The sequence below is a fragment of the Gopherus flavomarginatus genome, chromosome 6, assembly GCF_025201925.1.
Source record: "Gopherus flavomarginatus isolate rGopFla2 chromosome 6, rGopFla2.mat.asm, whole genome shotgun sequence".
Taxonomy (NCBI): Eukaryota; Metazoa; Chordata; order Testudines; family Testudinidae; genus Gopherus; species Gopherus flavomarginatus.
In genome coordinates this window covers 44,217,131-44,361,309 of record NC_066622.1, presented here as the reverse complement: position 1 = coordinate 44,361,309, position 144,179 = coordinate 44,217,131, and the positions used below count along the sequence as shown (strand labels likewise).

General features: G+C 43.2%; 2 protein-coding genes across 9 annotated transcripts; one reads left to right on the top strand and one right to left on the bottom strand.

The window, feature by feature from the left end:
- Positions 1-51,850: 51,850 nt before the first annotated feature.
- Positions 51,851-68,366, bottom strand: TNNC1 (troponin C1, slow skeletal and cardiac type). The gene is made up of 6 exons (XM_050957933.1): positions 68,250-68,366; positions 61,167-61,197; positions 59,405-59,551; positions 57,666-57,780; positions 55,855-55,991; positions 51,851-52,657 (listed from the first exon to the last, which is right to left on the bottom strand). Exons 1-6 carry the CDS (start codon positions 68,271-68,273, stop codon positions 52,626-52,628), a joined length of 486 nt encoding a protein of 161 aa, XP_050813890.1. The 5' UTR covers positions 68,274-68,366; the 3' UTR covers positions 51,851-52,625.
- Positions 68,367-76,303: 7,937 nt separating this feature from the next.
- Positions 76,304-139,947, top strand: NISCH (nischarin). Of its 8 annotated transcripts, none has more exons than XR_007774993.1 (21): positions 76,304-76,576; positions 88,740-88,823; positions 89,976-90,158; positions 101,643-101,691; positions 103,769-103,932; positions 106,759-106,854; positions 111,891-111,986; positions 112,496-112,648; positions 117,158-117,226; positions 117,738-117,923; positions 118,135-118,263; positions 118,821-118,934; positions 120,172-120,280; positions 125,995-126,116; positions 127,493-127,548; positions 128,129-129,457; positions 129,968-130,142; positions 131,943-132,096; positions 133,749-133,877; positions 135,721-135,879; positions 136,929-137,025. XR_007774993.1 is itself a non-coding variant. In XM_050957718.1 (21 exons), exons 1-21 carry the CDS (start codon positions 76,487-76,489, stop codon positions 139,161-139,163), a joined length of 4,278 nt encoding a protein of 1,425 aa, XP_050813675.1. In that variant the 5' UTR covers positions 76,333-76,486; the 3' UTR covers positions 139,164-139,947. The 8 variants fall into 8 exon arrangements, 7 of the variants coding, with proteins under 7 accessions (XP_050813676.1, XP_050813678.1, XP_050813680.1 ...); XM_050957718.1 differs by lacking the exon at positions 135,721-135,879 and adding an exon at positions 138,535-139,947 and having other exon boundaries at positions 76,333-76,576; positions 136,929-137,090; XM_050957719.1 differs by lacking the exons at positions 131,943-132,096; positions 133,749-133,877; positions 135,721-135,879; positions 136,929-137,025 and having other exon boundaries at positions 128,129-128,315; positions 129,968-130,112.
- The last annotated feature ends 4,232 nt before the right edge of the window (positions 139,948-144,179 follow it).

Here is a 144,179-nt window from a genome sequence, read left to right as displayed (position 1 = left end):
TTTCATAGGCATTGATTCCAGGGCTGGAGTTATAGGTGCTAACTTTCCAGTGTGCTGGGGGGTGCTCACTGCTCAACCCCTGCTCTGCCCCAAACCCTGCCCCCACTCCACCCCTTCCCCCAAGGCCCCTGCCCCTTCCCCTGAGCCTGCCATGCCCTCGCTCCTCCCCCCTCTCCCTCCCTTCCCCATAGCCTCCTGCACACATGAAACAGCTGATTGGGGTGGGCGGGAGGGAGTAGGCGCTGATTGTTGGGGGCTGCCAGCAGGCAGGAGGTGCTGGGGGCTGGGGAGTGGATGGGGGGTCTGCTGACATATGACTGTGGCTCTTTGGCAATGTACTTTGGTAAATTCTGGCTCCTTCTCAGGCTCAGGTTGGTCACCACTGCCTTAGGACAAAGGTGTGTGCAGACATGTAATGCATGTCATTGCAGAGAGACAGCGCTGAGCAGGAGAATGAGAGCAGATAAGGAGAGTCCAGGGAAAGAGATTGAGCTTTTGTTCAGGGAGGATAATTACTGGTAAAGAGAACAAATGGGGAGTTCAAATGCAAGATTGTGGACATACTTATGTTGTGGTTACAGTCAAAAAATTGACTCTAACAATAACATTGTGGTTTCATTTATTTATAGTTACTTCCTCATGCTCATTCTTCCATGTTTACTCTTTGTCTTGTAAGTTGTCTGGAAGTATTGAGAAAGAACAAATAATGATATTTTCCCTCTCTGCAAGCTCAACCTGCTATCTGAAAAATTGGTCCTTTCTCTTCCACCATCATGAGCAATCAAGATTTTATATTCAGAAAATTTAGCTGCTAGCTCTGCAGATGGCATGTGAGGCAGAATAGAATCCAGAGTCATTTTCCATTGTTCTGCAGGAGTCAAAAATCAGACTTGGGTCCAGGCTCAAACCGTGTCAAAATCCAAGGGAGTTTGGATCCAGTGTGCTCATTTGAGTCCAAACCTAATAACTCCTGTATCAGCAAACATAACTCAAAAGCTAACAGCTGTATAGCAGGTTAATGCGTGTGGTGCTTTGTTTGGGGTTTGTAGTGTTGCACTAGTACTCTTGCAGTTCAGAGCACTCGTATTTTCCTAGAGACCAGTGCAGTAACACAAGATTTCTGTTTCAATTCTCCATTAAGCTCAGCATGGACTGTGAACCCTGAGAATTTGAAGTGTGTCAATGAGCAATACTCTCAGATCTGAACTTGAACTCTCCCACAGTTCTGATGTGCTACTATGGGTGACAATCACCTTAGCCATGCCAGACATGAATGGATGAATAGGGTGTTCTAGACATGGTTTGGGTTTGGCCCATTGTACACACCAGATCCAGTTCTTTCCAAAGTTTAGGGGTGGTTATATCTGGGCTTACTGGTTCAGGCTAATCTCTAGTTCAATCTTTGCTTCCCTATGCTGACTTCTGCAGTCTCTGAGAAGCGAAGATTATTTGGTACATGTTGTACAGACAACTACAAAAAGGTGAAGGGACAGATCCTCAGCTGCTGTAACTCAGTGTAAGTTCAATTTAAGTCCCATGAAGCAATACCAGCCCTAGGTGTGTAACACTCCTGGCAGCTTCTATACCAATTGCCCAAAACAAGAGGTGTCACCTGCAATGGGGCCTGAGGTGTTTGCCATCCCTAGACTTTTCAGAGGTCTATGTGATCCATTGTCTTCTACTTCCACCTCCACACATCAGCTTTGGACACAATCATTAGTAAAGCAAACTTTGCCCCTCAGAATTGTTTCTGAAATCACCCCTGCCCAAAACTGAGTATAAACAGGAAGGGTGTGAGCAAACGTTTTGGCAATTTATGCTCTGCTGAGTAAACATAACATTCCTTTGTTAACTGAACGGGTGAATATGCAAAGACTTGTTTAAAATATCACCATGGGCCAAATCCTAGTCCCACTGAAGCCAAGGAGGTTCATACCACTAAATCAGTGGTGTAAGGGTTTGGACCCAGGTGAGTAGATCTGCTTTGGTCATTGTGCTTCTTGGCTGCAAAGAATAGGAAACATACATGCATCTGAAGAAGTGGTTTTTACTCACAAAAGCTCATGCCCAAATAAAGCTATTAGTCTTTAAGGTGCACCAGACTCCTCGTTGTTTTTCTGGATACAGACTAACATGGCTACACTCTCTCTGATACAGGACTGGACTACAACATAACACTGTACTAAAAGAGTTAAGGAGACTTAATTAACCTGCATAACATTTTCTCTTTTTCACAATTCACATACTGTACAAATACCTGTCATAAACAGATAGCTAAGGGTTAATGTTCTTTTACCTGGAAAGGAGTAACCTGAAACACCTGACCAGAGGACCAATCAGGAAACAAGACTTTTTCAAATCTGGGTGGAGGGAAGTTTTGGGTGTGAGTTCTTTGTTCTTGTCTTGTGTCTGTCCCTCTTGGCTATGGGAAGGATTTTTCTGTCTCCTGCTTTCTAATCTTCTATTTCCAAGTTGTGAGTACAAAGATCATAAAACAATAGGGGTTATTGTTTTTTTCTTTTGTATTTACATGTGTGTAGTTGCTGGAGTGTTTTGAATTGTGTTCTTTTGAATAAGGCTGTTTATTCATATTTCTTTTAAGCAATTGACCCTGTATTTGTCACCTTAATACAGAGAGACCATTTTTATGTATTTTTCTTTCTTTTTACATAAAGCTTTCTTTTTAAGACCTGTTGGAGTTTTTCTTTAGTGGGGAACTCCAGGGAATTGAGTCTGTGCTCACCAGGGAATTGGTGGGAGGAAGAAGTCAGGGGGAAATCTGTGTGTGTTAGATTTACTAGCCTGACTTTGCATTCCCTCTGGGTGATGGGGGAAGAGAGATTAGCTCTCAGTACTTCTGTTTTCCAGGACTGGAAACGGGGAGGGTGGAGTCCCTCTGTTTAGATTCACAGAGCTTGCTTCTGTGTATCTCTCCAGGAACCCAGGGAGGGCACACCTGGGAAGGAGGAGGGGGAAGGGAAATAGTTTATTCCCCTTTATTGTGAGACTCAAGGAATTTGGGTCTTTGGGGTCCCCAGGGAAGGTTTTTGGGGGGACCAGAGTGCCCCAAAACACTCTAATTTTTTGGGTGGTGGTAGCTTTACCAGGTCCAAGCTGATAACTAAGCTTGGAGGTTTTCATGCTAACACCCATATTTTTGACGCTAAGGTCCAAATCTGGGAAATATGTTATGACAATACCACAATGCTTTTACTGAATGGGCAATAAAGCTCTTGTGTTTGAATGTAGTAGCTACACTTTGTGTACTACAGTAGTTGATGGCTAGTCAAGTGACAAGTTAAATAGTTGCTAAGTTCAAGTGAGAATTTTCTCTTCTGCTCCTAAAATTGCAGGAGACAAAAAGTGGTATTCTCCACATCAGGCCAAAGCATTGTCAACTTACTCAGGTGGGTAGTCCCAGTTATATCCAGGGGCGGCACCAGCATGCCAAGCACATGCCTGGGGTGGCAAGCCATAGGGGGCACTCTACCAGTCACCGCAAGGGCGGCAGGCAGGTTGCCTTCAGTGGCATGCCTGCGGAGGGTCTGCTAGTCCCGTAGCTTTGGCGGACCTCCCACAGGCGTACCGCCGAATCCACAGGACCAGGGACCTCCCACAGGCAAGCCGCCTAAGGCACCCTGCCTGCCATGCTTGGGGTGGCAAAATACCTAGAGCTGCCCCTGGTTACATCAGTGGGAATACACACATAAGTAAAGCAATCACAGTTTGGTCCATGGCTTCTGGTCTGTATTACAAGTTTCCAGATGGCTCCAAAACTTGTATTTCCTTCAGTAGGAGAGATCAATGGGGTTATATAAAGTATTTCAACACTGGGATAAAAAGATCACAGCTTGCCCAGGTCAGCTGACTTGGGCTACGAGGCTGAAAAAAATTCTGTGTAGATATTGTCCTGGAAGACTCCAGATAGGAAGGCCTGGAAGTGCCTGCTTGGGAACAAATAGGGAGCAACCCAAAAAGGCCTAGGAGGGGATGAAGGGAGAAACAACAGGAGCGTGGGAAGGTCAAAAGCTGAGTCTATAGGTAGAAGAACTAAAGGAGAGAAGACAGAGCCCTTGGGAAAGAGGACTTGTGTCTGCGCCTAGTTTGAGACTGGGGCAAAGATTCTGTTTTGTTGGCTTTGAACTTGGACAAAGGGACTCAGTTACCCTGGAAGGGGCTGACTTCTTGTTTTGACTTAGCTGGAGGGCCAAGTCACTGCATCAGCCAAACCAGCCTGTGCAGTTTTCAAGAAGCCCCGAAGAAGGGGGAAACTGAAGCATGGGTGCTACAAACCATGTGGGGGTGCTCTGGAGGTGGTAACATCCTGGGACACTGGCATAGTCAGCAAGATAACAAGACGTGCCCTCCCATCAAGGAGGGATAGCGATGGTGCGGCCTGAGGGATGGAGGACGTTCTACACCTACTGGAGCATTGGCAGAAGCAGCAGGAGGTACAGCGGGCTGCTCAGCAGAAGATATGGCCAGAGTTCATGCCAGCCCAGCAGTGATGGCAAGAAGACCAACGTTATCAGAATGGAGGAAGGTCATGCTGGTGTTTCCACTGTAGAAAGCCTGGCCACAAAAGGTTTGAGTGCCCTAGTGGGTGTGGGCTCAGGGAAGCAGAGGCACTGGAAGGCCAGGAATCAGAGATGTAAGGTTTCAGATACAAAAAGTTGGGACACATCAGAAGGGTCTGCCCAGGAAGACAAAAGGGAAATGAGGGATGCAAAGTTGGGGAAAGCAAAAGCAGAATCACAAAGGCAAGAGAAAGTGGTCCCTTCCCTGACAGAGGATAGAGAGGGGGCATTGGCTCAAAGTTGAAATGGCTCTGGGAACAAACAGAAGACATGAAGCTTAAGCTGGAAGCTGAAGTCAGTAACCTTAGAGAGCTCAGGAAGAAATCAGAGCAGTTACAGGCTTGGGCAAAGGATACCCAACAGAGAAGAGAAGCAGCCACATGGAAATGTTACCAGAGCATTGAACCATCTGGTGGGGTGTGCTAAGATGGTAGGCACAAGTACCTAAGAATTCTCTGCATTGGGAGATGTCACCGGGCCTACAGCCGGGCAAAGAAGTCAGCTCTTCAGAGATCTTTTTACCTCAGCATATAAGGTGTTTTTTATGAGGTGCTATGATACCACCGTGATGGTGTGATATCCCTAGATAGAAAACTAGGGTAATCCATCTGGCCCCTCTTGCTCTCACTTTATGAGCTCAGATACCATGGTAAGAGCCATACAAATGCCTAAAACCATCTTTTTTTTTTTTTAATGGATGTGGAAGTATAGATTCACCAACCCTGATCAGATGATTAACCCTTCAAATCTGCTCCTTTGCTTCTGACAGTTGCCCATATCTTAGCTATTTACTTTTCATCTGTGATGGGATCAGCATATGCATCCCTACTTTGTGTGATTATTGGCTACAGGGACATTAATATCTGTAAGTCACTTGGGAGATGGAAAGTGCTGCATGCAGGCTCAGTAGCAATATTGTATGCCTTTGTTTCAGGACCTCAACATTACACATGCAGGACTGCAGCAGCTGAATGTCTATGGTTCCCAGTGTGCATAGACCATCTTAAATGCCTTTCTCAACGATTTATCCTGATAGTAATTCTGGACTGAGTTCAACAGCACATACAAGCATTTTTGCTTAATACATAGACTGACCTTCCATGAAAATCAGTGTCTACTGTTCCCTACACCTAAACTGAGTTTGAGAACAAAAGCTTCGATTCTGCATTCAGAGGAAGTTGAGGGTGCTCAGTGCCTCACAAGGAAGCCCACAACTCTGCGCATAGCTCCCCTAACCTCTGCTTAGTAGGGCCAGTTTTTCCCTGCTGTTTGGAAAGAGAACCTTGGATTATGTTGCTACAAATGAAAGGTTTCAGCCTTTGTATTAGAGGAGTCACAGGTAAGCATTATTTTGAATGTCAGCTCCCTCCCCACGCCCCCTCTAGCACAAACAAACTGTCTTTGTGCAGAAGCTCATCTTCGTTTTCAGCCGCAGCATTTATCAATGTGGCTTTTCAATAATCCTCTTCCTACGGGTAAAGAAAATCCAGCATCCAAACGGGTTCCAGGATTCTTTGAAGCTGGAAAAAAAATGGATCACTGCCTGTTCTGAAATTTCATTCAATTCATTAAAGGATTCTCCTCTCTGCTCTAGTCCCACATGCTGGGGAGAAACTAAGAATATATGTCCCATGTGACTGTCTGATCTTAAATCCTAGTGTGAAATTGGATTTTCCTTAACTCCCTTGTGACTTGACCTTTGCAATCTCCCTATGTTGTCAACAAACCAGACAAGATAATTTTATAGCATTACTGCGTGCAGCCAGAATTCACAAACATATTGGGTGTCGGAGAATGAATGGTGTCTCTCTGGGAAGCACAGAAGGAGTTCATGCTTTATTTAAAAATAATACAGAAATGTCATATACTTGCCTTGGGTCATATCCAATTCATGGGATGTAACTTCTTAGTTTCTCTTTGTGGGCTACATGGCCTATTCAGTTTGCAAAGAATCTGTTCTTTCATCTTTTAAAAAACTCAAGGCCTTGTCTGCACACAAGTAGTACCAGTTTAACTGAAGGTGCGTTTTTAAATCACAGATGCCTATTCCCTACATAGGCACTCTTTATTTCAGTGTAAAAGTGCCTCACATTAATGGAAGTTAAGTCCATGCTTTGACTTCTGTTCAGTTAAACCAGTGCAATAGTCTCAGATAGACAAGGCCTAACCTCCTAGCCCATGTCTTGTACCCACCAACCATGAGCCTAGTGTAAACCAGGCAATGTTGTCTCCCTGTATGTGCAGATAGTCTGAAGCAATAGCTCAGCTTTATATATTAACACACACACACACACACACACACAGAGCACAACTCAACCCACCTTATTCTGGGCTGGTTCTCAGGAGACTGACTACTGCTAGATCCAGAACACATGCTTCCCTGCAGAGCCCCCTCATGCAGTAGCGGGAACAGGAGAAAACCCTCTCATTTAAAGTGATAGCTGACAACTGTAATAATTTTTTAATACATCACACTGAGGATGACAATTTAAAAGTCAGTGCTGTTAACTACTTCACTTCTGCTCATTTTAGCCAAAACATCCAGCCACTGCATTTATCTCCATCCCAAAATGTGTCAAAGCCCTAGCTGTCTCGTACTCAACTGCCTTTTTCCCTCTGGCAATTTCTTCATTTCAATTCTGTATTAATAGAAAAATGTTTGACATATCAAAAACTGAAACCGTGGGGGCAGTGTAATATAAATGGAACTTGCTAGCAAACTAAATAATGCCAGGGCTTTTGTACTGATTTGCATTAATTGTGATGTTCAATGCATTAAAAACCTCCATTTTTATAATTACAATGAAGCTGCTGGAGAATTTTCTTGGCAGCATTTACGCCTACCATGGACCACAATTAAAAACAAAATTCAGTGAGTTTGGGAAACAAAAACAGAATGAGTTTGATGCCCAGAACTGTGAGCTGCTGTTTGATCATGAGCAACTTGTACATAGTAGTTCAATGCTAGGTCAGTTCTGAAAACTATCTTAGACCTCTTTGGAGTGGGCAGAGTAGGAAAATGTGATCTCCTTTGTAGGGCCGCCCGGGGGGGAGGGATTTGCCCCAGGCCCCACAAGGGCCCCCACAAGAATATAGCATTCTATAGTATTGCAATTTTTTTTATGGACGGGGCCCCTGAAATTGCTTTGCTCCAGGCCCCCTCAATCCTCTGGGTAACCCTGCTCCTTTGTGTGAAACTACATATGGGTAAATTTATTCCCCACATTTTTTTTCTTTAAAAACCCAGCAGTGGTGAACAGTGCTGTGATAAGAGCCCTGAAAGAAATCCTACCCCAGAACAGTGGCTGAACAGGCCCCCATCGGTGCAACATGTCTGATCTCTGAGTTGGACAGTGCAGCCTGAAATGGATGCTCTATAGTCATTTCAGTCCTATGCTGTCTGCTGAGAATGCCAGCAAGTATGATATTGTTTGTAGACTTTTATGATATTGGATGTTTTTCTCTTAAAGCTTCAGCTCCTGGACTCCTGTTACATGAAAATCGCCACTTGCCTCTTTTCTTAGAGAAAAGCTGGTTGTCAAACTCTAAAGGCTCCAATCCCAGAAGGCAAATACAAAACATTTTTAAGAGGTTTCATAATTTTTTAAATAATCTTGTGATTTTATTTTTAGGGGGCCTAATTTGTGATTGCTGAATGTCTGAAGATGGCCAGACTGAGAGTGTAATTTGTGGTGATAGGGTTGTTGGTTACTCTGGACAAATGCTGCCTAGGTCTTGGCCTGAGCTCAGGTCATTTCTCACAGGCCACGGGCAAAGCCATCAGATATAACTGCAGACCTGAATCAGATGCAATCTGGTGGCCAATAATGAAAGACACTGTATAGCCAGTGCTGTGAACCGTCCAGCCTTTCCCCACCTCTACACACACACATACACACACATATTTTAATGCGTCATCCTTGAGACCAAACCATCAGGTGCCAATGGCTTGTACAAAAGGCCTGGAAGCCTACAAAATGCTATCACGTTATCTAAGTGACTAGGCTCTATGTAGCGTGGATCAAGTCCAGACACAGATCTCTGTGTCATGGCAGGATGCCTGATAGCAGAGATAGTTGAAAGTCTCTTTAGCAGCTCATTGCACTGGCTGCAGCTTGTTGTGCTGCTGGGATAGGAAGGCTGGTACCAACTTCCTTTTCCCCCTCTCCAGCAAGGGTTAATTTTTCTTCACTGGTCTAGCATTAGACAGCAGTGAGGTTTTGAATATCCCAGAGGCTGGGCCCTCAGCTGAGGCCCAAGCACTTGGCCAGCACATTTCCAAAGAACAAGCACTACCCATATTCTGCCTTCAAAACTCCACTGTATTTGACTTGTGCAAGGACATGCAGTGAGCCAGTAACAGAATAGGACCCAGGAGTCCAGACAATCAGACTCCTGCTCACGTCTAGAACATGGTCCCTCAAATCAACAGTGTTGCATCATGTTACAGCTTTGAAATATACATGTGTAGCACATAGGATGAGTTGCTAAATAAGCAAAAACTGAGTGCAAGATAGCATTCCTAACAGCTCAGAAATTGGTGTCTCTCAAACAAGACTACAATAAATTCCTTACAGACAAAGGATTTGGGGATTGATTTTTATTTCAGCCACAGAATTGCAGCGAGCCAAAGGAGCCTGATTGTAAGCTAGATGGGCTCACAGTTTATCCTTGAAAAATCTGTGCCGCAGAGCTTCAATCTCACTTGGCATGCTGCCCAAAAAAAGATAATGAGGATAGAAGCTGAAGTCGGCTTTGTGCTGTAGGAGCACAAATCCTTTCACCAGCCAACTAACTCAGTGATAGGGATTCCGCCTAACAACAAAAAGCTGGTCAAAATTCTGGGCATCATCCAATTGTAAAAGGTGAAATGAAAAGCTCTTTCATTTACAATAAGGAGGAGTTATTTCAAACTGCTGAAGATGCCATACTGCTAACCGCACACACTATAGGTGCAGACTTAGAAATGCCTTTACTTACGATGTTTAAAGCAAACGTTTGGAATTCTGTTCCCTTGTCCTTACTGCCAAACCCTGAGTTATGGCTTTCCCCAGCCACATACATTAGTCAGTGACTGGTCCCTGAGATCTCCCTGACACGGTTTAGGAAGGCAGCAAGCCGGTCCCTGGTATCAAAAAGATTGCAAAACACTGCATTAGATCACTATAATGTCCTGTGGGGGCATCCTCTCAAAGTTCCTGACGGGGTCTTTGGAGTAACTGTTCCCAGAAATCTGTCCTGGGTTATATAGCGAGCCCTGGGTATGCTGAGACCGGACTTTGTGGATGCGTGTGGTTCTCCAAGGCTGGGTGCTGTGTTGTCATTTACCATTGAGCATAGGGATTCTAAAATACACACCAGCAGCGTGAAGAGCTGTGAGTTGATGGCAGGTTTGCACTTGCATTGCACAGGGTAAATGAGGAGACAGGTAAGGTTAGGCACAGAAGGTACATCTATACAGCCAGCAGCAGAGATGCTCAGAGCCCAGGGTGACAAAGGAGGGCTCACACTATAGCAGTAAGCACAGCCATGAGACTTTCAGCTCACTCAGTAGAGACCCATGCACTAAGGTCCCTGGTTCAATCAGAGGTGTCCCTAGCCTCTGTTTGTCAGAGGTTGGAGATGGATGGCAGGAGAGAGATCACTTAATCATTGCCTGTTAGGTTCACTCCCTCTGGGGCACCTGGCATTGGCCACTGTCGGTAGACAGGGTACTGGGCTAGATGGACCTTTGGTCTGACCCAGTGTGGCCATTCTTATGTTCTTAATCCTGCCTGCTGGGGTCTGTCGACGTTACACCAGTACTCTTTTGCCCTGTGGGAAATGGCTTCTATCTATCTATTCCTGCCTTGTCAAGCTGCGGTCTTCCATCTCTGTTAATGAGCTAGTGGCACTCTAGTGTGCTGTGTAAACCAATATGCAGAGGGTCAGGCCCTGTCCTCATGTTAACCTGCGAGCAAAACTTAGCATTCAGCTCAGAACAAACTCATGCAAGAGACAGGTGTTGAGATGTTACGTGAGCAGACAGCTTAGTGAATCAAAACCCCACTGACCTCTCCGTGCCATTTCCCTTGAACACTGAGTGGATCAAATGACCATTTCTTCTCAACTGCTACATCTTCCTGTTAACTTTATTCTTTATTTGTATGGCAGTAGTGTCTAGGACCTCCAGTGTGCCAGGCACTGTACAAACAGAACAAAAATGGGATCCCTTTCCTGAAGAGCTTACAAGCTTCCAACCCTTGAATTCTGCACGTGAAGCAGCTTGAATACTATCCAAGGGGAAATCTTTTTTCAAATGTTTCCAGTATGGCTAACTCTCGCCACTTTCAGTGTGAGTCCAGCCGCTGAACATGAGAGTCTGCATGACAATCTGCCCTTTCATTTTTTTTAATAAAAGTACATTTATGTTTCTCACCCTCGTGAGAAAAGCTTGGAAATGTGGAGCAAGAGCATCGTGCAGGCTCAGGCACCTGAAGGCAAGGTAAAAACCCTGAATGCATGAGGTTTTGAAAAAGAGAAAAAAATCATGGGTTTTTAAGCCGATCTCATGATTTTTGGGGCCAGACTTGGGCGTGAATCCTTGGGCATGACGATATTGTGTGTTTGTGCTCTTTTGGGCATGGAAAGTGGCACTGGAGAAACCTGAGCTTCCTTCAGGAGGGGTTTAGGTTGATGAGGAGGAAGCAGGGACTCAGGAATGCAAGCTGAGCTGAGAGATGGAGAGCAGAGCCTCCATTGAAGTCAGTAGAGTGATGGTGATTTACACTTGCTGGAGATCAGGCCCAGGGCCTTGAGGAGCATGTTCCCTCTAAAGCGAATTCATGAAACTAGGATGTCCCTTTGCCTAACATAGAGCATGTTAGTTCTACCACCCAGAATGTGAACAAGCTTCCCCTGCTATGCTGAATGAGGAGATCAGTGTGCAGTCTGTGAGCATGCAGGAAACCAGTGATGAGGGCAGATTTGAGGCCTCCTTGTCCCCAGCTGAAATAATCCCTGTACAGGGGCATTTCACCAGAAGAGAGAAGCAGGTAATTGCTCTAAACCACTTCCGTGCAGTGTCAATTATAAATAATTATTGGCCTGGGAAAAGAAACCACTGATGTGAGCCAGCTTGGGGTTACTGAGAATTCAAAACAATGCTCTTGGAAACATCGCTGTGCCTCATCTTTAAATTAGGGAACTCTGAGTTCTGAGGAAATGCTCCTCCTATGGGTTAGAGTCTCCTTTCATGGCGTTGGTTTTCTCCAGTCTTTCCACACAGGCTAGAGGGGTCAAGTTCAGTGGTGAGTATGTCACGTGTTGGGTCACATTCTAGCTCCCACTCTGGCATCTTTGGAACTGCACCAATGCTAGAAAGCTGGCTTAAATAGTCAGTGAGGGACCGCCACACAAAGGGGGCATTCTGGGGGGGTCAGAGGTAGTGTGGCTAGAACATGTTGTGCTTTGGCAATCAGGGCTGTTAGCAGCCCTCATTTCCCCCCAGGATTAGAGGACTGGAAAGATGGTGTAATACTTTGCTACCCTCTTGTGAAGCAGAGATACATTATTTACCCTGCTTTAGAGATGTGATAATGAGGGCACAAAGATCAAGGCCCAGATCCTCAATGGGAATTAGATGCCTAAATCCCTTTAAAGATCCAGGCCTAAGTAACGTGCCCCTTGTCACAGAGGAAGACTGCGGCAGAGACAGAAAAGTCAGCTCTCATTCCTCCCAGGCCTTTGCCTTAATTCACAAGACCAAGTGTCATCCCTCTTTGTTTACAAGTTCCCCCAGTCCGGAAGCTCCTCTTTGATGTGCGGGAGATATTACAGTTTGTAGATAGCAGCGAAGTCTGGCAGAACATTCATTGACAAGGAATTTATCAGCTTCATTCTCAGACTGGGTCACTGTTTGCCAAGACTTCTAGGGAATATAATTTAATTAGTCCTCCAACAGCCCTCCTCTGACTCTTCAGCCAGCTGCAGAAGGTATTCCAGTAGAGTAGCACACCAAGGGGCATCTCTAGCTTTTTTACCGCCCCAAGCAAGGCAGGCAGGCTGCCTTCGTCGGCTTGCCTGCGGTAGGTCCCCGGTCCCGTGGATTTGGCAGCTTGCCTGCTGGAGGTCCCCGATCCCGTGGATTCGGCGTACCTGCCGCCAAATTGCCACGGAATCCATGGGACCAGTGGACCTCTCGCAGGAATGCCGCCGAAGGCAGCCTGACTGCTGCCCTCATGGGGACCAGCAGGGTGCCCCCCGCAGCTTGCCGCCCCAGCCACGTGCTTGGAGTGCAGGTGCCTGGAGCCGCCACTGAGCGCAACAGAGGAAAGGTCCTGAGAGCAGGAAATGGAAAATAAGAAGCTACTAATGTTTGGTAGCTTAGCTGATTCCTCGCAGGCCCCAGGCTGTGAGTCACTCATACATAGGTCATTAATGCTGATTCCTCTGAGGAGGAAGGAGCAGAGGTGGAAAAACAACAAGAGGAAAACAACGTTAGTCCGCACCAGCGCTGGGAGGGTTGGAGGAGGCGGCCAGAAAGGGAGTGAAGAGTCAGACAGAGTTGCAAGTTGGTGTCTGCTGCTTGCTCCTCAGGAATGTGGGCCCGGATCCTCAAAGGTAGCTTAGGTGCCTCTCTCCCATTCAAATCAGTGGGAGTCAGGCACTTAAATACCTCCGAGGATCTGGACCGGGATCACTGTTAACAGTCAGAGGGCCCAGATCGGTGCTGACCCAGATGGTGGTATCCAGGGCACTGTGGTGTTTTTAGAGGGGATAGAAGAATGGGTGAGCTGGAGCAGTGTAGGGGCTACTCTCTCCCCTTCTCATAGAAATTGCTTTTCCTGCTGCACTTCTCTCTCCTGTCCATTCAGGGCTGCTTTCTGCTCTCACATTGGTCTGACCTCGCATAGCACTGCTGAAACCAAAGTAGATCTTGTTTACACTGGGGAAACAAGAAGTGTTAAGCAAAAGTGTTCTAAACCCACCTCACTTTCCCAGTATAGACATGGCAAGAATTTCTCTGGCTTTGCACTGGCATAACTGACAGCACAATCGGGACCTCAGCGCGAACACTGATTTATGCTGCTTTATAGCCACTTACCAATTCAAAACTATCTATCCTAGTGTCTTGGGGTGGAGCCCTTCCCCATCATACCTGAGCACCTTATTTCAGTGCCTCTGAACTTAACCCATAGACCCTGATGTTATTCTTCATTGTGTTAATCTTCAGTTTAGGAATGTTTTTGAAGGCAGATTTTAGATCTACTAGACCAAGAGTGGCTAAACTTACTGACCCTCCAAGATGCATACAATCTTCTTAAGTGCAAGAGCCGCAAGACAGGCAAAACCTGCCCATGGGGCAGTGCCTGCCAGGGTGAGGGGCTAAAGCCCTTATACACACATCCCTCCCTGCAGGGCAGAAGTCCAGGGCCGGTGCTACCATTTAGGCCAACTAGGCGGTTGCCTAGGGCACCAAGATTTGGGGGCGCCAAAAAGCAGCGACCCAATTTTTTTTAAAGCGTTTCAGTGGCTGCTGTGCTCGGAGGGAGAGGGAGTCTGAGCTGCCAGCAGGCAGCCCAGGGGTTCCCCTGGGTCAGCGTGATGCTGCTGACAGCCAGCTCAGGGGTTCCCCTGGGTCAGCGCACCGCCCCGGCAGCCAGCCCAGGAGTTTCCCTGGGTGAGCATGCCACCAGCAATCCAGGAGTTCGGGCTGCCGGGGGCGCATTGACCCAGGGGAACCTCTGGGCTGCCTGCCGGCAGCTCAGCCTCCCTCTCCCTCCCAGCGCAGCGGCCGATCCATCCGATGCGATTCTTCTCATTGCCGGCGGTGGCACCGGCGGCTGGGCAGAGCTCTGCTTAGCGCACATGGCACGAGCCTGGCGACAGGAGTGATAGCAGGGCTTCTGGAGCAGAGGTGAGCTGGGGTGGAGAGGGGCCGCACAGCTCCCCAAGTGCAGGGGAGCTGCTATTGGAGGGGGGCGCACCTCAGGACAGGGGGGGAGCTGCCATGGGGGGCACCTCAGGGCGGAGCTGCTGCAGGGCTGGCGGGGGGAGGGCGCAAGGTGGAAGTTTCGCCTACTGCATGAAACTTCCTTGCACCAGCCCTGCAGAAGCCCCTAGGCCCACCTCACCCTACCCCACCCCTTGCAGGGCAGAAGCTCTGAGGCCCCCTCCCCCGGTATAGTCTGGTAGCAGGAGAATGGCAGAGAGGAGTGCATGGGAGGCTCTGGGTGCCACACTTTAACTGTGAAAGAGCCACATGTGGCTCACAAGCCACAATTTGGCCACACCTGTACTAGATTCAGAGTCATTCACAGAGACTGCTCTCAGTAGACAGCAGGATTCCACGGCCAAGGTAAATGCAGTGAAAAACTTAAGAAAATACCAATGGAGAAAACATGGCAATGCTGAGTCCCCATTGCAGAAGCAGGGCCCACAAATCTTCATATTAAAAAATAACAAGAGACAGGATGTCTCAGTGAGAAAAGAGGTTTCTTCCTGCTCCCCCCTCAACTTCCACCTAGTGCTAACACCAGGACACATGCTCTGCTGGTGTAACTCAACATTGACCTCAGGGTCCAACTGATCACTATATTTGGGGACAGGAAGGAATTTTACCTCCAGTCAGATTGGCAGAGATCCAGGGGGAGTTTTCACTTTCCTCTGCAGCATGGGACATGGGTCACTTACAGGTTTAAATTAGTGTAAATAGTGGATTGTCAGTAACTTGAAGTCTTTAAACCATGCTTTGAGGACTTCAGTGACTCAGCCAGAGGTTAGGGTCTATTACAGGAGTGGACGGGTGAGGTTCTGTGGCCTGCAGTATGCAGAAGGGTCAGACTAGATCAGGGGTGGCCAACCTGAGCCTGAGAAGGAGCCAGAATTTACCAACGTACATTGCCAAAGAGCCACAGTCATACGTCAGCAGCCCCCCATCAGCTCCCAGCCCCCAGTGCTTCCTGCCTACCGGCAGCCCCCAACAGTCAGCACCTCCCCCTCACTCCACGCACCTCCCAATCAGCTGTTTTGTGGCGTGCAGGAAGCTGGGGGTGGGGGGGAGAAGCGAGGGCACGGCAGGCTCAGGGGAGGGGGCTGGAAGGGGTGGAGTGGGGCCAGGGCCTGTGGCAGAGCCAGGGGTTGAGCAGTGAGCACGCCCCTGGCACACTGGAAAATTGGTGCCTGTAGCTCCAGCTCCGGAGTCGGTGCCTATACAAGGAGCCGCATATTAACTTCTGAAGAGCCACATGTGACCCCGGAGCCACAGGGCTGGCCACCCCTGGACTAGATCATGATGGTCCCTTCTGGCCTTAAAGTCCATGAGTCTGAGACCTCAGCCAGTTTACACGAGCTGTGTTCTGGGCCCAATCACATCTTATTTCCTGCCTTCTCCAACTCTGCAGTGGTTTCATGAAGAATGCAGCAGGACTTCTTTGCTGCTCCCCCTGTGCTGTCTGAATGAACAGTCTGTTCATTTTGCATTTCCATTGTTCCTCTTAACAACCTTTGCCTCCAAGAAATCTTATTCTTTTAAACTATATAGCTTGTCTATTACACTCACTCCTGCTAGTTGGTACTGATTGTGATTGTTATGACACGGGTGTCCGTCCACTAGGAGCTGCACTGAGACAAGCAACTTCTTTAAATATCGGCCACCGAAAAAGAGTATCAGATGGTCTAGCATTCAGGTCCTGCTGATGTGGACCAGATTAGATCTGGTTTCAGGTGACTCCTGTCCACTTTACTAACCCCCAAACCAACCAGTTCCCCTAAAGCAGTTGGTCACTTTCAATCAGCTAAGAAATATTTTTAATGACCTTCCTCAGTCTTAAAAAAAAACTAACAAGTATCAAAACAGAAGAGCTGCAGCCAAATAGAATAGCAAATAAAATAGGAAATTCCTGCATCTTTTGCCAGTATTTCCCAGAGATTTCTGTTCTGCCTGATTGTGACTAATGATTCTACTTTACAATGTCCAAACCCACTGTTTGTTTCCTGATGTGTTACACTCGGGCTCCTTCTAGTGGTTGTACTACCTCACATACTTGCTTCTTTTAGCTGTTATTCTTGCTTTCTAGGTTAGAATTGCTGAGCTTTTCTTTGTTCACTTTAGTGGTGGAGTCACACATGCACTCTGGGATTTGCTAAATCTGAGTTAGAATTTAGGTGGACTCTGGGCCCAAGCATCCTTTGCGATGGGGCAGTTCTGTGGTGCTACAAAATTGCCCCATACCAGCATAACCAGCCAGTGGTGCTCTCTCGGACTAAGGGAATGGCTAGTATTATAGCACCTACAACCCACACCTTAGCCCGTGGAGCAGTGAGAGTATGTCTGGGCGGGGTGGGGGGAGGGGAAAGAATTGTAAGGCCAAGATGTTACTACACCCAGATAATCCCCATTGGTCAGAATGGTCTGTCTGATGCAGTCTGCAGGTGTTACAGATTATAGCAGCCTTTGGATTGCTCTGCTCACGGACTGTAATAGCACCAGGGCAGGACTGGGTAAGAGTAAAGGTGTATTAAAGCCATCTTTGCATTCCCCACCCCTACATCCCCGAGCTGTGAAGAGTGCAGATTATGAGGGCCCTAGTGTGGTGATGCTGCAGTAGAGGCTGTCTGCACATGAGAGAGTTGGGGAGCTTCACTGTCTCTGTGTGTCCAGCATCTTAAATAAGGAATCCTCTGTCCCCTCTCTCTCTCGCTCCCAAGGGGCAAGCTTTGGAAATGGTTAGCATTATGGCCAATGTAGGTCTGCCTTGTAAAATGCAATGTAACACAATTCCAATCACAGGCTGGTCTTGTGTAATTGACAATGTTTGTAAATACCTCAAGCCTGTTGTTTCAAAATGGACCATACTGGGGAAAGGCAGATGAAAGGGCAGATTTGTTTTCTCTTTTAATGATGGGATGCATTTTGGCATAATCATGGATGCTGTAAACTGCCATAACTAAAGTATAACATGTCATACATTATAAAGTGCTAAGAAAATGCTTAAGGAAAGTCTGGCACATCATCATATAAACAGATGTATTAAAAAGGAAGAATTAAATTAATCCAATCATAGCACAACCTGTAGGCAATGTGGTTCCCTGCATATGGACAGGAAAATCTGCCAGTTTAATCTCCAGCTACCTTGTCTTATTACACTGCTCTACAGCCAAAATGCTTCTGAAATAAATGTAGTCCAACTTTACTAATTCTGGGTCACTGAGAACGAAAATGATGCTTAAAATTGTTGATTGGCTCTAGTTTTCAAGATATGCTATTGGGTCAGTATATACGACCCTTGACTTGGGAATGGCGGAGGATAAGTGAGTTATAAAGGGAAGGGATCTCAATTTAAACCAGAAATGACTAAAATACATCTTTGACTGGATCTATGAATAAATCTATGACTGGGTTTGGACAGTACTTGCTTTTTAGGCAAAACAATGAATGATGCAATCTGAAGCTGGTATTGCGTCATACATTATATGAATTGCATCATGTTATTCCTAGAAGTCATGGATGATGCAATCATAACGAAGCTTACATCACTCTGCTGAACAAATTGCCCTATATCAGCTCTAGAAATCATACAGTGTCCTACTCTCTTATTTGTCAGTGTTTGATTTTGCAAAGGGACACATTTCTGTTTAGCCAAAGTGAGCAGAGATGCCTCGTACTTGTGTGAACAGTGCAGATAACTTCTGCTATGTTTGTGGTGAAGTGACTTTTGCATCACAAAAGTGCAGTATAACCACTATGGTTAAGAAAGCCTATCACCTTTATTTTGGCTGCAGAATTGGAGATCAGGACAAGAGGTGGGCCCCACACATATGCTGCAACACTTGTGCAACAAATCTTCGCCAGTGATTGAACAGGAAAAGGAAATCTATGCCTTTTGCAGTGCCAATGATTTGGAGAGAGCCAACAGATCATACCAGCAATTGTGACTTCTGCATGGTGCCTCCAGTTGGGAAAGGTGTGTCAAAGAAGGAAAAAGTGGACTGTGCATTATCCAAACATTCCATCAGCTATACGCCCAGTACCCCACGGAGAAGGACTGCTGCTTCCTGATGCACCAGAATCATTCTCACTTGAGTCAGACGAGGAAGAGGATGAAACTTCTGGTCCTGAACCATCAGTGTCACAGGACCCACATTTTCTCCCATCCTCCTCTTCTGAACCACACCTCATAACACAAGGTGAACTGAATGACCTTGTCAGGGATTTGGAACTACCCAAGAGTAAGGCAGAGCTGTTGGGCTCCGGACTACAGCAGTGGAATCTCCTGGCAGGCTATCAGGGCAAATGGAGCCCATCAATGCTTGCAGACTATTGCTGGACAGTGACAAGAGATGCTTCATTTAATGAATACAAGAGACAAGCCAAGAAGCGCCAAGTAGACACTGAATAGGACTAAACTATGTACATAATAGTTTTTTGCCTTTTGTTTCATAATAAATTTTATTTATATAACCCTTTTGCTGATTTTTAAAGTGTTACATAAACAGGACAGGTGAAATATTATCATGTAAAGCAACCATAAACACATGAAAAGACCTAGGTTTACAATTTATGATTAAAACTCTACTATCTACACAATATACATAGACATAAAATGTAAAAACTTCAATATCTTAGAAACAGTAGCCAATCAGTTGTTTTAATTGTCATATTTGAATTCAGCACATCAAAATACATAATAAATATCACATTTTATCTCTGAAGCAGGCGACTTCTCAAAAATTGTAGACCAGTGTTATTTATGTTATGGTAGCGCTTATATGTCCACTGTGCTAGGCACTGTACATACACATAGTAAGCGTCCCTGTTCTGAAAACCTTACACTGTAACTACACAAGACAGACAGATGGGGGATTATTGTTCCCATTTTGTAGAGGGAGAAGTGAGGCACAGAGAGTGCAGCTGAATTTTCTCATGGAAAGTGAGTAGCACCTTATTCCCTCATGCACCTTTCTGAAATCCCAGCTTAAGTCACACAAGAAGTCAGTGGCAGACCTAGGAACTGAAGCCCCGATCTCTTGATTCCCAGGCCAGCCTTCTCTCACTGAGCAACACCACAAGGAATCTTACAAAGACTGATGCTTCCACCACTTCTATTTGAAGTCTTGCAGAAAGACACATTCGCAGCATTACGGGGACGAACCTAGAACAAAAGGGTGAAAGTTTGCACAGCAGAACATTCGTCAGGCTTCTTTTTAAATGATTTCTTGGCTATGCAACAAAGGGCCACCCGTTTCTTACGTGTTAGTCCTCCTACACCACTTATGTACCATAAACAGGGCCGGCGCTTCCATTTAGGCGACCGCAGGATTTGGGGGGGTGGTATTTTGCAGCCCTCAGTGGCAATTCGGCAGCAGGGGGTCCTTCCGCACTCCCGGTCGGCAGCAATTCGGCGGCGGGGGGTCCTTCCGCGCTCCATGTCTTCAGTGGCAATTCGGCGGCAGGGGGTCCTTCCACGCTCTGGGTCTTTGGCGGCAATTCTGCAGTGGGCCCTTCACTCGCTCCAGGACCCGTTGCTGAAGTGCCCCGAAGACCAGGAGCGCGAAGGACCCCCCCCGCCGCCGAATTGCTGCTGACCGGGAGCGTGGAAGGACCCCCGCCTAGGGCGCCAAAAACCCTGGTGCCGCTCCTGACCATAAAACCTCTGCATTACTGTGATATTTTGTACTTATCAATTCCATGTATTTAGAAATGAAAGGCCTCGTTTGTGGGAAGATTTCAGCTGCAGCAGAATGCAGTTATGCAACTGAGCATCTAGTTAAACTCTTTGCTTTCTTTTTGGCTGGGCTTTAACAATCCGAGGGCCTAGATTTCCCCTTTCCTGCCCTTTGGGTTGTCATTTAACCCTGTGCAACATGGGGGTAAAACATTCCCATGCGGAGGTGTCAGCATTTTACATGCACTTTGCACAGGGATGAATGGTTGCACATGGACAGGCCCTGGTTCTCCAAGCATAGGAGCCTCATTTGAAAGGTAGCCTTAGCACAGCAGGAGGGTGGTGTGAGTGGAGAGGACACTGGACTGGGGTTCAGGATACCTGCATTCTCACCTTAGCTCTGCTGTGCGAGCTTGTGCAAATCATTCCACTTCTCTGGGCTTCCGTTTCCCCTCCCACCTTTCGTCTGTATGTCTGTTTCAGCTCCTTAGGGCAGGGACTGTCTGTCACTACATGTCTGTGCAGTGGCTTAGATAATGTAGGCCCTGATCTTGACCAGAGCCCCTGTGTGCCACCATAATACAAACGATAAGAGGGATGTAGTGCTGTTAAAAGTGCACAACCAACAGGAAATGTTGCCACTCAGACCTGTCACATCTCATGCCAGCAGTGAGTGGTATCTTGTGTGTGTGTGACATATATAATATCTTGTTTTTGCTCCCCAACTAGCTTCCTCTCATCTCCCCTGGCTCCCTGGCCCATCACACCCATTGTGAGCTGCTCCACCCTGTGGGTCACACTCAGTTCTGAAGCACTTGGCACCCGGAGCTGTGTAACCTGTGAGTGCTCCCCTGATTGGTACCTGGCTCCCTGCTCTGGCCATGCATGTCAGACAGAATGGAAAGGAAGGGATAGGGACACATACAAATGCTTAGGTGGATAGATAAAAACACAGCTTTAGAGTGCTAAAGAACAAGATGCAAAGCAGGCCAAAGGGATCCAAATCTCCATCCTGCCCTCTACATGGTGCCAATTTCCCTCAAGCCTCTGTCTGGACCTTGGCAGCTCTGCTCCTGTAGTGAATATAACAGTAACGCTTAGCACCCAAATATCACTTTATCTTTACATTCACTAACTAATGCTTTTTGAAGGTGTTTGCTTGATTCACAACCTTCCCACTTGGCCTAATGCTGCTGAGAAGACCTCAGCTCTCCAAGGCCCAGCTGGACCTAGTTAACCCTTTGATATTCTTTATTTCCTGTGTCACTATTTTAAATTAATAAAGCTTTGTCTGCAGTAGGAGGGTTGCATTGGCGCAGCTGTGCTGTGGCTGGCCTCAGATAGCTGAAATGCACACGTGGACAGGAACATATTGGGTGGGATGTCCCCACTGAAAGTGGACATCTAAGGAAATAGTGTGTCATTTGGATTTTAAACCCATAGCACTCCCTTCAAACTGTGCTTGCTCCCTTATGCAATGTTGGAGACCACTTGGAAGTAGGCCAAGGGCTTTCAGAATCAGCATCGCTGAGAATTGGCCCAGCGACTATACTTCCTTGACAATCAGTGAAATGAACGAATGAGGGATTACTTGCGTTAATTCATTGCCCCAAGTATAAATATAGGCTAAAGGGAGTGGTTTCAGCAATGGAATTAGAAATTGCTTCTGAGATGCGGAAACAACAAAGAAATAATAAGGCTATGAGAGGTATACAGAAATTGTCTTCCATTATGCAGTGCCATTAGCTGATACAACCCTGTCTGTTCCTGTCAATTCAAAGGCATTTTGTGATTTTCATTGTAACCAATGCATTTTTAAAATCCCAGTTACAAACACCACTCTTTAATAGATGATACTGAGGATAACACTGAGTAATGAAGTCTGTAATCATTAAAAATTTATAGTCAAGATGACCAGCTCTTCATAAGACAATAACTGAAGACATCACCTGGCTCATTAAGACGCAGGGCAAAAACTCAGGCCCCAATCCTCAACTGCTGTAAACTGGCATAGCTGAATGGACTTCAACAGAATTATGCTAACGTACACTAGTTCAGGATCTGAGCCTGCATGAAATGTGAAGCTACTTGCTTGAGTAATCCTAAGTAAGTGTGTTTACACAGCTTTACTCTGGAAACTTGACTTGATTTTCTATCCTGTACAGCTAGAAAGAGATGAAAGGGGGGAAAGTTTCTCCATTTGTCAGTGTCTTTATTTGGTACATTTGACAATACTAGGTGGATAGTTGTCATAAACAGAGTGTTAAGGGTTAATGTCTCTCATACCTGTAAAGGGTTACAAGCAGGAAACTAGACACCTGACCAGAAGACCAATCAGAAGACAAGATACTTTTAAATTCGGGTGGAGGGAAGTTTGGGTGTGAGTTCTTTGTTCTTCTTTCGGAGGGTCTGAGAGAGACCAGACATTACTACAGGCTCTCTAAGTCTCTTTTCAAGTAGTGAGTAAAAAACAGGCGGTTTAGGGGTTTTTTTTAATTGTTTTACTCTATTTGCAATTGTGGATGTGGCTGGTTAACTTTTATATGTGTAGTTGCTGGGAATATTTTGATTTGTATTGGTACTGGGGGGAAAGTCTCTTTCTGGTATCTGTAAGCTATAGGACCCTGTATATTGACATCTTGAAGTTACAGAGATAATTCTTTACTTTTTCTTTTATTAAAATATTTCTTTTTAGAGAACCTGATCGATTGTTTTTCACTGTTTCCCTTGTTTTATCCCAGGGGATTGGGATAACTCACCAGGACGGGTGGGGAGACGGGAGGGGGAGAGATAAAATCTCTCTCTGTTTTCCTTGAATCTGTTTGCCTCTTTGTGGAAGGGAAGGGAGATGCTTCTCTGTATGGTGATTTAAGAGGTTAGATCAGTATCTCAGGATAGCCCAGGGAGGGAAGTTCTGAGAGGGGGAAGGTGGGGGAATGGTTTATTTCTCCTTGTTTTAAGAACCCAAGGGATCTGGGTTCTTGGGGTTCCCAGGGAAGATTGGGGAGATCAGAGTGCCCCAAAACACTATATTTTTGGGTGGTGGCAGCCTATCAGATCTAAGCTGGTAATTAAGCGTAGGGAAATTCATGCTAGTATCTCATTTTCTGAACTCTTAAGGTTCAGATCTGAGAAAGAATGCTATGACAATACTAGGTGGATAGTCACAGTCACTGTTTCCTCTGTATAGATTCAATGGGCTTCAGTGGGACTACTCATGTTCTTAAAGACAAGCACATGCATAAGTGCTTGCAGGACTGAGGCCTTTAATTATCACACTGATGTGATACTCCAAAGGGAGTTATGAGCAGCATCTCCAAGAATCAAAACAGCCTTCGACTCTCATTTGAAAAAGGTCTATATTTTATTAAAATAAAACCACTCTTAACAAAGAGTTGCTAACTGGGTAACATTTTAATTAACAAATTGCAAACAAAATTGCTGCTAAAATTATGCAACATGTACAACTGCAGATAAGTATTTCAGACCAAAATTTATTAACATTTTATTTTATGTGTTCTGTTTCTGATTCTGTGATCAAACAGTACCACTAAGTGAGAGAAACACATCTCAACTGTACATACAGAATCCACATCACATCGTCTTATGCTTTGGATTCTCAATGAAATGGTTTAAGACTGCCTAAATTATTACATGAAGCTCTCACGTCAAATCTAATCCCTTGTTCCTTTGAGTGAAGGTATAGCACACTCTTTAACTCTGAGCAATCTTGGAGAAGTTTGCATCTCATTGTTCATGCATTCCAAATTACCAGATTAAGATGTATCAAGTGGAGGAGGACTGGGAAAAAAGGGTTGTTTGGGAAATATAGATACGTAGTAGTTGCATTTTTTTAAGGGAAGGAGCTCTTGGGCAATGTTGAAGCAGGTGCTTGTTTTCTTACCTGAAGCTTTTCTGGGGAAGCAGAACTGAAGGCAGAGTCTAGAGCTCTTGCATTCTCAATTGGCTCGGCAACCTAACCTCATCCCTAACAGCAGAATACCATAGCCCTAGATTTGAATCCCTAAAAATCAGAAACAGAGTTTTCTCTGTGAACATCATCCTGGTTAGGTAATTTGCTCCACAGACCAGCTGTCAGAGCAAGTTTGCTGTTCTTCAGGGTGCAGTGGGAGGCTACTCTTTTTGGCCAAGTGTTTATTTCTCGTTGGTACGAGGTTATGGAGGATTTCTCACAGTTAACATGAAGGGGTGGTTGATGAGGGACTGGCTCTTACTGCTATTCAGTGTAAGCAGCACTGGCTGACATATTTTATGAGCTGATTCTCTTCTCACTTATACCAGTGATTTCAATGGATTTATTCTTAAAATACACTAGTGTAAAACAGAGGAGAATCCAATCCTTTATAATGGCCTAAGGGACATGACTGTCTGTGCATAATAATGACGATGATTAGGGCCAGCTCTCATCCTCCCTTTAGGAAGGAAGGGGCGTGTGTGTTGCTTTGTGGATTCATCCCCATTTCAAGGAGGCGGAGAGTGTGAGTGAGACACACAAGTGGACAGTCCCTCATGGGCTGAAGCTAGGGTGGACATGCACTGTCCCCCTTATTGCCCCATGGAGCTTGCCTAGAAAAGGTAACAGTCTAGGGGTCCTGGCGGGAGGCAGTACCTTCCTACCTTTCCTGGGAAATTCCTCTGTGGAATGGCCAGAGGGCTGGGGCTTCCCAGACAGCATGGCTGCTATAGCGCTGTGGGGTGAGTGCCAGGAAACGGGATGCAAAGACTGCAAGGCCTGTGCATCACCGGGCCTTAGGGCTTCATGCAGCAGCCGGGGGAGCCTTCAGGCTGAGGGCAAGCCCTGCAGGGGGCAAATCTCACACGCCTCCTCGCAGGGAAGGAGCGGGGAGGTTCCCTCCTAGGAACGTCCCGGCTCGCAGTGTCTCAGGCCCCCGGCCGTCACGTGGGGGCTAAGCCAGGGCTGCTGTTACTGGCCAGGTTTACCCGGGACTTCTAGGCCCCCAAGGCCGCCTCAGCTCGGCTCCGCCCGACCCCCAGAGCCCCGGGCGGCTGCACGCGGTGAAATGCTCGGAGACCGCAGCGAGGGGCCCGCGGGTGACCCGGCCACGCGACCCCAGCCTCGCCCCCAACACCTCGTCCCGCGTCCGCTGCCTGCACCTCCCCAGCCCGGAACCTCCGTGCTCGCGGGCCTGTTTCCAGACAGACTCAGGGGAGCGAGGTTTCCGGTCCGACGCTTTCCCCTTTCCCCTTCCCTCGGCTGGTTTCCCAGAAGGCTTTGCAGCTGCCCCTTCTCTTCCGGCTCGGTCCCCGCGGTGGTGAAGCGCCGGTGAGTGTCGCTCCGCAATCCGGTGCCATCGTGGCCGCAGGAGCCGGTTGTGGGGCTTGTGCGGGGCGAGCTGTGCTGGGGATGGGCCCCGCTCTCCGCTTGGGAGCGCGGCGCTCGCTCCTGTGCGGGGCGGCCCCTGGCTGGGAACCGGGCGAGGGGGGTCTCTGGGATCGGGCCTTGGGGGCTTCTCGGATCCGGGGGCAGAAGGTCATTTTTTGCAGGGAGCCCCTGGGAGCAGGGCTGGGGCTGCTGGGACGGGGAGGGGAGCCCCTGGGAGCAGGGCTGGGGCTGCTGGGACGGGGAGGGGAGCCCCTGGGAGCAGGGCTGGGGCTGCTGGGACGGGGAGGGGAGCCCCTGGGAGCAGGGCTGGGGCTGCTGGGACGGGGAGGGGAGCCCCAGGGAGCAGGGCTGGGGCTGCTGGGACGGGGAGGGGAGCCCCAGGGAGCAGGGCTGGAGCTGCTGGGACGGGGAGGGGAGCCCCAGGGAGCAGGGCTGGAGCTGCTGGGACGGGGAGGGGAGCCACTGGGAGCAGGGCTGGGGCTGCTGGAACGGAGAGGGGAGCCACTGGGAGCAGGGGTGGGGCTGCTGGGATGCGGGGGGGGGGAGCCCCTGGGAGCGGGGCTGGAGCTACTGGAATGAGGGGAACCCCTGGGAGCAGGGCTGGAGCTACTGGAATGGGGGGAAGCCCCAGGGAGCAGGGCTGGAGCTGCTGGGACGGGGAGGGGAGCCACTGGGAGCAGGGCTGGGGCTGCTGGGACGGGGGGGGGAGCCCCTGGGAGCAGGGCTGGGGCTGCTGGAATGAGGGGAACCCCTGGGAGCAGGGCTGGAGCTACTGGAATGAGGGGAACCCCTGGGAGCAGGGCTGGAGCTACTGGAATGAGGGGAGCCCCTGGGAGCAGGGCTGGGGCTGTTGGGACAGGGCGGGGGAGCCCCTGGGAGCAGGGCTGGAGCTGCTGGGATGGGGAGCCCCTGGGAGCAGGGCTGGAGCTGCTGGGAGGGGGAGGGGGAGCCCCTGGGGCTGCTGGAATGGTAGGGAGCCTCTGGGAGCAGGGCTGGGGCTGCAGCTGCTGGGATGGGGGGCGGCTGGGAGCAGGGCTGGGGCTATGGGGATGGGGAGCCCCTGGGAGCAGGGCTGGGGCTGCTAGGATGGGGAACATTAGCATGAAGCTTGGGGTGAGTTTGGTTCCCACTGGGCTTAGGGTGGACATGTGATATCTGTGGAACCAAAGGCAGAAGGAATTTGAACAGGATATTTCCCATTGGGTGGGTAGCATGTGTGGCTGCAGGGGCAAAGTTGGGGTAATCTCTAGGGCTCGGTTATATAGGTGGGGGTTGCCTTTTCTGCATTCCCCTATTGGAAGCATCACAGAGCATGTGGGTGTGAAGGAGTCTGGTGCCTCTGTTTCTGCCTGTCCTGAGCTGAACGTTTCTTTCCCCCTCACAGGTTTAATCATGGCCAAGTCCAAGAATCACACCACTCACAACCAGTGTAAGTTTGGGTCTGGTTCTGACCCAAAAGTATTGAGTTTTTAAAAACGTTGCTTGGTTTAGTACAGTCAGATACAGTAGAGGTAAATTTTCAACACTGCCTCTTTAGTGCCTGTGGAAGAGAGATCTGTATTTTCTATCCCTGATGGTGAGGGGGGGGGGAGAAAATACTTCTGCCAGTAACACTAATACTTAGCATGGGCTTGGGATAGGTAAATATTTTGCCATCCTCTGGTTGTCAGAATAATTCCAGGTGTGTTCTGTTAGACTGCTAGTTTGGAGAAGGATTGGGTTAGGGGCCTCATTTTATTTTTCCTTCAGTAGAAAACCAGCCAATATGGTGAGTTGTTATAAACTTTTATGTCACTCAACAAGAGAAAGCATTCCTGCCCTTCTTGTGGCCTAACTTGCTTCAAGTTGAAGGAAGTGACTATAAACAGGCAAAAATAAAATATAAATGATAAAGAATTGGTATATAGCAGCACAGAAAGGATTTATGCTTGCCTCAAAAACTGATTTCTATGGATTCTTGAAAAGCAGTTGTGCTGTTGAATAAAATATTTTCCATGCCATTTTTCTCATCAAAACTTAGTTACAATAATAACTATTAAACTTCATGTAATGCAAAGGGAAGGTATTATAGAGAGCAGGAACTTTTTTGTTTTAAATTACTGATTGTAGTAAGTTTGGCTGTGTTGTACTAAATTCTGTATTTAGTGGAGTTTTTTATAGGATAAGTGTTGTTCAAAAATAGCATACTAGCAAGGATATTTGATAATATCTGCAGTCCTATTTTTAATCTGTGAATGTTTCTTAATCTGTGAATATTTCTATCTGTCAACAGCTCGCAAATGGCACAGAAATGGTATCAAGAAACCCAGATCCCAGAGATACGAATCTCTGAAGGGGGTGAATATTTCTGTTTTTTATAATTTTGATGTCAGGTTCTGCAGTCTTACACATGAGCTGTAGACATCCAGCATCAGTACTTGCACACTTACTTTCCCGTCCTCTGTTTGAAGATAGTTGTCTCATTTCCTAATATGTGTGGGTTTAAACTTTACTACAGTAAACACTTTTCTCTTTTCACTATTTTGCACTTGCCTTTCCTGCAGTCATATACTGTGTTGCAGATTTGTCTAAATAGCTATCCGCAAACAGTGTTTAGTCCACTGGCTCTCAAACTTTTTTCCTGGTGACCCATTTCACATAGCAAACCTCTGAGTGTGACCCCCTGTTTATAAATTAAAAACACTTGTTAATATATTTAACACCATTATAAATGCTGGAGGCAAAGCAAGGCTTGGGGGTGGAGGTTGACAACTCGCAACCCCCCCATGTAATAACTTCGTGACCACCTGAGGGGTCCTGACCCCCAGTTTGAGACCCCTGGTTTAGTCTCACAGGCCTTGTCTAGGCTCCACTTTAACTCTACTAGCTTAATACCTGTTAAAGCTGGGGAGGTCATGACCCCTTGGGGGGTCGTGAGCTGTCAGCCTTCACCCTCAAACCCTGCTTTACCTCCAGCATGTATAATAGTGTTAAATATAAAAAATGGGTTTTTTTTATTTTTATTTATGGGGGGGGTCGTTCTCAGAGGCTTGCTGTGTGAAAGGGATCACCAGTACAAAAATTTGAGAACCACTGTGTTAAAAGTATGCTGCCTTGCCTGTACTAGGCTGCTAACATACATTAGCTGACACCTTTCAAATCCTAGTCTGGACAGGGGTCATCTTTATTATTTCCCATTTTTCTCCCCTTCGGTGAATATGTGTGGGTTGGGTAATTATTTTCCATATTTGTTTTTTGCCTAGGTTTCTAACTTCACTGGTTCCCTTTGTACACCTCTACCCTGATATAACGCTGTCCTCCGGAACCAAAAAATCTTACCACATTGTAGGTGAAACCACGTTATATCAAACTTGCTTTGATCCACCAGAGCATGCAGCCCCCCTTTCCCCCCCCCCGGAGTGCTGCTTTACCGTGTTATATCGGGTCGCGTTATATCAGGGTAGAGATGTGTTACTTCTCTGTCCTTATTGGTGTTGAGAAACTCTATAGGACAGAACTGACTTTAAATTCTTCTTACTGTGAAATGAGTCAGCTGATATAACAGTGCCTCCCTTGTTTGGAAAATAAAGTTTACTTGCACTCGGAAGTGATTAAGAACCCAAAGACATTCCCTGTGTTTATGGGTTTATCTGTATTCTCTTGAAACCTTGGTATATGCAATCATTCTTCAAAGCTTGCCTAATGGTTTGGGGGTTTTTTTGGTTTTTTTTTTTTTAAATCTCACCATTAGGGCCCAATCCTGCAAAACCTCACTCATGTGACTAGTCCTATTGACTTCCTTGGGATTACTCCTCTGAATAAGCATTATATTGAATAAGACTGCAAGGATCAAGTCACTATATTGTATGCCATTAAATGCTTTTGATTAGTGAAAACATTGTTTGGGCGACTACAGTAAATAGCAAATTGTCTTCATCTGCAACTTGATCACTTAATAATGTTTGGCTGTTTGAACTAGGCCATTGTGTGTTTGCTTGAGTTTGCAAGGTGGAGGATGTCTAGACATGCTAACTACACTGCAGTAGTACTGTCATAGATTGCTCCAAGAAGCACATAGTTATTTTGCCCTTATACTGTATGGGTGGATAGGGGAAAAAGGTATCAGCTAACATGGGGTAAGAAAACACATAAGAACAGACCATTTAACCTAATGAAGACAAAGTGCTGTTATATTGACCTGGAAATACTAAGAACTGCCCCCTAAAAAATGAACAGGATTTGTTTGCAGTGATATTGGATCCAGAATAAATCATTACATGAAATTTTGATCTCATTGCATGGAAACTAAATTTTCTTTATTATCTAATTTCTACTCCAAGGTGCTCTTTGTTACTGTTTCTAAAACTGAGGATAAACACTAGTTTAGTTCTAAGAACTACACCTGTTGTGTAAAACTCTTAATTCTGAAGTAGTTGCAGATTAAAGTGCCACCAGTATTTGGGGATTATTATTATTTTTTAATGTGTAATGTATGTGTTCCAGATGGGGAAACACTGGCTTGCTTCCTATCTTGAATGTACACTTCAAATGCCCTATGATTCCCTCCCCCAATTGGTTTATTTTTACCTTGTTTTATAGGTTGATCCCAAGTTTCTGAGGAACATGCGATTTGCAAAGAAGCACAACAAGAAGGGACTGAAAAAAATGCGGGCCAACAATGCCAAGTAACCAGCTTGACTCTCTGCAATGAAAGGACTGGCTTGTTTTGAACCTGAAAAGCAGTTTTTTTTCTATTGGCATTTGTTACGCTCAAAGCATTTTTGTACAAGTAAAATGAGAAGTAACAAAATTCAAGAGCAAGCATCCTGGCCTTTTGAGTTTGAAGGCGAGACTTCAAAATGTTATCAAAATTTCCATATTTAATATTAAAATTGTTTGAATTCCATATTAAATATCATTGAGGCATCTTAGAGGCTATTTATAGTCACCTGTGTGCATCTTTGTTCAGATTAACTGGAGTTTTCACAGTTGCCAGCTGATGTCTGTTGTCCTCAAAGGAAATTGAAATGACTGTCCCCCCCCAGTCCTTTTTTTAGCCTACCACATTATTGATGTGACTCTGGTTTTGGATTTTACGCACATGTTTCACACTAGTCTATTTTTCCAAGTTACAAAATGTGTTTGTTACTTGAACTCTAAAAGTAAAGCTGGAAATGGAGCACCTTGTGTAAGTTTCTTTAAATGTAAAGTACTGTCAGATTACTTTGAGGAAAGCATAGTTCACTAAAATGTCTTCTCTGTGTATAGACCAAAATACCTTCTCTAAAGGACTAGCTTCCTTTTCCAGAAATTGCAATTTAAAAAATAGTTTTGATGCGCCAAAATTCTTGCTCTAGCGGTGGTGGGTTCTACGACCGACGAGGTAGTATAGTTATCAGGCGCCATCCTAACTTTGCATAACCACATTCTATTTAGGTATTTCTGATACACCCGTCGCTGAGGTCAATGACAATTTATCTAAAGCCAAGAGATTATATATAAAATGGGATAGTTGACAGTTTTAAATACACTGGGGAGGGCCACAGTAGCTGTAGTTTCTTGAGCTAATGCCTTCAAGGTAAAGCATCATCTATGAGGTGTGTGCATCCCTGCATTAACAATGAGTGACTGCATTATATGACTCTGGCCTAACTTTGCATATCATCTGTCATTAAAATGACCCCTTTTTACACGTCACTGGCACAAGGTGTTTCTTGGCTATAGAGTTATGATGCTGGTAAAGCCAGCATAACACCAGCATTTCAAACAATTCACTTTAAAGTATGCTGTTGGCCTGATTTACACAAAGTTTTTGCATCTGTCAGGAATGATATTTATTTTACTGCTATAGTTCTACTGTATGGGAAAAGCTATGCTTGGGTCAAGTCTACATTACAAAGCTAAGTTGACCTAAGTTACATCAGTGTACAGCCACCCCAGTAATTAAACCACTTTTGCACGTCCACACTATGTTCATTTGTGTCAGCAGTGCGCATCCTCACCAGGATGCACAGATTTAACTGTCGGGGGCATTGTGGGACAGTTTCTGAAAGGCAGCAATAATCGATGTACACAATGCGGCATCTACACTGTCACTACGTCGACCTTACTACATCGACCTATGCACAATGCCTCTTGCAGAGGTTGAGTTAAGTCAGCATAATGGGCAAGTTACATCAGTGGGAGCTGTATTTTAGTATAGACCAGGGGTAGGCAACCTGTGGCATGTGTGCTGAAGGCGGCATGTGAGCTGATTTTCAGTGGCACTGACTCTGTTCGGGTCCTGGCCACGGGTCTGGGGCCTCTACATTTTAATTTAATTTTAAATGAAGCTTCTTAAACATCTTAAAAACCTTATTTACTTTACATACAGCAATAGTTTCGTTATATATTATAGACTTATAGAAAGAGACCTAAAAACGTTAAAATGTATTACTGGCACGCGAAACCTTAAATTAAAGTGAATAAATGAAGACTCGGCACAGCACTTCTGAAAGGTTGCCGATTCCTGGTATAGACACGCAGGTTGACATAAGCTACCATACATTGACCTAACTAGTGCAGACCATGCCTTGTATAACTTGTATAATAATAGCCACACTAAGGGGGTCTCACTATCTACTGGTGTAATTAAAACAGTGCAACTTTTGTGTGTAGGCAAGTCCTAAGACCTCTTCACAGCACTCAGGTAGTGTTTGAAGTCATAAAGTGGGTGTTTGATGTTTGTTCTCCCTGTATGCTGCCCCAGCTCTGTGCAAAGAGCCAGCACAGCAGACCTCGAGCAAACCGCCCAATGACCACAAGATCCATTAAGGTACAAAGGCACCAGGGCAAATTTATTGTTGACAAAGCACGGTAATAGCAGCTGGCAGACTACGAAGATACTAAGACGTATGCCCCTGACAACACATGTAGCTCAGTGAATGGCAAGACTTTCCATCCCCTACCTCCGCTGGACAAAGATACTCCTGAGATACATCTTTATACCCTGATACAAACAAATTAGTACTGCCTCTGACAGAGTTACTTCCCCCTGATGAGGCTAGTTGTCACCCATCACCTTGTATGTGTTGGTTGAATCAAAACATCTCTATTACGTACTGTCATCCTGACCTTATCTTTTAGGAGGGCTCAGTGTGTTCCTGTTATCCTTGAGGAATGTTTTTTGTACCATCCTTGATATTGGGATGTTCTGGTGCCACTTGATATTGGGATGTGTTTGTGTGAGTAATCTGTGCTTAGCATTTCTTAGGAATGTGTATTTCTGCATTATCAGCCCTGTTCTTGCCAGATTTTGTGAGCAAGCTCTGCCTCATACCAGGCCTCTGATACAAGGGCTTATGTTTCAGGCTCTCTTCCTACTACATCAGTTACCTCATTTCATGCTCCCTTTACACTATTAGAAAAGTGTAAAGATGGCTTAGGAAGAGTATCTGTGATCTCCAGCTGCTCATTTGGTAACGGTTTGCCTCTGGTTTTCATCAACTATCTCAGACCTGTTCTAAGCACTCTTGTTGCTAGTCAGAAGAAAGCTTCTGTATTGCCTAGAAAGGGGCCACAAAGCCAGTTTCTTTGTAGACAGCCTCCCCCCACCCCCCTCAAAAAAAATTTCCATTTGCTTTCTGGGAAGGAGATTGAGTAATAAAAATAGAGGCAGAACTTATAGAAAGAGACCTTATTTACTTTACATACAACAATAGTTTAGTTATATATTAAAGACTGAGGATATTAAGGAGATTCCCAAACCTGAGCTGGTTTTTGTAGGTGACACATCTGGGGAACTGTCACAGATTTAAGTATCACTAGAGGAGGTTTTGGAATTAATTGATAAACTTAACATTAACAAGTCACCGGGACCAGATGGCATTCACCCAAGAGTTCTGAAAGAACTCAAATGCAAAGTTGCAAAACTATTAACTAGGGTTTGTAACCTGTCCTTTAAATCGGCCTCTGTACTCAATGACTGGAAGATAGCTAATGTAAAGGCAGTATTTAAAAAGGGCTCTAGAGGTGATCCTGGCAATTACAGATGGGAAAGTCTAACATCGGTACCGGGCAAATTAGTCGAAACAATAGTAAAGAATAAAATTGTCAGACACATAGAAGAACATAAATTGTTGGGCAAAAGTTAACATGGTTTCTTTAAAGCCAAATCGTGTCTTACTAATCTGTTAGAGTTCTTTGAAGGGGTCAACAAACGTGGACAAGGGGGATCCAGTGGACATAGTGTACTTAGATTTCCAGAAAGCCTTTGACAAGGTCCCTCACCAAAGGCTCTTACATAAATTAAGTTGTCATGGGATAAGAGGGAAGGTCCTTTCATGTATTGAGAACTGGTTAAAAGACAGGGAACAAAGGGTAGGAATTAATGGTAAATTCTCAGAATGGAGGGGGTGTTCCCCAAGGGTCAGTCCTAGGACCAATCCTATTCAACTTATTCATAAATGACCTGGAGAAAGGGGTAAAAAGTGAGGTGGCAAAGTTTGCAGATGATACTAAACTGCTCAAGATAGTTAAGACCAAAGCAGACTGTGAATAACTTCAAAAAGATCTCACAAAACTAAGTGATTGGGCAACAAAATGGCAAATGAAATTTAATGTGGATAAATTGTAAAGTAATGCAATTGGAAAAAATAACCCCAACTATACATAAAATATGATGGGGGCTAATTTAGCTACAACGAATCAGGAAAAAGATTTTGGAGTCATCGTGGAAAGTTCTCTGAAGAAGTCTATGCAGTGTGCAGAGGCGGTCAAAAAAGCAAACAGGATATTAGGAATCAAAAAAGGGGATAGAGAATAAGACGAATATATTATTGCCCTTATATAAATTGATGGTATACCCACATCTTGAATATTGCATAGAGATGTGGTCTTCTCATCTCAACAAATATATACTGGCACTAGAAAAGGTTCAGAGAAGAGCAACTAAAATGATTAGGGGTTTGGAACGGGTCCCATAAGAGGAGAGATTAAAGAGGCTAGGACTTTTCAGCTTGGAAAAGAGAAGATTAAGGGGGGATATGATAGACGTATAAAAAATCATGAGTCGTGGAGAAAGTAGATAAGGAAAAGTTATTTATTCCCAGAATACAAGAACTAGGGGTCACCAAATGAAATTAATAGGTAGCAGGTTTAAAACAAACAAAAGGAAGTTCTTCTTCACACAGTGCACAGTCAACTTGTGGAACTCCTTACCTGAGGAGGTTGTGAAGGCTAGGACTATAACAGCGTTTAAAAGAGACCTGGATAAATTCATGGAGGTTAAGTCCATTAATGGCTATTAGCCATGATAGGGTAAGGAATGGTGTCCCTAGACTTTGTCAGAGGGTGGAGATGGATAGCACGAGAGATCACTTGATCATTACTTGTTAGGTTCACTCCCTCTGGGGCACCTGGCATTGGCCACTGTCGGTAGACAGGATACCGGGCTAGATGGACCTTTGGTCTGACCCAGTATGGCCATTCTCATGTTCTTTTAAAATGTTTAAGAATCTTCATTTAAAATGCGGAGCCCCCCGGACCGGTGACCAGGATCCAGGCAGTGTGAATGCCACTGAAAATCAGCTTGCATGCCGCCTTCGGCATGCATGCCATAGGTTGCCTACCCCTGCTTTAGAAACTATATTGTTTTTGTCTTTGAACATGACCACGGAGCAATTATTTGATGTTGGGGTTGCTGTAATGCCACTTCACCACCAGATGGTGCAAAAGGAATGCTTGTCAGGTGAGAAATGGTCTGCTTTTTTTATTCAAGGTCTACACCTGCTCCCTTTCTTCCTTGTTCTTCTCCCTTGTAACTAGAGAGTAGGGTGACCAGACTGCAAGTGTGAAAAATCAAGACGGGAGTGAGGGTTAATAGGAGCCTATATAAGAAAATGACTCAAAAATTGAGACTGTCCTATAAAATCAGGACATCTGGTCACCCTACTAGAGAGTCCCCAGGAGATCTGCCTATAAAAACTTCTAGATACCTAGAGGATGAGTGTCCTCTCCCTTGGACCCAAGGAAGGGGGCTCTGCAATGAGGGGCATGTACCCCACACCCAGTCATGCAACAAAGAAGTTAAAAGCTGCTGTAGGAAGAAGCTGCCTGGGCTGTCAGTCAGTGCCAGCTGTGACTAGTTAAGGAGCAGGCTTGTTTGTTTGTTTTTTCCTCCTCTGCAACAAAGAGCTGGGCTGGATTGTTGCTTTGGGAGCTAGGAGGGAGTGTAAGTCACAGGGGTGAAAGACAGTGAAGGCTTGCTCTCAGACCACCCCCTGGCAGTAGAAGTGTGTTTGTTTTCTGGCCTAGTTACCAATATCTCTGGTGACAGGGCCTTCCCTGGGGAAACTATTCCACAGTCTAACACATCCCCCTGTGGGGAAGATTTTTCTCCTGGTTAGCCTCAATTTTCCTTCTGTTAGTTTTGCCCCCTTTATCCCAGTCGCAGCTCTCTGTGCTGCATGTATTGTTCCCTCTCAGGCTCTAGACCCATCAGTTATTTATAGGCTTTATTATCTCCCTCCCTCCCCCAGCAGTTGACGAGATCACCATAGTTAGCTCTTTGAACATTTCCTCTAAATCAGCCCCTGCAGACTTGGTGTGGGGGAGAGATGAATGAATGGGGGCAGGGCACAGAGAAGGGGAAGGACACAGAAGGAAGGCGTGGGAGAGAGGGTGTAAGAAAAGGGGAAAGCACAGTACATATCAGAGGTGAGAAGAGCAAGAAATAACATGAGAGTCAGAATAGGGGAGACTTAGGAGAGAGGGAGCTGGAGGTGCAGATACAAGGTAGAAAATGGCCAAGGATAGAAAGTGAAGTGGGTGGGGGGAATGTAACATGACCTAGTTTTTATTCTGAAAGCGGGGGAGGGGGGAAATGAAGAGTTAGTACCTGCCCCGCCCTATCCCCCTTCCCTTGGCTGCCATAATCTTGCCGGGTGCTTGTCTCTGCCTGCCCCCAACTTCCCCCCTGCAGCAAGCACCCTGCTTTTCCCACTTCGAACATTGAGTTCCCCTGCCAGAGAGTGACTGGAGATTCTGAGCCCATAGGCCAAACTGAGCCCTGATTCAAAGTTGCTGCAGCTTGTTCAGGAGATGGAGATGGCCTGTGTTAAATACACTCTGAAGCAAGGGACTCTGGTCCATCCTCTATAAGCCAGGAGAGTAGGTGTTCCTGGGAAGCAAGGTTCTTGTATGGGCTTAGCTGGTGGGAGAGAGCCCTGTTAGTTTTAACCCTTCCTGCAGAGTCTATTTTTAGAGAAATCCCCTGGAGATAATCTAGTCCCCTGGGCCAAGACTTTCAGTCATATTTAGGTGCCTTGCTCTCATTAATTTCAATGGGAGATAGGTATCTAAATACCTTTGAGGCTCGAGGCCTTGATGACTTTAAAGAACAGGGCTAGTCTCTTCATGAACATCTTCTACGGCTCTGTAGGGGGTCAGTTGTGGCAAAGCTGCGGATCCATCCGTGTATCTGACATTCTGGCTAGTAAAGCGTTGCAGTTACAATGCTTTGTGCAATTGATAGGTAGAACAGATTGCCCGGGGCAGAGTTATAGTGGCAATGGGGGCCATGTAAGTTTTTTGCTGTACATTCTGGTGTATGTAAAATCTCAGCTGTAACTTTGCCTTAAATCTCTGAGGTGATTACTCCTGGATGGCGAGTTCCACTTGTCCTTGTCCCCTCAGCATTTTCTCACAGAAGTGTCAGCAACTTGAGTACCTTGCTCACAAGCCACAATACGTAGCGGCCACTTGGTCAGGTTTAGAGCAGGGGCTTCCAGTGTTAATGAGGAGAAGGGCCTAAGGGGAGAATTTCTGATCCTTTCTCTCCTACAGTCAAACTGCCTTTGTGAGGAGCCATTTCTCATCGCTGCCCTTCAGCCTGCCCTTCAATGTGAGAGACTTTCCCAAATATGGGCACAGCTACTTCCTGACCAAAATAGCCTGTGTGACACAATGCAGTGTGGAATAATGTAACCTTAATCCAGGGCTTCATTGTGCAGAGAGAGACAGGGACTCTTGAACTTTCACGGCTGCTCAGTGTCAGGTTTACTAGTGTCTGCGTGCCATTTTGACTCTTTCCTATGCATGCTTGGGCGTCCTCCAGAGGAGCCTTGGCATGAGCAAGACATTTGATTTCCAAACCCCAGGCAGCTGGATGCAGAATCATCTGGGGGCCAAATCCGTGTCACAGCTGTCCTTTCCCACTTTACTATCTTGCTAGGCTTCTGCTAAATGCAAGTCCATAGCAAGCTACAGCTTGGTTACGGTCACCATTATGTATTATTTCTGTCACAGTAGCACCTGGGAGCTCTACGCCTAGGCTTGCACCCTATTGTGCCAGGCGATTTACCACAAAAAGCTGGTCCCTGCCCCAAAGAGCTCTCAACCTGTATATAGGCCAGATGCTCCACTCCATCCTCTTGGGCAGATGAAAGCAATATGAGTAGAATGGATGGGGCAGCCTATGGTGGCATGGCCTTTGGGTTTGAGTGTAGGGCTGGAAGTGCCCAGGACTGACACCGACTGCTCCTGTGGCCTTGGCCAAATCGTTTAAACGCTCTGCTTTCATTTTCCCATTGGTAATCTGAGGCTGCTTAGGAGTATTTATAAAGCCATTTTCAGAGGAGTTCTAACCCTAACTACCTGGCAGTGAGACTGTTCTGTATCACAACGTATTATCGGTCACCTAAAAGTCCCAAAACTGTTCCGATGGAGAGAAACTATGAAATAAGAAAGGAAGCCTGTTTTGTTTATTGAGATCTAAGAGTAGCTGAGCACTGAGATGGTTTCAGAACTTACAGAGTTGGTGCCTATGGAGAACTGATCTTCATCTTATGCTCTGAAAGCTTCCCATTAAAGTGAGTGGAGGTGCAAGGAATGCAGGCTCAAGTGCACAGTGCAGCAGACTGCACTCTGGATCCAGGGCACCAAAATGCTGTGTGTCCCTAACGTTTATTTTAGGAGTCTTAGGAACCAAACACTAGGTTATGGGCTTCCCAGGGACTGTCAAAAAATAGTCAGTTTGGCAGCAAGAGACCCCTTAGACCAGTAGCAGTCAGCTTTGTCAGTAACTTTCTCTGCTTTTTTCCTTTATTTTAGATATGAGTTTAAATTCCAGCCTTCTCCCTCCCCACTTGCCTTCATCATCTGCCTGATCCTGTCATGAAAGCAGAGCTCTGTGTTTATGATATCACTGTGATGTCACAGATGTTACTGTCAGGTGTATGAATCCACAGCAGCAGCAAGTAGAGGAGAAAGCCCTTGCGTAAACAGGAAAACATCCTTGCTAGCTATTAATGGGCTACAGAAGTGCTTGGAAACAAGTGAAACAGACATGGCTGTAACTGAATATGTAAGACAGAAATATATTTTATGTTCTGCTGAAAGTCTGCACTGATGTTTCAGTTAGCTTTAACCCTCTTGCACAGGGATTCTCAAACTGGGGGTCGGGACCCCTCAGGGGGTCAGGAGGTTACTACATGGGGGGTAGCAAGCTGTCAACCTCCACCCCAAATTCCGCTTTGTCTCCAGTGTTTATAATGGTGTTAAATATATAAAAAAGTATTTTTAATTTATATGGGGGGGGGGTCGCACTCAGAGACTTGCTATGTGAAAGGGGTCAAAAGTAAAAAAGTTTGAGAGCCACTGCTCTTGCACATGAGGCTATGGAAGGTGCTTGAGCAGGAAGAGTAGCCTCAGGATTATGAAGGGTCAGAGCTTTATGCATGTGAAATTGCTGTTGATAGAAATACACCAAACTGGACGAGGCCAAGAGTGCAATGTGGAGTGGATCTGGATTAGTTTAAGTGGGGTTCATGGTCTGGGTCTGAGGCTGAATCAGGGTCAGTCCTTGTGTCTGGGATCAGATTCTGTGGTACAGAAATAGCACAAGCTGCTCTTGCAAGATTTTGGCTTCAAAATAATATGCTTTGGAGATTTTCAGTATTCAGGGATGAATATCTTACAAGGTTGGCTGTGTCCTAGCCAGAATCAGAAACCCTTCTGGTGGTGATCCAGTCCAGGTTTGTTGTTTGTTTGTTTTATAGTATACCTAGAGGCCCTAAGTGAGATTAGGTGCCTGTTGTGCTAGGCATTGTACAAACAGCTAGTGAGAACCAGTCCCTTCCCCAATTCACTTACAATCTGAAATGGGGGATGAGGACAGAGAGGTGAAGTGCTTTGCCCTGGGTGACACAGCAGGTAGTGGGAGATCTGGGAATATAACCCTGGTGTCCTGAGTCCCAGCGCAATGCCCTATTCACTAGACTACATTACTTCAGATGGCAAGTATCCTTCCCATCTCTCCACCCTGACACGTAAAGGGGTTCAGATCAGAGATGAGATTCTGGGTTTGGCCCCTCTCTAAACAAAGTACATGGGGAAATAGTTGATTACGGAGTAAGTCCTCATGCAAAGCTTTGTGACCATGTCAGAATGTAATACCATGTGCCAATTTAAAACACCAGTAAAGGCTTTGATGAGGACATTCGCCCAAGAGGGCTTATATTTACAATGCCATGGTACGGTCAGTTCAGTTGAAACTTTTTGCACAGAATCATGCTTTGGTGACAACCAGAAATAAGGCTAGATGTGGGTCTAATTTGTAACACTTTGTACACAGGGCTCATGAGTACTTTTGGGCTCCATTTACACACACGTGCTCAGGTGTCTTGGAAGTGAACTGATCTATATCCCTGTTTTGATACAAGTTCTACAGCTCTTAGGCGTATGTCTGCATCAATGACATTTTCACATGGTGAAACATTATTTATCACTAGTGATCCCCAATGTATGCCCATGCAAAAAACATGTACAACACTTTATTCACAAGATCAACTGTCAGTATCTTAGTCATAAATCTTCTGCCTACCTCTCACAACAAGATGCATAGGAAGTAGCTTGGTTAGTGTAATGCAGTGGTCCCCAAACTTTTGAGGGTCGCACCTCGCCTTCCCCCGTCCGTGCCTCCTGAGAGCCAGGGCCAGGAGCGGGGCTGCAGCTTGGGGGAGATGGACAGAGATAAGAGGGCCAAGGCTGGAGCCAAGGGTGGGGATGGAGCTGAGAGCAGAGAGGCAGCCAAGCCACAGTGAGGGATGGCAGCCAAGCCTCTGCCTGGGTGTGGAGCCACACCAAGGCTGGAGACGGAGTCAGGTGCAGAGCTGGGGTCATGGCTGGGGTGGAGCCAGAGCAGAGCTGGGGGCAGGACAGGGCTGGGTGGCACTCCCTCCCTGCCCCATGTGGGGTCTGGTCTGGCCTGCCACACCTCCTCCACCCCGAATGTTCCTCCGCACACCCCTAGGCACACCCCACAGTTTGGGGACCTCTGGTTTAAAGCATAACAAAAAGCTTTGTGCTCAGCTCTGAGTGAAGTGAGGATCTGAATGTGCAATATACCATGGCCAGGGCGGCCATATTTCCCAAAGAGAAAACGAGACACCCCCAGCCGCTTGCCCGAGGGCCCCCTCATGAGGTTGTTGCCCATCGCTGGAACCATACCACCACCCCCAGCTCTGCCTCCACCCACCTGCAGGGGGCTGGCATCTCCACTCATCCCCCACACGTTCCTCTGCACCGCACCCCACTTTTTGGACGAAAGTGGGCATTTGTCCCATGTGCTCTTGCCAACTGAGCAATTCAGCAAGAGCAACCGGGACAAATAGCTCCTTCTGAAAAGAAAAAAAAATGTTGGGACAGCCAGGACAGGGCTTAAAAAAAGGGGCTGTCATGGCCAAAACAGGCCATATGGTCACCCTAACCATGGCAGGAATGCAAACTCTGCCGGCTAAAGAGGGTGCACAGAACATGCAGCTCTGAGCAGGTTTGCGTGCATGGCAAAGCATGCCTGAGCCTTGTCTGCAGTAGCAGTTGAGCACTGATACAGCAACGCCATTGCTGGAATGCAGGTACTCATTTTATTAGTGTAGTTGCCTATTCACCTGTGAAGTGGGAGATGAAAGAGAAGGGAAAACCCATCAGAACATGTTTTTTTCTGTTTCACCAGCCATTGCTTAGTTTGTGCCTGTGACTAAAATGGCTTGGAAAAATGAGGGCATAGTGTTGTTCACACTGCATAAGTATTACGATAACTGGATGCAAAAAAGGCTATGATTTTCTAATGGACGGGAGGGATTTTTACCATCTGCAATCATATTAGAATTGTCCCATTGTATATGCAGTAGAATAGCAACTGTAGTTATAATAACTAGGATCAGAATTACAATCCTCAGTTTTCAGGGTCTGGATTGAGCACCAGGCAGGAATTTCCTCCATGGTATAATAGTGCACAATTTAGGAACGTTATTTATGCCTTTCTCCCTGACATCTGGCTGGAGAGAGGATACTACCCTAGATGGATCAGCCAAGCTCATAAAATACTTGTCCCCGTTCACGTGTGGCATGAAGCATCCCTCACCCCTCCTCAGTGAAGTGATGAATGCCCTCACCCCTCACTGAGGTGAATAGGAGCTGGAGGTTTTCAGGACCTCCACAGGATCTGCTCTCTGCATTGTAATCATGGGCTTCCTCAGTTTCCCTGTAAGACTCATGGTTTGGCTCCCAAGACTTCCATACTCTCACAATTACAATAACCAGTCTTTCCTTGGCCCAGATCAGCCCGCACACAGGAAACTTGGGGGAGGGGGCCCAGGTTAGATCCTCTGTGTTCTCTGTGTAGGGGCAGGGTTTGTCCTCCAACCCTATGGAAGAAGCAGAGAAGCGAGACCCCCCAAGCCCCATAAATCCAGATCTTGGAGATCCACTGAAGCACAGGAGCCCCTGTGCCCCTCTGCATCTCTGGCTTCCTGCCAACATGGCTGTGATGGGGCTTTGCTCACAGGGCTTCTCCTGTCAACAGTGGCTCCTGGAACCCTGGCTTAAGATGGCAGGAGGTTCCCTGCCTGTACCCATCCTGCACCTCACCAGCCCTGAGTCCGTATCTCCGCAGAGGACTCTGAGAGCCTATTCCCTGTCTGCAAAGGGTGAGATGCACACATGGGAGCAGGCAGAGGGACCTTCCATGCATAGATCTTAGGGGGAAAGCCGGGCTCCTCATGCTTCCATTGGGTTGAATCCCAGTTACTGTCTAGCCATTGACTTCAATAGGGCCCAGTTCTGGCCCTGTGTGGGCGTTGCCCATTCATGACTCTTGGGGGTTTTCACTGTCTTTTGAAAGGGTTGAGAACCGATGTGACTTGTTGGCAGCAGCTCTCGTGGTGCCGACAAGGCATCACCTTCTCGCTGCCTTGCAGATGCTCAGACTAAACCCTGACAGAGACACGTAGACACCAGCACGTCAAAGGGGATGATGTCTAGGGACAGAATGAGCTGACAGCTGCCTGATCAACGCCTGCATCAAGTATTCCCTGTGTGTCAGGAATAATATGGCTAGAAATAGACACTGTCATACTGGCATAGGACATACCTAGCCTACATAGTTTAATGGGGGGGTTACCGCAAGGCAGTTGTTTCCAGAGCCCTGTGAGCATGTGCAGGCTGCATCCAACAAACCCAGAACCACAGAGCTCAGCTGGAACCAGTGGTGGTTTTCTCCCTGAATAATATAGTAATAACCCTTTGTGTCTCACTCAGCCCAGCCTGTCTCCTTGACAACGCCCTGCAGTATGGTCCAGTGCTTTGCCCAGCCTCATTTTAGATGTCTCATGTGATGCAGTTCCCTCCATTTCCAGTGGGAGGAGGCCATTCGCTGCATAATTCATCTCCCTGTTGGAAAAATGTCCTTGATACTCTAGATTCTCTCTTTTAGTTTCTTTTCATCACCCCTAGTGGTACCCGCCATGAACCATGAATCCCCCCTAGCTTCATCTGGACCTTCTGGGAAACTGGTTTTGGGTTTTGAGATTGTAACCTAAGTTTTAAGTGTATTTGCAGAGCTGTCTTAGAAATTCAATTGCTCCCCTTAAAATGCCTGTGAATAGCAGTATGTCCTGTTAAGAAATATAACCAGTGCAGACAGCCTTTTGGAATGCTTTTCAGAATCTTCCGGACTCCATTCTGCAAGGCACTGAATACTCTCAACCTCAAGGAGGCACTCAGCACCTTGTAGATGCTATTCACTCTCTGTGTCGATAGGCAAATATCGGAACCTTTCTGTACCTCAGTTTACCCTGTTGTAAAATGAGCATGATAACACTTCTCACCCCCTTCAAAGTGCTCTGAGATTCCCCAGTAATTGCAAAGTATCATATCTTAAGTATAAAAACTTCCCTTCGGACTGAGGAGATTCTCCTTTTGCAGGGTGAAAAAGAGTTTGCCATACGACAAAAGAATAAGTCTCAAAGGAATCAGGAAGAAGCAAACAAAATGCTACAGGCAGACAAACAGGTGAACCAGCACTGTGTGGTTCTTCTCAAAGCGGATGGCTTTGAACAGCCTGCACAACCCCAGAAACCTCTCTGTGTGCAGACCTCAGGACCGCAGGACCATCAGCCCTGGGAAAGGCAGAGGAAGGAAAACAAATGAAAGCAGATTCCAAGGTACAGTTAATCTGACACAAGGTAAAATTAACCATGTGATGCTGCAACCAAAGGTAGCAAAAGAGAAGGTGACGCTCTATGAAACGAAGTGTATGTTAGAGGTGGATTAGAGCCCCCATGTTTGCATGAAGAGTTTCAATTTGGGCCCATTTAGCAGACAGGTCCAAGCCTTGGGGTTTGGATCTGAATTCCCCCACAGTTCAGGGAGTGGAATTCCAGACTGATACTCATACCTAAGTCATTTCGTGTATGTAAATCAGCGAGGCGCACTGCTCTACACGTGCTTTGTCAGCGTGTATAGTGCTTGCTGGGTCACGGGAGCCCCAAAGTACAGGGAATGAGTGCAGAGCAGCAGCCTGGGGTTTAGCAAAGGGGTTGCCACATGTGAAGAAGATCCCCAAAGGAACTCTTTGTGGCTGGAAGGGGTTGAATGGGGTGGGGAGCTGGGACCCTATTTGATTTCAGAGGGGAGAGTAGCATGCAAAGATAGTTCAGAAAAGCAGCCTAGTGCTTAGAAACTCATCTGAACTGAATCCATGACCATTTCGGAGGTTCGGTCACAATTAAAGGAATACACTGTAGCTGGTTAACATTTTACCTTAATAGCCACAGCATATTTTTGTTTAGTCTGTAAGGATGGGGCCAGAGAGAGTCCTGTGGGTGCATAAGGTTGTGGGGAGGGTACCCTTTGCACATACAAATGTGGGGTTTCCCTATGTAAATACACGGACATGGATGTCTGTGCATTTTGTGGGCATGTAAGTATGTGGCCATTAGTATTTAATTGAGGCGGTGTGGCACAGCAGCAGGCAGCATCATGGGCTCGGTGTCAGGAGACCTGAATTTCTATCACTGCCACAGACCTGGCAGTGTGATGTAGAGGAAAGAGAAGGCAGATCACGTGACTGCTCTGTGCCGCAATTTCCCCATCTCTAAAATGCGAATGTCAATCCTTATTAGTAAAGCACTTTGGATGAACAGTTCTATGTAACTACTAAGAATTATTGATGTTATTAATTAGGAATTATTATGATTATTAATAATCACTCTCTCTTCTGAGAGTCTCTGTCCCCTGACATTTAAAAAATCCATCAGTGGCATCCTTCAAGGTGAAATTCAAGACTCTGTTTAAAACATCCTATTTATTTTGTATGTTGTTTGAATGTGCTGGATGTGTTTGTTGGAGTTTTCATCAGATTTTATTCCTACTTGGAGATTTAACTGGGCATTTGGACTATTTATTGTAAATTACATTTTTAGTTTATTTTTGCTAAGGTCCCAAGTAGGGCCTTTCAGGCATGAGGTGGTTATAAGTTAAAGCTTATGGATCAGATTTTCTAAAAAACACAGATGCACCAGTCTTTGAGACAAATGCTCACATAATTCATGCTTAATTTGTGTTTGCAATTACTGCAGCTGCACTTATAAATCGGGTAATTATGCACACATCACCTTAACTGGCCATTTGTGAACAAATTTACCTGATTTGTGCACACAGTTCTGGTAACTGTGCATGCAGACTAGGTACACAACTGCATACTTAATGTTTTAAAATCTGTCTCTATTGTTGTTATTAGAGAGAGAAATAAATAGTAAATAAAATACACATATATAGATTCAGGCCCACTGAGGGGGGACGAAGAGGGCAATTGCCATGGGGCCCAGGTGATTTTAAAGGGCCCAGGGTAGCCCTTTAAAAGCCCTGCTGCAGTAGCTGAGACCAGCATGGCCAGGGCTTCCACATGCCCACCTGGCTGAAGAGCGCACCTGGCAGCGTAGCCAGCAGCTCTCTGGGCATGAGCCAGTGCAAGCGCAGCACCGCCCAAATGTCTGTGTGGGCGCAGCTTGTGATGGTGTGCACCAGCCGCCGCATACAGTCCAGCTCCACACCCAGGTGGCAACGCCATGCCAATGCGCCGTGGCAGCCCACTGACTGCTCTGTCCTGGGGACCGGAATTGCTGTCAGCAGGGCCTGTATAGATGGATTCATTGTAATCCAGCATAATTCTACTATACATCAAAAGCGAGACAGATAAATAGCATATCACAGATTCAAATTTACTAATACTACAGCGGGGGTCAGCAACCTTTCAGCAGTGCTGTGCCGAGTCTTCATTTATTCACTCTATTGAAGGTTTCGCATGCCAGTAATACATTTCAACATTTCTAGAAGGTCTCTTTCTAGAAGTCTATAATATATAACTAAATTATTGTTGTATGTAAATTAAAAAGGGTTTTAAAATGTTTAAGAAGCTTCATGTAAAATTAAATTAAAATGCAGAGCCCCCTGGACTGGTGGTCAGGACCCGAGCAGTGTGAGTGCCGCTGAAAATCAGCTCACATGCCGCCTTCAGCACATATGCCATAGGTTGCCCACCCCTGTACTACAGTATGGGCCAAATTCTGGCTAATGCAGGGTAGTGCGTGACCTTCTTACTTCTGATGGGCACAAAAATAGCTGTCACAAGCAGTATGAAAATTTGCACCTATTCTTGAGACCAACCCTTTGTGCATCTTGCTCCCTCGTGCTCTGTTCTAAGAGTAGCTAGAGTTTGCATAGGGGCAACTCTTTACAACTCTTACTTCAGATGGCTGCATATGTCTTTGAATATATTCATGTGGCCAATGCCCATTTCCTCATGGCTGTGCCCTTTGACGTCCTGCTCTTCCCAGCCAATCTAGAGTGGTCTGTGCTCTGTGACTTCCTAAAGCTTGTAAACTGAGCTGACCGCCTTCTTCCAACATGCACTGCCTGTCATTTTTCTGCTGTGCAGGAATGAGCATCCTGACCGAAAACTTGGCCCTGTATCCATGGCTAATCCACATTTTTGTTGTTCTGTTTCAATCCTGTTTGGTTAGCACCCATTCTCGGTGTGGCCAGCTCTGCACAGTTCCCATTGACTTCAACGGGAACCACCTCTGACGATCAGGCCCTTAATGCTCATGCAGGAGTTCTTTATTCAGAGATGACAGACTGATGCATCTGGCATCCATCTTAATAGACAAACTGGAAGTGACTGGCAAAGCTACTTCTTTCTTGAAGGTGACCTTCAAAGGAAAACAATGAGTTTCTGTTTTGGTTTGGTTTGGGGTGTGTATATGTGTTTAATGATATGCTTAAAGAGGCCTGAAAGAGTTTGGGATTTTGTAAGCAGCTGTTGTGGAGGAAGAGGGTTGCTTGGCTTTTTAATCTTGGAAATAACAGGAATGTCAAATCTGATCTCTGTTTTTGCTGGAGGTTTCTTTGGATGACTCAGATATGTGGGAGTTTTCTCACTGTTTAAATGAAGGGAGACAGAATACCGAATCTTCAACAAAGAGAAATTACTCCCAGGAGCTGAACAGGTGCTAAACACCTTGAGTTTTATTGTTTGCAGTAGTATTCTAGGCATGTTGGTCCCAGGCTATTACAGAGACAAGGTGGGTGAGGTAACATCTTTTATTAGACCAAGTTTTGTTGGTGAAAGAGACCAGCTTTCCTGTTACACCGAGGTCTTCTTCAGGTCTGGGAAGGGTACTCAGAGTGTCACTGCTGAATACAAGGTGGAACAGATAGTTTAGCATAAGCAGTTAACACATCAAAGAGACCATTCAAGGTGAAATGGCCAGTTGATACCCTTCCAGTTATAGGACAAAAAAGGGGTTACAGGTTGTTGTAATAAACCATAAATCCAGTATCTCTATCAAGATGATGATTTTTAGTGTCTAGCAAAGTTATAAATTTAAGCTCCCAGGCTAGTCTTTTGAAATTGTTGTGCAGGTTTCATTTGAGGATGAGGACTGAGAGGTCAGATCTAGAGTGGTCGTGTTGTGAAAATTGTTCACCCGCAGATATGGTGTTTTTGTCTTTTTATCATTTTTCTGTGAGTTCATTCTTGAACCAGCCACTTCACCTTGAATGGTCCCCTAGAATATGTGTTAAATACTCCTGCTAAACAATCTATTCCACTTTGTATTTAGCTGTAACACTCTCAGCATTTTCCCCAGACCTGAAGGAAAGCTCTGTGTAGCTCGAAAGCTTGTGTCTCTTACCAATAGAAGTTAGTCCAGTAAAAGATATTACCTCACCTACCTTGTCTTACCTTGAGTTTTAAACAGTCTGAATAAAAATCACTTCCCTCCCACACACCCCAATTAATCATGTTTTACTTGTTTGGCTTCTCTGATGTTACAAACCTAGACACAGATCCTGCAAAGGCCTACTCACATGTGTAACCAGTGCTCAATTTGTAATGAAAGAGGTGCCAGGGCTCAAACAATTTTTTTTACATTCATAACTGATGTAGCAAGCCCAGAGATGCTAGGGCTATGAATTGCCAAGCCTAGAGGTGCCAGGGCTCAACCCTGGAAAGCCCTGGCACAAATTTAAGCACTGAACTTTACATACAGTGCTGTAAATTAAGCAAAGCATATATGTGGATCATTACAGGACAGGTGCTCTCTTGGATCTCCAGTCAGCCAACAGGGCCTTTCAAGTAAAACAGAGTAGACAAGGCTGAATTTCCAATGTAAAATACAAACAACCAGGAAAGAAATATATGTGGCCTTCTTCATTCCTCAAAAGAAGCAATATAGGACATAAACCCAATTTTTATGTTCCTTTCGAGATCACCTTTCAGACTCGTTGCCCATTTTGTATTAAAGTGGCAATGCACTCATCTAAAAGAAGAGAAATGCATACGGTGGGACACAGGCCGCTCAGCTTTGCATACATTTTAATTTCAGATAACTAATCATTTAAATATTTTTTTTGTTCTTAGCTAGAATAAAAACATCCTAGAGAAAATTGCATGCTGAGGCACCAAGAGCTCTTTCTCCCTATTATCAAAGTCACTAAGCAATTTCTAACAGGCCCAGCGGAGAATTCCTCCAGCAGTAGTATCTCAATCAATATGTAAGGCACTGAGCAATGCAGCTCTCTCAGCCTGTGGATGTTTCTGCTTTGCTTGGGTAAATGTTTGATTTTAGCGACATGAAAGCAATGTGAGAGCTGAGCTGTGAATATTAATTCAATGGAGATAAACAGCGTGGCTGAGAGATAAGTGGGAGAAACTGTTAATGCTACAGGAATGTGATAATCATCTTCTCGGGGGAAAAAATATTCCAGGGGTTTTGACGCCCCAAGCAGCCAAAAAAAAAAAAAGAAAAAAAAAAAAGCCGCGATCGCAATCTGTGGCAATTCAGTGGGAGGTCCTTCGCTCTGAGCAGAAGCAAGGGACCCTCCGCCGAATTGCCGCCAAATACCTAGACATGCTACCCCTCTCTGAAGTGGCCGCCCACAGCTCCTGCTTGCTAAGCTGGTGCCTGAAGCCCGCCCTGCTTGGGACCACTATTAAAGAGAAATAAGGGATGGAAAAGGAAAGGAGATACTCCTAAAGAAGTAGTCCCCTGACCCTTTGTCATAAACAGATAAGAAAAGTTAATAGCACAGAAGTATTTTATATCTCTTTTACTGTAAAGGGTTAACAAGTTCAGTAAGCCTGACTGTCACCTGACCAGAGGACCAATCAGAGAACAGGATACTTTCAAATCTTGAGGGAGGGAAGTTTTTGTGCTGTGCTGTTAGTTTTGGTTGTTATTCACTCTGAGGGCTCAGAGGGAGCAGATGTGCAACCAGGTTTCTCTCCAATCTCCCTGATACAGGTTCTTATAAGTTCAGACTAGTGAGTACTAGGTAGATACAACGAGTTAGGCTTATGGTTGTTTTCTTTATTTGCAAATGTGTATTTGGTTGGAAGGAGTTCAAATGTGTATTTGGCTGGGAGGAGTTCAAATTGGTATTTTGCTGAAAAGATTTTAATTTGTACTTGTATACTTAGGCTGGGAGGGTATTCCCAGTGTCTATAGCTGAAAAACCCTGTACCTATTCCATCTTAAATTTTACAAAATCATTTTTACTGTTTTTCTCTCTTTAATTAAAAGTTTCTTGTTTAAGAACCTGATTGTTTTTCTTATTCTGGTGTGAGACCCCAGGGGACGGGGTCTGGATTCACCAGGGAATTGGTGGGGAGAAAGGAGGGAAGGGGGAGAGAGGGGCTAATTTCTCTCTGTGTCAGGATTACTGTCCCTCTCAGGGAGAATCTGGGAGGGGAAGAGAGAAGGAGGCGGGAAGGTGCATTTTCCTCTCTGTTTCAGGATTCAAGGAGTTTGAATCACAGTGATCTTCCAGGGTAACCCGGGGGGGGGGGGGGGAAGGCTGGGAGAGGCAACGGTGAAGGAAAGGGTTTACTTTCCTTGTGTTAAGATCCAGAGGGTCTGGGTCTTGGGGGTCCCCGGGCAAGGTTTTGTGGGGACCAAAGTGTACCAGGCACTGGAATTCCTGGTTGGTGGCAGCGCTACAGGTTCTAAGCTGGTAATTGAGCTTAGAGGAATTCATGCTGGTACCCCATCTTTTGGAGGCTAAGGTTCAGAGTGGGGAATTGTACCATGACACCCTTTCTCTCTTGCTGCTCTGACTGCCCCCCTCAAATCCCTGCCTCCTAGCTCTTTGTCTTCCTCATCGGGCTCTGACATAATCTTGCCCATGTCTAGATCTCTTCTCTCATTCTCTTCTGCTCTCCACTTGCCCCTGTGCCCCACCGAATCCTCTCCCATTACTGCCTTTCTATACACTCGGGCCCTGATTCAGCAAAGAACATAAGAGCCTGAACTTGTGGTTAAATCCCACTAAATCCAACCAGATTTAGGCTTGGTCTACACTTAAAACAGCTGTTGACATTGCTACAGTTCCCAGGGGCATGAAAAATCCACACCCTGAGCACCGTAGCTGTGCTGACCAAATAGATGTGGCTAAAGATTGCTTTGATCATCCTAGCTCAGGTAGGTGGAGTTCCTACAGCAATGGAAAAACCCCTTTCATTGCTGTTGTCTGCATCTACGCTATGGGGTTGCAGCTGCATAATTACGGCACTGCTGTCCTGGCACCCATACTGTAGATGTTCTTTAGGCTTAAGTGCTTTGCTGAATCAGGGCCTCTCACCTTTGCATTTCCTGACATGCTCCCCCTGATGCTTGGAACAGTTTTCCATGTCCTGCCCAGCAAGCTCTCTCAAACTGCTCCTTCACATCCCTTCTTAAACCTGCTTCCTCCAGGGATCCTTCCTACCTTATTCTGCTTACCAATAATCTTGCCTCGTTCTCCCTTCTGCAAACTGTAGTGCCATATTCTGTCTCTGTTAGCTGAATGTATATTTTTGTTTGGTGCTGAAACAAAGAACCAGAAAAAATTGTTTTGGGTGGTTTTTACCCTTGGAGGAAAAAAATTAAGCACATCTAACTAAATTTCACCACAAAACATCATTTCGAAATGAAAAGTCAGTGTTTCATTTAGAAAATGTCTAAACAAGCCATTTTGACTTTTTACTTTCATTTTTTATTCAACCAAAACTGTGTTGAATTCAACTGTGTTGAATTTGTGGATAGTTTTTGTCCATCACAAAACTGCATTTTCCAGCAAATGAACTATTTGACGAAAATTTTTTCCCAGCTCTAATCAAAAGCTTCTCAAGGCCGTGGATGTGCCTTACTCAGTGTTTATAAAGTACCATGACCACTTATGGCACAATCTCAGTGATATCTGCACTCAGTAATGGAGATTATGAATAGGTTACTTTGAGGAAAGTGAAAAGCTTTCATCCTGAGAAACTTGTCCCGGCCCCCCCGCCTTCCAACACTGAGTGGTTTTACTCAAACCTGACATGACACTTCACTGAGCATCTTTCATCTGGGAGTTCCTTTTGCTGGTCTTACAGCTGCAACTATAAATTGCTTCTGTGAAACAAGCAGGAATGAAATAATTACTCTAGCTTATGAATTATTTTATTAGCATTTCAAAAAGGAATCTTATTTCTGTACACATTGCCCATTTACATGGCACTTTAAATCAATGGTTGGAGGTGGAGGAAGAGTAGAGATTGTCAGAATGTTCGGTGACAGTTTAAGTGTCTCAAATCATCATTCAACTGAAGGTTCAAATGCTAATTGTTTTACTATAATATTTTCTAAGTGATGTGATTCAACCCATTGAGCGCTGGGGGCCAAATCATGGTAGCATCAAATCCAATGGCAAACTCCTAACAACTTCACTAGGAACAGGAATTTGCTCTAAATGCCTGATTCAATGTGTAGCTGTAAGAAATATGCAGGGATTGAGCAACTTATAAAGGGGTTACATGTGAGTTCTGTACCCTACTGGTACAGTCTGCTGGCCGTCACTGGTTTTGCTTTTTACGGCTGATAGGTTCTTACTAGACTATAGGAAAAACATTCTTTACAGACTTAATTATATGTTCACTATGTTATCTGCTCCAGAGTGTGTCAAGGAACTCAAGACTTGGCTCTCTCACGTTTGCTATTGCTCAAAAGAGCAACATCTTAGATAATTATTAGGTCTCTTACTTAAATATCCATGGACTGACCATCTGAGGCACTTAATAACAAACAGAATGTATTCTTCTGATTGCCACCCTGTTCAGCACTTAAGTCTTCATGCTAGCAGCCAAGCGGACGCAACCACATAGACGAGATGAGGAATCAGAGGGCTTTAAAAGTCGAGGCTGCACATCATGTTTCAGATTTATTCAACTCCCTTCATGAACTCCAGGAATTCTGCGAAGCAAGGGAAATTAAAGACGCGTATTTTAGATGACAACCGGAGAGTCAGTGTGTAGCACTTCACACGCTTTCTGGGTATCTCCAGAATCATCCTTCTTCTCTCACCCATTTTCTCCCCTTCACAATTCCAAATGCCTAACAATATAGCTAGCTTTGCTCCAGCCATGGAGAGGTTTGTCACTCCTCCTGGAAGTGCCACTAACGTGATTCAGCACAATGAAAGATCTGCAGTACAGACAGACTTAGAGGAGGCTTACTAGCTGGAGTCTGGGCTTAGTAGACAAGTGGTCAAATTTCATCTTATAAATCAGCATAGCCTCGCTGAAATCAATAGATAGATGCCAATCTACATCAGAGGAGTCTCTAGCTCAAGATATCTAACGTTCGGAGCAACAACTCTCTACAAATGCCCTGTGTGTACAATTTGAAACTGCAGCTCCCATTTTAAAAAAAAAAATCATATTCACTGGAGCTGGTCAGGAATTTTAGAAATTTTGACAAAAGTTAAAACCCGACCCTTTTTTTAATGTATTTTTTTTTAAAACCAACTTCATTGAGTGGCTGAAATTTTAAAATTCTGACAAAATGTTGTTGACAAGCTCTCATGTGCATGTAATAGTTTTATTTTTCAGTTTCTGACAGTGATAATGACTCTAGAGCATGGATTGTTCTGGAGACTGGTGCCTGTGTAGGTATGATGAACAAGGCTGGCTCCAGGCCCCAGCAAAGGAAGCAGGTGCTTGGGGCGGCCAATGGAAAGGGGCAGCACATCTGGGTCTTTGGCGGCAATTCAGTGGCGGGTCCCTCAGCCCCTCTCGGAGGGAAAGACTCACCGCCAAATTGCCTTCAAAGAATGAAGCGGCGCGGTAGAGCTGCCGCCAAAGTGCCGCCGATCGTGGCTTTATCTTTTTTGTTTGGTTGGCTGAGTTTTTTTTGTTTCACCACTTGGGCTGGCAAAAAAACTGGAGCTGGCCCTGATGATGAAAGCTCTGATCCTGCAGCTTGGTGCATTCAGGTGAGTCCAGGTGCCTGCATAGAAGGCCTTTGAGGTTCTGTGGGGGCACAGAAGTCCACTTTCATGGAGTCAGTTTCAGGATCAGAGCCTATGTAATTATATTTCTCTGAAGAAGGTACCATCCAAGACTCCCCACTATGAAGTCAGTTGTGTTGTTTGTGTGTAACGGAGAAAAGAGAATGTGGCCACTAACCTCCTGTTGTCAGGTCTCTAATCCTTTAATGCACCCCCCATGGCCAAGAGTTTGATAACAGCAGCCTGGCCTCAGTTTCCCCTTTTTGGTATTCTGAAATGTGGCCTATAGCACTTGGCCTCTCTTTACAGCTCCAGACCCTTTGTCTGGGTCATTGGAATCTCTCCCCTTCTGGAGCAGTAAGGGGCCTCCCGCCACTAGGCCTGGAGCAGGGGTGGCTCTAGACATTTCGCCACCCCAAGCACAGCAGCATGCCACGGGGGGTGCTCTTCCGGTCGCCGAGAGGGTGGCAGGTGGCTCCGGTGGACCTCCCGCAGGCATGCCTGTGGAAGGTCCACTGGTGCTGCGGACCGCTGGTCCTGCGGCTTTAGTGGACCTCCCGCTGGCGTGCCTGTGGGAGGTCCACCGAAGCCACAGGACCAGTGCCTGCAGGAGGTCCACCGAAGCCGCGGGACCAGCGGACCACCGAAGCTGCAGGACCAGCATACCCTCCACAGGCATGCCTGCGGGAGGTCCACTGGAGCCGCCTGCCACCCTCCCGGTGACCAGCAGAGCGCCCCCCATGGCATGCCGCCTCAAGCACGTGCTTGGCATGCTGGGGCCTGGAGCCGCCCCTGCCTGGAGCCCAGTATCCCTCTCTCTCTTCTTCACCAGGGAAGGAACAAAGGAAGCAAAAACTGAAAAGTCCAACAGTCTTATGGTAGGGCTGCCAGTCCAAATCTGAGGCTTCAGCAGTCACTGCTCCTTCCCTCCAAGCTCGCCCTCTCCTCTGGGTCCCAGCCCAGGAAATATGTATTAGGCAGTCAGGGGCATTTGTTTAGTTCCTGGGCTGCTTTCTACCTACAGCCTTTGCGGGCCTCTTCCGTATAGCACCCTTCTGCCTGGAACTTGATCTCTCTGGGCAGCTTTGCCTGATCTGACACTGTGAAGCTTCCCTATGATGTCTCCCAGCCTCTCCAGCAGCCACCCTGCTCTGTCTGGGTTGCAGCTTTTTATCCCATCTGTTTGCTCACAAGCCATTGAGCCCACAGCAAGGGCAGTGATTGCTCTCTTCATTCTGTGTCTTGCTGTGGGGTCTATACACACATCACGCCTTCTCTAGGTAGTTCTGGCAATAATAATAATATAAAAGTGGCATAGGCAGTTATAAAGCAGAATCTTTATCAATATCATTCTTTGTATGGTCTAGGGAAAAACCTAGCCAACTCTTCAAATTTCTACCTGCAACTGTGTATGCATAATGAACCATATCTGTGTGAGCTAAGGGGGCACTTTCAATACACCTCTACCCCGATATAACGCTGTCCTCAGCCAAAAAATCTTACCACGTTATAGGTGAAACTGCATTATATCGAACTTGCTTTGATCCACCAGAGTGACCAGAGTGTGCAGCCCCCTCCCCTGCCCCCCCCCCGGAGCGCTGCTTTACCACGTTATATACGAATTTGTATTATATCGGGTCGCGTTATATCGGGGTAGAGATGTACCTCTCACCAACCAAAGTAGCACTCGTGCAAGCAAATTCAAAGTTTTGTTCTTCCCAAATATTGCACATGTATATTTAGAAGTTATTCTGAAAGCATGGGACTACCAAATGTCATGTTTCAGAGCCTGAACCAAACCTTCTGGAATTTGGAGAGATTGGATCCAGATCTTGGTTTTGCACTGGTTCATTGCCTCTGTAGTGGGTGGAAACCAATATATACATCCTTCAATATTGGAGGCAAGAGGTGTAAATCTGTACCTAGGTCTGCAGTCTGCCTAATTTTGAAGCTGGCTCATACCTCTATGAAAGACCAAATCCTAATCCCATAGCCGTACACTCTCAAACTTTGTGGGACTTAAAACCTGGATCTGAATTGTGAGTCTTAGGCCCATCTCTAATATATACTACTTACATCTTTTGTTAAGGTTCTGAGTTCCTAAGGACAATGGATATCCCATTTTTACTTTTAACCAAATTATGCACAAAAACACACCTACCATCATAGTCAATCTTGCCATCGTTGTTTTTGTCTCCATCCTTCATCAGTTCCTCTATGTCATCTTCGGTGATGGTCTCTCCTGTAGCCTGTAGCATGATCTTTAGTTCGTCAAGGTCAATGTATCCATCAGCATTTCTGTGCAACGACAGAATGGCTCAAAGATAAAAACCAAAAATACTGTAAATGGATGGACAACTGCACCCCATGTTACATCACTTCCACTTGGTCTCCAATCTGTTTTTTATCAGCAAATTGCCCGTTAGTGACTCATTGTCTCTGGTTTCCTGTCATGAATTGGTAGGATAAATAAATGAGGGGACACCAACTCTCCCCTTTCTGCAGGTCTCTATGGGAATAACCCTACAGGATTTGTGTGCCTCCTGAGACAAAGCAGAGAATAGTAACTATTTGCTTCTGCTAGTGAATTAAGGGATGGTCTTCATGGACATATAGTACATAGAGAAGTAAAAGTCCTTTGCAAGTGATGAAGACCTGATTCAGCAAACTGCTGAAGCATGTGCTTTGTTCCATTTTGAAAGAGGGAAATTTTTTGATTTTCCCTGGAGGAGACATTTTTACATACCAACTTCTACTGAAGGGGAAATGTTAACTTATGAAAAGTAATATCAAAAGACAGCCCTTAATATTATATTTTTCTTTTTCATAACTACTTGTGGCACCAGATCTACTCAAGATTCACGTCTCTGGCAATTTTTGTGTAGATAGGCAATGTCTGAGCAAATTCAGCCTATAATCTATCATCCTAACAATTAGATACAGGAATCATCAAAACTTAATTACAACCTAATTTCTTCAAATAGAGCCATTCACAAGATTTCAATGAGTCTTAACTATGGGAAAGTTAAGAGTTAATATTACTTGGAACAAAAAGGGTCTGACACAGAGCTAACTTTCTAAAAGGACCCGTTTTAAAATGAATTTTTATTTATAAACTAATGAATGGCTTTACTTGAAAATTCTCAGAAAATTAATTCTGTGCTCAAAGAATAAGTGCTGTTGTTTTGTGTTCTTCAGATATCACAAAGTGGTTGGTTGCTGCTTTCAGCGCACAACTCAACTGCATTGTAACTATGGGGACATATTCAGAAGCACCATAACTGTTGGGAGATGTTAGGATTAAGTAAAAACCTGCAAAGCTGCTGGAATGCTGATGTGGCATTAGGGAAGGAAGGCACAGACAAGCAGTATTTCTTCATTTAATAAATAAGTTTCCATTCTTTTCCCTTCCCTGTTGCTTGTTGAGAATTGATAAGGCCTGCAGCTGCATAAGAAATGTAGTTGTCTAAAAAAAATGTAGTTGTGTAAAAGAAGTGTTATCTCCCCCGCTCTTCTTTCCCAGCTACACAAGTGAGCCCTGAGTCATGGTCCCTTCCTCCCTCCCCTGAGAACTGCTCATGGCCCCTTCCTCCCTCCCTTGAGAACCACCGATTAAGGAAAATTGCAGCAACAAATTGCTGCAAAGAAATGTATTTCCAAGGTAAAAATGCCTGTATAACATGTATAATGCTGTGAATAAAAGCTAGGGATGGGTATACTAATTGTATGGGTGTTTTTATTACTTAATAAAGATTTTGGGGGTGTTGTACTGGATGTAGGCGTTTACATACTAACTTAAATAAAAAGAGTGTACTGTAACTAAACCAGTGCTTACTTGACAATTGGGTTGAGGGGAACAAGTATCGCAATAAAGAAGCCTATACTCAAATCCACCTCTGGCTCAACCTGCTCCTTTTCTTCTAACAATAATAGCTAGCACTGTCATTTCTTGTTTACATTCCAGTCTCTTACTTATCAAACATTCTGAAGAGATCTGAGAGTTCCTCTTCTGATTTTCCTTTGCTGTCATCTTTCATACATCGGACCATCATAACTAAGAACTCATCAAAGTCTACAGTGCCACTGCCTGCAGGTGAAATAAACAAGGTTTAGATTACACTACAATCTAGAAGGCAATCTTCTGGGGGTTTTTTTGTTTTGTTTTTTTGGCAAACAGGCATATACATAAAACAGAGATTAAGCTTTTATTTAGTAATCCAGCCACAGACTTCATGTTAGTAGCACTAAGGAGTGGGTAACAGATTATGGGATGGATTCACCATTGATTTGCTCCTTATGTAGTCATTTAAACAAGTGCAAATTGAATATAAAACACAACCACTGGTGTAAATGTGTGGAAAATTCTGATCTGGTAGCATTTGACACCCTTGTTGCACAGATGTAAATTACTATGGAAGGTGCAAGGCAGTGGAGAATCAAGCACCATATTTTTTATGCTGATGGTATGTTATCATTTGTTGTTTAAATGACATTGGCAAGATATTTTCCTTAATTCTTAGCATACATTTTCTTGCTTTTGGTTTTAACAAGCTTTTGGAAGTTTGGAACTGAAATTTTTATCAGTTTCTTTCCTAGATTGTTTTCTGGCAATCTGCACATGCTGGTTTGTTATTGTGGAGTTGTTTGTGGGTATGTTGTTGTGCGTGTACATGTCCGTACACTGAATAATTTGTTTTGGGATTAAAAAACTGCACATCTGTAATTCCATGGAATTTGCAAGCACAGAAGAAAAAAATGGTGGATCAAATTTTCAACCTATAATCTTTGACGTGTCCTCTTCTACATACATCCTTATACTGCCCTCATCACTGTAGTATCTGAGCACCCGTGTCTCTTAAAAAAGGTTTGAGAAATCTTTTTGCATCCATTATAGTAGTAATATTTTTAGTGCCTTCCATCTGTTACACTGGAATATTCAAAGGCATCTAAGACACTTAAGCATTCATTTAAATTCAGTGGGTGTCTGCGACCCTTTGAAAATCTCAGCTTTAGCATTTTATAACCTACAGCCCCAGTCTTGCAACTTATTCCAGACAGGCAGAGCTCTGCATCCACAGAGTTCTGTTAGAGTTCCACTAGGGTGGAGTGGTCCACCTGCATAGTTCAACTTGCAAGATTGGGCCATGTGTGCCCTCAACAGCTCTTCAGTGCATCAATTTATGGAGTGGGTAGTGGCATCCGATAGGTGCACAGCATGCTGCAAAGCCATTGCAAAGATGGGATTGTGGCCAATAGCCTTGTGGCTGATTCAAAGTCTTACACAAAATGGCATTATATCTTTACTGTCCACTTCACATAGAATGTCCGTGTCTACAGTATTACCAGAGTGATCTACCTGCATTAACCAGTGTGGTTACTCAGTTTGTCTGACTTCAGAAGTACGAAGACGCAGGTAAAAACTACCAGAGTTTGGTTGTTTCCAGGGTGTCTCAACTTTAATTTATAAACTGATGAATGGCTTAACTTGAAAATTCTCGGAAAATTATTTCTGTTTTCAGAGAATCTACTCAACTGATCTACTTTCTCTGGTGGAAGTAGAGTGCACACTGTTTTCTTTCATGTGATTCTTGTGCCTTCAAAGCCTGACTGCACAGTATTTAAGGTCCAGCTAATAACCACTACTATTCTGGCCCCCTGTAAATGCTTTGCAGTGCACTGAGACACCTAGAGGATTTAAGAGAATAGCTTACCATCTTCATCCACCTCATCTATCATCTCCTGCAGTTCCTCGGGGGTTGGATTCTGCCCTAGCATTCTCATCACCTTCCCCAGTTCCTTCGTGCTGATGCATCCGTCCTCAGCACCCAGGACGAAGATGTCAAAGGCGGCCTTGAATTCTAGAGAGGAAAAGGAGAAATGGAGGGGTTTGCCCTTTTATTAGGAGTTCGCACACAGGAAATCAGAGGGAGTTTCATTGCTGTGGTGATTCAAAAATGGACAAACTTCAACGGAGTGTCTGCAGAAGACTTTTTAGCTGTGTCAATGGAAGTCAAACTTATTACCTCCACCTCCCCTGCATTGGTGTGAAATCAATCATCCTGCTGGAGTAAGCTCCACTCAACACCCAGTTTAACACAGTGTGATCAACCCCAGTGGAAGAACTGAGGGATTCTTTGTCAGCCATTGTAAAGTACAGGTGAAGATAGGGTGATCAGATATCCCAATTTTATAGGGGCACTCCTGATATTTGGGGCTTTTTCTTATATAGCCCTTATTACCCGCCACCTCCTGTCCCAATTTTTCAAACTTGCTGTCTGTTCACCCTAGTAGGACAGTCTAGAGTAGACAGAGCTTAATGGCTCAAAGTTTGGATAAGTACCCAGAAGTTCCAAGCAGAGGCTGCTCAAGACAATCTGCTGCCCTAGGCAAAGCTTCAGTGTGCTGCCCCCACTTCCTGCCACAGATGGGTGTATGGGCGCGTGAATTATAGAGTGCTGTAATGTATTGCACTGTAACTGCCCTGTATAGACCTGGCATGAACTAAAGGGCACCTAGTGCATGTTAACATAGTCCTGTTGACACAGGACTACATCAGCACAAACTCGCTACCTCTTCATTCCAGCAAGGTCTAGATGGGGCCATTAGAGCTCTATACGTTAGAGAGCTTTGCAGTTCACACCCCTGGAAACCACCTGTAGCACAGTGTAGACAAGCATGAGCATTTAAAAAAAAATCACTTCTCCCAGAAATCTCTGTGCTGCCCTCAGAAATCTGGCCCTCAAGGCAGCTGCCTAGTTTACCTACAGCTAGAACAGCCCCGGTTCCAACTTCCCCACCACTGAATTTTCCAGGCATCTTAGCTCTACAAAATGGAGCTGGAACTCTCACGAGAACAGGCTTTGTAACAGGATTTCTGGTACTCCCTTTCCTTATTATTATCCAAGACTTTTGGCACATAATTGCCCAGAAGCCCCTGTTCAGCACAGAACTCCATTGGTTTTCAAACTAGGGTATGCGAGCTGTCATCGGGGGTACACAAGGAAAAGCCTGTAATAGCGGACAACGCGCTTTATTCAGCAAGACCTGGCAAACTAATCATAGGTATATTATGACCCTATGTCAGATGAGGGTACATGGTAGACTACATTATTTGGAAAGGGATACACAGCCTAAAAAGTTTGAAAACCACTGTACTAGATGTTGGTCAGACACATAAAAAGATCCTGTGCTTGCCCCAAAGAGCATTAAGACCAGAAATACCATGAAAAAATTATTGTAGCAATTCCACTGCCAGCCTTTTAGCCCTTTTCCTAAACTTGGGGATGAGAAGTCATTTGCTTTGCATTGTACTTTGACAGCTGGAAGTGTGGTTTTTCACTTGTGGCAGCAATTGTTGACCTTGAGCTGGCCTGTTCAAGCCACAGGCTAACATCATGGGTTAATAGTGGATTGACTATCCATTACAGGGAGTATCTTCTGTCTACAATGGTGTCAGAGTAAAGCCACACGTACCATTTTTCTGTTCTTCTGTTAACTGCTCAACCTGTGATGAAAATAAAAAGAGAGAAAAATTCATTTTTATTAAACTTAATCATTATCATTAATTGATAATACCACTTATATTGCACACTATTTGTTCAAAATGCTTTACAACCCTCAACTAATCTTCACAACAGCCCTTCTTGTGGAGTAAGGGGGACTTTTACCTAGATAGTTTTGGCATGGTCCCTTTTTTCTTTTTTTTTTTGGCATATTACATTATTCTGTTCCTCTTTTTAAATATTTTACACTCTTCTGGAGTTAACATTATTTTTAACCAGAATGTGAGTCTCAGGCATGTGGCATGATTGGTTTTTAGACAGCACAGCATTTCATTATGCAAAGTTGGGGGACTGAGTGGGAGAAGCATTTGTCACACTTGAGAGCTACTGTGTGGTGGTTCTTCATATGGCTGATGTAGATGTAGAGCAACAACTATAATTTTACAGTTAGCTTAAGCCAGATAATTGTGTCAGGAGTAGCACAGAGCATCACTGTGATGCCTCCTTCATATTTGGGAATCAGACACTGCAACGTTATATGTTCCCTGGTCTGTTCTGGGTGAACACAGTCACACACTGGAGAATTTTTTAATTTTCCATTTGTGCATCAGGTACCTGCATCTGCAATGGTTTGTGCAGGTGCAGCTTAAGGTTGCCCATAAGCTTTGCAGAAGACTGAAGCCCAGGATCTTCTGTATACGGTCTTTCACAAGTTGTTTGTTTGTTACTTCTTGTGAACTTCATTCAGCTTTCCAAGCTTCATCAAGACTGATGTCATATCGTCGGAGGGTAAGCGCATGGATCCAAAAGGGCTTGTGTGACTTCAAGCAGTGCTGAGGGATGTCTGTGAGGTCCTAGTGGATGGGAAGACTTTACTTTTCCTCAATTCGCTAGACTTCCTGGAGGGTTGCAGCATCACAGCCAATGGATGGGCAAGCGATATATGAGAGCACAGGTAGCCATGATGTTGGGATCAACTTGAGGGTTCCAGTGATGCACCGCATTGCAGTGTTCAGTTGGACATCAACAAGTCAAGTGTGGCTACTTCTGGTCCATACCAGTGCACAGCACTCAGTTAAGGAGTAGACAAAGATGCTGATGCCCCCCTTCCCACCCCTGCGATTGTGCTTGCCAGTTTCTGGACCAGGTTGACCCTGGTCTTCGTCTTGGTGGCTACTTTCTTCAGGAGTGGAAAATGGCAGCCTTCATGTGGTCCACTCTATTAAATGAGAAATAACAACTAATGCCGTCAACCCAGTGACCAAACATTGATCAACGATCTCCTAATCTTCAGAGCAACAATGCAACTGTGTGATTAATTCTATCACTGAGAGTCTTTACACCAAGACTGGATGTCTGTCTAAAAGATGTTCTAGTGTGGCATCAGATTGTTGGGTTTCATGTAGAAATCGCTGGGTGAGGTTCTATGGCCTGTGTTGTGTAGGAGGTTTGACTACATGATCATAATAGACCCCTTTTGCCTGGGCAGGATCTAGATTTTTTGCCGCCCCAAGCAAAAAAACAACCTCTGAGAGCGCAACTGCCGAAGCGAAAAAAAGCTGGTGCCTAGAGCCAGTCCTGCTTTTCCCCTTTAGAATGTATGAATCTACTGAACTATCTATTCCACTAATTTTGGGACAACCTTCATTAAGATTCACCTTTTATAAATTTTGATTTTGGATGAAGTATCGCGGGGCTGTTGTTTTTTTGACACGTATCCTACTGTTCAGCTCTCTTGGAGAACTCCAAGATGAGAATTTTAGGGCCCAGTCCCAGATGATTTCAATGGGAACAGGATTGGTCCCTTCAAGTATTATGGGAATGTGTTAGGTTTCCTGGTTTTATTGCATTGCTTTGATTATCAGAAGAACAGAGGGACTTATGTTCTTCCCTTTTCTGTTCTAGTCTTAAGTCATTGGTGCTCCGAAAAGTGGAGGTAATACAGAGTCTGAAGAAGAATTAAATAAGGGTAACAAAATGAAACTGCATTACTACAGTTTAATGTGAAAAATCTTAGTGTAAAATTTACCCTGCCAAGTCCTTGATTAAGTAGGCTTCGTGCTTTGGTGGGAATGGATGCCTGGATCTATGGACAGAGTGGAGGGCAGCTCCGCAGCCCTTCCACAGTCTATTGAAGTCTATGGGTACTCCCACAACCAGTGAAGCTGGCCTGTCATGCCCTTGGTCCAATCCCCAAACTCTACATACCCATGGTCTTTGCAGGTTTCAGAAGCCCTCTACTCTGCCTTATATAGGAGTAGTGACTTTTCCCTGCCTGCCTGCTATGCATCTTATGTAAATGAGTTCCTCTAGTCAGGTACTGAACTAATACTGGTCTGTAAGATAATTTCCATCTCCTTTCCTGGTTATCAAGAGCAAACAAATAGTGGAGGCTTAATGTAAATTTGAATTAATAAGATACATCTACAGGACCAGAACATAAGAACGTCAGACCAAAGGTCCATCTACCCCAGTATCCTGTCTTCCGACAGTGGCCAATTCCAGGTGCCCCAGAGGGAATGACCAGAACAGGGAATCACTGAATGATCCATTCTCTGTCGCCCATTCCCAGCTTCTGGCACACAGAGGCTAGGGACACCATCCCTGTCCATCCTGGTTAGTAGCCATTGATGGACAAATCCTCCATGAACTTAACTAATCATGAACAGCAAATAGGATTGTGTAGTTGAGTCATGCGCTAGTGGTCTGGACCAGTAGTTCTCAACCAGGGGTATGTGTACCCCTGGAGGTTCGCAGAGGTCTCCAGGGGGTATTGAATTCATATAGATCAGTGTCTCTCAACCTGGGGGTTGCAGCCCCCAGAGGGGTCATGGGATGGGTTAGAGGAATTGCAAGTGCAGGGCCGGCATTAGAGAGTGGCAAGCAGGGCAATTGCCCAGGGCCCCATGAAGCTAAGTTACGTGCCTCAGCCCCTGGTGGCAGGGCTTCAGTTGCAGACAAGGCTCATAAGTGAAAAATAGGTTCAACTATTGCACTGAAATGTAAGTACACTATTTATATTCCAATCAATTATTTTATAATGATATGGTAAAAATGAGAAAGTCAGCAATTTTTCAGTACCACTGTGCTGTGACACTTTGGTATTTTTATGTCTGATTTTGTAAGTAAGTAGTTTTTAAGTGAGTGAAACTTGGGGTATGCAAGACAAATCAAAATCTTGAAAGGGGTGCAGTGGTCTGGAAAGGTTGAGAACCACTGGTCTGGACAATGTTAGCACCTCTCCTCTTATCTGAACCTACTTCCCTCTTTCAGTTCATTTCTTCCTGATCTTAATGTTTCATTTAATGCCACATCCTATTCAACTGGCCTGCAGAATTCAGTGGCACTTTCAGCACCTTCCTGGTTCCTTTCCTCCAGCAGCTATCCAACTGCTACTGCTTGTCATCACCCACACTCCTCTGTCACTAGGCAGCTCTATTTTGATGCTTACAGGGTTCTGCCTTTGGTCCTGCTCTCGCAACATTTCCCTACCTTTCTGAAATCAGTCTATGTAAATGGGACCCAAATCTGCAACCACTTTACCAGCCCATAACATAAGGCCAATGAACCACATCATTACCAGCAGCTTCCCTATGTTCTTAGTCTTATATCCACAGTGTTGCCAATACACGCTGTTCCTGAGCTGTATCACGATCCTAATTCCAGTCTTGAGCCCTGACAGAGCTTTATCAATGCCCCTTAATCTGAAGCTGCAGCACCCTGTCTGCTATTTCAGCCTTGGGCCTTTGTTGATAAGATCCTTGCGAATTTCTGCTAGAAAACTGCCAAGCCAGTTGTGAGGGCAGAGGCTAAAATGACCAGCATTTCTTACTGAGAAATGTTGACTTTTACAAACCACAAATGCAGAGGACAGACCAGGGAAGCTGATCCATCCATATCAGATGCAGATAACAATAGCAGCAGGATTCTTCTTCAGCATTGCATCACGAAATCTGAACCCTTTTGTCCAGCCACCCATGATGGAAGGCAAGCAGCTGCAGGCTGCTCTTCCATTGTTTTGGCAGTAAAATAGGATAGTTGGGGACTCCAAAGCTATGAGCTGTTCCCAGTAAATAAATGCTTATTGCCACTTTCATGCCTTCCATGTAACTCAACTCTTTTAGCATGTTAGCTATTTATAAGCCCCAATGATTGAGGTGCTGGAGATAAAGATAAACCTTCTGATTGTTCCCAGGAACTGAATGGCATTGGTATTTATCCTTGGGCCCTTTTATCTGGACACTTGTCCTTGGCACTGTTCTTAGCATGGTTCAGTGGAGTTTGAAAGCGTTACCAAAATAGCTCTGCATTTGTATAACCTTATCTAGACATGAGTGAAAATGAAAATCCACTGGACTCTCTTGGTGCATTTAGAGAAATTGGTGGGAACTAATTCAATGCTTTATTAAAATGTGTCATCAACTTGCAACAAACCACAAATGGTCAATTCCTTTGGATCAAGCTAACCCTCTTTAACTAGTGCCTTTCTTTGTGTACATAAATTTATAGATATAGGAATGTACTATACATAAATTAAATGATGGGTAACAATAATGCTAGGAAGATCAATTCACTGCAAGGCTCTGGTAATAAGATTTTAAACCATGAGGTGAAATTCAAGTGGTTTATGATCTCCCCAAGACTACATGATCTATTCAGGCCTTTTTCTTTTAGTCTCTGTATCTCCTTGTTTTGGGGGTTGACTTCTTTCATTACTGCCTCAGTGTGTAAATGCTGAAGATGCTGTCATGATACATAAGCAGTGCCATAAGGTGCTGTCTTGGTTATTCCTTTTTTGGCTTTGTTCTTCATTCACTGTTTCCATCTGAAATTGTGCTGGTGAGAGCCAATCAACTTTGCCTTGCTTTAGTTACTCTCTAGATTTTTTCCAGTTTAATATTTTCTTACAGTACATATATTTAGGATCTTTTTTTATGGAATGGTCCAAGGAAATATCCTTTACACTTAGTTGTACTGCAATTTAGAACCACGTGTGTGCCTCAACCCAATATTACTTTGCCTTTGTAAACTAATTACAATACAAATGCATCTATATTAACCTGCTTAAGACAGGAATCCCACTTCATCTGTCTACATTACAGTTTTTTAGTGATTCTCATCAACATGGTATCTGAATGTGCCCCAAGCTAAAAAAATTGGCACAGCAAAGTCTCTACTGGACTTCATGGGGTCTTCTGGTCCTCTCTCTTTCTTGGCTATAGAACACTACGCTTGGAGTAAGATGTTTGTTGGTTATGGGAGATGGCATTTTTTTTGTATTTCTGGCCCTTTTTTGAGCTAAACTCAAATTCCATTGAAATCCATGGAGTTAGATTAGGAATTAATTTGGTTTTCTGGGTCTTTGACCTGTATGGTGTTTAACAGGTTGAGAGGTATGAAAGAGGCTGAAAATTGTGCATGGGAAACCTTCTTCTATCCGTCTCTTGACTCTAATTCTTCCTTTGTGCTAGACAATGCATTCCATCCACCTGACTGACAGATCCATTTGGCTAATTGTTAGCATTGCTGGCTTTCAAAACGTTTCAACATTTCTTCATAACAATGTATGTGATGCTTCAAAACATTATGGAGCATGAGTCTAATAAAGAGCCAATTGCAGAGACATGAATTTTGTTTACTTCTATAGGCCACTTTTTTAATTTCATTTTTTTTGAGGATCTGGACTTTTGGCTCACTGAACCCAAGAGGACTGGGGTCTGTAGAATGGAGTCCCAGCTCAGTGCAGGTCATAGATTAGTCTAATATGAAGAACAACTTGTTTTGTTGCCATGTGTCAACTATGATCCCTGTTCCTTTAATATCAGAGGGGTAGCCGTGTTCGTCTGGATCTGTAAAAGCAGCAAAGAGTCCTGCGGCACCTTGTAGACTAACAGACGTATTGGAGCATGAAGTTTCATGGGTGAATACCCACTTCGTCAGATGCATGTCGACAAAGTGGGTATTCACCCACGAAAGCTCATGCTCCAATACATCTGTTAGTCTATAAGGTGCCACAGGACTCTTTGCTCCTGTTCCTTTAGGACATCTTGGAATTTTGAAAGAAATATCCACATTTGATTTATCTTTATGCTCTTGATAGAAATGTGAAGACCAACCTAATCAATTGTTAACTATCTGCAACACCATATATAACCCTGTAACCAACCACAAGATTCACGTACAAAACTTGGTAACACAGAATTCAAGGTAAAGAGATCATGCAATACAGATTCCAGAAAGATACCACTCTCATATTGTTCTGCCTCCATATCATCAGCTATTTAAGGTATAAAATAATGCTGCATCTTTACTGAGGGAAGACAAAATAGTTTGCGTTTATACAGTAAGCTTGATATGCAGTTGTTGAAGGCAAAACTGCTTTCTCTTGTCTTCTTTAGAAAGCACAACCAGTATGCTTTACATTATAATTTTTTGCAGTGTAGATATCAAGAACAAGGAAAGAGAAATTGCAAATAGATCACTTATTTCCTAAGCCTTTATCAAAAGGGGTTTTCAAAATATATTTTGCAGAAAAACATTCAGCTAGGGAAGAAGCTTGGCAGAATTTTAATACACAAAAATAACAATGCTTCAGTTTCAGCTTATTCAAATTCTCTTCAGTTCCCCATTGAAACAGTTGATCTGTCAAGTCCTGGATAAAGCAGTAACCATACCTGATACTTCAGTAGATTTTTCAAAATATATGTAAAATTATACTTACATGCCATCTCTCTATTTCACAACACAGAACCAGGGAAAAGACTTATTACAAATAATTTAGCAGTTTATTTTTAGAAGAATCTGCTTACAAGAAGAACATTACATATTTAGAATTGCCATTGCATGAAAAATTCTATGTTCTGAACTAGAAGGTACCTCACTACAACTAACATTCCTAAGTGCATTTCATTGTTACATTAAGTACTTGCAGTGTAAAGACAGTTATTGCTGTGCCCTATTGTGGCTTTAGAAGATCAGCAAAAACTCTTTGAAACATCTTTCTAATACAACAAATGCACCCCCAGACTAAGGTAAGTTTAAACATATTACTCACTGCTGCCTTGTAAATATCATCCATGGCTAGTTACTGCAGGTCAGGAGCTGGACAGAGAGGGTAAACAGTACAGAGACAAACTTCAAGTCTCTGTCAGCTATCCCCTCCTTCTATCCCTGCTAATATAGCAAGGTGTCAGCCCTAAATGTGTCACTCAAGGGCCGCTGCTCACCACATCAGCAATCTAATACACAACTATTAATGATACCCACTCCAAGTGAGAATTCCTCATCCCTGTGAGGAGGGGAGGGAAGGGGCATTTGCGAGGCCGACAGCTGGCATTCCAAGGGCCCAATCCAGCTCTCATTGAAGTCAGTAAGCTTAATACATTAAGTGAATACTGGTAAATATTTGTGTCAGGCTATGGGTCTGATCCTCTGGAATTCCCTGGCAAATTTCCCTTTGAAGTCAGTGAGACCAGAAGGGTGTTCGGAACTAAATATTGGGCATCTGTTTTGGACAGCTAGACCCTTTCTTTATAACAGGTTGGACCCAAAGCCTGGATCCAAACACTCCCAATACCTGGAATAGTTTGGATCAGAACCCAAGCTCTGTGGCTTGGGCCTATCTCTGCTTTCTTTTTTTATAGAGGACAAACAAGTGGAAGAGCTTCCAATGAACAATTTATATACATTTCTCCTCTTCAGAAAGTGAGTAAGCAAAAAAGGCTGCCACATCAGTTTGTACTATTTCTATCTCACTGCACAGCTATCAGGGACATAATACAATGGGCCATTAAGGTTCATGTACAACTGTGCCACTGAATGACCTTAAGCAAGTCACCTAACCTCTTAGTGGCTCAGTTTCTCTGTCTGCAGAATGGAAATATTTAATACCTAGCCACCTTTGTAAAACACTTTGAGAGATGTTAAAGAAAAGGCTATTAAGTGCCACTATTATTTTATTGTATTTTAAATTCTCAGTTACCTTGGTGATGCTCATGAGTGACTTCACGACTCCCTATTCACTCACAAATGTTGGCCCAAATCCTGCCCTCTTATACTGCTGCAAATCCATTGAAGTTGATGAGTTTACTCTGGATTTACTCCAGTGCAGCTGAGAGCAGAATCTGGCTCAGCAGGAATAAACTTCTTATCATTAACTGTACTATATGCATAAATAAATACATGAAAAGTGTTTGGCACATTGTTAAAAATCTTCATCTACAAATATGGAATCCCTGGTGAGGTCATTTTCCTTCAGTAATCCAGGGCTCCCTCTTGTGTCCAAATGCAGATAGCAAGAAAAAGGAGCAAAAGAAGTCATCCAAATGTGACACCAGTGTGTTTCTTGGACTGTTTTACAAATTAGCCAATACTGAAAGCAACCACTATCTCTGCCCTATTGAGAAAAGGGATGTTCTGTAGGGGAGTGGATGGCTTTTAGGACTGGTAACATGATGTAGAGCTCAGGTCAGTAATGATGATTAATAGCCAAATTTCCAGAAGTGCTGAACAACCACTTAGTTGCAAGTTTTGGGGGCTCTGCACCTCTGAAAATGAGACTAAAGGTGGTCTATGTGAAATGAGTTTGGTGGCCTCTGTCCAGTTCCCTTTGGACAGGTATCCACATTGGCGCTGGTCAAAAGATAGGAAAATGATTTTGCAGTTTTCAAAGTTTTATTTTTTTCTGTTTTACAGACATGGAAATGAACTGTTTTCTGTTTTTCTCAAAAAAATATGTGATATTATTTACTGAAATTGACTATTTTTCATTTATTGGCCATCTAGTTTTCAGAAAGAAAAGATGACTTCCAGTAACTGAGAAGTTTTCATACCAAATAAATTACCAAAAATACCACCAAAAATGTAACCAAAAAGAAACCTTTGATTAATGCTAACAACAGTTTGCAAAAAGGTCACTTTTCCATGGAGGGGGGAAGGGGAGAGGACATTTTGTGCAAAGATTTTGACCGTCTCTAATCCCTAATCCATAATCTAATCTATTAGCATTAATTGGCAGCCTTGCTAGTGGTTGCAGGGAGGCCAAGGACCAAATGGCCATAGGAACACTCCCTTGAGAAGTAGTCCTTCCAGGTTAGAGTGGATGCACATTGCCAGAGTGGCAGAGGAGAAACTACTTGTACAGCTGCCTGTGCCTTATCTGTTCTGTGGGATCCTGCTAGCCTTGTTATACCTGTTCACCACACACAACCGGCCTCTTCTCAGCATCAGCCCAACACAGAAATTAAAAGAAATAGGTTAATTTATTTCTTTTTAGAGCATATTAGCCTTTGGAATTTGCTCTGAGGAGGGGTTCAGTGCTTTGGACACACAAAGGTCAGCACACAGCAAAGTGCTTCGTGGCTGTGAGTCATGGCCACTTTTCAAGAATACACTGTGTTAAGGGAAACTGAAGCACAAAGAGCTCAATTTGTCCAGGAACATTCAATGGACTGGGAACAAAACCCAGGAATCGTGACTTCCAGTCCCCCTGTTCTAACCTCTCGACTGCACTTCTCTCTAGCTAACAGTTTGATTGAACTAATGTAATTAGGGGCTTTGTAATCAATACAGAGTAGTAGTTCAATTTGGGTGTTATGAATAGTATAGCATACTATACAATAACAATTCTTTGTCAGAAAAGTTCTTTTCACATCTGATATATTATTTTATCCACTTTTGTTTCCCAGGCTGGTAATATAGGATTCTGTGCCAAAAAATGCCATACTCATTTCAGGGAGTTAATATGTAAGTCTCTTTATGACCCCACCCACAACAGCCTTGAAGGCCCATTGTGAAGCAAACCCATAGTGGGTGTTATTCTGAGCGTGACACCCAGTTCATGCTCAATTCCTGCCGCTCTGGGAGGTGATTGCTCCCATGTAAAGCCTCTGGGATGCTTCATAGTATTTTTAGTGCCTGGTCCAAAGCCTTTGGAAGGCTTTGGCTTTTGATCAGGCCCTCTGAGAAGCGAAACAGTGATTTAGTTAAGGTGAGCGGAGGTTGGAAAGCTGTAACACATCTCAGTCCATGGTGTTTTGAGAAGGCAGAAGGGAAGGTGTCTTTCTCTGCTAACCAATCCTTGCTGTAAACAGCACAGTGCCTGTTCCCTGTGAATAAAATCCCTGCTCGCTTATTACTAGTATTTGTCTCCACTGAATGAAAACTGCAGTCACTGTTGATGTGGAATTATACAGAGAAAAAAATAGCATGCTCCTCTTAATGTATAAGGGCCTATTAGACTGGCTTATGAGAAGGGCTTGTAAAATCTATTGAAATCCTTATACCCAGAGGCCAAAACCTATTAGCCAGAAGGGAAAGTTACTTCCCTATCCTTGCGCAAGGACCAGGAGCATGACCTGGATAGAAGCCTGTCACAAAGCTCCCCAGGTCTGGCTGACCAGAAAGGGTCACTGCGATTCCCATCTATTCCTAGGTCCTGCCCTGTGCCTCCCTTTGTTGTATAGTCCTTAGCAAATGGATGTCTGATATATATCAAGCTCTCTTCCCTCTCTGCCTCTTGATTGCTGTGATGGGGAAGCTGCCTTTTGGCTGCTTCAAGTAGAGAACTTCTCTTTTCTCCTCCCTCCTCTCAACAGTTGGAGGAAAACTCTTTCTCCTCTCACTGTTCCTGCCTCTTGCTTGCTTCCAAGAAAAGGTGATTCTCCTCCTCAACCCAGCCTTCTGATTTCTGTGAGTTGCTAGGACTGAAGTGCTGCTGCTGGCAGGTGGCTCCATTTCAAGGAGTCCCATCTATTGGAGAGGGGTTACACATACACCAGTGTTTGTTCATTGTAAATAAGTGTTGTGGTGCTACAATGATGGAAACAAAAAAATCTGTGAACCACAGAAGCTGCAGGGAGCAGAGGCAGATGTAGTAGTTGAAACTCCTTGAAACACGTTTTAAAAATGAAATTATTTGATAGTGTCCCTTTAAAAACTAAACTACTGTTTTGGAAAATTGGTCTAAAAAGACAACATTAGGACAGTAATGTCTCTAATAATTGTGGTGTTGTAAATTGCAGTGCTTTGCATAATTAGGGTAGAATGCTGTAGTTCATTTTTTTGTGAGGATTGTGGAGGAAAGGATGAAACTGACTACAAGCACGAAGTAAAATTAACCAGACTAGTTCCCTGTCCGGACAGAATGAACCACAAAACTTGAACAAACAGGAGCAATGGGGAAATGTGAATTCTTTCATTTTTAATATTCTGAAGCATTGTTAGTAACAATGAAAAACTTTCAGTATATAGTCTGATCCTGCTGTCCTCATGGAAGCAAAACTCCTGCTGACTTCCATGGCTGCTTGCACTCCATTTTGATCATCACCCTCCTTTTGTGGGCAATCAAAATGCAGTGCTGGTTACTGGAGATTGTTTCAAAATGCATGCTCTGGCAGTTGTGTGAGGGCCCCGAATGCCATTTGCTTCTGAACCCCACTCTAACCTTTAGATGTGACCCCCAGGGAGGAGCATGGAGGATGCTTGCACTCTTGCTTGTACATAATGTAGCCCTTCTGGGGATGAACAGAATATCAATCTGCCTGATTATCAATACAGCAGAAATTCACTTAATCTGGAGATCATGGGAGGCAGTACCTTGTGGGCAGCAGGCTCTCTGTGGTACAATAACTGTCATTTCTATAACCTCATTTGTCTGTTAATCAAAACCATCTAAAGAGAGGAGGGTGAGAGTGTTGTGTACTGATTTCAACACATTTTTTGATGCAGCTATAGTCCACTTCACACGCTGTGGCAGTAGCTCTAAAAGTGACGGTCTTTGGTTACACAAACGGAAATCAGAAAGGGGAAGGAGTGTAAATCTCTGACTTTGTAAGAAAGATTTTTTCCCCACTAGTCACAAGGGAGGGCTTGATATGGCAAGGGGCTGAGCACCTTCTGTAAGATATTGAACATGCTCCTCTCCCTGCAAATCAACTGCAGATAAGGTGTCTAGCACTTAAGAAGATCAGAACTTTTGTGAGCTCTTGAATTTATTCAAGCAGGTTAAACTCTCAGGGTCAAATTTTTCTCTGTTACATCGGTTCAACCCTGTTAATTTCAATGGAAATTAAATAGTGTAATGGAAAGGGAAATTTCACTCTTGGTACTAAAGTAGTAGTGTCATACGATTTTATCCTCAATAGACTAAATTCAGCACTGATTTACATCCTGTGCAACCCCAGGTTAAATCAACACAGACTCTGACCCTGTGTTTGCCTAGTAAAGTAACTGAACTACATAAAAATGGCCACAGAGGATCAGATGGCTAATTGGTTTTTGACCATTAGCAGTAAATATGCCCAATAGCCTGTGATGGGATGTTAGATGGGGTGGGATCTGAGTTACTACAGAGAATTCTTTCCTGAGTGTCTGGCTGGTGCGTCTTGCCCACATGCTCAGGGTCATATTTGGGGTCAGGAAGGAATTTTCCTCCAGGGTGGATTGGCAGAGGCCCTGGGGTTTATTCGCTTTCCTCTGCAGCGTGGGGCATGTGTCACTTGCTGGAAGATTCTCTGCACCTTGAAGTCTTTAAACCATGATTTGAGAACTTCAATGGCTCAGACATAGGTTTGATACAGGAGTGGGTGGGTGAGATTCTGTGGCCTGCGTTGTGCAGGAGGTCAGACTAGATGATCATAATGGTCCCTTCTGACCTTAAAGTCTATGAGTCTATGAGATCAATGGACAATCTAGCCTAGTATCCTGTCTTCCTAAAGTGGCCAGCGCCACATGCTTTAGAGAGAATGAACAGAACAGGGGCAATTATTAGGTGATCCATCCCCTGTTGTCCAGGCTCAGTTTCTGGCAGTCAGAGGTTTAGAGACATGCAGACCATGGAGTTGCATTCCTGACCAGCTTGGCTAATAACCATTGATGGTCCTATTCTCTATGAATTTATCTAATTCTTGTTTGACCCAGTTATACTTCTGACCTTCACAACATCCCTGGCAATGAGTTCCACAGATGGACAGTGCATTGTCTGAAGAAGTACTTCCTTACATTTGTTTTAAATCTGCTGCCTATTAATGTCATCAGGTGATGTCACCTGGTTCTTGTATTATGTAAAGGGGTAAACAGCACTTCCTGATTCACTTTCTCAACACCAGTCATGTTTTATAGACATTTATCATGTCCCCCCTTAGTCATCTCTTTTCCAAGCATGATATTCTTGTGTAATGCTTCTTTAGACAGTGATAGGAGAAATGGCTGATGGGACGCTGACTGCATATGCTAATCCCGCCACCCACGCACAGTTGAGAATTAATTAGGAACAGGAGAACAGGATCAGACAAGATGACAAACATGCCAGTACAGCAAATTGTTATTTACTTAAGAAGATGGAACATTCAGAGGGATCTTAATTAAAATTGCTCTCTAAAAATACTTATCTCATTATGACACAGTGCCTAGCAGCAGCTCTTTCTGACACTGTGGTGATGGCAGAAGACCTTCTTCCTGGAATGTATTCAGCATAGGTCTTTGTCTTCTCACAGGCATGATCCCCTTTGAAGTCACAAGCTGTGTGAAAGAAGGGCAGCACTCCCACGCTCAGGGAAGAATAAAAAAAAGTATGCATTTATCAAGCTGGCATTTGCCCTCGATGGAAGACTTGTCCTGATTATTTACCGTCCAATCCCAAGGTGATCCTTTCTGTTCTCAAGACACTAAGACTCTCAGCACTTATTCGATGATTCAGTTTTCCCATCTATAAAATGGGACTAATGATACTTATCTCTATTGTAAACTAACTGCTTTGAGATCTACAGATGAAAAGTGTTACAAAATGTAAAGGGGAATAATGATACCTTCTTGATAAAGCACTTTGAATTCTACTTCTGAAAAGTGCTATATAAGAGCTAGATAATATTAATCATAAAATAATATTGGGACAAATTCTACCCTCACTTATAAAGTGTAGTGTAAGCAATGACAGAAATTAGACTGTCCCCTACACTGATTTGGAAAATTCTATTTACATATGGGCCAAATTCTAGTTTCAGTTACACCCCATGCAACCCCACCCATTTCATGGGACAAGATCAGAATTTGCTTCATAGTTCTCCAAAGGTCTTTATCTTAATTGCATTAACACCCAATTCTAATCCTTATTTTTAATTAATTCTTCTATCATCTCCCTCTCTCTCTCTCTTCCCCCTCCCTCCTATTTTCTGTATTTTCTAACTTCTTTACAGTACTTCAATCTAGTTGAGCCTAATTCAACCCTTAATTGCTTGGACATAACTGAGGGGAGAATTTTCCCCTTTGCTTTCTTTGTTGGGCATCCTTAGATTCTCTGCTTTCTTCTCCAATGTCTGCATCTGGGGCTATATTCTGTTTTCAGTGACACTGGTGTAATTTGGACTACAATGCAGTCAATGGGCCAGATCCTTATTGCTGTAAATGGAGTTAACAAAGTGGCTTCAGTGAAGTCAAAGAAGTTATGCCGATTTACACTAACTGAAGATCTGGCCCTATGGATTAACATTGTTGTCGCTGAGGTCAGAAACTGTTCCACTCTCTCTGTTCAGCCTAAATTGATATTTCCAGCTACCCTGAAACCTTCTAATTATGGCAATCTTCTGATTAAAGCGCCTGTCCATGTCAGGCAGGGGCAACTCTGGGGCAAGGTTTCCTCACAGAGCTGTTCTGTTGAGATGCTTGTGAAAGCTGCCATTACTACATTCTTATGCTGTCATCAGCCTGAAAGGCAGGGCAGCTACCATTAGATGAGTGAGACTTCAATCCGCCATTACAACAGTAAATATCACTCTTTTCTACCATATTTCTTTTTATTTCCAGTCGTATGTACCAGGGAGGGTATGCACTGAAGAAAGCTCCTACTACTGGCTCCTGAAAATGATTTACTAGGTAGAGTGTATTGCATGACTAACCCTCCTGGCCTGTTCCATAGCCCCGCCCATAAACTGCAGGCCCCGCCCTTTGAGTCATATCACCGCCCCTAAACTGAAGGTCCCGCCTCCTGAGCATCAGGCCCCGCCCCTCCAGTGCTACGTTCTGGCCACCAGCGCTGCCTCAGACTCGCCTGGTCCTAAGCCCCGCCCCTCCTGTGTGCCTGTCCGCGGTGCAGGTTCCCAATAAAGTTGCCGTGGTTGGGGCGGGCCGCTGCCTGTGGGGCGGCCGGGGGAGGGGGGAGAGACAGAGCGGGATGCAAACAAACATGGCGGCGGCGGTTGGTACGGGGGGAGACGGTGCCGGGGCCAGGCGGAGGAGAGCGGCCGCGTGAGCGTCGCGCAGCCGGAGCTCGGACAGCCGCCCCCCGCGGGACAAGGGATGGAGGCGGCGGTGGGGGCCGGGGAGGAGGGTGAGGAGCCGCCCAAAGAGGCCCGGATACTCGGCTCCGAGCTGGTGGAGAGTTACACGGTGAGGGGCCAATGGGATCGGGGCCGCCCCCGGGGACCAGTGTGGGGGTAACGCTGGAGGGCGGGGGCCGTCTCCCGGGGACCAGTGTGGGGGTAACGCTGGAGGGCGGGGGCCGTCTCCCGGGGACCAGTGTGGGGGTAACGCTGGAGGGCGGGGGCCGTCTCCCGGGGACCAGTGTGGGGGTTACGCTGGAGGGCGGGGGCCGTCTCCCGGGGACCAGTGTGGGGGTAACGCTGGAGGGCGGGGGCCGTCTCCCGGGGACCAGTGTGGGGGTAACGCTGGAGGGCGGGGGCCGTCTCCCGGGGACCAGTGTGGGGGTAACGCTGGAGGGCGGGGGCCGGCCCTGGGACCTGTTGGGGGATGGGGCTGGAGGCGGGGAGTGGGACCAGCCGAGGGCGCTGTCCCATACATGGGGTGGAATAGGATCGTGGGAAGCAGAGAGGGGAGTAGGTTGCCAGCAGGTCCTATGGGTGAGATGAGGCTGGTGGGAGGGGAACAGGACAACCCGCAGTAGGGTGACCAGACAGCAAATGTGAAAAATCAGGATGGGGCGTGTGTGTTTGTGGAGGGGGGGGAGAGAATATGAGCCTATATAAGAAAAAGACCCCAAAATCGGGACATATGGTCACCCTACCCCCTAGAGCGCTAGTACCTAGCTCAGGGTCTCCTCGGGGAGTATGGAAGGGAGTTGTCTGAGTGCTGTCTTGGAATAGCGATGTGGCCAGTTTGGATATCCTCCTCATTTCAATCCTCTCTCTACTGCCCTAGGGATAGGAAGAGCAGAATTTTCAAAAGTGCCCAGTCCCCACTGTTGGGGCCAGATTTTCCAAAGTGCTCAGTACACTGGAGAATGAGCCTTTCTTCAAAATCTGGCCCCATTTGCTGGTGCTGAGCCCTTGAAAATCTGGCCCAGGAGCTCGTTTGAAAATTTAGCCCTGTGGAGCAAAGCAATGCCTTTTATGTAGCAGGATTTGTATGAGTGGCTATCATGTTCTTAGCATGTATTTGCTATGAGAATGTCAGTAAGGGAAGATAGCTTTTAAACTTAGACTAAATTAAAGATTTTAGTGGTTGACATAATGAAAACATTTTAAACCTATCTTCCAGTTGAAAAGTTTTGAGTTTTCCTGGGGAAAATCAGATGATTCAAGGAGGGTGATTGGGGTTAAAATTCTCAGTAAACATTTCTAAGTTTACTTAACAACTTGGGGAAGGAATTTAAAATGCCATATGTAGCATACAAATTCTTTTTTTAAACTATGTATATAGGAGTTACGCTATATAAAATAGTTCCTTGATCTGTTTTTCAGTTTTTCAGGAAGAAGCTGTTTAGAATTAAAAAAAGTAATTGCACATGTCCATCGCTCTGTTTATATAACTAAAAATTTGTTCTCCTACTAGTCTATTTTACTATGATTAGAACAATCTCTTCTCACTGAATCCATCAGTATGGCTGCACAAACTTCACTCTGCACACAGAATGAAGTGCTCAGAAAAATTTTAGAAAATTTAAAGGGACACTATCAACTTAAAAGTGGCCGTTTCTGATTTTTTTTACCTGCTATTGTTACAAGTAACATCTATTCTTACTGTAGCAGAAAAAATTTTTTGAAAAAAAAATCCTGTCTTTTTCCACGGTACCTCTGTGAACAGGGCTTCTGGAACAATTTCTATGATGGGGTTGCTGAGAGTCATTGAACCAAACTATAAACCCTGTATAAGATGGAAACTGTTTGAAGCCAGCGGGTGTGGCAGAATCCCTAGTTCCAGCACCTGTGTTTGTGAACCTTCACACAGTTTTTAAATAGGAAAGTGTGTTGAACCACTTATTGGCAGAAGGACTCAGATGTAGTGCTTGAAATTCTGTAACTGTTTAAATTGACTAGATTTCCGGTTAGTGTTGTCCCTTTAAATATGTGTAATGTGACTATTCTCCTTATGTTTTCCACACTTTGCAATGAGTCATATGTGACAAGCAAATTTGTTTGCTGTTGAAGAGCAATCACTGTGTTGCCTGGACAGCAGGGGTTCTCAACCTTTTTCTTTCCGAGGCTGTCATGGTATAATCCCCCACTCTGAACCTTAGTGTCCAAAAGATGGGGTACCAGCATGAATTCCTCTAAGCTCTATTACCAGCTTAGTACTTGCAGCGCTGCCACCAACCAGGAATTCTAGTGCCTAGTACACTCTGGTCCCCCCCAAGACCTTGCCCGGGGAACCCCAAGACCCAGACCTCTGGATCTTACCACAAGGAAAGTAAATCCTTTCCCTCACCGTTGCCTCTCCCAGGCTTCCCCTCCCTGGGTTACCCTGGAAGATCACTGTGATTCAAACTCCTTGAATCTTAAACAGAGAGGAAAATGCATCCCCCCCTTCTCTCTCCCCCTCCCAGACTCTCCCTGAGAGAGACAGTAATCCTAACACAGAGAGCAACTAGCCTCTCTCTCCCCCTTCCCTCCTTTCTCCCCATCAATTCCCTGGTGAATCCAGACCCCGTCCCTTGGGGTCTCACACCAGAATAAGAAAAACAATCAGGTTCTTAAACAAGAAACTTTTAATTAAAGAGAAAAAAACAGTAAAAATTATCTTTGTAAATTTAAGATGGAATAGGTACAGGGTCTTTCAGCTATAGACACTGGGAATACTCTCCCAGCCTAAGTAAACAAGTACAAATTAAAAATCCTTTCAGCAAAATACAAATTTGAACTCCTCCCAGCCAAATACACATTTGCAAATAAAGAAAACAAACATAACCTAACTCGCCTTATCTACCTAATACTTACTATTCTGGACATATAAGAGCCTGTATCGGAGAGATTGGAGAGAAACCTGGTTGCACATCTGGTCCCTCTGAGCCCTCAGAGTGAACAACAACCAAATTCTAACAGCACACACACACAAACTTCCCTCCCTCAAGATTTGAAAGTATCCTGTCCCCTGATTGGTCCTCTGGTCAGGTGACAGCCAGGCTCACTGATCTTGTTAACCCTTTACAGGCAAAAGAGATATGAAATACTTCTGTTCCATTAACTTTTAACTATCCATTTATGACAGAGGCCCCTCCAACATGCTATAAAAACTCCATGGTTCAGCTGGGCCACAACAATGGTTTTTCTGCATATAAAAGCCAGGGCTGGTGTTAAGGGGTAGTAAGGGTAATTGCCTGGGGCCCCGCACCATGGGGGGGCACTGTGAAGTTAAGTTGCTTAGGTTTTGGCATCAGTCATGGGTGGTGGGGTTTGGGACCTGGGCTGTATCCCACACGGATGGACTTCAGCTTTCTGTCCTGGGCCCTAGTGAGTCTAATGCCAGCCATTCTTGGTGGCACCCCTGAAACCTGCTTGTTGCCCCCTGGAGGTCCAGGACCCCTGGTTGAGAACCACTGCTGTACAGGATACTTCTATATTGGGGATAGTAAATCAAAACATAGGTATCTGCTGAATATTTCAATTAACTTGGTTAAGAGGAGCATTCAGCATGTTAGTTTGTTAGAAAACCTATCAAGAATTTTCTTATCAATGTTCTGACTAGTCCTCTTCCCCTAGTTGTAACAAGCATTTTTTGTATATTTATATTGTTGTTGACGTGCTAAAAGTGTACTGTATAGCTGGAGAGACAGTTCCTGTTCCAAGGAACTTACTTTAAAAGACAAAGACCACACAATGCATTGGGAGATCCTGACCAGAGCACTGTGATAATTTAGAACCTTTTTGCTTTGTTTATGAACTGAAGTGGTAATGATGTTGTTGAGCAACTTCTACGTTTTTTTGTTTAATGATAATGGAGATTCTGGAAATCTTAGTATGTTGGTGCCATGTTATGTGGATAAGGTAAGAGACTTGTTTAATATTTTTGTAGATTCTTCCTCCCTGATATTGTTTTGGGTGTAGCATGCACAATCTGACAGGATTAACACTGCAAAATAGAGATTCATGTTATATAGCAGACTCTGCAGATGGATGTTATATAACAGACTATACAAGGCTGCTAGAGATGTGAAGCATTATCTAAACATTGAAACAGGGGGTCTCATAACCTTGATTCCACACCTCTCTCTACTTTGTAGTCCACTTCCTATCTTGACAGAGTAACGGAGCCTAGATGGAAAGCGTTTGTACTAAATGTATTTGTTCTTCATCCCTGGATCACATCTTTGTATCCTATTTTACTACTGTAGTGTTAGCAGAAAAGCGAAGTATACTTACATGACTTAATTTTTTCTCCTCTTCTAGTTCTCAAACACCCAAGTGTTTCCTAAAGATTTGACCTAAAATTTAAATTACATAAAATCAAGCTTTTATAAAACCTAAGGGCAATAGCAATGTTTTTATACATTTTTTTAAAAGTCTACACATTTTTAACAAAATAAAACATTTGCCTTCAGTGTTTGGAACTCAAACATTGCAACACTGAGAATCTGAAAGTGAAAGAGGCTGCACAAAAGTGAAATGGTTTAATTGTTTTTTTCCAATTTGAGAAAAATGTGAAAAAATATAATTAGCAGCAAACTGAATTTTTGTAACTTCCACTTTAGGTAATCCAAGGTAGTGGTAACAATATTTATATTGTGATTTTTAAGTTCTCTCCTTAAAACATTTTTTTTTAAATGGCCTGGTGCTGGGTTTTAATAAGTTGCACCTTTATTAAAAACACTGAATTAAATAAAGAAGAAATAAGGCAAAAGTCCACCTCCACTTTGAATTTTCTGCATGAACTTTTATTTTATGATGTTGGTTTTAAAAGAATCAGCATGCTTTAGCATGATTTCTTCTTATTTTCTTGCACCCCATGAGACTACTGAATTCAAGAATGTCACATAGACTGGAAAAATGTCAAGAGCCATTTTAATGCCTGTATCTTCATAACTGCTTTGTCCTGTAAAATATCATCAGGGGTAAGACAACTGTTCTAGGTAGCTTAAACACATGTTAGCAGTCCTCACTGAAATTGTTACAGGTGCTGAGGAATGGAAAGAAGGATTATATATGAAACCAGGGGTTCTCAAACTTTTGTACTGGTGACCCCTTTCACATAGCAAGCCTCTGAGTGCGACCCCTTTTATAAATTAAAAACACTTTTTTATATATTTAATGCCATTGCAAATGCTGGAGGCAAAGCAGGGTTTGGAGGAGGAGGCCGACAGCTTGCGACCCCTCCCCTCCATGTAATAACCTTGTGACCCACTGAGAGGTTCTGACCCCCAGTTTGAGAACCTCTGGGTAAAGCTAACCTGACAGAAACTAAATGTGCTGTTGAGTCTCCCTTGGTCTTTGAAAACATTTATCAATGAAAATGTGAAGAGTCAGGGCTTTCTCTTCTTTTTACTACCTTTGTATTGTTCTGCTTGCAATGTAAGCTTTAGGTATACCACAGCTTTGTCCTTCCTATTTGTGTCATTGCTATTAGATGCTCACTGAAGGTTGCCTGGTTGAAGACAACTCTCATACCACTAGCACTGCATTTGTTTCCCCCACACACCTGGTTTGTTGCTCCTCAGTTATGTGCTCCTGCGTTTCCTGGCAATTGCAAACATTTTTTAATCTAAATACTTATCTTGATTTTTTTAGAGGAAATTATTGCAGCTTTGTGTATTGATACAGAATTTTTACTTGTAGCTTTATTAGGGAGGAAATGTGATTTTATGGTTATATCATGGGTCTGGAATTGGGAAGTTGTTGGTGATCTGCACACCTCTGCCCCAGACTTTGGGCAAATCCCAGTTTCTCCATCTGTAAAATGAAAATACTTGCCATTTTCACCATTGTGTTAGGCATAATTCATTAACATCTACTATGCTTTGAGATCCTCGGGTAGAACTTACTATGGAAGTACAAATCATTCAAGTCTCTAATGTGAGACTAGCTACTTCCTTGCACCTAGAGCAAGTGAACTGGAATCAGGCTGTTGCACTGATGTTCTCTTTAGCAAATGGGGTTAAAAATCACACTGTTGTTTTTGAAATACTAAATTAATATAACATTTTCTTTATGAGCTTGAGAGGAATTGTATCTAGGATATAAAACTCCGAACTATAACATCAACCTTAAAAAAAAAATCAAAATTCTTATCAGCTATTTGTTATGCATGCTAAATATAGGTCTTTCTCCGATATAAACATTTCAAACAAATTAAAAACTTGAAGTGACTAGACTGAATAAACAGCTTCATGTCAAGAATGAAGAGATGCCTGTGCTTAGTACTGTAAGAGTATTAGCATGAAAAAATGACTGGTCTATAAATACACTGAAGACTTTCTAAGAGAGAATCTAACCTGTCCAAGACAATTAGTGTATGGTGAAGGGTACCGAGCCCCTCACTAAACACAGCAATCTGGTAAAATGAGACTGCCTGCAAAGCGGGAGTTGTGCTCAGAGGGGCAAGCCAGTGAACTGTCGGGTTGTAAACAGTTCTGAGATTTAATAAAAAACCTGTGTATGGCTGAAATGCATGCAAAGATCTCTTGCAGTAAGTTAATTTTTGTCTGCAAGACCATACCTGATGATGTAATTTTGTCATCTTTTTCAGTTTGTTTATATCATTCCAACAGATGGCTCGATAGACACACGGCCCATGAAAACTCTTAATATAGTAAGCATAGTCAGCCCTATTGTATTAGTGGGATCAAACAAAATCAGTTAGGAATATTTTTAAACATTAGTCTGACAAACCTTTTTTTAATCAGATTTTTGCTTTAACAATTGATAGTTAATTCTATATCAGTTTTTGAAACACTACAGGAAATCCAAGGCGCTCTTCATATTTACTGAGTAAGATATGACAGTGTGGATTACTGTGAAGTGATTCACCAATACTCTGGTTGCTAATGCTTTTAGGGGTGTGTATATGTGTGCTAATACACGGTGAATGAAGTCTACACAGGAATCCTATTGCAGTAATTTTAAAATAGCGTTTTGTGACTCCTATCAGTACCGCTAAAAATGTTCATTTGTTCAGATCCATTGCTGATCGTATCCTTATCCATTTGCTTTTAACAAAGTGGCCAATATTTGTTGCTTCAACAGGCAATATGAGTCTTCCATAATGCATCTATGCTAATTGTGCAGTACTTTATTATGTTAGGCGAGAGGAATAAATTCCTTCCTCCTCGCTGCAGGTTATCAGTTTATACTGAGAATTGGTATAACTATGTCTCTCAGGGATATGAAAAAGCCACACCCCTGAGGAACAGTTATACTGACCTAACCCCCAATGTAGACGTCGCTATGTCGGCGGAAGAGCAGAGGTGTATTAACTACACCACACCAGCGTAGAAGCATCTTGACTTAAGCACTACTTTTTTGGGAAAGGACCCAGAATATCCACAGCTACTCGCTGAAATGGGACCTCAATTATGGGGAGTGGCTGGAGAGGGGCCTTGACCTGGTCTTGAGGCTTTCCCACTCTTTGGCACACCTCACAAGACCGGACATACTTGGCAACGTCCTTGCCCATCCCCTCCCAGTGGAAGGACTTCCCCAACCGGTCCTTGGTTCTGTTCACCCCAGCATGGCCACTGGGAAGATCATGGGCTAAGCTTAAGAGTTTCCCCCGGTACTTAGTTGGAACCACCAACTGTTTTTGCGGCTGCCATTCTTCCCGGTGTCCACCAGAAAGAATTTCCTTGTATAAAAGTCCTTGGTCTATAACAAACCGGGATCGATTCGAAGAGCTGAGAGGCGGTGGGGTGCTCCGTGCCACCGCCCAAGCTTTCTGAAGGCTGTCATCTGCTTCCTGCTCAGTCTGGAACTGTTCCCTTGAGGCTGGGGTCACCAGTTCTTCCTCAGACTGTGGACTTGGGCTTGGTCCCTCTGGAAGCGATGTAGGTGATGGGGTTGTTTCCGTTGCTGGTGTACCGCTCTCCGCTGGTGCACCTGAGGGTATTTCAGGCTCTGGCTGAGCCTTTTGGGTATGGCTGTCTGTTGTTTCTGCCAGTTCTGGCTCGCTGGCGCCCACTGGCGTTGAGTTTGAAGATGGGGTTGCAATTGCTGGTGCTGGTTACTGTTCCAGTTCCGGGCCTGGGACTGGAGGTGTTGTGGCTGTTTCAGTGGTTGGCATGGAATCCGGGTCCACTACCTCTGTCTGGGTCTCTGGTAACACAGACGGGGCCTCTGTGGACGGTTCAGGAACAGGAATGGGTCTGGAAGCTTGCCTGGTTTGGCTACGGGTAACCATTCCCACTCTCTTGGCCCGCCTCACCTGGTTGGCCAAGTCTTCCCCCAGTAGCATGGGGATAGGATAATTGTCATAGACAGCAAAAGTCCACATTCCTGACCAGCCTTTGTACTGGACAGGCAGTTGAGCTGTAGGCAAGTCTACAGCTTGTGACATGAAGGGGTAAATTGTAACTTTGGCCTTTAGGTTGATGAATTTGGGGTCAACGAAGGATTGGTGGATAGCTGACACTTGTGCCCCCGTGTCTCTCCACGCAGTAACCTTCTTTCCGCCCACTCTCAAATTTTCCCTTCGCTCCAAGGGTATTTGAGAGGCATCTGGGCCTGGGGATCTTTGGTGTGATGGTGGTGTAATGAATTGCACTCGCATGGTGTTCTTGGGACAGTTGGCCTTGATATGTCCCAGTTCATTACTCTTAAAGCATCTTCCATCGGATGGGTCACTGGGCCGAGGTGAGTTACTGGAGACTGGTGAGGTGGAAGAGTAGGGCGTCTGTGGCTTTACTCGGGTTGTATGTGGGGTCTTTGGCTGTCCTCGGTTGTAGGGTTTATGGTCGGTGTGCCCCTTGGGGTATTCGTTCCCCTTGACAGTAGCTTTCTTGCTTTCTGCCACTTCCATCCATTTGGCTCCAATCTCCCCCGCCTCAGCGAGATCTTTGGGTTTTCCATCTTGTATGTACCGTGTGATGTCTTCAGGAACACCATCCAAGAACTGCTCCATTTGTATGAGGAGGTGCAGTTCTTCCAAGGTTTGAACGTTGTGTCCTGTTATCCAGGCCTCATAGTTTTTTGCAACGTAGTAGGCGTGTTTGGGAAATGACACCTCTGGTTTCCACTTTTGGGTTCTGAAGCGCGGACGGGCATGATCTTGGGTTATCCCCATTCTGTATCTGGCCTTGGTTTGAAAAAGTTTATAGTCATTCATTTGCTGCTTAGGCATTTCAGCTGCCACCTCTGCTAAAGGTCCACTGAGCTGTGACCTCAATTCTACCATGTACTGGTCTTCGGGGATGCTGTACCCAAGACAGGCTCTTTCAAAATTTTCCAAGAAGGCCTCGGTGTCATCACCTGCCTTGTAGGTGGGAAATTTCCTGTGCTGTGGAGCAATAATTGGCGATGGGTTGTTAGGATTGGCTGGAGTCTGTTGCTTAGCCTTTTCTAATTCCATGGCCTGTTGGTGGGCTTCCCTCTGGAGTTCTATCTGTCTTCTGTGGGCTGCCTCTTCTTCTTCTAGTTTTCTTTTGTGTGCTGCCTCTTTGGCTGCCTGTTCTCTTTGGTAGGCTGCCTCTCTGATCTGTTCTTCTCTTTCTTTCATCTCCATCTCTTTTTGTTTTATTTCCAGTTGTCGCCTGTGTTCAGCTTCTCTGAATTGTTCTTTGGCCTCAATTTTTGCCTTAGAAGTCATGGTTCCTGTTTTCTTGGGTTGGGGTGCCCTCCGGTGTTTATCTTCTGCACTGCAGGCTCTGTTGCCTCCTAGAGTCTGCCTAGCAACAGTGCTTTTTTCCTTTTCTTCCTCTAGCGTAAACTAGAAAAACCACTTTATTTGCATGTATATAGTGCTGGTAATGACTCTCAATGGGAGTGCTATTGTGTGACAAAAGACTCTTAATAGCACCTTAATGGTTTCTTGCTTATTATGCAAGCCACAAACTGCCAGAGAGAGCAGAAAAAAAAATTCTCTCTGGTTCCCTTTTTAAAACCAAACTGTTTCTCTCTGCTAAAAAGCCCCTAGCAGAGAAAAGAAAAATAAAATATTTCTACTAGCTTCTGGATTCTGTCTATCCCGTAACCGCTGCACACCATATCATAACTGTAGTCCCAGATTTGGACCTTAGCGTCCAAAATATGGGGGTTAGCATGAAAACCTCCAAGCTTAGTTACCAGCTTGGACCTGGTACTTGCTGCCACCACCCAAAAAATTAGAGTGTTTTGGGGCACTCTGGCCCCCTGAAAAACCTTCCCTGGGGACCCCAAGACCCAAATCCCTTGAGTCTCACAACAAAGGGAAATAATCCTTTTTCCCTTCCCCCCTCCAGGTGCTCCTGGAGAGATACACAGACACAAGCTCTGTGAATCCAAACAGATTGACTCCCCCTCTCCATTTCCAGTCCTGGAAACAAAAGCACTTTCCTCTTCACCCAGAGGAAATGCAAAATCAGGCTAGCAAATCCAACACACACAGATCTCCCCCTGATTTCTTCCTCCCACCAATTCCCTGGTGAGTACAGAGTCAATTTCCCTGAAATTTCCCAGAAAAGAAAACTCCAACAGGTCTCAAAAAGAAAGCTTTATATAAAAAGAAAGAAAATACATACAAATGGTCTCTCTGTATTAAGGTGACAAAATACAGGGTCAATTGCGTAGAAGAAATATGAATAAACAGCCTTATTCAAAAAGAATACAAATCAAAGCACTCCAGCACTTATATTCATGCAAATACCAAAGAAAAGAAACCATGTAACTTACTATCTGATCTCTTTGTCCTTACACTTAGAAGATTAGAAAGCAGAACTACTTCTCCAAAGCTCAGAGAAAGCAGGCAGACAGAAAACAAAGACCTCAGACACAAAATTCCCTCCACCCAAAGTTGAAAAAATCTGATTTCCTGATTGGTCCTCTGGTCAGGTGCTTCAGGTGAAAGAGACATTAACCCTTAGCTATCTGTTTATGACAGGTGCATCTGCGTCTATGCAGTGTTTTCAGTGTAGACCTGTATGCTTTACAGTTTCTCATGGAGTGCAAGTTCCACCATGCCCTTTGAGACTTTATAATTGGGCACAATACTCAGAGGAGTTTGTAATTCTTTGTATGACCTAACTTCTGTTTTTTCATTACTGTACTTCAAACACCCAAGCAATGTTTTCTGTAGCAGCTGCTGTGCACTAGGTAGACTTCTTGATTGCATTCTGTTGTAGAACTCATTTTTCTTGCAGCATGCTAACATACTATAAATTCTGATGTTTCATGAACAATTAAGTGTCTTTGACGACTTTTAAAGTGTAAATTGTAGCATATTTTAATATCTTGTATGCTAGTCTTCTGGGTTAATTACATAAAACAAAGGCATTCTTCATTTATTAAGAAGATTTGAAAACTGATCACGAGTTAATTTTTTTTTAAATGTGATTAGTGATAGACTTGTTTCATTGAGTTCCAGCAGCTGTGAAATGGGACCACATGACCTGCAGTCTCTTCCACATTCCTGATATCAAGTGATTTCAAGGCTCGCTGATCAGCTGATTATTCACTTCATGCGCATCGAACAGATGTGATGCCTTAAGTTTTGTGTTTTCCCATTGTTGTACACATGGAGATTGGTTCTACTGGTTCAGGGTTCACCTCTGCTGCCCCTTTATCTTCCTCCAGCACCTTCCAAGTTTCATCCTGATGGCTTCCTTCCAATCCGTCAGAAGGTGGCTTGTAAGTTTTCTTTAGTAAAAGGTCATCTGCAAATGAAAATCTTAAGTTCACCTATTCAGCACATCCATAATAAAATACTTTTTGGGTCCCACCAATGTCAATTGGTTCCAGCTTAACTATAATGGCCCATCATGCACAGTCACACCTGCCGTGAAGCTCTGTCATAGCTAGAGCAAGCTCATTGGACCTTAAGTAATTCTGTTGATCTTGTCTGGCTTCTCAGTTTCTATACCCTCAAAGGGAATACAGTTATTTAAAAAACTGAAAAATCGTTGAATGTACTTGCCTAGGCTTCTCAGAGCTCTGCATGGTAGCTGTGAAGTCTATGGTGTATGCTAGGTTGTCACACTGGGCATGATTTTGGTAGACCTGGAGGAGAGATGTTAGCTTTTAGGGTTGTGCAAGGTGCTTCTGAAGAACGATTTATCATGGCTAGAGGAAATGTTCAGAGCATAGTGCAGAAAGTTATGGGATTTTGAAATATTTATGATTCACCTTTAAATCACACAGATAAATGGTAGCTGAGTTTAAATGCTTCTCAAGTACCTAACTCTGCTGTTTGCTTTCTTTAGGTATACATTATTCAAATCAGCGTTGGGAGTCATCAGTGGACAGTCAAACATCGTTACAGTGACTTCCATGACTTGCATGAAAAGGTAAAGATCAGAAGACTGGTCTTGAGCTCTTGCAAAATAAATAATTTGTCAAATCTTGGTCCATGGTACAAGCTTACTGACATCCTTTTTAAAAAAATTCAAAGTAAGGGATATTTGGCCTTTGGGCTGTATTGTTAATGAAAGAGCAGATTAACTGGATTGCAAAATGAAGTCCTCACTGCACAAGCAATACAGTCTGCCTCTTCTATAGTCCCTTGGAGGGACCATATCGGCCAATAAGAAGGTAGTTCAACTATTAGGAGGGGCCCCGGCCATTTGGCTTGCCAAGGTGAAAAATGTTTTCATTGCTTCCCAGATCAACACCCCCCCCCCCCCCAAAAAAAAAAAAAACAACCCTAAACCCAACCACAGCTATCCAGTCATCAGAGGGGGGGAAAATCCAAACAAACCTGCTTAATTAGTCCAAAACAAAAACAAATAAAAGCAGTATGGCACCACCTGGAAGTTAGCATCTGCCTGTCACCAAACCCTAGAACCAACCATGCAGACTCTAATCCTTACACTCTTTGCTGAGAGTGCCATATGTGATCTATTCACCAGAAGTTGGTTTCAGACCAAAGACTTGCTTCATATAGGTTACTAATGAGCAGCCATTGGATAGTAATTTCTAATACCTACCAACCTGTACTTATTTAAAACAGCAATATCAAAATATGGAATTCAAGGTCCAAACTCCAGAGAAACATTTTTCACCCCGAAATAATAAGTAAATAAAAAGATTTTGCAGTCCATTCAAAAGCATCTGGCAGTCTGGATTTGGCTTGTGGTCTGCCAGTTGACTACCCCTAATCTTGTGGAACAATGCTGGTGGCTGTACTAGAAGTTTTTGGGGAGACTGGGGAAGATTGGGTTCAAAAGTTTGCAGACGCTGAGTGCCAACACAAAATATACTTATTGTTAAACTTACTGTTGTTGTTTTCATGTTCTAATATTCTATTCTTATCTCCCTCCAAAAAAACTGTCTGAAATTTATAGAAATTGAGATAAGTAGCCAAGTAACTGCAGTTTCAGAGAAATGTTACAGGAAAAAGAAAACATTCTGTTAGTATCTTAAGTTGTACAATATTACATCATTCTTGCAAGATCAAAAACTACTTCGGGTGATAACTTATAATGTATCTGTTTCTATAGCTTGTTTCAGAAAAGAAGATAGATAAAAACCTGCTGCCTCCAAAGAAGATTATTGGGAAAAATTCCAAAAGTCTGGTGGAGAAGAGAGAGAAGGAATTAGAAGTTTACCTGCAAACAGTTCTGGTCAAGTTCCCCATTGCTGCACCCAAATTGTTGTCACACTTCTTACACTTTCATCTATATGTAAGTTGCATCCTAGCTATCTAGGTATTTATAAAGTGCCCTCTCACTGTGGTATCTTGCCCATTTGAGTCAATGAGCAGAGCAGGAGTCTAGTGAAAGTGTACACCCTAATTTTGAGTACTTTGGGGTTTTTTTGACTGACTTAAACAAAATAGCTTTAAAATCACTCCCTTTTCAGGATTTGGGCAACATAAAAAGTTAGGCCATAGAATGAGCTTCTACAATGAAATCTTTGATACTGTCCCTACTGTCATTGAAACTGTGCTAGCGAATAATGTGGACAGGGCCTTTGACCTGAAAAATATGTTGGCGTTATATTCTGATGCTCTGAATGAATCTACAGTTGCATTAATTGTTAGTCTGAAATCAATATTGTTAGGTCTCAAAAGGAACATTATGTAATTGAACCCAACCCTGCTTAATGGTTAGGGGTTAGAACTATGGTTCATATTAAGACAGCTTCCAGTAGGCCAAATGAAGAAAAATGGTCTCTCTCCAGGAAAACATACTGATGGAGTGGCCTCTAGAGAAATATCTCTACACAGCAGATAGAATATTATAGCAGCGAATGTTTGAAGTAAGAAGCAATAACTTCTTATTGTGGTTCACAGATTGAAAATGGTTCATTCATCTCTTGTGATTGGGTTTCTCCTTTTTATAGCATGCTGTTGTGTTGTAAGGCTAAGCAGACATTACAAAGGGGAACATGCACTGGGTTTGAGCAGGAAGGAAAAGTTAGTAATTGCTTTAAATGGATGGATATGTGATGGGGTGGATCATTATCATTAAGACTATGATTATGTCACGGAGGTCACGGAATCTGTGACTTCCATTGACCTCTGAGACATTTTCTGCACTGGGGCTGGAGCTCCTAGCCAGCCCCGCCCCCACGGCTCCCAGCCCCAGGTCTGGTGAGAGACCCCCCACAGCTGCCCAGCCATGGCAGTGCGGGACCCAGGAGCCCAGCAGTGGTGGGTGCTGAATCCACCTATCCCTTTTGTCAGGGATATTTTTAGTGAAAGTCGGGGACAGGTCACAGGCTTCCTTGAATTTTTGTTTATTGCCCGTGACCTGTGCATGACTTTTACTAAAACTATCCATGACAAAAACCTAGCATTAATTATAGTTCAGTGCAGAGGTTTTGGAATTGAGTCACAAATGATCAGTTAAGTAGGTTGATTAAGCTTTAGTGGCCAAAGCAAAACCATTTCAAAACACATAATGTGATCATAAATGAGTTTACAAAGGTTGACTGGAGTAAATAGAGGTTTTGTTCCATAATATTGCTATTGATCTGCCATTTTGAGCAGAAGCACTAGTTTAAATTAAATGACAACTTTTAAAAATATTGTAACTGGGCATAGTGACATGACATAGTGTTTAAAATACAAGATTAGGAGATAGATCTGGGTTCTAGCCTGACATTGCACAGGCTTCTTGTGTGATCCAGAGCAAGTCACTTAATCTCCCTGTACTTTAGTTCCCCTATCTATATAATGGGGATTAATACTTCGATCCATTAATGTTTTGGAAGGTATTTGATTTCAAATGGACGTACTTATGTCGTGAATGTACAAAGCATTATTTTGTAGGCAATTTAACCTATATTCTTTAAAAAAGTATTGATTTGGAAAATGGTATATTTAGACAGACTTAGATCTAAATTTTCAAACACACATTGTTTTTGTTTCTTTACTGTGGCTGCCCAATTTGAGATACTAGGAGGTGTGAATTTCAGAGGTGCTGTATACCTGTAACTGCTGCTGAAATTGTGCTTGCCCCACACCTCTGAAAGTCAACCTTGTGTCTGAAATTGAGCAGCTAAACTGTAACAGCATGTGTAATACTCTATTTAAATTGATTTTTGGTTTAGCATGAAAGCTAATAATTTAATTCAGAGTACCTCAGGGTTCAGAGTGCTTTACAAACCCTTACTATACCTAGGATTGCAAGAATTTGATTTTTATTTTTTCATAACTTTGACATATAAGGATGTTTATTTGTAAGGATTTTTTCTATTTACGTTTTCACAGTTGTGAGAAATTATGGGAGGAATATATAAGGGGGGTCAGACAACTTAATGACAGTAGATAAGATTCAAAAAGTTTTAAAGCTTTTTAATAGTTAATACACAAATTGTAAATATCACATATCAAAATATACAAAGTAAAAGTCCTTCAATCAAACTCTAAGTTCTCAAGCAGCACTTTTCTTGCCTTGCCTGTCTGTACATTTCAATTATTATCCATAGTAGTAGTTTTTCCTTGGTTTCTATTTGTATGCTCAAAATCAGCGTTTATTGACATTTACCAATAACAATCTAATCCTTCCAAGCTTAAGTATACCTAATAAGAGAGGCACTGTAATAACATTTTACAGTTGTTCAAACTCAGGGACAGAAGTTGAGACTTGCTGATGACCATCTGGCAAGTCAGTGCTAGAGATGAAAAAAGGACTTGGAGTCTCAACCCCCAGTCCTCTGCTCTTGTGCTAGACTACTTTCCCCTTTGTTTCTGGGAATATATCCAAACCCAGCTCATTGAAACTTACTTATTGCTTTGTATTTATCCACTCATCTTTATTTAAAAAAATATTAGAACTGGGGTTAGCTATCTAGACATTGACTCTCATTCTGTGTTTGGATAGTACTTGTGTGTTAGCAGCCAAGTGCAGTGCTGCTTAAATTATACCTCTTTTCCCAGTAGGCAAATCTGGGTTGATGTATGAACTCATAAAATCTTTTTGTTTGGCTGTTCTAGAATACTTTTAAATATTTACGTACATTAGTTACACATCAAAAAACCCTAAATATTAACTTAGCAATTCTGCTAAATAAATATACCCTCCAGCAGGCCTTTAAAAACATAATGACTGCCTAGGAAGGAGTACTACGGAAAGGGATCTGGGCATCATAGTTGACCAAAAGCTAAATATGAGTCAACAGTGTAACACTGTTGCAAAAAAAGTGGACATCATTCTGGGATGTATTAGCAGGAGTGTCATATGCAGGACACGAGAAGTAATTCTTCCACTCTACTCTGTGTTGATTTGGTCTCAACTGGAGTATTGTGTCAGTTATGGGTGCCACATTTCAGGAAAGATGTCGACAAATTGGAGAAAGTCCAGAGAAGAGCACGAAAAATGATTAAAGGTCTAGAAACATGACCTTTGAGAGAAGATAGAAAAAATAGGTTTGTTTCTTCTGGAAAAAAAGACTGAGGGGAACATAACTGTTTTCAAGTACATAAAAGGTTGTTACAAGGAGGAGAGAGAAGAATTGTTGTTGTTAACCTCTAAGGGTAGGACAAGAAGCAATGGGTTTAATTGCAGCAAAGGAGGTTTAGGTTGGACCTTAGGAAAAGCTTCCTAACTGTCAGGGTGGTTAAGCACTGGAATAAATTGTCTAGGGAGGTTGTGGAATCTCCATCATTGGAGATTTTTAAGAGCTGGTTAGACAAACACCTGTCAGGAATGGTTTAGATAATACTTAGACCTGCCCTGAGTGCAGGGGACTGGCCTAGATGACCTCTTGAGGTCCCTTCCAGTCCTATGATTCTATAACAAGGGTGGACAGACTACGGCCTCGTGACCACATCTGGCCCTCCAGATGTTTTAAACTGGCCCTCAAGCTCCTGCTGGGAAGTGGGGTCTGGGGATTGCCCTGCTCTGGCGCTTCAGCCGGGGAGCGGGGTCGAGGTCTTGCCCCACTCTGCATAGCTCCCGGAAGCAGCAGCATGTCCCCCCCTCCGGCTCCTACGTGTAGGGGTAGCCAGGGGGCTCCGCACAGTGCCCTCACCCCAGGCACCTCCCCCGCAGCTCCCATTGTCTGGGAACCGCAGCCAATGGGAGCTGCAGGCGTGGCGCCTGTGGACAGGGCAGTGTGCAGAGCTGCCTGGCCTCACCGCTGTGTAGGAGCCAGAGAGGGGACATGTCACTGTTTCTGGGAGCTGCTTGAGGTAAGAACTACCTGGAGTCTGCCCCCCCGATCTCCTTCTGTGCCCCAGCCCCCTGCCCCAGCCCTGATCCTCCTCCAAACTCCTCAGTCCCAGCCCAGAGTACCCTCCTGTACCCCCAACTCCTCATCCCCAGCCGGAGCCCCTCCCACACACCAACTCCCAATTTCGTGAGCTTTCATGGCCCGCCATACGGTTTCCATACCCAGGTGTGGTCCTCGGGCCAAAAAGTTTGCCCACCCCCATTCTATAATAGAAGACTGGCCATACTGAGTCAGACCAACGGTCAGTCTAGCCTAGCGTCCTGTCTTCCGACAGTGGCTGGTGCCAGATGCTGCAGAGGTAATGAACAGAGAACAGGGCAATTATTGAGTGATCCATCCCCCATCTTCCAGTCCCAGCTTCTGGCAGTTAAAGGTTTGGGGACACTCCAAGCATGGGTTTCTGTCTGTGAGCAGCATGGCTCATAGACATTGATGGACCTATCGTTCTTGAATTTATCTAATTTTTGTTTGAACCCAGTTATATTTCTGGACTTCACAACATTCCCTGGCAATGGGTTCCAAAGGTTGACTGAGCATTGTATGAAAAAGTGCTTCATTATGTTTGTTTTAATCCTGCTGCCTATTAATTTCATTGGGTGTTTGCTGGTTTGTGTGTTATGTGAGGGGGTAAATAACACTTCCTTACTCTCTGTTGCCCTTCTGTACTTTTTCCAATTCTAATGCATCTTTTTCTGGGACAGGGCAACCTGTATAGCATGTAGTATTCAAGGTGTGGCTGTACCATGGATTTATTTAGTGGTGTGATATTTTTTGTCGTCTTTTCTAATGGCCCTAACTGCCATTGCACTATGTGACTGCCGCTGCACACTGAGCTGATGTTTTCAGAGAACTGTCCAGGATGACTCCAAGATCTCTTTCTTGAGTGGTAACATTTAATTTAGATCCCCATCATTTTGTGTGGATAATCGAGATTGTTTTCCAGTGTGCATTGCTTTGCATTTATCAAAATTGAATTTCATATCCCATTTTGTTGCCCATATATGCAGTTTTGTAAGATCCCTTTGGAACTCTTGGCAGTGAGCTTTGAACTAAAGTATCTTAAGTAATTTTTTATAATCTGCACTCTTTGCCACCTCACTGTTTATCCCTTTTTCTAGATCATTTATAAAGATGTTGAACAGCACCAGTCCCTGTACAGATTGTTGGTGGACCCCACCATTTACCACTCTGTATTTTGAAAACTGACCATTTATTCTTACCGTTCGTTTCTTATCTTTTAACCAGTTACTGATCTATTAGATGACCTTCCCTCTTATCCCATGACTGCTTACTTTGGTTATGAGCCTTTGGTGAGGAATGTTGTCAAAGGCTTTCTGAAAGTCTGTATGTACTGTATACACTGGATCATCCATGTCCACATGCTTGTTGACACCCTCAAAGAGTTCTAATAGATTGGTGAGGCATGATTTCCCTTTACAGCAGCTGTGTTGACTCTTCCCCAACATATTGTGTTTATCTATGGATCTGCTAATTCTGTTTTTCACTGTAGTTTCAACCAATTTGCCTGGTACTGAAGTTTGGCTTACTGGCCTATAATTGCCATACAACAATTAGTAGTTCTGCAATTTGGTGTTTAGTATCAGAGGGATAGCCATGTTAGTCTGTATCCACAAAAACAAGAAGGAATCAGTTGGCACCTTAAAGACCAACAGATTTTTTTGGGCATAAGCTTTTATGGTTAAAAAATCACTTCTTCAGATGCATGGAGTGAAAATTACAGATACAAACATAAATATACTGGTACATATTTATGCTTGTATCTGTAATTTTCACTCCATGCATCTGAAGAAGTGATGTTTTACCACCAAAAGCTTATGCCCAAATAAATCTGTTAGTCTTTAAGGTGTCACCGGTCTCCTCATTGTTTTAATTTGCTATTTGAGTTCCTTCAGAACTCTTGGGTGAATCCCACCTGGTCCTGGTGACTTATTTCTGTTTAATTTATCAATTAAAAGGATGTGAGAGTATCAGAGGGGTAGCCGTGTTAGTCTGGATCTGTAAAAGCAGCAAAGAATCCTGTGGCACCTTATAGACTAACAGACGTTTTGGAGCGTGAGCTTTCGTGGGTGAATACCCACTTCGTCAGACGCATATAGTGGAAATTTCCAGGGACAGGTATATATATGCAGGCAAGCTAGAGATAATGAGGTAGTTCAATCAGGGAGGGTGAGGCCCTGTTCTAGCAGTTGAGGTGTGAAAACCAAGGGAGGAGAAACTGGTTTTGTAATTGGCAAGCCATTCACAGTCTTTGTTTAATCCTTAGCTGATGGTGTCAAATTTGCAGATGAACTGAAGCTCAGCAGTTTCTCTTTGAAGTCTGGTCCTGAAGTTTTTTTGCTGCCGGATGGCCACCTTAAGGTCTGCTATAGTGTGGCCAGGGAGCTTGAAGTGTTCTCCTACAGGTCTTTGTATATTGCCATTCCTAATATCTGATTTGTGTCCATTTATCCTTTTCCGTAGCGACTGTCCAGTTTGGCCGATGTACATAGCAGACGGCATTGCTGGCATATGATGCCGTATATTACATTGATGGACGTGCAGGTGAATGAACCGGTGATAGTGTGGCTGATCTGGTTAGGTCCTGTGATGGTGTCGCTGCAATGCTTTGGTGACCTTCCAGAAAACTACAATGCATTGGTGACCTTCCAGAAAACACCATCCTAGCCACCATGGATGTAGAGGCTCTCTACACGAACATCCCACACACAGATGGAATACAAGCTGTCAGGAACAGTATCCCTGATGATGCTACAGCACAACTGGCTGCTGAGCTCTGTGCCTTTATCCTCACACACAACTATTTCAAATTTAATGACAATATATATCTCCAGATCAGTGGCACAGCTATGGGCACCCGCATGGCCCCACAATATGCCAATATTTTTATGGCCGACCTGGAACAACGCTTCCTCAGCTCTCGTCCACTCACGCCCCTTCTCTACCTACGCTACATTGATGACATCTTCATCATCTGGACCCATGGGAAGGAGTCTCTGGAAAAATTCCACCACGATTTCAACAGCTTCCACCCCACCATCAAGCTCAGCCTGAACCAATCTACACGGGAGGTCCACTTCCTAGACACCACAGTGCAAATAAGTGATGGTCACATTACCACCACCCTATACCGAAAACCTACCGACCGCTATACCTACCTTCATGCCTCCAGCTTCCATCCTGGGCACATCACACGATCCATTGTCTACAGCCAAGCACTGAGGTACAACCGCATCTGCTCTAACCCCACAGACAGAGACCAAAGCCTACAAAATCTCCACCAAGCATTCTCAAAACTACAATACCCACATGAGGAAATAAGGAAACAGATCAACAGAGCCAGACGTGTACCCAGAAGCCTCCTACTGCAAGACAAACCCAAGAGAGAAACCAACAAGACTCCACTGGCCATCACATACAGTCCCCAGCTAAAACCTCTCCAACGCATCATCAGGGACCTACAACCCATCCTGGACAATGATCCCACACTTTCACAGGCCTTGGATGGCAGGCCAGTCCTCGCCCACAGGCAGCCTGCCAACCTGAAACATATTCTCACCAGTAACTGCACACCGCACCATAGTAACTCTAGCTCAGGAACCAATCCATGCAACAAACCTTAATGCCAACTCTGCTACACCAGCGACACCATCACAGGACCTAACCAGATCAGCCACACTATCACCGGTTCATTCACCTGCACCTCCACCAATGTAATATATGCCATCATATGCCAGCAACGCCCCTCTGCTATGTACATCGGCCAAACTGGACAGTCGCTACGGAAAAGGATAAACTGACACAAATCAGATATTAGGAATGGCAATATACAAAAACCAGTAGGAGAACACTTCAGGCTCCCTGGCCACACCATAGCAGACCTTAAGGTGGCCATCTTGCAGCAAAAAAACTTCAGGACCAGACTTCAAAGAGAAACTGCTGAGCTTCAGTTCATCTGCAAATTTGACACCATCAGCTAAGGATTAAACAAAGACTGTGAATGGCTTGCCAATTACAAAACCAGTTTCTCCTCCCTTGGTTTTCACACCTCAACTGCTAGAACAGGGCCTCATCCTCCCTGATTGAACTATCTCATTATCTCTAGCTTGCCTGCATATATGTACACCTGCCCCTGGAAATTTCCACTGCATGCGTCTGACGAAGTGGGTATTCACCCACAAAAGCTCATGCTCCAAAACGTCTGTTAGTCTATAAGGTGCCACAGGATTCTTTGCTGCTTTTAAGGATGTGAGAATCTCCCTCATATCCTCTGCAGTGAAGACAGATTCAAAGAATTCATTTATCTTCTCTGCAAAGACCTGGTCTTCCTGGAGTGCTCCTTTAGCACTTTGATTGTCCTGTGGCCACACTGGCTTCCTGCTTTTGATATACTTAAAAACAATATTTTTTTTGCTGTTGGTTTTTGCATCTTTTGCTAGTTTCTCCTCAAATTCTATTTTGGCCTACCTAATTATACTTTTACACTTGACTTGTCAGAGTTTATGCTCCTTTCTGTTTTCCTCAGTAGGACTTGACTTCCAAATTTTAAAGGATGTATTTTTGTCTCTGCCCACCTCTTTTACTCTTTTTAGCCATGATGGCATTTTATGGTGTTTTATAATTTGGAGTATACATTTAGTTTAAGCCTCTGTTACAATGTTTTAAAAAAGTTTCCATACAGCTTCCAGGCATGTCACTTTTGTGTCTGTTTCTTTTAATTTCCATTTAACTAGCTTCCTCATTTTTGTGTAGCTTCTCTTTGTGAAGTTAAATGCTACTGTGGTGGGTTTCTTTGGTATTTTCCACCCTCCAAGGACGTTAAAAGTTAATTACATTATGGTCGCTGTTACGGAGTGGTTCAGCTGTTTTCACCTCTTGGACCAGAACCTGTGTACTGCTTAAGACTAAATTAAGAATTGCCTCTACCCTTGCAGCTGTTCCAAGAAGCTGTCATTAATTGTGTCTAGAAATTTTATCTCTGCATCTCTTCTGAAAGTGTCATGTACCCTATCAATATGGGGATAGTTGAAATCACCTGTTATTGGGTTTTCTGTTTTTGTATCCCCTCTAATATCCCTGAGCACTTTCCAGTCACCATCACCATTCTTGTGAGGCAGTTGGTAGTATATTTCTACTGCTATACTCTTATTACTCAAGCATAGAATTTGTATCCGTAGAAAGAAAGTTCTGTACTTCACTTTTGACACCTGAATTGTCTCCTCTGCTAAACTTACAAAATCTTGTAGCAAGGAAAAGAGAATGGGTGCTTCTTGGAAGTGCAGCTGAAAACTGATCCTGTGAACAGAAGACTACTGTGGACTAGACAAACAGAAATATGATTAGAGCAGTGCTGGAGACAGAGATTTCTGTTTCCCCAGCTCCCAGGTCTGCTATAGGAAGGGGGACTCTTTAGCCACGAGCTGATTGCTATGTGGCTGTGGGCAAAGTCATTTAACTTGTTCATATCTTGCAGATGGAAAAACTTTACTTTCCTGCATTACCAGTGAGGTGGTGAGGATTAGCAGGTGTTTGTACAGCTTTGTCATCAAGTGCATATGTGCTAAGAATTACCCCTGTTGTAATTTGTTCATTTAAAACAGGAGTAAGAACAATTCGGTGCTACTGAATTGTTTTTTAGAATGCAGTTTTTGTAGCTTTTCACCCTAAGTTTATTTGGTTTAAACATTTTTAGGCTGATACATACTCAGTGCAATTTTAGTTCAGTTTATATTTTAGGAGCATATTTTCTAAAATACTTGCTTCAATAAATGAGCAAAGTAGTGTGTAGTTCAGTGGTCCCCAACCTTTTAGGCTGGTGGGCGCCAGCCGAAGGACCACTGCGGCAGTGGAGCACCTGCCGAAATGCCGCCGAATTTCGGCAGCATTTTGGTGGTGACGACTCTCGATGTCGCTTGCCGTCGACAAGCGATGTCAGCGAGAGGCGTCCCCACAGAGATTCGGGGGCGACGCCTCTGGATGATATCACTTGTAGGCGACAAGCGGCGTCATTGAGAGGCATCCCTGCCGAAATTCGAGAGTGACGCCTCTCGATGATGTCACTTGTCGACGGCAAGCAACGTCATCAAGAGGTGTCCCCGCCGAAATTTGGGGGCGACGCCTCTCGATGATATCACTTGTAGGCGACAAGCGGCGTCATTGAGAGGCATCCCTGCCGAAATTCGAGAGTGACGCCTCTCGATGATGTCACTTGTCGATGGCAAGCGCCGTCATCAAGAGGTGTCCCTGCCAAAATGCCGCTGCGGCATTTCAGCGGGTGCTGTCCCGGGGCCAGGACGTGGGTGCATGAAGATGCCCCCACGGGCGCCATGGCACCTGCAGGCACTGCTTTGGGAACCCCTGGTGTAGCTGATGGACTCTGTGTCTTTATCTCCTTATTATTAAGCATTAGAGCTGTCTGTGGACAAAGTAAAATTCTGGATGAGTACTGAATTAAGAGTTATTTGACTTAAATGATGTGACTATTTCAAGGTTAAGATTAAACTATTGCATGCAGGTTTATTTCTGATACTGTTTTTGCAGGGCTTTCTTTGTGTCTAACAGAATCAATACAAGAATTATCTTACTACTTTGCATTGTGTCCAAAACAGCCTCTGAATTTCCATAGCATCGTTGCTCATCGTAGGTGGGAAATATTTCATTCCTCATCTTGGTGCCTTTCATTCCCCTCCTTTCTGGACTTGGGGAGGCAGAAATGTTGACATCCCTCTACTGAAATTTTTTTGCCCTCATCCTCTCTTTCAAAGTTGTCTACACCTCTGCCTCTTGACTCCTGGGGCTGCATTAATGGTGATGCCAGAGCAGGGCTTGGTGGCGTAGCATTAATGCTGTCAAAAAGCTAATATGTTGAAGAAGAGTCTAGAGGAATGAATTTAATTGCCTCTTCTATAGCTATCTCTTTCTTCACACCTGTGCAAGCCAAAGAAAGCACCTTTTCCATGTTAGTGGCATGCAGTCTCAGTCTGACATAGGAGAGGAACTCTTGAATGTTTAATAAATGAATAGTTTATTCCAAGACTTCTTTTCAAAATAGTCATCTTGACATTTCTCAGCAATGAGTGATTTCTAGAACTTGTATAAGGAATAGGCTTGCTTTCAAGTAGTGCTAATATTTTTGGTAATATTTACTGTAGCATCTGTTACATTTAAAAGAGTAAAGACATCTAGTTAAGAATGTGCCTATTTAACTATAGTCTAATGCTGTCTGTCTTTTTCTAACTTAAGACTATTTTAATTTTCAAAATTATTGCATGTTATTTCCTTAGTGACTTTAGTATTATAAAAAATACATAAGATATAATTATGGTCTCAATATTTCATTTTTTAAGATATTTGTGAAGCTCTTCTAATATGGCAGGAAAGGGAGATTTCTGATAAATGTCAGAAGAGTTAAACATTTGAAGAATGGAAAACATTTAAATTAGTCAGTGACAGTGGTTTGTTCTTTGCAGGAAATCAATGGGATCACAGCTGCATTGGCTGAAGAGCTCTTTCACAGAGGTACTGTAACAAATTCCCTAGATTTTAACAGAGAACAATAGTGTGTATTTGGTATGCAAATTTTCTTTAAATTATATTGTAAATTAATATACATGGAGTTACATGTCTCCAGGCAGCCAGATATAGATTTCCCTTTTGAATGTTGTGGATCACGTTTTCTTTGGTTCTTTTTTGCTCTCCTCCCCTCTGTCTTGCTATCAACCCTTTGCATGCTCCATTTGGACAGATGTGTTTTGGTTTGAACAGTGCTGGGCCATTGTCAGTGCTTGCTTGTAAAGATGCTCTCAACAGCAATGTGGAAATGCAATAAATAGACACTGCCACGAGTCTGCTCTGCCCGGCTCTTGGAATGGACTTAGTGAAACTTCTCCCAAACTCAGAACTCGTATATGGTGAGCCCAGGGTGCCCTCACCAGGAAACTTTTTCATAAAACCTCTTGACATGGTATATTATTCCAACACTTCCTCTTGCAACTTACACATGTTTATCCACATTAATTAATAATATTTTAGCATGAGCTGAATTAAAACTTAATTTGTTCACTGTACATAAATTTGTAGCTATTTTACACTTCTAACTTAATAGTTTAGTTAACCTCATAATTATAGTATCGTGAATGCATCCTAGTCATCTTGTTAAAAGGCATTATTTCCTTAGACCTGGAGACTGAATGCCTTTTCCATTAGTGTAGTGAGTTACCTTATGCTCTTGCTGCTGATAGAGCTGGTCAGTATTGCAGCAGTAGGGAACTTATGAAATTGTAAAACCGTTTCAAAGGGAGTATTCAGAAAATTGTGTAACTTTTTAAAATAATAGTTACAGGACAAAATTCTATCCTGACTTGCAGTACATGCAACCTCATTAGCATTAACAGAGTTGCTCTAGGTTTACACTACTGTGACCGTAGCAAAGCAGAACCTGGCATAGTTTGTAACTTCAGCACTTAGGATGAGATTTCCAAAGACCTCTGCAGCTGGCCTTCGTCTGCTCCCATTGAGGCAGGGTGGCGGTGAAAATCATTGACTGAGTGCTTTTGGAAACCCCATCCATAATTTATCATGTTTATTATGAAAACTGGTGCCTGTCCTGTCCCTAAGGTCTTATTGCTGCCTCTGAGTGAGAGGAGAAATGCTAACAATTCCAGAGCAGTGTATTTGTAGTTTATTGGCTATAGTCAGGCTAGAATTTTCAGGTGTCCATGAGGGCTGACAATCTGATGCTATTTCTTACTGTTTCATACAATATCAGAGTTGGAAGGGACCTCAGGAGGTCATCTAGTCCAACCCCCTCCCTAAGTGGCCCTCTCAAGGGTTGAACTCTCAAACCTGGGTTGAGGAGTCTAGTGCTCAGACCACTGAGCTGTCCCTACCCCCTTGAAAACCAGTCCAAAATAAGAGTACTAGAGTGAGAAGGGATTGAAGAAATGTTGATGGTAAATCAGGTTAAGTGGGGATGCATGTTGTATTTCAGACAGCGGGAGTTCATTTTGACATTGTGAGTACTGTGGGAGCCTTAGACTTACCAGTATAGCCATTAGAAATGTTTTCTGTAATTCCCCATTGTATACAGCAAATGCTGCAAAGTTGGTAAATATGTTTTATTAAAGGAAGTGTTCTGCAAGTGGAATGGTTAGTGTTAATTGTTAGGGAATTTATCTAAGGATAGCTTGGAGAAAGAGTGATCTTTTACATTAGATAAATGGGCTTCAGTATGTCTGATCCTGTTCTATTAAAAGTAATGAGGGTATGGCTTTAACTCCATTAGGAGGTTTAGGCCTGTTGTGGCTGAAGGGCCTATTTTAGACATTTAGATTTTCTGGTGCAAGAAGTCCATAGTTTTCTGTTCTTTGAATATTTGTTTAAAATGGCAAAACATGTGGATGTTGCTTCAGTATTTCAGTGAGAGCTAGGGTGTAAAGGGCAACCAGTTAAATCTCCAGCATGCCCACCACCACCGTAATTCTCCTCTCTTCCTCCTTCCCCACAGCAGTGGTGAGCATCAGCTGTTTATCTCTTTGGATGAAATCTTAAAATATTATGACTCCATGTTTAACATTACTGTACTCTTGTTTTTCAGGAGAACAATTACTAATGGCTGGAGAGGTCTTCAGCCTCAGACCATTGCAGTTATATGCTGTTACTCAACAGTTGCGCCAGGGGAAACCTACGTGCGCTAATGGAGATGCCAAAACTGATCTAGGTCATATTCTGGATTTCACATGTAGACTCAAATATTTAAAGGTAGACTGTATTGATGTAGATAATGTAGACATTGTTTCCAGCAGTATACGCTAGAACAGAGGTGGACAAACTTTTTGGCCTGAGGGCCACATCGGGTTTCCGAAATTGTGTGGAGGGCTGGTTAGGGCAGCTGTGCCTCCCTGAACAGCCAGGCGTGGCCCGGCTCCTATCCCCTATCTGACCCCCCTTGCTTCTTGCCCCCTGATGGTTCCCCTGGGACTCCAGCCCCATCCACCCCTCCCTGTCCTCTGACTATCCCCGGGCCCCCTGCCCCTGACTGCTCCCTACAGCCCCATCCAACCCCTCCTCTCATTCCTGACTGCCCCCTGGGATTCCTGCCCCATCCAACCACCCCTTCTCCCTGATCGCCCCCAGAACCCATGCCCCTGACTGCCCCCCACCACCTCATCCACCTCCTCCTCTCATTCCTGACTGTCCCCCCGGTATCCTTGACCCCATTCAACTCCCCTGTTCCATGCCCTCTGACTGCCCCAACCCCCATCCACACCCCTGCCCCCTGACCACCACCCCACACTCCGCTGCCCTCTATCCAAGCCCGCTCTGCTCCCTTACTGCATTGCCTGGAGCACAGGTGGCTGGCGGTGCTACAGCTGCACCACCCAGAGCACCAAGACAGACAGCTGTGCCACCCAACTGGAGCCAGCCATGCCACTGCACAGCACAGAGCACCGGGTCAGGCCGTGACACTGCAGCTGCGCTGCCCAGCAAGAGCTCGCAGTCCCGCCGCACGGAGCATTGCATCAGCGGTGCAGTGAGCTGAGGCTGTGGGGGAAGGGGAACAGCAGGGGAGGGACCAGGGGCTAACCTCCCAGGCCAGGACCTCAGGGGCCGGGCAGGAGGGTCCCGCGGGCCATAGTTTGCCCGCCTCTACACTAGAAATTAATGGTGTGCTGTCAGTGTCACTTTTCCTTTGAAAGCATGGAACCGCTAATATTAATGCTGATTAGGTGGCCCAGAGTCTTCACTTTATTGTGCCTAGAAGCAACAACACGTAGCAGCTGATATTTTCCTGCATGACATCACCTTCCCAGAGCCCCACTGTAGGCCCTTTATAAATAGGCATACAACCACGTAATCTTTCTGAGCCTTGGTTGGCCATTGGGAATTCATATAACTGTGTGATACTATCCATCTAATGTAGAATTTATAAAAACTCTGCCCCCCCCCCAACATTCGCACTTCATTATTTTGTATCTGTAATTGTAAATAATAACTGTCCTGTAGTTGAGAGTTGCAACTGAGTTTCCATTAAAAATCAATTTTAACCCTTTGTAATCTTAACAGTAAAAGCTCATATGGCAACCTCAAAATTAGTAGGTTCAGTCTGGAACCATGACAGATTTTTCTTCTGCCAAATTTGAAGTGAACTGGAAAGGTTTTCCTCACTTCTGATGTACAAAAATTGAGAGCTCATCAGAATTAAAAAGACTGATTTTTTTTTTTTTTTTACTTTTCATAGCAAAAACAGAACAACTTCCCTGTCTTATCTGACTTCTGATTTAAATCTATCCAACTGAATTTACAGCTTCTGAAGTCCAGCTGTAAAGATGACCTTTCAAGAATACTTAAAAGTTAAAGCACTCATGTTCTTGCACACTTAATTAAATCTGAATCAATTTTTTTATCTGGGATTAGAATAGTTACAGTGTTAGGGAGCAGTGGAGGAGTCCAGTTCCTTAATAGGCAACAATGAACAGCTGGGGAGAATATGGAAACTTCATCAGAAGCTTTTGTGCTCTGTGGAAGCAAAGATGCATCTGCAGATTCATTTCTATGGAGCTTTCCATTCCCCAGCCTTGCAGCTCCAATGCTACAAAATTTACATGGTCTTAGAGAGAGAAACCTGTGTTCTTTGGCCCCAGTGGTGTTTTCTGACCCTGTAAGCTCTGATCACTTGTGCTTAGAGCATATCGGCTCCTTTAGAGCTTGCAAATCCCAGATGAATCCAAGCAAGAGATCCTGCAGACTTCTCAAATTTGGATGTTCATGGCGAGTGTTTCTGAACCTTCTGTATTGGTACTAATATTAATAGAAGACAAGCAGATAAAAACAATTTGGAGTATGTAGATTTGCGCTTCAGTTTGCAGATACCTAACAATGCTCAACTTTTTCCAAGCTCTCAACTTGGAAATGCCTTGCCCTATTTGAAACCCTGGGATGGAAATATGTGTAACTGTCTGATTTTATTTCAAGAAGAGAGATTATTTTTAGTGAATGGAGGACTAGGGTGTCAATTAGTTTAGAATGGAAAACTAGTGACCATCTTAACTATGAAGTCTTTGCCACAACTCCATGTGCTACAATGTATAAGCACAAGGTGGCAGCCTTAGGCCAAGTCTGCACTATAAACTTATATAAACCCATGAGCGATGCAGTTCTCCCAACCTGTACCCAGTGTAGACAGCGCTATGTTGATGGGATGGCATCTCCTGTCACCATAGCTACCACCTCTCGTAGAGGTGGAATAACTATGCTGACGAGAATCTCTCCTGTGGGCATAGTAGCATCTTCACTGAAGCACTGCAGCTGCAGTGTTTTAAGTGTAGACCTGCCTTTTAAGTTCAGTATCTTGCTTTCTGTGTGTTCGGCTTTTGCCTTTAATTTTTTTTCCTTCTTTTTTTAAATGCTAAATTGTGTTCAAGTGTCATTAACAGTGGAATCCTTCAACTTCTTTGGCTGTCATTTTAGAGGGTTCTCAGTAATTGTATTTATATGGTTCAATCCCTGTAATTTACGGCAGACACTGCAACAGATGCGTGTTGATTGGTTTTGTGTATTAATTCTGTCTTTAATCTTGATTACTAGGTAACTGGCACAGAGGGACCTTTTGGAACCAGCAACATTCAGGAGCACCTCTTGCCTTTTGATTTGTCAATATTTAAATCTCTTCATCAGATAGAGGTATGGTGGAGATACTGTTTGCTCAGTAACTTTCTAATGGCTATTCAAAAGCATAGTCTAGCAATACCAATATTGCAGTGTATCTCTTAGTATTGGTGAGCTATCATTTACTTTGGCTTGGCACTAGAAGTTATTACCATGTTTTATATTTATTACTAATAAGTGAGACAAATGCCACTTTCTCTAGTCTGGAAAAAATGGATTCCAGACTAGATATTTAGAACAGCTGATTTTGTACTTCCCCCTAAAGAGCAAGTTTCCTAATATAATTACAGCAGAACTTTGTTTTAGATATAAAAATCAAAACCAAAGTAGTGGTGATTTTTCTGCTTCTTAGAAAAGATCTAATAACAAAGTTTTAGCAAGGTCTCGTTACTAAAACATCTTTACTTGTTGAAATACCAAATATTTACAAATATACCATGAAATAAATGTTTTCCCACAGAGCACTTTGTGGTGCAGTACTTTTGTTTGTTAGCTTACTTGTTAATTGGCAAAATTTATTTATTTACAATTGGTCTAACATTCATTAGTGAAACTTAGCAAGTTTCTGATAGAACTTCAGTCGTTCTTTTAATGTATTACATTGTAGCTTGCTTACCAGACTCAATATTTACATATTATGGAGACCTGCCAATGTCTGTACCTTGTTATGAAATGCAAAGCAATAGTGAACTTCCATTTTGGGAGTACAGTAAATGTTAAAAATGAGAGGACTCTGGTGTTCTAATGGCAAATGTGTCAAAGAAGGCATTGGATCAGCTAGAAGAACTCCAATCAATCAATATAGATTCATAGATTCCAAGGCTAGAGGGGATCACTGTGATCATATAGTTTGACTTCCTGTGTGACACAGCCCATAGAACTCGCCCAAAATAATTCTTGGAACCTATCTTTTAGAACAACAGGCAGTCTTAATTTAAAAATTGTCAGTGATGGAGAGTCCACCACAACTGTGTGTAAATTGTTCCAGTGGTTGATCAATCTAACCATTAAAAATTTACACCTTATTTGCACTCTGACTTTGTCTAGCTTCAGCATTAAAGAGCCCATTATAAAATGTTTGTTTCCCATATAGGTACTTATGAACTGTAATCACGTCACCCCTTAACCTTCTCTTTGTTAAACTTAATAGATTGAGCTCCTTGAGTTTGTCATGGTAAGGCAAGTTTTGTAATTCTTGAATCATTCTTGTGGCTTTTTTCTGAACCCTCTCCAATTTAAAAACATACTTCCTGAATTGTGGGTGCCAGAACTGGGCACACTATTCCAACAGCAGTCACACGAGTCCCAAATACAGAGGTAAAATAACCTCTCTACTCCTTCTCGATATTCCCCTGTTTATGTATCCCAGGGTCACATTAGCTCTTTTGGCCACACCATTACACTGGAAGGTCTTGTTCTGCTAATTATCCACAGCAACCCCCAAATCTTTTTCAGAGTCATTGCTTCCCCGGGTAGAGTCCCCCATCATGTAAGTATGGCCTATGTTCTTTGTTCTCAAATGTATTCATTTACATTTAGCTATATTAAAACACACAATGTTTGCTGGTTCTTAGTTTCAGAGCAGTTTGGATCACCTGGTAATCAGTGAGCGGTCCTCTTTATTTGCTGCTCCATTATTTCATTAGCGATTATTTTGTTTTCTTCCAAGTCATTAATAAAAACATTAAACAGCATAGGGCCAAGAACCGATCCTTGAAGGACCCTACTGGAAACACATCCCTCGATGAGTCTGCATTTACATTTACATTTTGATACCTATCAGTTAGCCAGCTGGTAGTCCATTTACTGTGTGCCATGTTCATTTTATAGCGACAAAGTGGGAGTAAGAAAAGAACCCTGTGTAAGCTTGAAAACTTGTTTCTTTCACCAACAGAAATTGGTCCGATAAAAGATGTTTTATCTCCCATCTTGTCTGGTTGTATCCTGGGACCAACATGGCTACAACAGTACTTTAGACAACAGTGCTAATTTTCTGTCATTCTTATTTCTTAATCAAAATGTCATGTAGTAGCAAATCAAATGCCTTACAGAAGTCTGCATATATTACATCAACATTATTACTTTTATCAACCAAATTTATAATCTCATAAAAAAATCAAGTTACCATATATACTCATTCATAAGCCATATATTTTTGGTAAAAAAGTGGTGCATCAAAGAGCGGGGTTGGCTTATAAACGGGTCTTCAACAACATTTGATTATTTTAAACTCTATGGAATAATAGAATTGAATATCTAATACATTGTTCTTTTGTTTACCTGAAGCGTCTGCAGGCATGGAGCCCCTTAGCTCCCTGTGGCCACCGTTTGCTGTTACCAGCCAATGTGAGCTGCGGGAAGTGGAGGCTGATGGCTCGCAGCCCTCCATGTAGTAACCTCACGACCCCCAGTTTCAGAACCCCTGTTTTATATTATCTTTTTATTTTTTGCGATTGCCTTCACTTCCACTCTGAATCAGATTGTTTGTTTTTTAACCAGTACAGTCGTCTTCCTCAATTGTGGCTTTTTGGACATCTAGTAAGGTGTTCTTAAATGATTCCCAATTATCATTCACATTTTTCTGATTAAATTCTTCCTAATAGCTGTTTGGGTCATAATTGTTTTCAGGTTCGTGAAATTGGCCCTACTAAAGCAGCAAATATGTATATTACTCGTCTGGGCTTTATTCTGTTTGCACATTATAAATGCAATCAAGTCTTGATCACTTGTACCTAAGCTGGCATTCATTTTTAGGTTTGTGATCAGTTCTTTTATTAGACAGGGTCTAATAAAGAATTCCCCAGTGTTCACTGCAATGCTTTTTGAGTTAGGAAATTATCTGCAATATTTACAAAATTGCAAGGATGTTTTAGTCCTGGCAGCATGAGACCTCTATCATATGTCACTGAAATTGAAGTCCCTCGTGATCATGCACTTCTCTTTCTACACTATGTAGATAGATGCATAAAGAGATGGCCATCTTGTTCCCTAAGCTTTCAATATCACTTTTTTCTGAATTATCAGTGACTCAGAAGCAGGCAATGTAGCTCCCCCTTCCCTTTTGCCTTCTCGATCCTTCCTAAATAGGTTATAACCATTGATTTTAACATTGCAATCATGCAAATTATCTCGCCAGGTTTCAGTACTACCAACTAGGTTGAATTTATGCTCATATCATTAGTGCTGATATTAAACATCACCAGTAGATCCTAGCCCACTGACTTCAGAAGCCTATCCAGTCTTAGAGTGACATCTCTTGTCTTGGCTCTGGGAAGGCAGCATACTGTCCTGTTGTCCACCTATGCCTTGCAGAATGTTCTTTAATTCTTCTGAATATTGAATCTACAACAAGGATTGTCTATGTTCCTTGGCCAATTGGAGAACTTTTCGTGGGCAAGCTTGATTTTCTTACAGTTTGGGCCAAACTGCCATCCACATGTGTATCCAATACATCCTTCTGTTCCCTTGGACCTCCAGGATCTTGAGAGGTATCTTCTGTAGTTTTCATGTTAAGGACCTGGTATCAATTTGAAACTTCTAGCCATGTGGAATTCTTCCTGTTGTCTTCTCTCTAGTGGCCACAGCCTGCCCATCCTTATTTGTCTCCAGCTATGTAGAATGCTGCTTTGACCTCTTGCCTCTGGTGGTTATGAGCCACCAGACCTCCTATGACTTCCTCTCTGTGTTTGATTCCTGGGAAGTCAGCTAGATGATCGTTATGATCCTTTCTGGCCTTAAAGTCTGAGGCCAGTGTCATTTTTCCTTGGTGTTTTCCAAATCTTGCTGTCTCCTCAGCTTTGCTGATTCTCAGTAGCATCTCAACTTGTTCCTCCAATCCTAGAATCTTTTCCTCCAGCATAGTCACCAACTTGCACTTCATGCACAGGAAATCCCTTCTATCTTCAAACACCGCCACTTGTCCATCACTGGCCATCTTAATATCTCACATACTGCTGAACCTGGAAAGAAAGCTTCTCTCACTTGTCAGAAACCCTGTTAATTGCCTCTATTGGTTGGAGCCTTTCCATCTTTGCCAAGGCACTGATCAAAGTTCTAAAGCCAAGAGCCTTTCAGCCTTTAGCAAGGCATCCTACTTACTCAGGGCCCCATGGCTCTGCTAAGCAATCCATACACAGAGAACAGCCAGCCAAACAATCCACAGATGGACCAAATGCTCCACTCACCGAGTCCCGCTACTTTCAAGCACAGAGTCTGCAGCTACTCCCTCCAAAACTCCCCTCTTAGTGGCCTCTGTTTGTAGCATTTATTTAATAAAGATTTTTTAATTAAAATTATCATGTGGGAAGGAAATATATCAATAACTCTTAAGGGGATCTAACTAAAATGTGTTTTGTGTTTTGGATAGGGGCAGATCACTTTCTAAAAAAAGAATATGGAAAAGGAAAAATAATTTAACATGAGGAGTTTTATAACTTGAATGTTCATGGAAAGTACTGGATTGACTAGCTCTGGATTGACATCCTCATTACAATAATGCAGACTTCTCCATCAGAGTATCAGCTCTGTCCTGGAAGGACTCCACTTCTAAGGATGACACTTATGTTTTTTTAAAATGTAGAGAATGCACAAAGATTGTTAGTATGATCAAATATCTGCTTCTGTAATTATAGTTAAACTTACTTGCAAGAGTCCTTTCCATTTGGTAAGAGTGAAGTATTATGTTCAGTTAAGCTGCCTGGGTGGCTTCAGCATGATGAGAATTTTTACTTGTGCTGGGCAACTTTGTTGAAAGAGCTTTTAGAATTTTGCTTCTTTCAGGTTGCCCCACTGATTTCATTGTCTAATTTTCTTTGTCTTGACCAACTTCCAGTGCAATAGACTGGATCAGCTCCTGTTGGTCCTGTTGCTTGTTTATATTCTTATGGAAAAGAGATTTTAGAGGAACACTGTAAATGCTCTCTCTGTTGATACAATTGAACACCTGGTTATACCAGCTATCACCAGCATCTTCCTTACTTAATTATTTTGTTTGTTCCAATACTCATGTCCTTGTGACTTATTTTGTATAGCTGTATTTTCCCTTTAAACAGATAAATCACTGTGGTGCAAATCTTATTAAAGGGCTGACATCATCAAAGCACACTTTAACCACGATGAGTGTTCAGTTTTCAGCAACCTCAATGAAAGTAAGTGCATTTTCCCAAGGCTGGCAATTGTTTAAAGCATGTCCAAAAGTATTGCAGTTGCAGGAGTGTTTATCTGAAGTCATGTCTTGCTGTGTCATGTGTTACTATTAAAGCCATATGACTGAAGGGTCCTATATTACCTTGAGAGGTAATGTCATTTTTATAAATTAGAAGGAAGTGTTTATTATCTGTGTACCAACTCTTTAACAGCTGTATTTACAGCCGGTATTCATGTCAACTGTAATTTCTCAATAATCCTAGTGTTCATGCAGATTCTCTGCCTGGATTGGATACTGCTGTCAGAACTCCCTATCCATATGCCCAAAATAAGCATAGTTCTTGCAGTTTCAACCATGTCAGTCCAGATATTAAATTCTATTACATTTAATCTGAATGTGTTATTTTATCCTTACTGAACTGTTGCAAGACTTTTTTTGAGAGCTATTAGTTTTCCCTGAAGGCATAGTTGTAGTGCTTTAATAATGTTCTTTAATGTCTGTCTTAAACAGGAAATTCTAGCGCCTGAGGCCTCTGAATTTGACCAATGGGTTCCAGAGGGTGCCCTTTCAAGTTTTCCTGTGACAGCGGTTATCCCAACTTGGAAGACTTTAACAACTTTAGATATGAGTCACAATCGCATATCTCAGATTGATGATTCAGTGGTAAGACTTCATGGAGTTTAGTTTTCAAGACATTTTCTTGTTTGGAAAAAATGCACAGCGAGCATGCTGTGGAACACTCTAGATAGCCAGCAGGGTTTAAATTTACATCCGAAACTTCCATTTGTCTAGAGGATTTCCATTTGCACTCATATTTTGCTTTTAACTTAAATTGTACATTGACAATCTAAATCACAGAAAAAGCAATATTTTTGGAAGCAACTTAAGCAGGTTTGTTTAATTTCAGTGGTTTCTGCCCTCAGGCAAAGCAAGGGCAGGAGTAAATGCAGTGTCTGTATGCAGCATTTTGTGTATATGATTAATTGAATGCTGTACATCTCCTGAAACTTTTATGCTTCAAATCAGTTTTATTCTTAACCCAATTATATAAAACAAAATCCTGTTCAGGGATAGAATGTACTGTATGTTACAGACCTTACTGGTGTTTAAAGGCAGCCTTGAGCCCCACCAGTTAGAGTAGCACAGTTGACAATGACTCACTATGAAAAGTCTTCCAAACGTGAAGACCACATCCTAAGTATTCAGTCAAGACATTGCTTCCTTTGTTTTCCTTTCCATGCTGCTTCTGCAGTTCCCAAATTCATGATAATTAAGTAAACTATGGGTTTTTTATCGCTGTCACCGCTATGTCGTCTGTGTGCCTCACAAACACTAACACCTTTTTCCTCGCAACCCATGTGTGAGACAGGGAAGTAGTTATCCTCATAACTCAGATGGATAACTGGAACACAGATTAAGTGACTTGTCCAAGGTCATGAAGTCTGTGACATAGGCAGAAAAGAATCTGGATATCCTGGATCCAAGTCCAAGACCTTAACCACAATGCATTTCTTCCTCCCTTCAGTATTAGCAAAGACTGATCTTTAGGGAGATCAAAACCAAAACAAGGATATAATGCAGGCAGTATAACACCAAGGCTCTGAATGAGAATCAGTAATACAGACTTTAATTCTGCAATATGAGTAAGTTTGAAGGCAAGGGTCTAAATGGGATCTAGAGTTTATTGTGCCCTATAAATGTTTCCTGGAGGTCTTAAGTTGGTGCATGAATTATAGACATAATCATAGATTCATAGAATATTATGGCTGGAAGAGACCTCAGGTGGTCATCTAGTCCAGTCCCCTGCTCAAAGCAGGATCAGCCCCAACTAAATCATCCCAGCCAAGGCTTTGTCAAGCCGGGCCTTAAAAACCTCTAAGGATGGAGATTCCACCACCTCCCTAGGTAACCCCTTCCAGTGCTTCACCACTCTCCTAGTGAAATAGTGTTTCCTAATATCCAACCTAGACCTCCCCCCCACTGCAACTTGAGACCATTGGTTCTTGTTCTGTCATCTGCTCCCACTGATAACAGCCTAGCTCGGTCCTCTTTGGAACCCCCCTTCAGGTAGTTGAAGGCTGCTATCAAATCCCCCCTCACTTTTCTCTTCTGCAGACTAAACAAGCTGAGTTCCCTCAGCCTCTCCTCGTAAGTCATGTGCCGAGGCCCCCTAATCATTTTCATTGCCCTCTGCTGGACTCTCTCTGATTTGTCCACATACTTTCTGTAGTGGGGGGGACCAAAACTGGATGCATTACTCCATGTGTGGCCTCACCAGTACCAAATAGAGGGAAATAATCACTTCCCTTGATCTGCTAGCAATGCTCCTACTAATACAGCCCAATATGCTGTTGGCCGCCTTGGCACGCTGCTGACTCATATCCAGCATCTCGTCCACTGTAATCCCCAGGTCCTCTTCTGCAGAACTGCTGTTAGCCAGTCGGTCCCCAGCATGAAGCAATGCATGGGATTCTTCTTTCCGAAGTGCAGGACTCTGTACTTGTCCTTGTTGAACTTCATCAGATTTCTTTTGGCCCAATCCTCCAATTTATCTTGGTTACTCTGGACCCTATCCCTACCCTCTAGCCTATCTACCTCTCCCCTCAGTTTAGTGTCATCTGTGAACTTGCTGAAGGAGCAATTAATCCCATTGTCCAGATCATTGATAAAGATGTTGAATAAAACTGGCCCCACTTGATACTGGCTGCCAACTGGACATCGAGCCATTGATCACTACCCGTTAAGCCCAACAATCTAGCCAGCTTTCTATCCACCTTATAGTCCACTCATCCAATCCATACTTTTTTAATTTGCTGGCAAGAATACTATGGGAGACTATATCAAAAGCTTTGCTAAGGTCAAGATATATCACATCCACCGCTTTCCCCATATCCACAGATCCAGTTATCTCATCATAGAAGGCAATCAGATTGGTCAGGCATAACTTGCCCTTGGTGAATCCATGTTGACTGTTCCTGATCACCTTCCTCTCCTCCAAGTGCTTCAAAATTGTTTCCTTGAGGACCTGCTCCATGATTTTGCCAGGAACTGAAGTGAGGCTGACTGGTCTGTAGTTCCCCAGATTCTCTTTCTTCCCTTTTTAAAATATGGGCACTATATCTGCCTTTTCCCATTCATCCGGGACCTCCCCCTATTGCCATGAATTTTCAAATATAATGGTCAATGGCTCTGCAGTCACATGATCCAGCTCCCTCAGCTCCCTGGGATGCATTAGATCTGGACCCATGGACTTGTGCACGTCCGGCTTTTCTAGATAGCCCTTAACCTGTTCTTTCACCATTGAGGGCTGCTCAGCTCCTCCCCATACTATGTTGCCCAGTGCAGCAGCCTAGGAGCTGACCTTGTCTGTGAGTACTTCAGCTTTTTCCACATCATCTGTCACTATGTTGCCTCCTCCATTCAGTAAGGGTCCCACACTTTCCCTGACCACCTTGTTACTAACATAGCTTTAGAAATCCTTCTTGCTATCCTTCACATCTCTTGCTAGCTGCAACTCCAATTGTGCCTTGGCCTTCCTGATTACATCCCTGCATGCTCTAGCAATATTTTTATACTCCTTCCTAGTCATCTGTCCAAATTTCCACTTCTCGTAAGCTTCCTTTTTCAGTTTAAGCTCACTGAAGATTTCACTGTTAAGCCAAACTGGTCAGCTATTCTTTCTGCACTTCAGGATGATTTGTTCCTGCATCTTCAATAAGGCTTCTTTAAAATACAGCCAGCTCTCCTGGACTCCTTGCTGCCTCATATTAGCTTCCCAAGGGGTTCCTGCCCATCAGTTCCCTAACGGAGTTTGTCTGGTTTTCTAAAGTCCAGGGTCCGTATTTTGCTACTCTCCTTTCTTCCTTTTGTGAGGATCCTGAACTCAACTGTCTCATGGTCACTGCTGTGTAGGTTGCCACCCACTTCTACTTCCCCTTCCAATTCTTCCCTGTTTGTAAGCTGCAGGTCAAGAGGAGCATGACCCCTAGTCGGTTGCTCCAGCACTTGTACCAGGAAGTTGTCCCCAACACTCCCCAAAAACTTCCTGGATTGTCTGTGCATTGCTGTATTGCTCTCCCAGCTGATGTCAGGGTGATTGAAGTCCCCCATTAGTACTGGGGCCTGTGATCTGGAAACTTCAGTTAGTTGTCCGAAGAAAGCCTCATCTACCTCATCCTTCTAATCGGGTGATCTATAGCACATGCCTACCACGACATCACCCTTGTTGCTCTTGCCTCTAAACATAACTCAAAGACTCTCAACAGGCTTTTCTCCAGTTTCAAACTGGAGCTCTGAGCAATCATACCACTCTCTTAAATATAAGGCAACTCCTGCACCTTTCCTCCTGTATCTGTCCTTCCTGAACTGTTCATCCCCATCCATGACAGTGCTCAAGTCATGTGAACTGCCCCACCAACTTTCTGTTATTCCAATCACGTCATAGTTCCTTGTTTGTGGCAGGACTTCCAATTCTTCCTGCTTGTTTACAAGGCTTCTTGTGTTTGTACATGCACCTAAAATAACTAGTATGAATCAGGATGCTTCCCGTCTTGTACCCTCCTCCTTGTATTTCCTCCCAGTATCTCACTCCCCTGCTTACCTTTGGGTGTAGGTCACCATCCCCCGGTGAACCTAGTTTAAAGCCCTCCTCACTAGGTTAGCAAGCGTGTCTGCAAAGCTGTTCTTCCCTCTCTTCGTTAGGTGGATCCCATCTCTTCCTAGCAATCCATCCCGGAACAACATCCCATGGCTGAAGACTCCAAAACCCTCTCTTGAGCTGACTCTTGCAATTTTTAGCTTTATCCGGATTGCTGCATAACCCAAATACCTATCGCTACATCTCAAATGAACTTGGGCTGTAATGAATGGCTTAATTGGGAGACAGACCATTAGTTGGAGTATGAAGCCAGAATTTCAAGTAGAACTTGACCTCACTTCTCAAAGTAGAGCTAATGTTTTTTTCAAGAAGTGCATGGTGCCACTTAGATTGCTGAACTACCATATTGTGTGAGTGAGTGAGTGTTTTTTGTTTTTGTTCTTTTTACTTTAGAGACTCAGGACATAGAAATATGCCTTTTTTAATCATTAGTCAGCTGACAGCCTCGCAAATGTGGGCTGATTGACAGACGCAAAAGGGCATTTTACTGCATAAAACCATTTCTTTTCTTCCAGAAACTAATTCCGAAGATTGAATTCCTAGAATTGAGTCACAATAATGTGTCACTAGTAGAGAATTTACAGGTCAGTGACATTATTGAGGATTCACTTTTGTCTCCAAAGTCTTGGGATGTGAGAGCACAGAGGTGCTTCGTTTGGACTCGGGTATTGGCTGCCTTTCTCATGAATAGTGCATTAACTGTAAAGATTACATTCTGACATTATTAAAAACAATTTGGGGTGGCTCCCTCCATGTCCATGCTCCACCATATACTACTTTCAGTCCTCCATTTTCCCTCTCCTGTATTTTTTCTTGTTTCACCAGCTCCCCTGCAGTTCTTATCACTTTGCATAGCAACCAGCTGGCAGTGAAGGCAATGTGGGTCTGTAGAACTGAGCCAGGGGGATCTCTCCCTCCCTGCATGGGCCCATGTGGATGAATGATACCATACACAATTTTTTTTAGCAATGCTGGCTAGTGTGCAATGTAATCTTGCACACAGCTGGGATGAGCCTTAGCACAATGTCTCCAATAGATGTTGTTTAATTTGATTGAATTGGTATGTGATGCTGCTGTTGTGTTCTGGTGTTGCAGCATCTTTACAACCTCATTCATCTGGACCTATCCTACAACAAACTTACATCGTTGGAAGGTGTTCATACAAAACTTGGGAACATCAAAACTCTGAATTTAGCAGGAAATCTTCTGGAAAGGCTATGTGGTCTTAACAAACTGTACTCGCTAGTCAATCTGGATCTTAGCAGCAACAAAATAGATCAGGTAAATGACTAGCTTCATTGCAACAATAAAATTAACTTTAGAATTGGTTTCAAAGTTAAAATACAGATATACTAGATTTTTGTGCTTGTGGCATTATTATAGTCTTCCTGTTGTATACACCATATACTTTAGTCTACACATTTACACATATGCTCACATTCAAAGAATGCAAATTTGAGTGACACTTATATTTATATGCAAATACTTTCAGATTGACGAAATAAGAAATATAGGAAACCTTCCATGTTTAGAAAAGGTGGTCTTATCCAACAATCCTTTGAGCATCATTCCTGATTACAGGACCAAAGTGCTAGCCCAATTTGGGGACAGAGCCTCAGAGGTAAGCCATGTGGAATTTTTATTTGAATTCAGTACCTAACAATCTTTTTATTTTCTAAAAATCTGTAGAGAAAACAAGTGGCTAGTTCAGCTTTTTTGCACAGCTGTTAAATTTGCAAAAATTCCCTTAAATGTTTACTGTGTGTTGTAGATGTTTTCTATTTTAGAGAATGAAACCAACATACTCTTGACAAGGTCAGTTATGGGAATAAAACTTAAAACCTCGTGTGGGTAGAGAAGCAGCACCTTTACATTTGAACACAGTTTTTGCTACAAAGGCGTGAAAATAGCTTTTCTGGCACTTTTGAACTTACATTAAAACTTGTCTCAGTCCTTTGGGAGTTAGGGTGGGGAGGTCTGGTTTTCCATGAAAAGTAACCCTACAGATGTACTTAGTTTGTCATTATGGTACCAGATTATTTTAAATGTTTGTATTAGTGTAAACAGTCAGTGGTCATCTTAAAATAGCGGCAGTGTCTTGCTTCAATCAGTGCATGATTCTTTCAGTATTGCTGCTGAGGCTTAACCAAGCAATTTGTCTTTATGGATTTTCTTCAGGTCTGTTTGGATAATATCAGTACCACAGAAAAGGAACTTGACACTGTAGAAGTGCTGAAAGCTATTCAAAAAGCAAAGGAGGTTAAGTACAAACTGAATAGCTCTGATAAGAAGGTAAGTTTTTAAGAGGGGGAGGATCAGGGGCTAGAAACCATGTAAAGTAAAACATGAACAATGTGATGCTTGGAGAAAAAAAAAGACTTTAGATGTTAAATTACTCTTGGATCTATTTGGCTTACTAATGAAGTATCTATATTGTAACAACTTCTACAAAACATGCTTTGCTTTCTTGTTTTAATGTCTGATGCACTTTAAATGCAGCAATTTTGCACATTTTTCCTGTTCTGTTCCTTTAACTTCAGTAATGTCTTCTATGTCTTCCTTTCTGTGGTGGTCTGGCAGATGGGGAGAAGGAGGGATAGATAGAATGACTTCACAATATACAGAGTGGCTAACTTGATGAGAAGCACAGCTGTGCTGGTCCATATTACAAGTTGTAAAGTCCATTCAAAAATGATCACTAAAAAGAATTTCCACTGGTTATGCAGTAAAGTATTAAAATAATTTTCTAAAAGTCCCTCCCTTTTGGCACTGGTGGGGATTTCTTTGATTTTTTTTGTTGGAGAAACAAAATCAAGCAAAACTGTCCCACCTCTGCGGGTACACATACACAGACTTGTTCTCATTGAGCTGGTGCAGGTATAAATAGAAATGTGTCTGTGGTAGCATTGGTAGCAGCAGAGTGACTACCCACCAGTTTCTGACTCTTTTGTACGTGGCGTATCTCAGCTGTGCTTCTGCTACCTAAGCTACAGCTGCTACACTGCCATTTGTACTCAGTGAGAGCTAGTGCAAATGTGTACATGAACAGAGGAAGCACACCCACCTCTTGTAGCGTAGACATATCCTGAGTACTTCTCAACTGTAGTTAAAGTATGTTTCAGGTTTGCACTTTTGACTGTGACTGTGAGGCCAGGTATAACCAGACTGTCCAGAGTTGGCATTAGAAGAACTAGCAGAAGTTGCTCTGTTCTTTTAGTCACTCATCTAACTTGTGAAATGCACTGTTCCATCAGTCAAGATATAACAACTGGTTAATATTATCAGTATAATCAAAATGGCATTTTCTAAAATGGACTCTTATAATAGGATTTCACTGTAACAGAAAATAAAATAACAGAATTTAATGGATGTGAACTGAAAATTGTCCATGACAGCTGAGCTTTCACAGAAAAGAAGCCATGTGATTATGTGGATTTGTTTGAGTTCTTGGGATCTAATATTTGCTCTGCATGTTTGTCAGTGGTGCTAGATTCTTGTTCCTTTAACCACTACATACTTTCTTTATTAGATCAGTGAGGACTCCAGGCTCATTGCTGCCAGCTCCAAATCAAACTGTTCTTCTCTTACTGTTCATCCTTCCTCTTCTTCTCTGCCTCGTCCTGTCAGCTCCAGCCAAGGTAATCATGTATGTATCGTGCTGCTGTGTTGGGCCTCTTGGTCCTGTTTTTCTAGGCTGCATTGATATACATGAAGTTTATATACTAAATATGGGGCTTTGTCAGCATCAGTTGAAGCGTAAAGGCAAATGGGTACTGTCCCAGACATCTAAGCTATATTTATATTGGCAAAATTCTGACCTGTAGTTTTCCTCTGGTGGTGGTAACTGTGGTAGCTGTAGCATAAACCTGTTGCAAATCATTTTACCACTGTATCTAATCCTGCTCAAACCACTGGTGGAGGACTACTCATCCAGCTTTTCCTAATGTAGATAAATCTCTAGTGCCCTAATGGCAAACCTTTATGTACAGCAATGCTTTAAAATGGCTTTTCTTCCCTGTTTGGTGTTGGGATATTAAGAGGGAATTGATGTGGTGGTAGTTCCCATATTGCTTTTCGTCAGGAGACACAGTTAAGTCAGGAAACCTGAAAGAAGGTAGAAAAAGAAGGGGAACAGAGAAAAACATAAGTAGTAACAATATTAACTTGAGGGCTATCACACTGATTCTAACCCTGTGATCTCAGTATACCCATTGTGCCAAAATCCTTTTGACAGATGTTCATAAAAACAAACCCACTGCATAAATGTGGCATTCACAAAAAGGCTTTGTGCTCTGTGTACTGCTTTTGCAGCAGCCATTAACACTATTTATAGAGCTGTGCTCATTCCTGCTGATTTACAGGAATGCTGATGCATGACTGAGGATAAGTGAACATCACTGAGCTTTTTTCGCTTCACTTGAGTTAGAAACACAGAAAATGATTAAATGGAAACAAATGGTCGGGGTTAAGACTATTTCTAATTCCTTAAGATGGTATTGCAAACAAGAGAGTACGTCAATTGTATGGGTTGGGATGGGAAGCAGTTGACCCTTTTCCTGTAAACATTTTATTCCGGGTGAGGGAGGTGGAAGTGTCCAAAGCTCGTGCTCCCATTCTGGGAAAGAACAAGATGTTACCAGCATTTCTGCAAAATCTCGTGAGGTTTCCCCAACATCATCTTCTATGAGAAGGCAAAGATCATTATGATAGCACTCACATGATTATTTGTATGTGACCAATATAGGAATCGACACATCAAAGCAGAAGCAGACTCGGTTACCTTTTTATGTACTTCACCTAACCTTTCAATCTATTTTAGATTTCTTTTGTAATCTACAGATTAAAATGCAATCAATTTTTCTAAACTCTGGACAGCTGCTACTTAATTTGTGTTAGGTATTTTGATTCTGTAATTGCTTTTCCATGTACTAAAGTATTCCATATTCTAGGTCATTGCTTGAGAGTGGAGTTTTTGTTATAATATATCAACATGTAGCTTTAGATGGGCATCCATGAAGAAGTAAAAGGAAGGTGGGAAATAGCTGACAAAAATTGGAATTTAAAAAAGTTCTGGGAAATATTTAGGTTTATTCTTTTTCCTGTTATTGTAAATGATTAGGAGTATGTTAAATTATGGACTTATTGACAGAAGTGCTCAGTCATCTTGTTGAAATTTGCTGCAAGAAAGATAGTGAAAAGATTACAATTCATTTACCTTAAATCTTTAGTAAGTTGTTTTAGTAACAAGATGGTAAAGGCTAAAATTTAAAAAAAAAAATATTGGAAAAGAAGTCCAATAACACAGCTGGCTACTATTGAGATCAGTTTATAAGACTTAATAATTGTAAGTATTTGGGCATCCAGAAAGGGGATATTTTAAAATCTCGCTTGATTTTAAGAATTCTAGGTAGAAATTTTGAAATATGCAATCTAATTATCAGTTTAACTGTTAAGCTTGTTACTACCAAGAACTGAACTACAGTCCCTGACACATTGCTTTTATGAGCTGTATTCTTGCTGTCTTTCAAGACGCCACCTGTTTCCATGATATATAAATCACATTAAATGTTGCAGTAAATTGCTTACGGGAGAGATGTAAGTAGCTAGATAGGAAACAATATACCAGAAATGATGATTTAGTGGCCTCTTAGCTACTTTTGTTCCCTACGTAGTTAGAGCAGTGTTTCCCCTGAGGAAATAACTTTTTTCATCTGAGTTGGGAAAGAATATTTGATTTGACTTTATGATCTTTTTAAAGTCGATCTAGAAAGTTACATCCATAACTTCTGTGCAAGTCCTATACTTCACATCAAGAATTACAATATCAATAGATGGTCCATTTGTTTCTAATAATTAATTAAAAGTATTTATATGAAGTGCTGATAAGAAACAATCCTTATCATTGGTAGCATTGAAAAATTGATCCGCTATATCATGTGAATAAACACTATTAATATTACATGGAGCTTCCCATACAACCCTTGCTTATACACACTCAGGCAATGTAGTTTGGACAGCTAATCCTTATGTAACTCAAATGAGCTATTCTGAATCAGGTAAAATAACGGTTTAGGATTAATATTTTGGATACCAGCCACATTTCAGCTATCTGAGTATGTGTGTATGTGAAGGTTTTGGATTTGGTGAGATTTTGTAGCTGTAAACTAGTAGAACATAAAGATGTGAGAGAAAATCGCAAAGGAAGCACTGCATTTTTCAGTTTTGCTGTACCAGCCAATAAATGTTTAAAATACATTATTCAGATTACTACTGAGTTTATTGTACCAAATGTGGAGGCTAACTTCAATCATTTGTTTGAAAGCCCTGCTGTAAGGGTATGTCTACACTACGAAATTAGGTGAATTTATAGAAGTAGATTTTTTTTTTCAGGAAGCGATTTTATGCAGTTGATTGTTTGTGTCCCCGCTAAACGCATTAAATCGGCGGAGTGCAACCATAGTACCAAGGCTAGCATCAACTTTCGGAGCATTGCACTGTGGGTAACTATCCCACAGTTCCCGCAGTCTCCGCCACCCATTGGAATTTTGGTTTGAGCTCCTGATGGGTCAAAAACATTGTCGCGGGTAGTTTTGGGTACATGTCATCAGATTCCCCTCCGTCCATGAAAGCAACGACAGACAATCGTTTCATGCCTTTTTTCCGTGCAGACGCCATACTGCTTTCAGCAGACAGTGCAGTAGGACTGCTAACCGTCGTCATCCAACAACCGCTTCCGCTGCAACTCTGCTCTCCTGGTGCCATGAATCCACCTCACAGGTCGTCTTGTTGTTCTTTATAAATCTCTATTCTCGTGGCATCCAATCATCATCCACCGCTTCCGCTGCAACTCTGCTCTCCTGCAGACGCCATACATGGCAAGCATGAAGCCTGCTCAGTTCACCTCTGCTGTTGTGAGCGTTGTAAACATGTCGTGCATTATCCTGCATTATGTGCAGAGCCTGCAAAAGCAGGTGAGGAGGCAACGACAGCACAATCACAATAGTGATGAGGACATGGACACAGACTTCTCTCAAAGCATGGGTCCTGGCAGTTTGGACATCATGGTGGTAATGGGGCAGGTTCATGCCGTGGAATGCTGATTCTGGGCCCAGGAAACAAGCACAGACTGGTAGGACCGCATAGTGTTGCAGGTCTGGGATGATTCCCAGTGGCTGCGAAACTTACGCATGCATAAGGGCACTTTCATGGAACTTTGTGACTTGCTTTCCCCTGCCCTGAAGCACAAGAATACCAAGATGAGAACAACCCTCACAGTTGAATTACCTTTGGGGATGTTGAAATGCCTATAATTATCCTTGGGGACCCAGCCTACCCCTTAATGCCATAGCTCATGAATTCATACACAGACATCCTGGACAGTAGTAAGGAGCAATTCAGCTATAGGCTGAGCAAGGGCAGAATGGTGGAAGAATGTGCATTTGGACGTTTAAAAGTTCGTTGGCGCAGTTTACTGACTAGGTTAGACCACAGTGAAACCAATATTCCCATTGATATTGCTGCTTGCTGTGTGCTCCACAATATCTGTGAGAGTAAGGGGGAGACATTTATGGTGGAGTGGGAGTTTGAGGCAAATCGCCTGGCAGCCGATTACAGTGTGACAGTTCTGTTTGTTTCTCCTTGATGAAAACCCGCCCCCTTGGTTGACTCTACTTCCCTGTAAGCTAACCAACCTCCCCACTTCAGTCACTGCTTTCAGAGGCAATAAAGTCATTGTTTCAAAATCATGCATTCTTTATTAATTCATTACACAAATAGGGGAAAAAACTTGCAAGGTAGCCCGGGAGGGATGGGTGAGGAGGGAAGCACCGGGTGCGGTGGTGGATGAGGGTAGGAGGGAAAAACAACGCCACGCTACAGTTCAAAACTTATTGAATGTCAGCGTTCTGTTGCTTGGGCAATCCTCTGGGTTGGAGTGGCTGGGTGCCTGTAGCCTCCTCCGCCCCCTCCCCTCCCTGCGCGTTCTTGGGCATCTGGGTGAGGAGGATATGGAACTTGGGCAGGTGGTTATACAGGGACTGCAGTGGTGATCTGTGCTCCTGCTGCCTTTCCTGCAGCTCCACCAGATGCCTGAGCATGTCAGTTTGCTCCTACATTAGGCTCATTAGCCTCTGGAATGGAGATGATAGAGGGAGTGTAGAAACATTTGCAGCTGTGGGAGGGGAAAAAAGGGAGAGTAGTATTTAAAAAGATACATTTTAGAGAACAAAGGGAAGGCTATTTCACACTGAATCAAGTGATTCACATTACACAGCACATATACTTCACCCCACCCTCACCGCGTGGCTAGTATCAGGGAAGATCTCTCTTAGCCAAACATGAACAGCTCAGCATGAATGGGCCTCCACCCACCGCATTGGCAAAGGCTTTTAGAGTACCTCTAGGAGAGCTTCTTGGTGATGTCCCTGGAGGATTTCTGCTCTATCCCCAGACACGTTAACAGACTTTTCCAGTAGCTATACTGGCCTTGAATGCATCCCAAGTCTTCAGGGCAAATTAAACATTAAACACGCTTTAAAACCCTTTTTTATATTTACAAAGGTATACTCACCAGAGGTGCCTTCTCTGGCTTCATGGTCCAGGAGCCTGCTTTGGGAGGGTATTGGCTCCAGGGTGATGAACAGTTCCTGGCTGCCGGGGAGAAGGGGTTCTCCACTTGCCTGCTGCACGGATTCTTCTCCCCACACAGCAATCAGATCCAGCACCTCCCGTTCGGTCCATGTTGGAGCTCTTTTGGTCATCTGTGCAGATCAGCTTGCCACACTGGCCAAACAGGAAATGAAATTCAAAAGTTCCTGGGGCTTTTCCTGTCTACCTGGCCAGTGCATCTGAGTTGAGTGTACTGTCCAGAGTGGTCACAATGGAGCACTCTGGGATAGCTCCCGGAGGCCAATACAATCGAATTGCATCCACACTACCGCAAATTCGACCTCGCAATGTCGATTTCAGCGCTAATCCCCTCGTCGGGGAGGAGTGCAAAAATCGATTTTAAGAGCCCTTTAAATGGACAAAAATGGCTTTGTCATGTGGATGGGTGCAGGGTTAAATCGATCTAACACTGCTAAATTCAACCTAAACTCGTAGTGTAGACCAGGGCTAAGTGCAGATCTCAGTGCAGCTACTGATGCCTCCATAGTAAGACTTAAATTCAACATATAAACAGACTTCCTTTGATTGGTACAAGCTATTGTATGAAACTATCCTCTACTGTATTAATGACCACTTGTCAAGTTTTGCTTAGATATTTTAAGAATACTTGTCATACAGTTGCAGTTAAATAATGTGTTTTGGTTTTGTTTTAACATTCTTTAAGAGCTATTTGTATTTGTTCTAGAAATAATTTGTAGAAAAACAGCCCTAGCTAGCATTTTATCGCCATCCAGTAGTTCGACTCCTACAGACCATACAGTTACCCAGAGATGCTCTGAAATACTAGACTCTAGATACAGAAATCAGGTAACTGCAATTCTCTTCCCATGTGTCTTCTGTTTAAAAATTGTTTTTAATTTGTTTTTTCTTGAAGCAAAAACTTTGTTAAAATAATCCACAGCAGAATTTTCCTGTTAATCTGATTATTTCTGTACTATGTGATCTGTTGTAATGGGGCAAAGCAGAGTTAGCCCCAAATTACTTATCAATTATTAAGAGGTTTCAGTTTGTAAAATACTGAAACTAAATATTTTACTCTGAACTTTTATAATAAATTGGGTATAAAATCAGTTTTCAACTTTCAAGCAAGATATCTGAGGGCTAAAGGCAAAGCCACTACCTGTCCAGCTTTAATGGACTAAGAACTAAAGACCTAATTTTCAGTAACTGACAACTTTCAGTCCCATGGACACTTAATGCTGACTTTCAGTTTTTTCCACCTGAACTGAACATAACTCTTCTGTAGTGCTAGAGGGCTTGATCCACCTTCTAATATTTTAGAACCACTCAAATAGTGTATGGAGTTGCAGAGAACAGGAGTGTAGTGTCCTTAGCTTGCTTCACGGTACTTGCATTGTGAAGTTGCAGTTCAGTGCCATGACATATTGACATAATGTCAGTATCACATCACTGTCACTAACATCCACCTAGCTGATAAGATTGCAGGATGGGGATTCCCCTCTCTTTCTCTCTCTGCCGCTTCTGTCTGGTTGCTTGAGGGTAGGATGGATGGGGTGGGGAGGGGGAATAGCTATCTACTTGCTGCTGGGTGGGAAAAGTTTCTCTTTGGTGCTGATAGGGAAAATTCAGGGTGGTTTCAGTTTTCCCCATCCAGACTCCAGGTTCTTGATGGCTCCTTTACCATTACTTCATTAGTTTTAAGCTTCTTGCATTTGTTAAGCAATGTTGGGAGCATTCCTGAGTAGGGGGCTGAGTCAGCTGGCACCTTTGATTTGCCACTGGCTTAAAGTGACTTGTTGAAGATTACTCAATCTCTCTATGCCTCCCTTTACCCATCTGCAGTAAAGTTTTGCATGGCATAGCATCCTTCATCCAAAGATCTCAAACTGCTTTTCATACGCAGTCTCAAAACAACCCAGTGAGGTAGGTAAATAACCATTTTACAGGTGGGGAAATAGGTTCTATTCCTGGTTCAATTTCTGCCTACCTCATGAGGTGTTCAGGTTGCTGAAGTAATGTTGGCAAAATATTTTAAGGTCCTCTAATGAGGTCCTTTAGGTGAAAATTAATTACCAAGTAGTGCAAGAGGAAAACCAGCCAGACCTTTGGATTCAACCACATATTGATCTGACAGACTATAAACAGCTTAAGAACTCTATGTTGATTAATATTGTTCTATGACTAAACCCATGTTTACTGAAGTTTGTATGACACTTCTGTAGGTGCCTACTTCTCTGCTGGACTTATCAAAAGAATATGGAAGAGGTCATCACATTTGGTGAGATAAAATGACTAACTTCTAATATAAATTTGCTTATAGTAGTTGGTATAGTAGTTGGTCTCTGGATACTATGTCCGCCTCTGGACACAGTCTTGGCCTTTAAAGCAGAACATGTTCCCGTTTCTGGAACTCTGGCCCTATTTTTCTCAGCTTGAAAATTTCTTCATGAAATTTCATCAAAGTTCTCTTTTGAACTGTGGGGTGTATTTGAAAAGTCCACAAGTGCCTCAGTGGCTGTATAGTGAAGTGGTCAAATGACAAGGTGTGATCCTGCTTTAATACTGATTAAACTATCATTACATGTTTGGTGATTAAATTTATTAGGAATGAGGAAGAGGAGATAAGTGAACTCTGTGTACTTGTCAGTGCTCTAAGGGTTAAGTTATACCAGTCTTGTGTTTGAAATTGGTGGCTGAAGATCACAGATTCTGTACAAACTACACTGTGTTACGCTTTCTCTTGAAGTGATTGTTTAGGCTTGAGAATCAGTGTCTTGGTATACAGTAGAAAAGGTCTTGGATAGGTATGATTTCTCTTAAACTCAACCTTACACTTTTGTTTTTTTCTGTTTCTGAAGTTTGGACCATTCAGATGAAGAACATGATGCATTGCCTGACCCTCGTAACACCATCATCTTGCCTTTTACCTGTATGTCATACACTGCCACCAACCAGGATTTTATCCAGCACCTCTCCACCTTGATAGCAGAGGCTTTGCAGAGATCACCCCCTTCCTCTACTGAAATAGGATACAAAGAGAGCCCTGTGAGTGATTCCAGTCTCACAGATAATGAAGATGGCTATTTTGAAATGGGACTTGGAGAACAGACTTTCGATTTCTGTGCTACGTCAGGTATTGCCCCACCAGCTCCAGATAGCACAAGAGCAGAGAGCATAGACATAGTCAAAGTTCTCTGGAGTTTTTCTATTCAGGTTCATAAAGGAAGAGTTAGGCAGTTTGCCTCTTGTTTGGTTTTGACTGATAGTGTAGTAGCTGTGTTTGAGATTCCTCATCAAGATCCAAAAGGCAACTGCCAACATATTCCAGCTGCCTTGAAACTAGCACTGTGCTTTCCATATACAGATCTTACAGAGTTTGGCTTTTTCATACCAGAAATATGTTTAACCCTCAAGGTGAGAAATAATGACAACTGCCTGTTTGTCGTTTCGGACTCCCAAAATCTTCAGGACTTCTATTCCTGTTTACAAACATGCTGCTCTCAAAGTTGCACGTCCCTGCTATCAAGTTCCACGTTGTACTGTGGCAAAGCAAGTTTGCAAGAATTTGTCTACCAACTGATGGGATTTTATCACATTTCACCAGATGGCATGGAGATAAAAGGTTGCTTCCCAACTTACCTTGTTTACAGTAATAAAACTGATGTTCAGAAAGCCTTGCATCTACCAGAATCAGTGGATGATAACAGAGCATGGTCTGACCATGCCTTGTGTTCTGCACTTTATTCCACATTGTATAAATCTGCTGAACAGAGTCACTATGCATTCCATCCTTGTTGGATATTTCTGACACCCCAGCATTTGCACATAGTAAAGGTTGATTTTAACGTAATGCCATCTAAATGTATAGACTCAGAAGATGCAAAAAATGTATTCAAGCTAAGCAGGATTCCACTGGCTTCTGTTGTGTTGCATCCGACCAATCATCCCATCCAGCAGAAAGGGTCATTTTCAGATGGACATGTGCTAGAGTTACTCATTGGACACAAATTTGTTACAGCAGTATTTGTTCTACCTCATGAAAAATTCCATTTTCTAAGAATCTACAGTCTTTTGAGGACACTTCTGCGGGATGTTAAAACTATAGTTATTTTGAAAGCTTCCAACAGTTTGGAATCAGTAAGAAATCACCTCTTGGATTCAAAAAACAGACACAGCCAGACAGCAGGGTAATTGACTCCCTTAAAATACATACCGTGCAGCATTGAAATTAACGTGGCCTAACCAGCACAGCGTTACTGGAAACTTACGTTTAACAGTGCAGCAGGACCTGGGTGTATGAGAATCAGGCCCCTAATACTTGTAGTGTCTATCCTTTCACTCTGGATACAGGATTATACAATCAGTTGACAGTTCATACCTGCTGCTCGGCTTTATGTTTACAACCTATTGTATGCTCTTGTGAAAGGAAGCTTTGCATTTTGCCTGAAACCTAGTAAAAGGAAAGCAAACAACAGAGGTGTTAAAGTAAAATAATTTACGTAGTGAACAGGAACTCCATTGAGACAAGATATAATATGCTGCTATTAAACACACAAATCTCTGTTATGAACTACAGAATAGACTTTAAAGTATGAATGTTGCTTATGTGGGGAAAAAACTCTGCATCTCTACTTGTTAGTTACAGTTTTTGAGTGTGCATTCTGACATGATGTTTCTTGGTCTCTTCTGCCTCCTAGCTTTTGCAAGCCTTGTTTGACGCTATCATCTTTATATCCATCTGAATTTCTGATGCAGAAAATTACGGAAGATAACCAAATTCCAGCTTATCTTCCAATATCTTCATCTCTTCAGTATGTGGCTGGGCTAAAAGGAAATGCGATTGTGGAGTTTTTCCATAACAGCGTTGCTGAGGTATTGTGTGCAAATTAGGGACACTTTATGCAGGCCACCATCAACCTTTTAAAACTAGAAATGTTTTTAAAAACCTTTCTTGTTCAAACTTAAACCCAGAACATAATAGATACTCCTACATCTGGAAGTTACTGATCAAAATCCCAACCCTGTAGCTGCTTCCAATTGAGTGAGCCCCTGTTCTGAGTCTCACAAAAGTTGTTGGGGCCCTGCAAAGCTCTGGGTCTGGCCACAAGGTCCTCAGTGCAGGGTCAGTACCTAAATTAATGGCATGTTTGTCTTGAAAACAGTGTTTCTCCAAGGAGGCAGCTTTTTTATTTTAGTAAGAGTTAAGAAAGCTACAAACAATTGGTAGGATGGGCTTTGAGGGAATTTAGTTGCGTGCCATTCAGATTTCACTGAAAGTGTGTCTTAGGGCTTCTTAGGTGATGCTTATGTATAAACACAAAATTACATAGGCATAGCTATTGCAATTGCAAAAAGACTAGCGCTCTCTGAGTTGACAAATCCAATATCTGATACCTAAGCAAATATTAGTTGGGATGATTAATGGGTTGGATGTCCAGCTTGAAAATGCAACTCTTATCTTAAGTCATTTTGCTGTAGTTTGAAAGAGAACTCACTATGATCAGAATGAAAATGTCAGTTGAAAAGCTTTTCAAACTTGCAGCGAACACCAAAGAATTTTTTTCCTAATTATTTAAAGTGCAGTTAACCAGACTTTCAGTAGAACGTACTCAGTCTACATGATACTCAATTCTGCAGTTCATAAGTCTTCAACAATGGTTTTAGTTGAGAACCTACAGACTTTTTATGGAATGAGATCAAATTAGGAGCTGTTAAAATAATGGTTTAGAACAGTGTTTCTCAGACTATGGGTCCCGACCCAAAAGGGGGTCACAAGTCTATTGTAGGGAGGTTACAAGATCACAAAAAATATTGCTGGGGGAAGAAGGAGCTGAAGGGGGAAGGGAGATACAACAGCAGCACAGACATATGGGTGGCAATACCATAAGTGTGCTCCTATGAGTATGTACAGTAATTTTCTATCACTTTGGGGCAGGGGAATCATCACAACCTGAAATATTTTCAAAGTGAGGCCCAGAAACCCTGATTTAGGAAATTGAAACAGCAACATTGTGGCAAATGTTGGATGAAGGATTTGTGAACTCAGTTTGGTTTTACTGAATTTGGGAAAATCATTAGTGTAGTTTCAACAGATATCAAGTGTTCTGGGCATAATATCTAAGAAACTATGCCAGTAAAATGCATATAGTAAAATGCATTCTAACTCTACTTCCCAGTATAACATGTGTCTGAGGTAATTGCTAGTCATGGTTCCTCCTTTTTTCATAAAGCTGCTTGAAACTTTTCTCCTCAGCAGTATTTGAAGGTTTGTGTTGCTTTTTGAGATATGGCAGGCATCGTGAACTTTACTTTTACTTACAGAAGCTCCTTAGCTAGATTTTGTGGGCATAACTCTGCCAGGTTTGCTGGTTTTAGATTTTTTTAAATAGTTCCTCGTCAACTCTGTGAATCTTGGAATTGAATAGTGTGGTAGGCTAGACCACAATAAAAACTTTCTGTCACCGATTCTTAATCTCATACACACTAGAACTGTTTCATGGACAACTCTTCCGATACAACTGCACTCAGCACCTTTGGAGAAAACATTATCACACTTTTGTGTTCATAATGTTAGTTTTGCATTGGTTTACCAGGAAAGCAGTTCCCAAAAGCTGCTTCTAGCAAGTCAGAGGTGAAGATGTGCAAAATCAAGCAACATAATTTGTCTTGCAGGTAGAAAATGAAGAGCTGAGACATCTTATGTGGTCTTCTGTTTTATTTTATAAAACTCCTGACATAGAAGTGACGGCTTGTGTCATGCTCTCAACAAAAGCTATTTACTTTCTGTTGGATGATGCTGTAACTCATACTAATGAGCATCAGTTGGGTAAGACAAAAAGGGTTAATTTTGAATCTCTAATAAAGTTGCAGGGTTAATTGGTAAGTGAGCCTCTATTGTCACACTCTTCTTCCTTTATATTCAAGGTGATCATAGAATCATAGATTATTAGGGTTGGAAGGAACCTCAGGAGATCGTCTAGTCCAACCCCCTGCTCAGAGCAGGACCAATCCCCAACTAAATCCCTAAATGGCCCCCTCAAGGATTGAACTCACAACCCTGAGTTTAGCAGGCCAATGCTCAAACCACTGAGCTATTTCCCCCCCCCCCCATTTTTGATTAGCAGTCATTTTTGCAACCAAAGGACTCTAAACATCCCATCATGGGTTTCTCCAGGCTTACCCTTTGCAGCATGCATGCGTGCCTGGGGCTTTACCTTGCAATAAGGGTTTTGGGTCTTCATCCAGCTCTGCACCTCAAATAGCCCCTTCTCCATGATGTCTGTGTATGCTTCTTTCTGATGTTACTTAGCAATCCCCAGCATCTTCTACGCAATTGAAATGCCATTCCATTGCCAGCTGTAAGGTGCGGCAGGCCTAAGGGTTGTATTGTGCCCCTCTGTCATGTGAGTAACTTATTGACTACTTGTCAGTGGGAATTGCATGTGGTTCATGGGCACAGTGCGGCCCTGAGAATGTGACATGCTGTCAGCAATATTTGCCAGTTCGAGGAGCAAAACACCTCAATTGCTTTTGATACTGGGTCTCCCAGTCCGCACTAACTGTTTACCACGTGACTGTCTTCTCAGGAGCGAGGCTTAATATTTTTAGATTGAGGTTGCCTAATTTTATTTTGATTATGTATAAGCCATTCCTCGAATGTGCTTATCTTCAGAAGGCAAAGTACATGTTCCGCCAAAGAATGGGCAGAAATGGAGAAAGTAACAAACTCTAAACATTGAATATAAGTAGGTTATGTTTTAATGGCTTATCTGGTATGGTTGCGGAGTAGAGATCATCCAGCTCTTTAATCTAGTTGCGCGCAAGTAGAGATTTCCCAGCATGATGATACTGTGGCTCATTGTAGATCAATGGCACATGTAGTGGATGGGTTTCTTCTGGTTTGGGCAAGAATAAGACTTCTTCATAAACCTCTTTCCTCTTAACATTCCTCTGTTCACTCTGGCATGTGCGTTTTGAGCCAGATTCTTATTTCAGGTATACTACCAGAGATGAGGTTCAGAGCTGTAGTTTGCCCCAAGAAAGCTATTAGCCACCATTCATTAAGTGTGGTATCTTACGACTAGTTTCTGCCTTTGAGTGCAGCCTGTGTCTATGTGTTTAGGGGTCCTGTGCCTTTGTGATATACTTTGAACTCTAAGAAAGTCTGAAAGGAAGTTATATCATCCTCATGGATGGTGATGGGGATGGGGGAGATTTTTCACTGAATGCAGTATCATCTCTCGTTTCCGAATTTTTGGAATGTATCTGTATAAAGAAAGCTTCCAATATTAAATAAGTAGTCATTAAAGAAAAATGCTTTTCAAGGGTTTATTTCAAGCACAACAATGGAGAAATTTATAATTAAATTTTTAATATAGATCACTCTAGGATCTGAATGTAATTATGTTTGTAGTCTAAATTTATCATTCTTCCTTTCTGTGACTTGCTCTTTATCATATTATATTCTTCGTTCATTAGACTTTTGGAACAAAGAAAACTCAGATTGTGAAAATAGCTCTTTCCATCTCTCTTGCTGCTTTGTGCTAAAACTTAACGATCTGCAATCAGTGAATGTTGGACTTTTTGATCAATATTTTCGAATTACTGGTGAGTAACATTTTATGCTGTAGATTTTTCTAGCTGCCGATACTACTGTCATCTTGATTTCATCCCTGTCTTCACTTCACTCTTGATAGGGAGCACCATGTTATCCTGCTGTCTTTTTATAATTAACCATTTCCAATATGTTAACATTTATGATATCACACTGGTGCCACTATATAAATATGTGTGTCTGAAAAGACTGTCCAGTTCCAGTGGCTTATGTTACCCAAAGAATAATTTTGGGGTGTGAAATTTTACACTTTCCTTACCTAAAGTGAAATAAAATGTGGGGAAAATAGTCACTTTAGCCATGTGTAAAACATTCAAGGAAAGCAGGAGTGAACATTTTCCAACTGAATGTTTCATATCTTTTTGCACTTTGATAAAGATTTGAACTTAAAGTATGCATGCGTACAACATAGTGCACTCAATGGATTAAGTGATCAGTGAATGAAAATGTTGTGCTCTGCATGTTGAGTGTTTTTCTTGATTTGTGTGCATAGTGGGTTGAAACTTGAAACTTGTAGCCTTGTTATGATGCATTAGTGGAAGTGTTTCACCACTAGTGCCTCTGCCATTAAGCTGTGTAGGCAGATAACCATGAACTACTACAAAATGATGGTGCTTATTGAATCTGTGGCTGTACCTTCATTCAAGCAAAAGGCAGAAAATGATTTTATGATGGTTTGATGATATTTGGCTATTGCCTCAAGACTTGAATGGGCAGAAATGGAGATAGTAATGAACTCTAAACACTGAATATAAGTAAGTTATGTTTTAATGGTTTATTTGGCAGGTTTGCTGAGCAGAACTCATCCAGTTCTTTAATCTAGTTGCACACAAATTGAGATTTCCCACCATATTTTGAAATAGATGCAAATATCCCATGACTCTTACTCCATTATGAGAGTTAGTGTCTCTTGCCAAGAGACCATTCTGCCAGTTTTCTTGAACATGCTTCCCAGATACATAAGGCTAGTAAACAAGGGAAATATAAACTATTCTTCCCTAGTCTTTCATTATTAAGAATTTGTAGCACCTTCCATTTTTAATGTGAATTTATCATAGTCACTCATTAAATGTCATTTCTCATTATACATTTTCTTTTGGCTTCCAGAAATTATTGTAAATGTTTATGCCTTGAAGCCTCTATTCCATCCTTCAAACCAGTCTTTAAAATTGCATGGTATGTCCTATTTTCATGTCTCAGTGGTGTGATGCCAACAGAGACCTCCAGCAAAAGTAGACACTACACTTCTAGCTGGCCTAGGGTAACATTTGCAAAAGAACCTGTCCCATTTTGAAAAGTGATACAGGTACTTAGATGGCTAAATCTCAATGAAAGTCAAAGGGATTCAAGTGACTTAGTAGCCTAGGAGCTTTTGAAAATTTTACCTCTGCTCTTTTTAGGAACATAATATAATAACTAGCTTAGCTCTCCTAAAAACAAACCCCATCAGACAATAACATCTGTGTCTTATATAGCACTTTTAATCAATAAGGCCAGATATTTAATTAAAATATAAAAAATAAATTTCAAGTTGACCTGAGACCCAACAAAACAAAGAAATCCAAAGTTAGGGATACAGCTGTCAGCTCTGTTCTTAGCTTTCCCTGTCATGTGAAGATTGCGATTGAAGGTATAATTTGTACTGTAAAGTTTATGGGAGGCTTTAAGACTGAAACCCAGTCCTTATACTTTTTTAAAGGGATTCTGTCACCTTGAAATCTAGTGAGTTTAATATACGAATTCAAGTATTACAACTTGCCTCTGACTAGCAGATGCTGGACTAAATGATGGCATTGATCACTCAGTAATTGCACTGTTTGTTCATTTCTTCTGAAGCACCTGGCATTGGCTGCTATCGGTAGACAGAATACTGGGCTAGATGAATCATTGGTCTGACCCAGTATGTCCATTCTTATATCCTCTCTGCTGTGGCAAAGATCCTAATGAGGAAACTGACCAGAAAAAGTTGATGCTGTAGGTGACCTTAATCAAAGTGTAAGTGCACAAATTGAACTGGAAAAGCAGGGGGAGTTTTTCCTTTAACTTAGTTCACTTTTAACATCCGTAATTAAAATATTTTCAGAAATCTGTTTTCTTTTGAAGGTAAATTTTCAAAGTAATGAACAGTTATGGTGTGTGACAGACCCAAACCAGTGGGGTACAGGAGTCTGGTAGAGGGCAAATATACTGGTCAATAAGTGAGTAGTTTTCTGTTCCCTGAGTGACCAGAGCAGGGGCTGTACTAGAGTAATCAGTAACTTGCTAGAACCAATTAAGACAGACAGGCTGATTAGAACACCTGCAGCCAATCAAGGCAGGCTAATCAGGGCACCTGGGTTTAAAAAGGAGCTCTCTCCAGTCAGATGGGGAGGAGCTAGAGTAGAGGAAGTGCGTATGAGGAGCTGGGAGCAATAGGCACAAGGAGCTGAGAGTGAGTGTGTGTGCTGCTGGAGGACTATGGAGTGCAAGTGTTATCAGACACCAGGAGGAAGGTCCTGTGGTGAGGATAAAGAAGATGTTTGAAGGAGGCCATGGGGAAGTAGCCCAGGGAGTTGTAGCTGTCATGCAGCTGTTACAAGAGGCACTATAGACAGCTGCAATCCACAGGGCCCTGGGCTGGAACCCGGAGTAATGGGCGGGCCCGGGTTCCCCCCCAAACCTCCCAACTCCTGATCAGACACAGGAGGAGTTGATCCAGACTGTGAGGAAGATCACTGAGGTGAGCAAATCTGCCAATAAGCGCAGGGCCCACCAAAGTAGAGGAGGAACTTTGTCACAGGAGTTAAATGTCTACATTCCAGAGTGTTCATATCCAGTGTTCCAAAATAAAGTACCTTATGAAAGTACATGCTCTAATCTTTCAGTAGGTCTGGGAGAGTCCCTTATCTTCTGGTCAGAGGATCAGTTCTAACTAGTTAACCAAATAAAAACATCTCAAATCCGTCACTACAGGAAATATTCTATGGTGGTGAATTGAATGTCTGCTGAAATTCAAGTAAAGCTACAAATAGATATGTAACTGGCTTATATTCTGTCTTCTCCAGGACATTCTGCAGATCATATAGTAACCTGCCTAACCAGAGACAGTTACAGTACTCATGCCTTTATACAGCACCTCATGGCAGTGCTGTCATTGCTGGCACGCACACCTTCACCAGAACCAGTAGATAAGGATTTCTACTCTGAATTTGGGAATAAAAATACAGGTAAATGGTCCATTCTACACTCTTAGGTTAGTATATCAAATACTAGAGGGGTAGTCGTGTTAGTCTGGATCTGTAAAAAGCGACACAGTCATGTGGCACCTTGTAGACTAACAAGTATTGGAGCATAAGCTTTCATGGGTGAATACCCACTTTGTCAGACTCATGTGGTGGAAATTTCCAGAGGCGGCTATAAATATGCAGGCAAGAATCAGTCTAGAGGTATCAAGATTAGTTCAACCAGGGAGGGTGAGGCCCTCTTCTAGTATATATCGAATACTGTGTAATGTGTATTTTTTAAAAATCCAAAAGTATAAGATTTTATGCATTGATTGTTTGCTTCCTATTAACTCAGTTCTACTTCCACTTGAAGTCCTGTGTGAGTTTATCCTAGACTTTCCTGTCTGAACAGAAATGTTTAATTTCTAATACATTTGCACAGGGAAAGGCAATGTGATATAATTCTCCTTTTATAGAATCCAATAAATTACATCCCTTACATAATCTTTTGAGCCATCTACAGCTGTAGCTTGTATTTATAGGTTAGACTTGTAACTTAGCGCTCTTTAAGGAACAGTCTCTTAACTTCTGCAGGAGAGAGACTTTTTGTTCTCTAAAGGTTGTACGTTCGTGAACCAGTAACAATGACAGATTAGATAAGATTTAAGGGATTTTTAAAATGTGTTAAATTTGTACTGTCAGCTATTAAAATGCACAGTGATAAATCTGCTTTTGGCTAGATTTCCAAACTTAGCAGAAGGTTCTCTAAGTAAAGCTCAATTTTTTGATGGTGCTTGTGATTATTTTAAGAAATCTTTTAAGGAAATCATTGGTTAAGTCTGGCCTAAAATATTTTACTTACAGCCATTTATGGTAGACCAGAAGCAATGAATCCTCCTCCTACTGCAGGAGCCTGCTCCTTAGGGAATGGTGTGCACATCATGATGTGACATTAGACATTACACACAACTTATGAGAGAGTTCTTTTCAGAGGGACCGTTTAAAGATGTCTGTTCATCTACTATAGCAATAATAAGGGATTTCATATTTGTTTTCTCAATGATTACGTACTGGATTCAATCCGTTTAGAACTCAAAAGTTGACTTGTCTCTCCAACTACTAGCAAGACAAGTATTATCTATGGTCTGAGAATCCAGCTATTTTTTCTGCCTCTTACATCAGCACCACTAATAAAGATTATTTAATTGGAACTGAAAATGGTTGATGATGCAAGAGGCAGATGAGAAATCCAATTAAGGACATGCAATCCAAGTAAATTATTCACATATTTTATACAAATAAAAACTGTGCATAAATAATGGCTAAACTTGAGTTGTTCCAGCTGCAACAAACTGTGTCAAAGGATCTAATGTTTAGCCACATGCATCAGGGAAACATTGTGTAATACTGAGTGTAAAGTAAAATTCATGTATATTTGTGCTTGCAGGAAAAATGGAGAATTATGAACTGATTCACTCTAGTAGAGTAAAGTTTATATATCCCAATGAAGAGGAAATTGGGGACCTTGCTTTTCTAGTGGCAGAGAAGATGTACAGTTTGGCTAACCTCCAGTCTCTAAATATCCTTCTGTATGTGTTGGCATTTCAAGTGAATCATACAGAAGAAACTACTCAAGCCAATAGTTCACTTCAGCCTAAAACACTCATTTTAACCAGTTCGGATTTGTTCCTTTTCAATGAGGATTATATCAGTTACCCGCTACCTGAATTTGCAAAGGAACCACCAAAGAGAGACAAATATCAGCTCACAGATGGAAGACGAATCCGTGATTTAGACAGAGTGCTTATGGGCTATCAGACATATCCACAGGCCCTCACGTTTGTGTTTGATGACGTTCAGAACCAAGATCTCATGCAGAACCTAACGCTGGATCACTTTGGAGATACTTTCAGTGCCCCAAAGTTAAAGGCTAAACTTAAAGGCAGTGGGAATAGAGAGATCCAGTGGTATATCTTTATCCCAAGTGCAGAAAGCCGTGAGAAACTAATATCACTGCTTGCAAGACAGTGGGAGATCTTATGTGGTCGGGAGCTGCCTTTGGAACTCACTGGATAATTATCGCACAGCTAAGTGATTGGAATGTGAAATAAAGAACAGTACTTGAATAAGCAGGACTTTGGTATTATCTGAAAACTTAATCAGAGGCTGATGCTCGACTCTATTGTCATTATGGTTCCCTTGTGCAGTGAACAATTTAATATAGTAATACAGTATAAGCTTCTGAAGTGTTAACTGAGAAATAAGCTTTTTGTTAATTCTATTTTTATGCAATGGTATACGTACACGATTTTCATGAAGCGTCCTGGGAAACTGTATGGAACAAAAGGAGTCAACACTAGACGTTGTCTAGGGCTATTAACATTTCCACTATTTTTCAATATATATCAGTTTAGCTATTCTATACAAACTATACTGTGTAAATAATGGTAAGAAAAATGCTTGTGACATGTTAAAAGTGCAATGGTATTTGTACAAGATGTATTTTATTGGGTATGCTGCTAACACTTATTATTTAATGATGACAAACACTTCGACATTTTGTCTTTTTGAGGTCAAATTTAATTGTTTGCTGCTAATCATGAAGTGGCAAAAGTCACCTGGAGAAACCACAGTTAAATGTTACATGTTCATCTGAAATTATAGTTCCGTGGCACTCTTTCATTATAGATTTGTAAAATGATTAAATCAGTTTGCTACTGTCATGGAAATGAAGAGTGCCCAGCATTGATATACTAACATTTTGCCAGCAAATAATGGTAAATTTGCACCTCTGAGTACCAAGTGTTGTTTGTTGCCTACTTTCTCAATACAAATAAAGTGAAATTTGACAGTTTGTTTACCTGACTTGTTTTCTATATATCTTTATTCACACTGATTATTTCAAGCAATTTGCAAGATTGTGTAAAGCAGCGTAGCTGCAGTGACTGCTATAGAGCTTATGCCAGTTTAGACCAACTGAGTCTCTGGGTACACTACGAGATTATTCCGATTTACATAAACCGGTTTTGTAAAACAGATTGTATAAAGTCGAGTGCATGCGGCCACACTAAGCACATTAATTCGGTGGTGTGCGTCCATGTACCAAGGCTAGCGTCGATTTCCAGAGCGTTGCACTGTGGGTAGCTATCCCGTAGCTATCCGATAGTTCATGCAGTCTCCCCCGCCCATTGGAATTCTGGGTTGAGATCCCAGTGCATGATGGTGCAAAAATAGTGTCACGGGTGATTCTGGGTAAATGTCGTCACTCATTCCTTCCTCCGTGAAAGCAACGGCAGACAATCATTTCGCGCCCTTTTTCCCTGGATTGCCCTGGCAGACACCATAGCATGGGAACCATGAAGCCCGTTTTGCCTTTTGTTACTGTCACCGTATATGTACTGGATGCCGCTGACAGAGGCGGTACTGCAGTGCTACACAGCAGCATTCATTTGCCTTTGCAAGGTAGCAGAGACGGTTATCAGTTCTGTACCGTCTGCCATGCCATTGTAAATTGGTGATGAGATGATGGTTATCAGTTGTTCTGTACCATCTGCTGCTGTCATGGGTGCTCCTGGCTGAGGTTGGCCGGGGGCACAAAAACAAAAATGGGAATGACCCCCCGGGTCATTCCCTCCTTTGTGGCTTATCTAAAAATAGATTCAGTCCTGCCTAGAATATGGGGCAAGTGTGCCTAGAGAACCGGTGTACCAGAGAGCACAGCCGCTCCGTGTCAGATCCCGCAGAAATGATGAGCTGCATGCCATTCTAGGGGGTGCCTCTGCAACAACCCCACCCGTTGCTTCCCTGTTCCCCCAACCCTCCTGGGCTACCGTTGCAGTGTCCCCTCCATTTGTGTGATGAAGTAATAAAGAATGCAGGAATAAGAAACACTGACTTGTTAGTGAGCTAAAATGAGGGGGAGGCAACCTCCAGCTGCTATGATAGTCCAGGCAGGACATTAGACGGTGCGGGGGAGAGGAGCCCAGCATCCCGCTGGTATGTTAGTCCAGGCAGTACAGAATCTTTTCTTTAGACATGAAAGGAGGGGGCTGATGGAGCTCAGCCCCCACTTGCTATGATGAAGACGGTTACCAGCCGTTCTGTACCATCTACTGGGAATGACCGGGAGTCATTCCTATTTTTACCCAGGCGCCCCTGGCCTACCTCACCTGAGGCCAGCCAGGAGCACTCATGGGCTGATGATGACAATGGATAGCAGTCATATTGTACCGTCTGCCCCCAAGGAGGGGAGGGGAGAGGGTGCTGCTGTTCATTGCCCCAGCACCGTGTCTACCAGCAGCATGCAGTAGACATAGTGTGACATATGAAAAAGTCAACAAACTCTTTTTTTCCCTTTTCTTTCATGGGGGAGGGGAAGTAAATTAACGAGCTATACCCTGAACCACCCCAGACAATGTGTTTGACTCTACAGGCATTTGGAGTTCAGCCAATAATGCAAATGCTTTTCGGAGACTGCGGGGACTGTGGGATAGCTGGAGTCCTCAGTACCTCCTTCCTCCCTCCCTCCCTCCATGAGCGTCCATTTGATTCTTTGGCTTTCTGTTACGCTTGTCACGCAGCACTATGCTCAGTCCCTGCTGTGACCTCTGTTTGGAGATTTTTTCAAATGCTTTGGCATTTCATCTTCTGGAACGGAGCTCTGATAGAACAGATTTGCCTCCCCATACAGCGATCAGATCCGGTATCTTCCGTACGGTCCATGCTGGAGCTCTTTTTGGATTTGGGACTGCATCGCCACCCGTGCTGATCAGAGCTCCACGCTGGGCAAACAGGAGATGAAATTCAAAAGTTTGCAGGGCTTTTCCTGTCTACCTGGCCAGTGCATCCAAGTTCAGATTGCTGTTCAGAGCGGACACAAGGGTGCACTATGGAATGCCGCCCGGAGGCCAATACCGTCGATTTGCGGCCCACACTAACCCTAATCCGATATGGTAATACCGATTTCAGCGCTACTCCTCTCGTCGGGGAGGAGTACAGAAACCTGTTTAAAGAGCGCTTTATATCGATATAAAGGGCCTCGTGTGGACGGGTGCAGCGTTAAATCGGTTTAACGCTGCTAAAATTGGTATAAACGCGTAGTGTAGACCAGGCCTCTGTCCCTAACTCTAAGTATAAATAACTGTTCTGGTGATGATTGTAAGTAAGTGCTTCTGATTTATAGCAAGATTGTTTTGTATACATTTTTATACCCCTCTCATCATTGTGGTATCTGAGCGCTTTTCTGTAAGGCCTTAATTTTACTAGCATCTATCTAACGGCAGAGGGAGAATTTTGTTTTGGAATATTTTGTATTATATATGCACATGTTGCTATATGTTTATGTTGGAAAAGGAAAGGTCAAAGGTGTGCCTTGCACTTATTGGAAAAGTGCTGAGGTTTGTGCTGGTCCTTGGTTCCTGTGGGAGTTCATTCTACAGTCTTGGACCAGGCCCCAAGAAAGCTGCCCTCTCCTGAACAGATGAGCTTTGCCCTTACTGTAGAAAGTTCCATTGTGCCAGAGGAGCAACGTTGTCAACCACAGTCTTCATCTCAGAGCTTCCTTCGATCTTGTAGATATCCTGGGTCCAGATCATTGATTGTCTTGAAGATAATGCCCGAAACCTTGTATCAATGCGATATCATGTGGGAAGCCAGGGAGCAGAGGACCGGTTTGATGTATTTGCAGTAGCCTATGTTGCTGTGGAAATGTGTACCATTTGGAGCTTCCTAAGCACAGAAGGCTTCATTCCCAGGTATACTGAAGTGCCATAGTTAAGCTGAGAGATGACAAAAGTGTGAATAGCCAAGGCCAGTTTGTCATACAGCAGAATAGGACAGAATCTCCTAGCTAACTGTAAAGTGTTACTGGCTGCCATGTCAGAGCTTAGCATCAGTGAGTAGTCCAGGAGCACTCCTAAACTATAGACTGAATTAATCAATTGTGGTTGTGAACCTTCCACCAAAGGAGACTGCCCTGTGGCTGCAAATTCTTCAGGAAAGCAAAACATCTCTTCTTGTTAAGTCAGGAATTTAATACATACTGACCTCAAATAGCATTTTTACTCTTCTAAGCTTCACTGCCTTTAGAACAAAAAAAACTTCCTCTTTTACAAGAGGAAAATTAAGGGTAAAATATTCAATGAGGCTGAGGTCCAATTGAGTTACAAAGACTGTTAGGCTCCTTGGTGCCTAAGTTGCATGTGAAATGATGACTTAAATTCTTCTGAAAATATTTACCTTGGGACAACTAAAAAAAAGTCTATCTTGCAGATATTTTATAGAAAAACCTCACAAATGATTTGTATACAAGTATAAGGGCCAGCGTCTGCTGTTTAAACCAGAGTGACTCCACTCAAGTTACTAGGGCACAAATCTAAAGTAAGTGAAAGTACCTATATGCACCTATGCTAAAGTGAAGAAGAGTATTTAGAGGTAGAGGCCTCCTAAAAGCAACACTTGGGTCTGAACGTTATGGAAGGTGAAAGCAACATACTACGCCTGTTTTACCATACACTTACTTATTTGCCAGAAAGCACTTATTTTAAAAAAATAAAACTGAGGAAATGTGAAGGGAATGGCTTCTTGAAGGAGCTTCTCTGGTGCTGGCCTTCTGTTAGATGCTTTAGTCCAAAATTCTCCACAGTCAGCCAAAAGTAACGTAGCTAGGGTATGATGTGTAGATTGTTCTGTTGGAAACAGCCACTTCTCCCTGGGGAGAACACACAGAATGATCGTTTTATCATCAGATAGTGTTGCTACAAGCAGTGCAAAATACTGGCATGGAAAACCCTTGTCTCCCTGAATTTTCAGTATTGCCTGCCATAAGGGGGTTTTTGAGTCTGATTGGGACGTTTGACTGCTACTAGCCTGAAAAAAGAGCTGTTATAATACTGATGAGACGCACCTGGTGTGCTTGGAGGGAATTGCTCATAATTCTTCCTACTTACTTGGGATGTGGGGGTTTGCCTTTTCCTTGCACACCTTGTGTACATGTGGCTCTACATTCTAAGGAGAAAACTCCACCTTACTATTCATGAGATCTGTCTTGAGAATCGCATGTGCCAAATCAGTTCAAAACCAGGACCGCTTGCC

What these genes read in the sequence shown, in the direction of transcription:
- TNNC1 (XM_050957933.1), bottom strand. Translation starts at nt 68,273, where the DNA reads ATGGATGATATTTACAAGGCAGCA. An exon ending in AGATGAGGTGGATGAAGATG is followed by an intron (nt 57,781 to 59,404) that starts GTAAGCTATTCT and finishes TTTCACCTGCAG; the next exon opens with GCAGTGGCACTGTAGACTTT. An exon ending in TGGCAAGATTGACTATGATG is followed by an intron (nt 52,658 to 55,854) that starts GTAGGTGTGTTT and finishes CTTGCTTCGCAG; the next exon opens with AATTCCTGGAGTTCATGAAG.
- NISCH (XM_050957718.1), top strand. Translation starts at nt 76,487, where the DNA reads ATGGAGGCGGCGGTGGGGGCCGGGGAGGAGGGTGAGGAGCCGCCCAAA. An exon ending in AGCTGGTGGAGAGTTACACG is followed by an intron (nt 76,577 to 88,739) that starts GTGAGGGGCCAA and finishes TGCTTTCTTTAG; the next exon opens with GTATACATTATTCAAATCAG. An exon ending in GCAGCAACAAAATAGATCAG is followed by an intron (nt 117,924 to 118,134) that starts GTAAATGACTAG and finishes AAATACTTTCAG; the next exon opens with ATTGACGAAATAAGAAATAT.